This window comes from Cricetulus griseus, chromosome 2, assembly GCF_003668045.3.
Source record: "Cricetulus griseus strain 17A/GY chromosome 2, alternate assembly CriGri-PICRH-1.0, whole genome shotgun sequence".
NCBI lineage: Eukaryota > Metazoa > Chordata > Mammalia > Rodentia > Cricetidae > Cricetulus > Cricetulus griseus.
Window position 1 is genome coordinate 41,942,439 of NC_048595.1, and position 143,109 is coordinate 42,085,547.

Below are 143,109 nucleotides of genomic sequence, written 5' to 3' on the forward strand. Positions count from 1 at the left end.
ATTTGATTGTGGCCTGAGATCACTTCTGATTCCCAGTCACTTTGATTCACTTTGAGGCCACAGATCTTTGTTCATTCCTAACTGGCTCTAAATTTAATCTGCATCTACCCCTTTCTCCTGGTGTTAGATTTTCTTTCTGTTCGGAACCCTTTTTCTCTAACTGGAAGGTGGTGGGCCCGAAATCTGCTCTCATAGCCACAGCCCCTCTCTCTAAGGAACACAGGCAAAGCTCCTTTCCAACTGTTTCCCACTTTAGGGAGCAGCAAGAGGCAGCTTGGGCAAAGATTCTATCTTTACATTTGGAAACAGCCAGATTCTTCTAGTACATTGGAAGCAGCAGGATGGCAGACATTAGTTTGTACTCGTTGCCAAGAAGGGCTGGCAGGCCTGAGTCAGGCTGGCTCCATCTGGAGGCTGCAGGGCACTGAAAACTGGGGCCCTGGGCTGGTTCCAAGTGGGTATTGGGTCACTAGAGAACAGCGTAACCTGTTTGTATTTCTCCTCTTCCTCTCTGTTTGTTTTGATTTTGAAGACAGGGTTTCTCTGTGTAGCCTTGGCTGTCCCTGAACTCACTTTGTAATTCCAGGCTGGCCTCGAACTCAGAGATCTGCCTGTGGCTGCCTCCTGAGTCCTGGGATTAAAGGTTTACGTCCCACCATCCTGCACCTGTTTGCATTTCTGATCAGATCATTATTGTTTCCAGTTGCTTCCGTGTGCTGAGCATGCTGTCAGCATGGGCTCCATCCCCGCAGCAACCCCCAGCTCCTCCTGTGGTGAAGGTACATCCCATTCCTATGGGAATGCTTCAGCTAGACCACCTCAGGCTTTAACCTGGGAGAGGTACATCTGGTGGGCATGCAGTGAAGTCAGGAAACTTGTGTTTTCAAGTTTTCCCAGTGGGGAAGACTGGTTGAGGAGACACTGCAGCTATTGGCTTATGTGACCCACTCCCCCCTTTATTTCCAAATGTGTGAACTCCAGTGTAACACCCTTTTTAAGCATTTAATTTAGAGAAGCCCTTGGGGGTACAATGCCAAGCAAATGTGCAGATGCACAAAAGGTGCCAGGAAACAATAATAATAATAATAAAAGATCCAATGCTGGGAGGCCTGCAACTTTCTGGAGGGCTGGCTTGAAAGCTACAATTCCCCACTCCTATCCCCTGATCCCCAGGGACCCACCCATGAGCGGGCTCACCCACTGGCACCTGGCTTACTGAGGCATTCAGACAGTGCTGTATAATGACTGCCACGGCCAGCCAAGCACAGCCCCTAGGTGTTTCTCCTCACACAGAGAAGTAGTGGAAAGACTGTTGTACACAAAGCATGTAGCCCAACATACCACAACCTTCACATTGTCACAAAAAGCCACGTTTACTCACAGATCTAGCTTAGAGAATATGCTTTGTGGATAAAGACGGTACTTAAAAAGCTGCTAGGGGCTAATTTAAGGGCAGACTGAGCACTTTTAATGTCCAAACAACAGTTAGTAGGGGGAGCAGTGAGATGGCTCTGTGGGTAAAGGTGCTTGTCACCAACCTGTTTTCGATTCCCAGGAGCCCACGTGGTGGAAAGAAAAGAAACTATTACAAATCATCCTTTGTCCTCCACACATGCATCATGGCACGTGTTCACCCCATACACAAATTTTAAACAATGGACTAGTAAGATGATGGTTCAGTGGGTAATGGCACTTGTCAAGCTTGATGGTCTGAATTGGATAGCTGAAACCCACACGGTGAAAGAACCGACTCCTGCAAAGTGTCCTCTGCCCTCCGTAGTCTGTTCCCACCTTGTCATCTCCCCAGACTCCTCAAACTACCTTTTATTTACAGCTTGTACAGGGTGTGGGCCTGCTCGTTTGGATTGATCTCATCAAATGACATACTCCAGAGCTGAAGCTGTCCTCATTTTTCACAGGAAGAAAATAAGGTCCCAAGATGGGAGGCACTTGCCCAGTAACCCATTCCTCCCACACACCTCGATATCAAACACCATAGCTCACAAGTGCAGAGTGAAACAGGGCTCCCACCTTGCCTCAGTGAACATTTGTCCCTACACATAGAGTTAATAATTAACATGTTCATTTGCAACACCATCTGTCAATTTTGTTTTTTAATCAGGGGGTCTGTTTAACCTGTTTATTGATCTGTTTGGCCACCACAGAGCTAATACCATACTAGCTTAACTGCCATTGTTCTGTATACTGTGGCATCTGGTACATAAGTCTGTGACTCAGGGATTTCACAATTGACTCAAGTTCTATTAAACAGAAATTGCAATTTCAATTACATTTATAAATGTAAATTTTTTGAAAATGGGTATCTGAACATTAAGTCTTCCTATCTGTCTTCATAATATAGGTCTTTAATGTCATCATAATATGGGTCTTTAATGCCTTCCAGTGGCACCTAATGGTATTCTACGCTGTTATAAATGCCATTAAGATTAATCCTAGTTACTTTGGGGAAGGGGTGTATTTTCTTGTTATTACATTTCTTTGTGGTCTTGGAGAGTGTCCCAAGGGATTCACACATGCTGTGAAAGTACTCTGTCCTGGAGAGACACTTAGGCATCCTTTCTTGAATTATGTTTTGCTTGTTAATGTATTAAAGTGCCTTTGATTTCTGCATAGGTCTTAAACCTGGCAACTCTTTTGGACTTTTTTCTAAGTTCTTTGTTCTTTTATCACACTGGTGGGACCCAGCACAATGGACAGGAGCAGTGACAGAGGAAGTCCTCATTCTGCCCTGACCTTGAGTGTAGCACTTGAACATTTCATCACTGAGTAAACACAACACTCTTTTGGTTTTCTTCTAATTCTTAGGCGATTAAGAGTTTCTTTGTTGCTGCTTTTGTTAAATAGGTATTGAATGTTACCTGTTCTGCACAATCTGTTTTGTTTTTCCTTTACTTCTTAATGATTACTTGGGTTCCCTCACCTAGAACCAAGAGATCCCTTTAGTATTTAATGTAATCAACTTAACACACACTGGCTGGATAAAGAGTAGACATAAGAAAAGCTACTTCCTAGTCCAGGGCTACCTGCTTGCTTCCAGGGTAGACTGTGGCTTGGGCCTAGTGGGTGAGAGGCTGCCTTGAGGGAGGAGGGAAGCCCTGCTCTGTCAGGTGCAGAAGTGCTCAGAAGCAGGGAGCACAGGTAGCTTAGTGAACACAACGTGGCTGCCAGGCCTGAGAGGAAGCTCAGTAGAGGCACCTCCCTACCAGTCTCAGATATGGCCAGTTTTGCCAGAGGATGGCATGCCCTTTTCTACTCTCGGCAGTGGAAGAGCATAGACTAGAGAGATGGCTCGGCAGTTAAGAGCACCCACTGTTCTTGCAGAAGACCTGAGTTTGGTTCCAAGACCCACACTGGTTGGGTCACAGTGGCCTGTAACTACAGCTCCAGGGGACAGGACATCCTCTTCTGGTCTCCGAAGTCACCTGCACTCACACCCACACACCTACACATAAATACACACAAGTGTACATAAATTAAAAAAATAAAATCTTTGTTTTTGCTCCTGGAGAATATTGGAGGAATACAGTCTGTGCAACAGGTCTTCCAAATGGTGGGTTCCCAGGTATGAAGGCACAAGCATCCTCATGGCCTAGTACTGCACTAAACAACTCTGTTGTGTGGGGATCTTTGGTACATGAGACTTAGCAGGCCATGGTTGCTGTCTTCGTTCCAAAGAGTTGTCTGGAAGCAGAACATACAGGTATGGCCACAGGGATAAGCCAGGACCAGCGAGAGGTTCAGGGGTCACAGAGGCTGATTCCACATAGGAAGAACTTCCATGTTGATTCTGACAGGGAGTATTCTACCACAGCAAATGAAAAGAGACTGGCTGCCAGCCAGGAATGTGGAGTGGAAGGATGTGTGCCAGGAGTGGGCTGCTGGTCTTGAGTGAGGTCTGAGGTGAAGTTGGAAGCTAACAGATGCCTGGGCTTACTGGAGAACCATGGTGATCAGCGAGTGTTTTAGTTTGGAGCTGCTCGGCTCACAGCATCATTCCACAGGCTTCTCTGCCCTTAGTGCCACTGGCCCTTCATGCCTTTGATCCTGTAGGTTGACCTGCCTATTTCCCAAGAGATGGAGAGCCTTAATAAGCTGTGGGCTCCTGTGTAGTTTGCAAATTGGATCAGGTGCAGAGTAGGAATCAGAAAGCAAAGACCTCCAGAGTCCATTGTTATTTGTGGAGGGAGTATTGCACATACTAACTTTGCACTCCAACAGGGGCTTTATTGTTGGGACTTAGAACCGTGACAAACCCCAGCATGCAGACTGTGAGGGCTTGGTACAGGTGCTAGGAGATCAGAGATGAGAAGCTTCCATGGGGTTTGCTGCTCAGGGCACCATTTCTCCGCTCGGTTCTTATGGGCAAGTTTTCAGGAAGACAGTTCAGCACTTTACAAATTGATGGGTCACCTCAAAGATACCCACAGACTCCTGAGCCTTCTCGTCATACTCTGTCCAGTCCTATGAAATAAGACAGCAGCATTAGCCTCTCAAGGCAGAACGGGACAGTGTGGACAGGGGAGAGTCAGAAGTGCAGGCTCTGACTCAGCTGGCAATGCAGGTAGGAGGCCCTTGACAGAACAGACAACTCAGGCCCAAACTCAGTCTTGTAACTAGGCAAGTCATGTCACTTCCCCAAGCTTAAGTTCTGCCATTTATTTATTTATTTATTTATTTATTTATTTTTTTTTTTTCTTTTTTGATACAGGGTTTCTCTGTGTAACTCTGGAACTCACTCTGTAGACCAGGCTGGCCTTGAACTCAGAGATCCACTTGCCTTTGACTACTGAGTGCTGTGATAAAAAGGTGTGTGTCACCACCATCTGGCTGTTGAGTTGTTCTTTATTTAAAAAGGGAGTAACATGCTGGTTGGAAGGATGAAATGAAACACTTAGCACAGCACAGAAACTGGCTCAAGGCGGGGCACAGACTGCCTCCTACTGCAGGTTATAGGGAGCCGTGCAAATAAGAGCTGGTGTCCTTCCTTCACAGATGGGACAAAAGACTCGTCTATCTGCAGGGTTGAAACAAGTCAACACTACAGGTGATCACTACAAACACTTCACCTACTGCTCCCAGGGGAGATGGGGTTAGCTTCTCATGAGCATCTGTCACAAGATTTTCATCAACTGGTAAAGTAAACACTCTGTTTTAAGTGTAAACACGTAGCATATTTCCTATGTGGTTCAGAGCCACCAGCACTGTAACTTGAGTCTGAATGAAGTTTATCTACTGTGCACTTTCCATGTCAGGCACATTCAGCCTTCCTGTATGTATACACATGGGCCCACAGTTCAGCACTATACTTACAGCCATTTAAATAGCAGAGTCACTAACAAAAAGCACAAAAGTTCAGAGCTAGCTCTCCATTGAAAAGCCCTGTTCAACAAAAAGATGATTCCCACCCTGTACCATGTAACACCTTGCAGGATTCCCCAGGCCTCACCTTTTCTTGCAGATTAATATCACTGAAGACTGTCCCTGACTCCACACCTTCCGCAGCAAACCCAGCCTGCAGGACACAGGAAGACAGAGTGGGATTGGGGAAAGGTTGTCTGTGAAGATTAGTCCAGGGCTGGTCTTTCTAGCAAAGCCTTCAGGATGAAAGGCAACTTCATCATAAGCACTGTGGTGGTGTGTCTAAATTATAGCCCCGGCCTAGAAGAGTGCCTTGGTTTTCTTTCTCTTGCTGTGATAAGCACCATGACCCAAAGGCAGCCTGGGAGCGGAAGCGTTTAGTTTGCTTATATCCCATCACCAGGGAAGCCAGACAGGGCCCTAGAGATGGGAACCAGCAGAGACCATCTAGGAAGAATGCTTACTGTCCAGCTTGTCTGCTTTCCTTTCTCGTCTCTTTTTTCCCTTTTTCTACTTCCTTTTGTTCTTTCTTGTTTTGGACAGGTCTCACTATGTAGCTCTAGCTGACTTGGAACTTACTCTCTACATAGCTCTGGCTATCTTGGAACTCCCTATGTACACCAGGCTGTTGTCAGACTCACAGAAATCCACCTGCTAAGGTTAGTCTCCTCAGTGCTGGGATTAAGGGTGGGTACCAACATAACTGGCTCTGAACCTAGGCTTTTGTTTGTTTTTGAGACAGGGTCTTGTGGATCTGAGGCTAGCTTTAAACTGACTGTGTGGCTGAGGATTTTTTGTTTATGAAATGGGGATGCCAATACCACCTTTTTCTAACTTATCCAACAGATTTACTATGAGGTAAAAATGCATAAATAGCTGGGTGATGGTGGCACACACCTTTAATCCTAGCACTTGGGAGGCAGGTGGATCTCTATGAGTTTGAGGCCAATTTGGTCTACAGAGTGAGTTCAGCCAGAGCTGTTACACAGAGAAACACTGTCTCAAGGGGGGGGGGGGCACAAATAAAAGGATGAGGACTGACTGCAAGAGTCAGACAGATGGAGGTTCAATTTACAATCAGACAGATCTGGTAAGCTGTACTGTTCAAAGTTTGAATGTATTTGGCCCCCATAATCTCATAGGGAATGGCACTAGTAGGATGTGTAGCTTTGTTGGAGGGAGTATGGCCTTGTTAGAGGAAGTGTGTCACTGTGGGGGCAGGCTTTGGGGTTCTTTTTTGTTTTTATTCCCACCCCCACCCCCCATACACACACAGGGTTTCTCTGTGGCTTTAGAGCCTGTCCTGGAACTAGCTCTTGTAGACCAGGCTGGCCTCTGCCTCCCCAGTGCTGGGATTAAAGGCGTGTGCCACCAATGCCCAGTGGCTTTGAGGTTTCTAATTCTCGGGATACCACCCACTGTGTCAGTTCAATTTCCTGTGCCTGCAAGATGTAGGATGCTCAGCTCCTCTAGCACATCTGCCAGCATGTTGTCATGCTCCCTGAATGATGACAATGGACTCTAAATTTAACTAAGCCCCAATTAAATGTTTTCCTTTATAAGAGCTGCCTTGGTCATGGTGTCTCTGCACAGCAATAAAACACTAAGACATGCACAATCTCTGAAATTCCCTCGTATGAATTTAGGATGAATCATTCCACAGGGTTACAGTAAGAATGAAATGAAGTAACAAGTAAAGGTGACGGGCATGGAGCACAGCAGACATTTAATAAGTGACAATTACTATTCATAGGTTTGTGTTGTAGCTCAGTGATAGAACACTGAAGGGAAAAGCAAAATGGAGAATTCCTATTTCACAGTCTCTGTAAGAAGCAAAACTCTGTTACTATATTCCCTTTCCCAAGAGTCCTCTTAAAAACACACACCTGGGGCTGGAAGTCAACTGGTTCAAGGCCCCGACACTCAAACTCTACGATTGTCTTGAACTTCTCATTGTCTTCAGCCTAGAAAGGAAGTGTATTGAGGAGGCAGGCCCAATGGGCCCCCAGGAGACCCCATGCCCTCTGTCCTTTCTGTATGTGGGCCCTTATTGCACCCATGAGCCTAGAATGGGATCCAGAACAACTTAGTTCCTTTTAAAAGAAGCCTATCTTATGATGTGGTAGACTTTGGGGAGGCCCTTTTGAAGGCCTTACCCTGCCTGGGGAGTAGAGAGGGGATGGCTAGGGGCAGGTGGGATGTAGGGGGAGAGGGGAGGGAGAGGGAGAAGGGATTGACATCTGAAGCAAGCTTGTTCCTAATTTGAACTAATAAAATAAAATAATAATAATAAAAAAAGAAGCCTATCTTGGGTACTGCTCCTAGTAGGACCTTCTGTAGACAGTTTCTTTGGATCAGCTTTCCTGCCTGCCAATACATCTGAGGAAAACCTATATGTTTATCATGGGTATCAGAATGACAAGAAAGAGACAATCATAGGCCCTAACATTATGTTCAATGAAAGGTTAAGATCAGCACCAAGAAAAAACACCATCTACTATGCCATGAAGACAGAGGGGTGGGGGGGGTGGGGGGGTGGGGGGGTGGATATAGGAGAGGGTATCTCTTGGAAGTGGGTGGCCAGGAAATCCATGCCTACCTCACCCAGTGACTACCCAGGACCATGTCCAAATTTTCATCCCACTGTACTTTCAAGAAAACACTGCAGATCACCCAGTGCATGCTGGACAAATGATGGACTGAGCAAATGAACACCTAAGTACATTAAAGAGTAAATAAGCAAGAGGGCATGGTGTCAAATGCCTGTAACCTCAGCATTCAGAAGGCTGAAATAGGAGTATGGTGAGTTTGAGCCAAGCCTGAGCTACCTAGTGAGACCTAGTCTCAAACACACAAAGAGTTAAGCACATAGGACAACGTCTAAGTGGCTGGCCACTTTGATGTAGCTACTCTTGAACCCACTCCCCCTAGCCACCAGTTCAGATTTAATCCAACCACCCCTGTCACTACAGCAGGAAACTTACATTGTAAGACTTGATGGTGCTGCTCAAAATTTCTGAAATACAAAGAAGAAAAGTTGACTTGAATCTATACCCACGCTCCACTCAGGGAAAAAGAGTGAGCTGGCCAGATTTTAGCACTTCAGGTCTAAGTCCACCCTGGACAACACAAGTCTGCTTCCAGTCAGCCTGGAAGAACCTGCTAGTCATTGCCTGACCTACCAATGGAGTTTTCCCGTGCACACAGTTTGCACTTCTGGACCATGGAGGCACTGCCACGACCTCCTTTCAGTGCCACGCTGTCCTGACAAGAAACAAACATAATCTCTAGTTACATAACAGCTTGCTGCAAGGGTCCCAGAGCTCTCATCCCTACACACAGGCACACCACACACACACACACACACACACACACACACACACACACACACACCCAAAGGAAAGAGAGACAAAGGCCAGTTTCCCCAAATCTATACCCAAGAGTATGTGTGGTAGGGACTATTACCATCAGCCGGATATATTGCCACTTCTCTGAAATCTCACCACAGTTGCCACATTTCATCTTGGGGTAGAAAAAGAGTATTAGTTGAGCTGCTGGCTTAGTTGGAAAGATACCATGGAAGGGTAAGTATGACGTAAAACAGGCTCATAGCCTACCACATCCTTCTATTTATTTTATATAGGTTCTCACTAGGTAGTCCAAACTGTTTTTGAACCTCAGATCTTCCTGCCTCTGCTTCTGGAGTACTGGGATTCCGATTGATTGCCACTATGCCTAATTCAGCCTATCTTCTAGGTGATTCTTACCTCATCCTACAACCATCCTCAATGAGGACACAGACTTATCTCCAGTCAGGAACAGTTATTTCTGATGCTGTCATCCCTACCCTCCTTTAAAATGTGTATCATTTGGCTGGGAAATCCAAGTCACAGGCTCCCAAACAACGATGCTTGGCTAGCTTTGTGTGTAGGGCACTAAGGGTGCTAGGGTTAAGCATTTGTCATTTTGTTACTCTTTTCTGTCTCCTCCATTATTCTGTGTTCCTTAAAGTCAAAGAAGCTCATTTTTCTTTTCTTTCTTTTCTTTTTTAAGAAGCTCATTTTTCAAATGAGTCCTAGAACTCGTGCTCCAAAACATTTGGAAATAGGAGCTGTGGATGCAATGGTAGAGCACTTGTCTAGTACTGAGGGGATTAAATGTAAATAAAATTGATCCGTTATGATTTCCTAAAAGACAAGGCTCTGGATAGGTATGTGAGTCGCTGACATAGACTAGGAGAATAAAGCAGAATCTGGGATTTGAAGAGCCTCACACTTCTTGGACGTCTACAGACCACACAGACAGGATACCAGGTTTACTGCGTTTATTCTTACTGTATGAGGACACAAGGGCGGTCAACTTTCACAATAAATTAAGCCAGCAAACAACAAGGTGAATTTTATTCACCTTATTAAATGATCACAAGGTCCCCTCAACTAACATTTTGTTCAGTGTCTGTTTACAAACCAAGAGCTGGGGAGATTACACTGGAGGAGTGCGCTAGCATGCGGCCCTAGATTCGGATATATCCCCAGGACTGCAGAGGGTAAAAAAGACAAATATCCACCGTGGGATATAATCTATGTCTATATCCCATCTATAATCCCAGCACAAGGAAGGGAAAGGCCTAGATTACATGAAACTAAGAATCAATAAAAATAAAATCTAAAATTCCTGCCTGAAAACCCCACTTATGTACCTGGTTAACTACCTGACACCTAGTAGAATAGAAATGCTCACAGTTCAATACTGAGATCCTGGCTTGGCCCTGAGCCCTGAGACGCCCACTGCCTCCCGATGCTCCTCCCTTTCCCAGGAGGGGTCCGCCTTCCGCCCGCCGCACCTTCAGGTACCACCGGAAGTCCTCTCCCACTGGCCGAAGGTTGGTGACGTTCTCCAGCGTGGCTTTGAGCTGTAGCGCGATTTTCTGAGAAGAGGGCGGGCCAGGCTGAATGCACGGCTGCGCTTGCGCACCAGCCTGCCCCGCCCCACCCTAGCTCAAGCCCGGCCTCCCGGGCCTCAAGGCGAGCCCACTCCTTCCACTCCCTCCTGGCATGAGTGCCCGACTCTCAGGTCCTCGCCGCCTCCACCCCACCTCCGGTTCGGCTACCGGACGCTCCGGTGGCGAATCGCCGCCCCTTACCCCCATAGCTGCCGGATCCACGTTATGCCGCTGCGACCGCTGCTTTCCGGCCCGTCGTAAAAGGCTGGCACCGCCCACGCAGCCTCAGTGCTGGTGGGCGGGGATGGGGCGTTGGTGGCTGCTTACAGCTTGTTTCACCTTAACCTGCCGGGTGCCAATGAACCCGTGGAATCGCTAATGCCAGAGTTCCTGATTCTAAATCTGTGCCATCACTAAGCAGGCGAGGCATTCTGGCTTGAAACCTCTGCTAGACTGCTCTAGGCCCTCGGTTTTCTTTCTGCCTCCTTACCACCCTGGGGTCCCGAGTCTTCTCAGGATACGTGGCAGCCTCGCTCCGCCGAACTGCTCGCTCGATCTACATGGCGGACTTGGTGCTGTGTAGCCCACAGGGATACGCTGTGTCCACGTCCTCGTGGTCCTTATGTCTGAAAACAGCGGGCTCTTCCCTTCTGTCTTTATCTTTACCGACACTGCCGAGGCCGTGGGCATCAATATTCGAGAACATGTCATCCTCGTGACACCTTGATAACCCCATCTTTGTTTTAATTTTATGATTTTGAGTGTTTTGCCTGCTTGCCTATGCACCACACGCATGCAGCTCCCGCCGAGGCCATAAGAGGGCACCGGATCCCCTATTAACAGATGGCTGTGAGCCACCGTGTGGACGCTAGGAACTGGATCGGGGTACTCTGCCAGAGCAACAAGTGCGCTTAACGGCTGAGCTGCCTCCCCACTCGTGTCATTAAAATAAGTAAAACCCACCTTTTTCTGAAATGACTAGACTGGCCTCTAAGTATCTCAATAGTCTGGCGTCCTGACTGTCAGCTATAAATGATACCCCTAACTTGAAGCAGGCAGAGTGAAGTATGAAGAGTCTGAGAAAGCTTAGGTTGGACTGTCTCTAAGAATGTGTATTTAGGCTAATCATGTCTCTTCAGAAACATGAAACCTATCAAGCCCCATTTCTTCTAGTGCAGTCTAACCAGCTATTTGCATAAAGCCATGAAATGTATGTAACAGCAAAAGAAAGCTCCTACCAATCTACCTGCTGAACAGTTTTCCTCCACATTGAAATACACGATCTATAAAAAATTAAAGCCCAACCACAATGCAATTTCATGCCTAAGAAGCAAACACTACCCAGCTGTGAAATGTAGCTTGGTGGTGGAGTGCTTGCTTAGTATGTGCAAAACCCAGTCTTTTTTTTTTAAGATTTTATTTATTTATTATACATACAACATTCTGCTTCTATGTATATCTGCACACCAGAAGAGGGCACCAGATCTCATAATGGATGGTTTTGAGCCACCATGTGGTTGCTGGGAATTGAACTCAGGACCTCTAGAAGGGCAGTCGGTGCTCTTAACTTCTGAGCCATCTCTCCGGCCCCGCAAAACCCAGTCTTACGCACACACTATATGTAAACCCTACAGCCAATGTTCAAATTTCTTTAATGTCAACTTTAGTTTTTTTTTTTTTTTTGTTTTGTTTTGTTTTGTTTTTTTATCATGACCCAATTAGGGTCAAACATTGCATTACTTTGTCTGTCTTGGTGGTAATCAAATCCAAGACCTCATGAATGCTAGGCTATAACTACTGAACTATAACTCCAGCAATTGATTTGTCTTGCAAATATTCAGGTTCCGTTTCCCTTGTAATTTAAGAAACCAAATTGAACTGGCACCTGCCTGTAATCCCAGCACTTGGGAGACTGATCCCAAGTTCTAAGCCATCCTGGGCAGTAAAGGGAAGGGAGGCTCTTCATTAAAACAAAACCCAGGAAACTTGTTCTGGAATTTCCTTTGAATGTTGCTAGTGAGATTCACAATTCTCAATGTATTAAAAATTACTTAGTATATGGCTGGGCTGTGGTGGCACACTCCTTTAATCCCGGCAGTCAGGAGGCAGAGACAGGTGGATCTCTGTGAGTATGAAGCCAGCCTGGTCTATAGAGTGGATGCCAGGACTGGCTCCAAAGCTACAGAGAGAAACCCTGTCTCGAAAAACCAAGAAAAGAGAAAAATTACTTAGTATTTGTGTGTGCACTAGCACATGCTCATGCCACAACACAGGTATAGACATTGTCATTTCTTGCCCTCCACCTTTGGAGACGGGGTCCCTGTTTCTGCTGCTGGGTGGCTTAGTCCAGGCTGGCTGGCCCATGTGGATCTTAGGGATGTGGATGGTGGTGATCATGTCAGGCCATTTCCCTGGCACTCACAAAAGTTTGTATTTTACCTGAGACTTAATTCACACATTCAGGTGTTTAGAAAAATAACCAAAAAAGTAGATGTTATCAATTTATTAAAGACCATCATTTGTTTATAAAAATTGCCCCAATATACAGAAAAAGATTCCTAATTACGGTAACTAAAAACCCCCACCCCCCTCAAGTCCACAATATCCAATCTAGATTGGTTTAATCTTGAAGTGTAATCCAATAAGACTAAAGACTAAACATTTCAAGTCCTGGACAAGATAATAAAATACTCGTAAGCCTTCTGGATCCCTAAAATACAAAAGAAAATAAAAATGTTTAAGAGGCAGAGAAAAAATGGCAAATAACAAATAACCCTGATTACAAAAATGTTCCTTATGAAGGTATTCACATTACTAAAACCTTGAGAAAGAACATGTCCATCAAGAAGGAAAGGATTACTTATTAATATAGGGTATTATGAAGCCATTTAAACATGTTGTTTTTACTGTGAAAAACATAAAACCAAGGGGGAAAATCATGACTTCTAAAACAGAATTCTGTTTTGTGCTTTTTTAAAAAACTGGAAATTCAGGTCAGTGGTGAAACACTTGCTTAACATGCAAGGCTCCAACCACGTTTAATTCCCAGGACCGAAAACAACACCCCTCCCCCCATTCTTTATAGCAAATAGATTCACATCCCATTCACACCACTGTCAACATGAATTTTAAAATTTAGATTCAAGATTTCAAATTTCACCAAGACTAAGATGGACTAAGTCTGAACAGTCAACACTGAGAAAGCTGTTCACTCAGTGACCAACATTTGTTTGGCCTTACTTGAGTTTCTCTTCTGGAATGTTAGACACATTCCTCAGTGTCACTGAGAAGCAGTAACTGAACGAACCAGCACAAGTAAAAGAAGCAGCCTTTGAAAACACAATTTGATTGAATCCATAAGTTCTGCAGTTGTGGGTTCAGCCATGAACAGAGGAGAAAGCTAGGTTTATGAGGTCCCCACTACCACCTGCATGTTCACATGTTTTTTTCTTGCTGTTATTTTCTAAATAGTCTAACAGTTGTTTATACAGAATTTGGTTTTATAAAGATGATTTAAAGTATATGGGAAGTACACAGGTTCTGTGAAAATACGACACTATTTTATATAAGGGAACTGAGCATTCAAAGACTGTAGTACCAAAATTCCTGGAGCCAACCCTTCACGATAATGAAAGACAGCTGTAACCTGGAGCCCCCTATGAAAGAGGAGGACCATGCTGACTTCTGTCTTGTGTCTGCACCACATCTTTCTATGCTGGCCCCATTTGGTTAACTTTTTTTTTAATCTCCAACAACAGATGCAACTGGATATAAATGTCATATATACTTACTTAGACTGGTTGACATCAATAAGGGAACCGATTTTTGATGTTGTAAAAGAAATGTGTTCATCACCAATGACGATTTCAAGCTCCTAGAAGTAAAAAAATACAAAAATATATATATATATAATTTTGATCATTACTCAAGCACACAGGACAAGCGCTCATCTAAACTCTGATCTGCATACATGCATGACAAGTATTTTATCCACCAAGCTATCTCTCCAGCCCCTTTTCTTTTAAAGTAATATTCTCTTATTGGTGTGTGTGTATAATGTATACATGTAGGCATGAATCTCAGGGCACATTCGTGGAGGTCAGAGGACAGCTTACGGGAGTTCTCTCCTTACATCTTTATGTAGACTATGGAGACTGAACTCAAGCCGACAGGTGTGGCAGCAAGAGCCTTTACCCACTGGTCCATCTTGCCGTTTCCCATTCCCATCTTTTTAAAAGAAACACAAGTTATACCTGTCTGCCACTCTAGTCTCTGGTATCCCCTAAAACTGGCATGTATTCCTTCCACTTGCTTTTTTAGATTTAGTAGCATACTTTAAAAATAAATGGCCATACGTGATGTGTATGTATATGTATGTGTGTGTGTGTGTATATATATATATATATATATTTCATTCAATATTGTTTCTAATATTTATCCATGTTGAACTACTCAACAATTTAAATATGTTGAACATAACATTTCCTTACTGAAGCAGACTTAAGTTCCCAATTTTTGCTATATCATTTACAATGTGGCAAGAATGTTCTAGGTCTTGGGGCTGAGCTCACAGTAAACATTTTGTTCTAGTCCTGAAGTTAGGTCCCCAGCCTCACCAAAAGTATTTTTTTACTCTGTCAGCTCCTTATCCTAATGGCTTCCTAATGTGGCCATACTGGTACTTTATTACTGCCATCAGTGTATGAGCTCTTTCTATTCTTTTGAAGACCTGGGTGAGGCTTCAACAATGTGATGTCCCAATTTTTACAGGTTACAAATGTACCTGTAAATCTTTTCCATGTTTCCTGGCTACTTATTTGAGTCTATAAACTGTCTATTTATATCCTTTGCAACATTTTACCCCCCTGGGTTATCTTTTTATTGGTTTATAGTTCTTCACATATTCTTAGAGAAACTCCTTGTCAGATATTTTCCAGATCGTTTCAACTTTGTTTAGATGCCTTTGGTAAAACAAGTTTTAAGTTTAATTAAAGAAGTCAAATTTACAAATCTTGTCCTTTAAGGAAAAAAAAAGATATTTTTGTGTTTTGAGATGGGTCTCATTATATACCTTTGGCTGGCCTAGATTCCAGAGAGACCCACCAGCCTCTGTTTCCCACTTGCTGAGATTAGAGGCATGTGCCAACATGTTCAGCACAATTTACATTTTAAAAGAACCTCCCTGGCTTTAGGATAGAAATGTGGGGCTATACAATGCAGGAGAAACACAGAAACCAGAAGTATGTAGTATAGTAGTGGCAGTCGAGGTAAATTATCTTTTACTTTTTGGTTAACAAAATGGTAACATGGGGCTGGAAAGCTCGCTCAGTGGTTAAGAGCAGTAGCTGCTCTTGCAGAGGACCTGGGTTCCATTTCTAGCACTAACATAGAATTAATGATTCTCTCTCCCTGCCAAAATGTCCCATAGAGCAGTAGTCCACATCTCCTTTGTAAGAAGTACAAGTACAATCAATAAAGCACTCACCTGCCGGCCTACTCGGTCAGGAGGGGGCCACAGAGCATCATCTTCTTTGGTGATTTCACTGTCATCAATAATTCTCTTTAATTCTTCCATCACACTTTTATGTACATATGCCTAAAATCAAGTTTAAAATACATGAGCCTCTAGGGGCCATTCTCATTCAAACCACCATACCTCAACAACATTCTGACCCAGAAAGTAATGGGAGATAAAACTCCTAAAGACCTGTTTCTCAAACCTCCATGAGGAGGGTTCAGGATCAAAAGTACCTAAAGACAGTAGTCCAGCTCCCCAGCTACTTGTTGGTATATCCTGTCTGTCCACATCAATGTTTTCTCTGTATTCTAGCTCATGCAAAAAAAAAAAAAAAAAAAAAAAAAAAAAAGAAAAAGAAAAAGATAGGATGCTGACTCGGCATAAAATTAACAGCCAAATGGTATGATGGTATACTTGACCGTTACATTTTTTTCCCCTTTTTTCTAGACAGGGTATCTCTAGCTTTAGAGTTTGTCCTGGAACTCAATAGAGATCCCCCTGCCTCTGCGTCCTGAGTGCTGGGATTAAAGGCATGAACCACCACTGCCCAGCCTGACTGTTATATTTTCAAGTGTGACTGAGTGGTTAAAAGGAAACAGCAACAGGGCAGTGGTGGCACACACCTTTAATACCAGCACTCGGGAGGCAGAGGCAGGGGGATCTCTGTGAGTTTGAGGCCAGCCTGGTTTACAAAGCTACACAGAGAAATCCTGTCTGGGAGTGTAGGGCAGGGGGCAGGGCAGGGGGGGGGGTGCGGCAGAGTTTTGATGTAGCTGTAATGTATGCTAGAAATCATAACAGAATGGAATACATGAACTTTATTGAAATATAAGTATGCCTAAATTTTGGCCATTATTTCTTACAAAGTAAAGCAAGAGTAACTTTGAACAAGCCTCAGATTTAATATCTGGGCCTTAATTTCCTATATATATATTTATAGAATATTCTGTCACATAAGTGTTTAAAATCAGGGTTAAAGAACATACATATATGCCAGGTGTATGCCTTATTTCCAGGGAGGCTGAGGCAGGTAAATATCTGAGTTCCAGGTCAGCTTGGTCTATACAGGGAGTTCCACAACAGCCAGACTAACCCCTGTTCCCTTTCAGAAGCAAACCCAATGCTAGGAACTATATCAAACACTGTAAATATATTTAATTCTGTGATAGTACTTAGGAGTAAAAGGTAGGTTTTATTATCCCTCATTTTGCAGATGGAAGTATAGTGACCAAGTTTAGCCAGGGAACTTATCTGAGGTCACATGGTCAGTATGGAGCATATTGAGGGTTCAAACCAACACAGAGATTTCAAAAAGTTGCTAGTTATTAATTCAGCAATCCAAATAAATAAATAAATAAATAAATAAATAAATAAATAAAAAACATGCAAACCAAAGATGTGAGAAATAATCTAGCCGTGTAGAAATAGTGCTTAGCTGGGTGTGATGGAGCACACCTTCAAACCCAGCTTGGGAGTTTCAGGATGGCCAAGGCTATACAGAGAAACCCTGTTTTGAGAAACAAAAACAAAAAACCAAATAGAAAACAAAGAAAAAGAAGTATTTGTTTCTCCACTCTTTACTTTTCATTACTATTACCAGAGAGCGCAGAAACAATGTAAAGGGCTCACTGGTAGTGAAGGACAGGGTCCTACCTCTTTTCTGATCATGACATCATTTTTGTAATTGCTGTTGTTGGCATATCGAAGTTTTCCTGTGGGGCAAATAAATAAATAAATAAATAAATAAATAAATAAATAAATGCAATTTACAACAAAACATCAACTCAGTAGCCTACTAACAATACCAACTTTGCCTAAATTATATCCAATTCTCTCTCTTGGCTGTCCTGGAACTCGATCTGTAGACCAGAATGGTCTCAAACTTACAGAGATCCACCTGCCTCTGCCTCCTGAGTATTGGGACTAAAAGTGTGGGCAACCACCGCTGTAGCCGGCATTATATTCAATGTTCAACCCAATTCACAGCTATTATATTAGTCTTTACAGTGCTCCACTTTAAATTATGAAACAGCTGAAGACTAACCTGACACTGAAATAGAGTTCAGGCAAAAGTTACTTTGATTTGGCAAAAGAACACAGGCAGGCTCTTTTACGACTCTGGCAAATAGCTTTTCAGCAGGTCAATGATCTCAGCTGTAAACAGAAATGATAATTGCTAAGTTCCCTGCACAGAGAACATGCTGAAAGTATTTTGAAAACGGTAGGAAGCGACATACACATGCCCATGTGGTCTTGTGGTATGATCTATTTCTGCATACTTTTAAATTGAGCACATTTGGTTCATAAGTCCTTCTGTGCATGAGTACAACCACCAGGCTAGTTTGGGTATATAGTGTCATGTGGCAGAAAAAAACAGGGAACTTTGGGGAGAAGCATCTAATTTAGTCTGACTGTCTGAGCAGGTTTCATGCATAAAGTGACTTAGGTGGGTGGAATATAGGAAGAATGTGAAGTGTAGGTGTGGGCTAAGGGACCAAGAATAGAGAAGATGGTGTTTTGGACCAAATTCACATCAAAGACACTGGAAACTAAAAAGTGCTTGGGATGTTGCAGGCAGAAACAAAGTAGTGTGGGCAGAGTATTGTAGGGTTGAAAAGGCAGACAGGAACTCAGCTTGGCTGTATGCCATGGTAAGGGGTTTGAATTTTGTCAGGAAGGCAGAGGGAAGTTATTGACAGTATCAGAGAACTACAGTCATCTAATTACACAGGCCTCTTGCTACATGTTCTTGTCCATCTTATAGAGAACTAACTGAAAAAGGGAAAGATTTGAGTAGAATTGTCCTTGCCTCCTCACCACACCACAACCGTCCCAAAATATTATCAATCAGATACATTCAGATCGTCTCCAACAGTATCCTAAGTCTTCTCCACGTCTATAGTCCTAGCTGTCCTAGTCCCGACCGCCATCTCATGTCTATTCTGTGTCCAAGCGCTAGGATGCTTTCTGAAGATCATCACACCTTTTCTCTTATAAGCTTCAAGCTGTTTCCTGCTGCTCCTATTTATGGTCTACAAACACCTAACATCATCTCCTACTGGTTTCCCTAGAATTCTGTCCTTCAGTCACCTCAACGGCCATCTGAAACATGCCTGGTTCTTTGCTGTCCTATGACCTCTACATTTGCCACTCCGATAGAAGACTTTTCTTCCTGAGCTTCACAAACTGACTGGTCCCTTCTCGATTCCGGCTCAATTCAAATACCCACTGTTCAGAGTGCTCTCGAAAAAGAGACCCTATTTTCGGATCACTCCTCACTACAGGAGATCACTGTTTATGGTTTCTCCCAGTACCTAAACACATGTTCCACGAGAGGGGAAATTTATCTTCGTGGCTCTGTCCCCAGAGTGGAACACGGCCCGGTGTAAGATGGACATTCAATCAATCTTTGTTGAAACGTTAACAACCTGGCTTTTTAAAGCCACTAAGAAGCCGGGCGTTGGTGGTGCATGCCTTTAATCCCAGCACTCGGGAGGCAGAGGCAGGCGGATCTCTGTGAGTTCGAGGCCAGCCTGGTCTCCAGAGCGAGTAGGCTGCCAGGACAGGCTCCAAAGCTACACAGAGAAACCCTGTCTCGAAAAACCAAAAGAACCCAAAAGTTACTAAGGAGAAGCTCCAGCGTATGGACAGAAAGGACCAGTGAGGCCGAAAGAAAAGACTACGCCTTTCACAACCCAAGAGCTCCGGTCTCAGTCCCTTCCTTCACAAAAGCCGCGGCCCGGCCTCTCCGCCCTCCCCCAGGTCCCGTTTCCCTTCCTTGTAGGCGGGAGGCCGCTCTTACCGTCAGGTCGGAATTCAAACTCCAGGAACTCATGACCGAACTTGCCTTTGTGACCCACGTAGTAACGTAGGTAAAAGTCACTCTCCATGGCTCACACGGGACAATCAAGACCGAACTTTACGAACAGATCACACTACCACGATCTGCGCCCTCTACTGACGTAACGGCGGCGCGCGGAAGTGACGCCACAACCGCGCCGTTAATAACAGTTTTTTCACCCTTGGGAGGCGGGAACGAGACTACCCCGCCCCCGCGTCCTGCGGCGAGATCCGGATCACCGCTCCTCCTTTCCGGAAATCGAGTGCTTTGCGAGGTCCTGCGCTTCCGTTACGTCCTGGGCTTCCACGGGGCAGCTTTACCTATAGGCTTAGGGCCAACCCTGCGATCTGTAGTCCAGTCAGGCTCAACCGCAATGTAAAGACACACGAAAGAGGCCATTCACACTCTGAACCCAGGTGGTCTCCACAGTAAAATGGGCAAAAAATGGCTCCCCCATCTTTGAGCACGCTGCCCCCTTCCCCACCCCCAGGGTCTGAATCAGGAGTTGCGTTTGAGGGGCAGTGTAGTAGCGAATAGCTGTGGCCTAGCACTCAAAAGCTTAACGCCGCCCAGGAGTCACGAGTTGAGGCTAGAGGCTGCATACTGTAAGACCCTGTCTCGAAAAAGTTCGCTTTACTTTTTTTTTTTTTTTTTTTTGAGACAGGGTTTCTCTGTGGCTTTGGAGGCTGTCCTGGAACTAGCTCTTGTAGACCAGGCTGGTCTCGAACTCACAGAGATCCGCCTGCCTCTGCCTCCTGAGTGCTGGGATTAAAGGCGTGCGCCACCACCAACGCCCGGCTCGCTTTACTTTTGTGTGTTTGTTTTGGGTTTTCCAGACAGAGTTACTCTGTTTAACAGCTCTGGCTGTCTCTTTTAAGAAAACTTTTCCCCGAGCAGTGTTAGTGCACACCTTTAATCCTTAAGGCAGGTGGATGTCTGTGAGTTAGAAGCCAGCATGGTCTACAGAGCGAGTTCCAGGACAGACCCCAAAGCTACAGAGAAGCCTTGTCTCGAAAAACAAACAACACCCCCCGCCCCCCCCCCCCGTTTTCAATGACTCCTTCCCCAATCCACAACGTTGCCTGGAACTTGTCTGCACTGCCAACATCCCCTTCTGCCGTTTGCTTATTTTACAATTTATAGGCAAGGTGCAGACTGACGGGGCACTTGTGACCCTCCTACCTCAACTTCCAAGAGTGTCACCTCTTAGGCACAAGTTGCCTCTCATCTCTCCTGTCTCCCAGGCTCACTGCTGTCTAGGATAGGTGCTGTGGGAGGATGTTAAAGTGGACATTGGATTCCCACTCCCAGATACCTTACCCACAGTGATTCTAAGCCACACACACACACACACACACACACACACACACACACACACACACTGTGGGAGGATGTTAAAGTGGACATTGGATTCCCACTCCCAGACACCTTACCCACAGTGATTCTAAGACACACACACACACACACACACACACACACACACACACACACACACTGTGGGAGGATGTTAAAGTGGACATTGGATTCCCACTCCCAGACACCTTACCCACAGTGATTCTAAGACACACACACACACACACACACACACACACACACACACACACTGTGGGAGGATGTTAAAGTGGACATTGGATTCCCACTCCCAGACACCTTACCCACAGTGATTCTAAGACACACACACACACACACACACACACACACACACACACACACACACTGTGGGAGGATGTTAAAGTGGACATTGGATTCCCACTCCCAGACACCTTACCCACAGTGATTCTAAGACACACACACACACACACACACACACACACACACACACACACACTGTGGGAGGATGTTAAAGTGGACATTGGATTCCCACTCCCAGACACCTTACCCACAGTGATTCTAAGACACACACACACACACACACACACACACACACACACACACACACACTGTGGGAGGATGTTAAAGTGGACATTGGATTCCCACTCCCAGACACCTTACCCACAGTGATTCTAAGACACACACACACACACACACACACACACACACACACAGGCCCAGGCCAGGACTTTGGCACCGGGCACATGCGTTTAATCCCAGCACTTCAGAGGCAGATCAGGGGAGATTTCTGAGTTTAAACGCAGCCTGGTCTACCTATCGAGTTCCAGGCCAGCCAGGACTACAAAGTGAGACCCTCTCACAAAAACAAACAAACAAAAAACCTGAAACCAAAAAAACTAGGTGAGTCAAACATGGGGTTGTTTTATTTAAGAGTCAAAGTTGACCTCTGTGAAAGTTTGCTGGCTGTGGGAATTTTAAGGTCGACTAGGTAAAAAGCAGTAAAATGTGATTATAGGAGACTGACAGACATCTTCATCAAATAAGCCATCTCACCACCACCTCCTCCACCACTGTTTTCTTATTTGGTTTTTGAGTCTCGGTGTGTAGCCCCGGCTGGCTTGGAACTCACTATGTAGACCAGACTGGACTTCAGCACAAATATCTGGCCCCCCTACCCCCACCCCTCCCCGGCCTCTGGAGTGCTGGTGTTAAAGGCATTTGCCATTACCCCACCCTACTGCATTTCAGAAAGTCTGCTTCGGCTGTCACTTAAGCTAGACTGGAAAAGAAAAAGGCCAGAAGTATAACACATTTAGATGGGTGGTTGTTAAAGTAATCCACAAGGGTAGTACTATAATGACCCATGTGTAGGGAGTGACAATGCAGATTGAAAAATAAGTGGATTTGAGATGAAATCACATGTCAAGAAAGGGTAGGCAAAAGAGACTAAGCTGTGCTCAAAGCTGTAAAGAGAAAACCAGAAATACGGTGTTGTAGACACCAAAATAAGGGTATTCCAAGAAGAGTGGCCTAGTGTTAAATACTGCTCCTAGGACAAGGAAGGACTGGAGGTGTCTACAAGATTTCGAATAAGGGAAACCCTAGATGACCTTGGTAAGAGTCACCTCAATGGCATGAGAATAAGTGGCAGTTCAGAAACATTGGACTGCCAGTAGGCAAAAATCATGATGGAAATGTGGAGTTATCTATCTAACCCAGACAGACAGAATGTCGCTTCCTGGAGGAGACACTACTTAATATACTTAATAACAAGTAGGGATTCTAGGTAGAGATCGCTACCCATGCTATTGTTCTTTAGGGCTGCTAAAAAAAGCTGTGTGGCTTTGGGCAGTTACTTTACCCATTTCTTTATAAAATGGGAGTGGATAATACTGAAAATACCATTGTACAGGATTATTGCCAACATTGAGATGGTTTGTGCAAAACATTTAGTATCCATTAGGGAGCTAACTACTGAATCTTCACACCTTCCCCCATTAAAACACCACAATGAAACAAAACAGATTTTTTAAAAATGAATTTAATCTCTCTAGAAACAGTGTACTGATTTTACAAATGTCCACATTTGGTTTTCAGTTCACCAAGATGATGTCAGTACATCTAGTGAAATGGAGCCTACCTCCTTCAGTCCATCTGCCTCTGGAAGAAGCTAGACTGCCGAGGCACTGAGTACAGAAGCTAACAGAACTCAGAATGATATGACGAGCAGAAATGGTTAGTGTGACCCAACATTTTACATGCTCTACTATTACACCAAATATGGTAATTTGGAAGGTGAATTAGCAAACAAGAAAACCCATTTGGATAGTGTGAGTTTGCAAACCAGTACCTTACCCCTCACATTAACAACCTGTATAGAACAAAATGCTATTTTAAAGGTCTGTGGTTTGTAAGTCTTCTCTTGTAGCTTTTGTAAAAAAAAAAAAGTATCAAAACTTGTCTTTAAATATATATATATATATATATATATTTATACAGGTAGCTTTTTTAAAAATTAGTTTGAGAGCACAAAATGTTTGCAAATGCGGTTCCTGCTGATTCTTAAAACTGTGCACATGGTGAACAGTCTGTGTGAAGCTTCCTTTAGTTAACTGAAAATTTGGAGCTTTAATTTCCTTCACCTTTTAAATTCTTCACGTCCTGAAAATTCCTAAATACCCTAAAAATATAGTGTAAGGAGACTCTGACACTCTATCTTCATGCATTTATGGGGAAGGAAATTATATATTTAGAAATTACTAACTTACTGATGTTTTGTGAAGTGGTGAGTGTGTCAGGGTGGGAGTGGTCTTTGTATTGCTGTAGGATTAGAGTTGTTTTCTCCTTCACCCAATAGCACCCAATTGTACTGTGACTGGGATACCCTTTTATCTTTTCTTTCTCCCAGTTGAGAAAGATCTAAAAGGTAAGCTCAACAACATGGCATGCTTCTGTTCAAAGTCCCACTGCCCTTACATTAGTTTTCACTAACCGTATCAAAAATCTCTGACTCCAATAAATAAAAAGCAGCCAGCATTCCCCATGGCCACTGGAAAGCTGGAGGTGGAATAAGGCTATGCCTTCGAAGTGCTGGCAGTAAGGTTTCCATGATGCCTTGTACACAGTAAATAACCAAAGGAAGGTCTGCTTCATTAAATCAGAAATTACTTTATAAAGTGCTTACACTGAACTTGTCTTTCCATTCAGTTTCACTTCTTGCCAGCTCTCCTTGAGTTCTTTATTCCAGGTATAATGAAATATTTGTTGTTCCTTAAAACCCTGCTGCTGATTTATGCCTCAGTCTTAGCTCAGTGTCTCCTCTGCCAGAAGCAGCCTCAACACCATTCTTTAATTTTTAACACTTGGCTTTGGATCTCTTCTATGAAGACCCAATTTTTCATCTTTTCAGGTAAAATGACCCATCTTTTTTGTTGTGCCCTGGCAGTTTCTAAGTAAAATCTCTCTCTCTCTCTCTCTCTCTCTCTCTCTCTCTCTCTCTCTCTCTCTCTCTCTCTCTCTCATCCATGTGTCTTCTACTGCAGTGAGCTTCGAAAGGATGAAATTTAATTGACCTTTGATGTTTGCAATGCCTAGCACATAGCACCTAGTGAATAGTTTTTGAGAAATAAGTATGTTGTGAATACGTAAGATTAACTGAAGGCCTCAACAGTATTAAGAGCCATCAACTTATTTCTCATCTCATTACTTTTACTCCTTGAAGTCAGAAGCCATCTCTCTCTCTCTCTCTCTCTCTCTCTCTCTCTCTCTCTCTCTCTCTCTCTCTCTCTCTCCCCCCGTTTGTGTGTGTACACATAAGTATGTTCTGAAGAGTAAACAAAGTTTTAGTTTCTTGTTCAGGAAGGCCATTTTTGGTAGTGCCTTCATCAATCCATTGGATAGATAGTCATGGAAGAGGAAGCAGGTTTAATACCTTGTTCAGGTAGCCCAGAGTTGTGTTCTGGAGAAGGGAGAACAAAAGGACTGGACTGGCTTCTTTTTAATAAATAGTTTGTTGAGTTTTCTGCCCTCTTGATTTCTCATTTAATTATCCTTCTGGCTGTTATTGGCTGTGGACACATATGCACAGTGGCAAAAGGCATCAGAAAATTTGAAATACACCCCAGAATGAGTCTCAAAAAGTCTTCAAGGGTAGGAGGACTTGTGGATCTACTCCTCAGACTGCTTCTGATCTACTGCTATGCATGTATTTGTGAGTCTGTTGTAGAGTGCTTCGGAATCCCCTGCTTTCAGACTGTGGGTTTAGCATAGTCAGGGAATATGGTATTTCTAAGTTGTGAATTTAATCATCTTTTGGAAATCCTAGACTGTATGTTTCAACCTTATTTTAAAGTTCAGAAACTATGCTAAAGTTCAGAATAACTACTGCTAGTTATTCCAGTTTCTTTGGAGGCAGATCTTTTTTCTAAAGCTGCTTATTTTGTATAAATTTTGATGCTTTCACTTTCACCATTTTTCTTCAGTTAAAGTTGATCTTCCTTTCCATTCTTGAATGCATATAGTGAGTAAGCTCCATAGGAGTTAGCCACCTGTTCTTGAGACGATTTGGAATTAATCAGAGGCCAACTGCATTTATTCAATGAATGTCTCAGGACTATCAACACATGTATACCAGAAAGAAGTTGTCAGACATAATGGCCACACTTAGAACACAGCCATTTTTTTTTTCTAGAGGTTAGGAAAACATGAGTGACATAGAGCAAGCTTCTGGGAACAGGATGGTAGAACTACAGATGGCCTGCCTGGAAATTTAGAGGGTGTCAAGCTGGTGAGACATTCAAGCTTCACTGATTTGGGGGAAGCTGGAGGGTGGGAACAGGACACATTTTAAGTGTTAATTTCCAGATAGGTCAAAGGTAGATACATGTCCTCTGCTCCCACTTAAGACAAATACTTCCTTGTTCTACTTGTCTGGGTCATTTGGCGGGCATGAATCAGCAGAACAGAAGAATCATGGAAAGACCATACTTTGGAAGAGAAAGCTCATGGGGGACTGAATGCCTTCTAGGACTATGGGATTATGTTTCCAATAGTGGATCTCACAGACAGAAAATGGCATTCTCCCCACCACCACCCCCAAGGCTCAGAAGAAGTAAAGGTGGTGTTCATAATGAAGAAAGATCTATATAATAAATACCCACAGTTTTCCTTTTATTTATAAAGCAGTAAAACAAATCCTCGTGTGGACACACGCCCAATATGCTATAATATCTCCTATGGTATTTCCCCCCAAATAGAACTTTGGATGTGGTCATCTTTTTGGACTTAGTTTTATCCATGTGAACATATGATGGTAAGAAACATGTTTATTATTTTAAAATGTTTCCCCTACTTAAGAAAATGATAGACGGTAAGGGGATGAAGAAACGGATGTAATCAAACCTATTCCAAAATCCTTGTCCTCGTTCATATCGACTCAGAGGTTCAGTGCCGGAGCCAGTTCTTACAGTAATTTGGGAACCCTAGAAATGCCTTCACTTAGCTCTAGAACAGTGGCTCTCAACCTTCCTAATGCTGGGACTCTTTAGTACAGTTCCTCATGTGGTGGTGACCCCAACCATAAAATTATTTTTGTTGCATTTCATAACTGTAATTTTGCTGTTGTTATGAATCGTGATGTAAGTATCTGTGTTTTCCAATGGCTGTAGGTGACCCCTGTGAAAGGGTCATTTGAGAACTGCTGCTCTAGAGGCTCAGCCTTTAGGTGCTTCAGAGGAGAGTCAACCCAAGTCCTCGCTGAGCTCTGCTATCTTGAGCTCCTGGAGGCTTCTGGACACTGACCTAAGCCACAGATCAGAAAGCCTAGGTGGTGTCATGACAGCCATGGATGAGCTGAAAAGCTTCTTGTTAGCTCACCAAGTCCTCAGGGGTAGCCAGAGGAGAACATATCTACCCTTTCTGCCACATGTGTGTGCAAACTGTGGCATCTATTTTCTGAATGATGTTTCTGAAGGTGTCTCTGGAAACCAGACACCCCTCTTGTGGACCATTTTAAAATAATTTTGTTTTTATGTATTTGAACAATAGTCATAAGCGTGCCTCTTCTCTACAGATTTTTTTCTTTCATACAGACATACACACATAAACACAGAGTCTGTGCAGTGGGCCAGTCATACCAAAAATAAATACTCTCACTTCTCTAAATTATTTATAGAGCTAACCTTACTTTTGAAATATGTTAATAAATAATCTAAATGAGGAAGGGAGTTGAAGTGTCCTTTCTTTTTATACTTATGTTGATGGATAGCCACAAAGCATAATTTTATTTACAAAAAAACCAAGCCCCTCAAACTTAAAAAAGCCCTCAAATCAAACATCCTCTGTAAATATAGTATTCAAATGATGAGTAAAGTTTGTACCATTGGCCCCCGTTTGGTTATATACATCATGTTAGTCACTCAGCAGTAGCTGTCCCATGAATTCTTCATGGGTAGTGCAACCAGTTAAAAAGTGTATAAAACATTATACATATAAAAACTTTCACATCCTTTGGATGTTTGCAGTTCATCATAACTTTGTGGTTACCTTTCCGCAACATAAATTTAAAAAAAGTTACACACACACACACACACACACACACACACACACACACACACACACACACACTCACACAGACCCATATATAGAAATGGCATTCATCATCCAGTCACACCCCATCCAGAGAGAGTAGTGCATAGGACTGAACTCCATGAGGTACGACGTGGGTGGTCCCATCCTCAGGGCAGTCCATCATCTTCAAGACTTAATGCCACTCGCTGGGGAAATAGATCAAGAAATCATGATTAGATCTATAAGAGGCAATCTCTACTGAGAATATCTGCAAAAGTACCAGACATAGTATTACTTTATAGAGATTAAATGACATAATTTTCAAACTGCCAATGATAAGATTTCTCATACTTATTTTAGAGATGAGAAAACCGAGGCTCAACTATACCACTCTGGATCACACAGAAAACGACTGAACTAAAGTTCAATCCCATGTCTGTGTAGATCTAGAAGTGTAGCTTTCCCCATCATTTTGTTCTTTCCTTCCAAAAAGAAGGGTAGCAAAGATCCAAACTTAGGTTCCTTGTAGGATCTCAAGTTGGGTGAAGTTAAAGAAGGTTAAATGTCAAATGTTCAGTCTTGAGCAATTAGCCACCTGTCTCCAGAATACCAATCACAATTAGGTGGGTACTGTGCCATACCCTTCTTAAGTGATAAAAGAGCATTGGCAAGCAATACAAGTAATACATCCAGTCCCTGTCTCCCTTGCCCCTTGTTTCTAGTTGCTGTATGTTCAATTCTCTTCTGCCTCAAATGGCTGACCAATGGCTCCGTTCCCTTAAGGGTTAAAATTCTTTCCTTTACCTGATGTAAAAGCTCTTCATTTATATCTCTTCATGATCACAGCTCTATATTAGTCTCAGAGCTCTGGACAGGAAGGCTCCAAAACTTTTTTTTGAGTAAGTGAATCCCTTTCTTCTCTTTATGCTTTCTTTTCTAAGATACATATCTAACTTTCCGTAGTTTGTCCTGACAGAACCTTGACTGCTACTTTCCCCATTTCCTGGGCACCTTCCTTGGATAGACCCTAGTTTCATTATGTTTCTCCAAGCTATATGATTTGGGGATGCCTTACCTCACTTTCATAAGCCTTAGTTTCATCAATTGTTAATGAGGTTAGGATCTACCTCATGTGACTGGTGAGAAACCAAATGAAATAACATATACATGCTACCCAGCAAGTATGACATCTGGAGTAGTGTAGTCAAAACTAGCCAGCATAAAATAAGCATGTTTCTGGACGTGCTACATATGACAAAAAAAAAAAAAACAAACATTGTCTTTCAAGTTAATTTTTGGTTATTTTAATTTCTCCATGCATACTTGATCATGCTTTAACTAACAGTGATATTGTCAAGCCACCCTCTTATTCTTGCCAAACCTATCTCTAGGCCAAAGACAGGCCCCAGTAGTGATGGCAGAGCTACAGGAGAAAAGGACAGAAGAAGACAGGTGGTTGAGAATTCTGATTTTCAGGGCTTCAAGGACATGCACCCCATGACAGAGTGGAAAGAACAGGGGCCTCTGTGCATACTGCCTGGAGTTTAATATTGGTTCTGCCACTTTCTGGCTATGATCTCAGGAAAGTTATTAAAATTCTGTTTCTCCGTTTTCTCAACTGCAAATGGAGCTAATATCACCTCCAATGGTAACTGTGAAGACTAACTGAGAAAAAGACATGTGAGGCACTGAGAGCAGTGTGTGACACATAGTAGACGTTTGCTAAATACACTGTGCTTCCTCCATTTCTCTATTTCTCTGACTAGAAGGAGCTTATCACACAGGCCTTCTATTAATCAGGGTAACTTCACTGCATCATTTCCTGCTCTGGAGATGATGTTACGTTAGTGTAACTTACAAAATGCTTTTAAATTTTATAACTTCAGGAAGCAGAGAGATTGGGATTATCTGATTTCACTAATAAATGTAAATAGACAAGACCACAGGGCTATGGAACAGTGGAACTGAGAGTCATCCCCTCCAAGCTCAAGGCTTCTTGTCCTGTGCCTTCTCTGATCCCTTAAAAATCTGTTTGCTTGCACTGGCCAAAATTAAGGAGACTTAAGGCCACCTCCTAACCCTGCAACCCTCTTCAACTTTGTTTTATACGTCTCTCCTTTATAAACAGTCTGCTTCAACAGCAGCTCGTCTCCCACACATTCAGTGACATCATCCCACATGCCATTTCCTCTGTCTGTGGCAAGCCCATTCGTCCTCTGCCCCATATCAAGCTTACAGTTGCAGCCTTCCAAAAGCAGAAAGCCTTCTAGGATTTGCTGTATCTGCCTAGGTTCAAGGCCCTCACTCACCAGCCCCTCAGGCTCAGAGTGGCACTGCCCTACCTTGCACTTGACGACAGGCAGCTCGGAAAGAGGGTTCTTCGGGAGTTGGTGCAGCTGTGACCTTGGTTCCCCCGGCAAGACAAAAAGCTCCTTGAGGGCAGGGGCTGGGTCTTCCAGGTCTCTGGTCTCCCCAAGACAGGGCTCTGCCCACAGTGGGCGATCAAAGCTGCTGATTGCCTGACAGGGGGATGGACTGGATGACCTTTGAGGTCATACTCAGCCCCCTGACTCTGCTGTACAACAATGACACCTGGTCTAACCACTTCATAATCCTTGTTCCCCAGTAGGCCATGTCCTTTCGTGCCTCTAAGCGTTTGCACTTGACTCTGTCTGGAATGTCATTTCCATTCTTCCTTACCTAAAAGTTACTATTTTTACAGACACTACATCTGTTACTGTGAGTCATTGTATACCCGGGTTCCTCAGACAGAATTAGCAGCTCCCTTTCTGTGCTTCCATGCCATTCATTCATTCATTCAGTGCTTGTTAGAAGCCAGCTGTCCTATGCTAAGCCCAGGAAAACAGACTGACCACATCAGATCCTGCCCTCAGAGTCTAGGAGGTTAACCACTAAGCAAAAAGTAAGTGGTTTGTAGATGTAGAGGCCCAGCCAGGAGAGTGTGGAAGAAGAAAGAAGCCCAGGAAGGCTTCCTAGAAGGGTAGATTCTTCAACTTCCACCCATGATACTTAGCATCTCTAACTCCCTCATCAGCAACTTGGGAAGTGATGCCTTCCTTATTAATTCTGAACACTTGATGTTTAATGTGGTGTTTGGTATTTAACTGGCATTCAGAGTTTGTGGGAATTCATATATGTATGGATTAAATAGCCAGTTACCCTTCTGCAGAAAGGCATTTGGCTTCTTAACTGCCAGGAAGAGCCTCTAGGTAAAAGGTGGTCCTGATATCTGCTATCTCCCCCTCACCTGCTTCAGTAAGTCTGTGTTCTCCCAGAGCCAGAACAATGGCTGATATGTGGCGGGTTCTTGATAAGATGGATGGAAGGAAGGAAGGAAGGGGGAGGAGGGAGGGAAGGAGAGAAGGAGGGATGGAGGGAGGGATAGGTGAGAGGACAGAGGGAGGGAAGGAGTGCTCATACTGAGGAACACTTACTGCGGGATAGACATGGCCAATTTGAGCAGTCCTCCCTATATGAAGCTCGTCTTCATCTTCTTCTTCCGTGGTTTTCCTGTACACCGGGTTGTCAAAATTCATGCTCTTGGTGTTCTTCCGCTTCCAGTTTCTCCAGATCAGGTACCCACTCATACACAGCAGGGCTATTACCACTGGAAGAAAGGACACATCACACTGAACAATCAGGAGCTCTGGCCCAGCATCAACACAGATCTTGTCACCTCTCCAACTTAGCTACTACGCTTTGCTTCCCAGTACTGTCTCTATATGCTCATTTTCTCCTGCTTGAAAGTTCTCTAATCACTGCTTTCTTTTATTCATTCTTCAGCTCAAATATAAAGTCTTTCCCAACTACTCTGGAAAGACTCTGCTATTGCCTTAGGCATGTTCCTTTGTTTTGTTTTTTGTTTGGTTTGGTTTGGTTTTTGAGATAGGGTTTTTTTAAGACAGGGTTTCTCTGTGTAACAGCCCTGGCTGTCCTGGAACTCACTCTGTAGAACAGCCTGGCCCGAACTCAGAAATATGCCAGCCTCTGCCTCGCAAATACTGGGATTAAAGGCATGTGCCACTAACGCCCAGACCTTCTGGAACTCTTAAAAAAGCCTCAAAATCCATGTCTTCCCAAAGCTAAGACTCTATCAGATGAAGAGTGTCTCTAGAAGGATATAAAAAGACAATATAGGTTTGAGTTGAAGGCTTCAGAGCTAGGTAAAAACACTAAGCAGCTTAGTCCTTGTTGGACAGATGGGAAGTCATGGCCCAGCACACTCTCTGTCTCTTGGCCAGAGAGAACAAAGGAAAGGGTGTCCTATAGGTCCAGGGCCAAGGTCTAGGAAGGAAGCCAGGCTTGATTCCAAGGACAGGTCTTCTACAACTGGTGGAAGTGCAATCAAAGAGTTAGATCAAGATGATGGGAATGGGCAAGAACTCAATGGCCATGTGGGAACTGCAGAGGTAACCCAGGGTGGCCTACCGGAAGGGAGTTTCCAAGATGGTGCCCATCAAAGTAAGTAGTGGTTCTGATTTCTGTTTGAATAAGAATATCATAATAAAGATAGCAATGAGGAAATCTTAGAATGTAAGAGAAACAGGTAAAAAGACTATCATCAATCAGTATTAAAAGATCAATAGCTTTCTTTTTAGTAAGCAGTAACACATTAGAATCCCACATGTAGTAGCTCCCACCTGTAATTCCAGCACTCAGGAGTCTGATAGGAAAATTATCATGAATCTGAGGACAGTCTAGATTACATAGTGAGCTCAGGCAAGTCTGGCTTACAGAGTCTCTGCAACCCTGTCCCCAAAAAACCTACCCAAACAAACAAACATAATCCCCCAAATAAATAACCAATTAGAAAATGTCATGGAATAATGAGCACATTCATAATAGCCCTGTAGAAGTTACAAAATACCTGGAATAACCTAACAAGAAGTAAGCAAATGCCATATGATCTACCAAGTTCTGCTAAAGGACATAAGAGAAGGCCGAAATAGAGATGTCAGGTCTTAGATGGGAAAGTCTGATACTGTAAAAATGTAAATTCCCTATATATATGTTCAATGAAAGCATGTTCAATGAAAATCCTATCATAAATTTTACAAAATAGCACAATTTATTCTAAAGTTCATCTAGAAGAGAAGCCAGATAAAAAACATTTAAGAAAATGTTTACAACAATCACATTTCATAAAGTATTGCTAGTCAGATAATAGGTGAAGGGGACAGGCTAGTGTGTATAAGTATGTAGTTTACAATAAAGATGATCACTCAAGTTAGAAGGAGATGATGGATCCCTAAAGATAATGGGTTTGGAGAATCTATATACAGCTACTAGAAACAGCCATAGATTAGAACTGGTATATCAATTAGAAAAGAAAAAAGAGTTAAATCTCTACCTCATGCTGCACTCTAAAATAATAAATATCCAAGCACTGAAAAGAATTTAAATTAGAAGAAAATATTAGGAGACGTTTTAATAATTCAGAATGAAGTGGGCCTTTCTAAGAAAGACAGAAAATCCAGAACTCACAAAAGATTAACAGATGATACTTAAAAAATATAAATTTATGAATATGAAAGATGCCATGAGCAAATTTAAAATCAAATGTCAGACTGGGAGAAAACATGTTTATATATTATTATGGTTTTAATATTTATTATGTATTTCTAAAAATAAGATAACTGAAAGAAAAAAATGAGATTATGAGTAGACAAATCATACAGAATAAAATGCAAATAAATGGCTAGGGAGCTTATGAAAACCTAACTCTACTTCTTATAGAAATAGTATTCATCCTTTCCCTTCAGATTAGTAGACATTTAAATATTGATTCTTTCAGAGGGAGTTACAGCAACCAGAAAGCACGCATAGATGGCAGGAACAGGGTCACTCAAAACAAACTAGAATGGTAGTCTCTCCACCATCTTTTTGTTGACCCCTTTCAAGACCAATTTGAATGCTATCTTCTTTAGAACCATCACTTTCACTCTGGGACTACCTTTCTATTTCCTCCACATGAATATCAGGATGCTGTTACACCACACTTATGTATCTGTCATGCCTCTGTTATAGCGCATTTTATATACTGTGCATTAGCATCTAGTGTAATTGAGTTATAAAAGGACCGAGTCTGTAAGGGAGATGTCCTGGGCTAATTTTATGCCAACTTGACACAAGCTAGCATCATTTGAAAGGAGGGGCCTCAATTAAGAAAATGCCTCCAGCCAGGCAGTGGTGGCATACACCTTTCATCCTAGCATTTAGGTGGAAAAGGCAGGTGGATCTCTGAATTTTAAGTTAGCCTGGTCTACAGAGCGAGTTCCAAAATAGACAGGGCTACACAGAGAGCCCCACCACCCCCCTCCAAAAAATGCATCCATAAGATTGGGCTGTAGGTTAAGTCTATAAAGCATTTTTCTTAATTAATGATTGTTGGAGGAGGGCCCAGCTCATTGTGGGTGGGACCATCCCTGGGCTGGGGGTCCTGGATTCTATTAAGAAAGCAGGTTGAGTAAGCCATGAAGAGCAAGCCAGTAAGCAGCTCTCCCCTATGGCCTCTGCATCAACTCCTGCCTCCAGGTTCCTGCTCTGCTTGAGTCTGTCCTGACTTCCTTCCATGATGAACTGTGATGTGGAAGTGTGAGCCACATAAACCCTTTCCTTCCCAAGTTGCTTTGGTCATGGCATTTCATCACAATAATAGCCCTCAGACAGGAGATAAACCTAAGAATGGGCAATCCAACTCAAAAGTACTGCTAAGATATGAGGCAGGTATGAGAGGATGGATATATAGGACACATATGAATATCAAAGTGAGAGAGAATGAGTCAGCCCCAGGTTCTGAGTCTTAATCAGGATTTCTCTGCATACTGAACTCCGAATTCAAACTCCCAGACTCTTTCCATGCCTTGTCCACTCCTGGCTTTGCTCATGCTTTCCACTGCTTGGGCTACTCGTGATTCTTCATTTGGCCAACCCAACTCATCAAGTGGGAAACCTTGCCTGTCCTTTTCCCTTCAAGACCAAGTGATTCCTTGGCATTTTCACTAAACTCAGTAATATACTTACTCCTATGATTTGCCATGTCCTAATGAACTTACCTGTGTTATATGTGTCCCTTGGATAAGACTGCTGCTTTTTGAAATTACTCTTATTTATTTATTAGGGCGGGGAGGTGGGCAATGCATGCTACAAGGTAGGGTGTGTGGAGATCAGAGGACAAGCTGCAGGAACCACCTCTCCTTCCACCATGTGACTTCCAGGGATAGGACTCAGGAGTTAGCCTTGGTGACTCGTGTTTTAAGTTACCTTGCTAGACCATAGACTCACAGGACAGGCCCATGTCTTACACGTTCTTTCACTACTTTCCTGTTCCTTATTAGAGTTTGGCACAAAATAGTTGCTTGATAAATGTTTATTGAAGACCAAAGAGAAAGAAAACAAGACAGGATTATTATTTCAAGAAATGGCAAGCAGTTTGCTCAGCAGTTAACAAACATATAATTCCCTATCATGTGCCAGCCATTGCTAGGAACTTGGGAGAGTGGTGAGCAAGAGACTCATGCTGGATCCCCAAGGAGCATTTATTTAGTCTTTATATGGTATGAGTTCTGGGGTGTGAAGTGTGTGTTGGGGGGCAGGGAGATGCACCTGGATGTTCACATAGGGCCAGAAGCTGAAGAACACTGTGTGCCATGCAAGAACCCAAATTGAACCAGGCAGCATGCAAAGTTCTTTATCCCTCTAGTGTCTTTCCCAAAGCTTAGGCAAAGAGTCCTTTTACCCTCCAGTGATTGGGGCCACACTCACCTATGGGCACGATGATCCCAATGACAGCAGCAGTGACTGTTGAGCCCATCTGGCTGTCTTCATTCCCATCTGTAAAACATTTAAAGAATTATGCTCTATCACTGTGAATCTAGCCTCACTAGCCTCAAGCTGTAAGAACCATCCAATATCTTCTTGTCCTCACTCTAAAATAATGGTCCCAGCTATTATATAATAATTCAGCCTTACTAAATTTCATCAAAATTCCTGGGGCAAATAGGACAGAAGTTATTTCTGTTTCACACATGGCAAACTAAATTTTGATAAATGCAGGGTTAGACTTGAACTTAGGACTCATGACCCAAGCCCCATACTCTTCCCATAGCATCAGTATGGTAGGAAGCTAGGGGCTGGGCATAGCAGGTGAGTGCTTAGGTCTCCTTGTTGCTCATACAAAATCCAACACATTGTCTTCACTGTTTTTGGTGAGCGGTCTGTTATATGCATTACTAGCTTGTTTTCCTAACAGATTAAAATGAGATACACTAGAATGTAGTAGAGTGTAATCAGAAGCATAGGGCTTCGTGGGTTCAAATTCTATGTCTGTTACTCATTACTTGTGTGGCACCATGAAAGTTAATATAATATTAGACATTTAATGTACATTATATTTATCTTAAAATATTTTCTACCTTCTCAGAATACATTTAAGGATTAAATGAGGTGATTCATATAAGATACTTAGCAAAATGTCTAGCTGGCTTTGCCTACTTTAAGAGGGTAGTGAGGGGGGTAGGAGCTGTTATAAGGGCTAAATTTAAAAAGACATTGTAGGGCATGCTTATAACCCACCACTCAAGATGGTAAGGAAAGAAGACCTCAAGTTCAGACTAGCCTGGGCTACATAGTAAGACCCTATCTCTAAATAAAGGGTTCTTGTTGTTGTTAAAGACACATAAAAGCATATTCTTAAACTGAAGAGTGCTTGGAAAATATGCTGTATTTTAAATAAATTTCCTTTGCTAACTCACAACCATCTTCCCTGTGACATCTGTACAGCATTATCCCCTGGGGTCCCATGAGAGCCCTCTGGGGTGTGAAGAACATCTAGCCATATTTGCTCCACATAAGGTGATGAGTGCTCCCTGGCAATGTCCCCAAACCCATCCCCTCAATCTATTTCTCCAAGTTACCTCAGGAAAATCTGACTAACCAGAGAGCTGTGCTGCTTAAAAAAGCTAACTGGAGGGGGCTGCAGAGATGGCTCACTTGTTCTGTGGCGACTGCCTGTAAGAATGAGGATCTGAATTCTGCTCCCCAGTACATGTAAAGCCTGACATGGCATCATGTGTCTATAGTACCAGCACTGAGAAGGCAGAGACAGGAGGAGACCTGAAGCTTGCTGGCCAGCCAGTTTAACTCAATCAGTGATCTCCAGGCTCTGTGAGAGACTCTGCCTCAAGAATTAAGATGGAGGCCTCATTGAAAAGGCTCTCAAAGTTGATCTCTGGCCTCTACATGCACACACACACACGCACACCCATACACATGAACATGTATACCAAAAGAGAGAAATTAAAACAAAAACAAAACAAACAACAACAATAACAAAACCCCCCAAAAGAAGCTAATTGGAAGCACTAATGTCTTCTTGCTGTGATGTGCTAGAACTTCCTGAGGCCTGTGAGAATTGCTCAGAGCTTTTCCCCAGATGAGAGGAAATGGAATTCCACCTCCTCTGCAAATGCCAGGGTGGAGTACTCTATTTTAGAATCCAGCTGCTGCTGGCAAAACAGCCCTGATCTGAAGGGTGTCACCAGGTTGCTTGGTTTCTGGGCCAGCCATGTATGGGGAAAAAATGTGAGGGATGGTTTAGCATTTAAAATGAACTCCCCATAGTAATTACAAAGGTATTTTCTGGTTAATGAGATAGAGCAGTTCCAACAGTTCCAACAGAGACAATTATCACTTCCAATGATTTAAGAAGTGGTAAGCTTGATTATTTTATCCTAGGGTTTAGAAACAGGCACAAGCAGATCACATTATGGACGTTACTGTCTAGGCAGCTCACCAAGGCTGCTGGGAGCTCAGACTGGTGCTTTCCAAACTTGATGACACCCACCTCAGGAATTCATGGAACACTGACATACACCTAGGCAGCAGGCATTTCCATTTACAGTGCCTCTTTTGCCCCACCCCTCTTGAGGCAGGGTCTTACCATGTTGCCTTGGCTGGCCTGAAACTCACAGAGATGCACCTGCCTCTGTCTCCTGTGTGCTGAAATTAAAGACACATACCACCACACCATGCTCCTTTGCCTCTCCTGATCATCTTTAGAAGCAAGTAGTGGGTAGCTTATTATTTGCTCCTTTTAGGAGAAGAAACTGAGGCTCAGGGATGTGATGAATATTTGCCTCCAAGTCCTTTGAAAGTTATGGACACCCAAGTTTCCTCAATCCAGAATCACCCCTTCCCTCCCTTACTTCCTCTTAAGAGGTGGGCATTACTTAGTTCTGGTAAGATCTCCCTTCCCAGCCACCCCCAACCTTCATCTTGGCTTCCTTAGGACTCCCCCAAGTCATGAAAAAAATGCAAAGGCTTACAGTGCTGGGAGTGGTTGCTGGTTGCAGGGCTTAGGGTAGATGGGCTGATGCTGGGAGCCCTGGGGACACTAACTGAGTTTGGGACAGCAGCTGTCCAGCTTGGTGTCTCTGTACTGTGGTTCTGGTAGGTAGGGTCATGGATAGTTGTTCCAGTGGCTCTTGTGGTGGCAGGTACTGTCCTTGTCATAGCAGAGGCTAACGTTGTAGTTGAGGTAGACTGAGGTGCTGGAGGGGAAACACCAGGAAACACTTAGACAAAGCAGTTTGTTATTTAGTGCCTAAATTTTGCTGCTATGAGTTACATGGAGGGACTCATCCTTTAGGTTTAGCTCAGATACCACTTTTGTGAAACTTTCCCTCATCCCCCTGAATGGGTCATGATCTTCTCTTCAGCTGAATCCTGAAATGCTAGCACTTCACTTTGTTTTGATGAGTCAGTGAAACAGTGCTGTAGAAATAAGTGTGGAAGAGGCCTCTGTAAAAGACTAAAGCGAGCAGAAATCATACAAATCTATAAGCATTTTATCCTAATATATAGTTACATCATTGAGTTTAGATTCTTTGCATTAAACAATTGAACCTGGCCATTATAAGTGATGCAATGACTTAATGTTCAAGCCAAAGGTGTTGGCTGTACATAGAGACGGGAAATCAACCCTGTTTATGAAGATGAAGTGCTATCCCACCATTAGTTGCAACTGTACTGCAAGGGCTTCTGTGCAATGTGCTAGGTCTTGCTAAGAAACAGGCAAGGACAGCCACTTGTGTAGTCAGTGGAGATGTGGAGATTAAGGGTTCTTAACTAGAGATTTTCTTTAATTTTTTAAAGATTTATTGTTTTGTTTTTTATCTATGGGTGTTTTGCCTGGTACCCTCAGAAGTCATAAGAAGGCATCAGGATTGGATCACCTGGAACTGGAGTTAAGGTTGGCCATGAGCCACCATATGGGTATTAGGAACCAAACCAGGGTCCTCTGCAAGAGCAACAAATGCTCTCAACCACTGAGCCATCTCCAGCCCCATTAACTTGAGGTTTTTCAAGGGACTCCAGAAACTTCCTGAAAGTTGGCTTTAAAATACTTTATGCATATGTGCACTTTTCTGGGAGTTAGGAGAGCCTTCGAAGGCTCCCAAGAACTCAAGTATTCAAGGAAGGTTAGAAAAGAGGAATATGCAAGTGTGTCAAGCAACCAGGGAAGACAGAGGAAAACCAGGGGCATATTGTGTCCTAGAAGCCAAGGGTAATATCTGTCACGAACCTCGGTAGCATCTCTTCATGTCTGGGCCCAGCCACATTGAGTCAGGACAGGCACATGTGTACTTGGGAGAGTGATTGGAGATCTGAGGAGCAGGAAGGCACAGGTATTCACAGCCACCATTGGGCTGGGCACTCAGTTCACAGGCATCTGCAGCTAATGGCAGGGGGAGGGGGAGAGAGACACAACATTGGGATGCTGACAGGCCATGCCAGGTCCTCTTGTCTACCAATAATGAGATTCCACCAATTGAACTTGCTCAAAAACCTTTCTCTACTTTTATGTGGCCACCTATCAGCACAGTACTCGGTACTTTATTCTTATGCTTATTCAGTTCTTACAGTTCTGAGAGGTAAGTGTTGTGTTCCTGACTGACAGATAAGCCTATGCTCAGAGAACAAATGTACAAATCACAACTCTAGGAATTTTGGAGACAGACTTTAAATTGAGGTATACTGATTCCCAAACTAAAACTACCACCCAACCCTTTACTGTTTTTGTCTTGATTTTTCCTCCATGTTTCATGTCATCTCTTCTTTAAATTCCTAGAATTAGAATCAGGCACCAAACTTATCTCCTTGCCTCTCTTTGCTGTCCCCCTTACCCTGGCAGCCAATACCTGTTACAGTTAGTAGTGATAGAGGAGGAACAACCTAGTGGTAAGATGACTAGATCTGTTCCCAGTGAGCCAGCTGGCTTGCTGTAAAGCCTTAAGACACATTACTTTATACTGCTGCAAAATGGGTGTAAAGAAGTGAACAAGATGTGTCACAACAGAAAGAACTTTGCAGTCAGGTAGACCTGAGTTTGTATTTTTGTTCTTTCACCTGCTAACATTGTTTTATCTCTGTGAGCTTCAGTTTCCTTGAGTATTGAATGAGAAAAATAGTAAGTACCTGTCAAAGTTTTGGCAGAACTAGGAAAATTATGTGTTCATTTCTTCCTAGGCTTGCTTTACACAGAAGCTAAAGCAAAATGAGACAATATGGCAACATGCTCTACTACAGGGATTATTGTATTCCTGGGGATGCTGGGTTGAGGCATGAATGGAAAGAAACATAGCCTGCCAAGTGGCAGGAGAGGACACAGGCAGGCAGCCCGGGACTGGAAAAGCCTTACTTACCTGCTGGCTGCTTCAGTTCATGGAAGATTACTATGTCATGTGGATTATTGAGGTTCTCGGCCAAGATGGAAATTTCTAGGCCATTGAGCCGATTTGCACTGAAAATGGCCTCATTCTCCAGATCAGTCCAGAATACCTTGTCCTGTAGAACACAGATGTAAAGGATAGGGAGCCCAGAATCCCAACTCATGATCCCAGTCTTAGGGCCTAGACCCAAATCAATGATGGGAAGAACTGACCTGACAGTTCCTCAGAGCTACCTACCCTGCCCACAGGTTTTCAGGGGACGTTTTGCCTCTGACAATGATACAAACTCTCCTAGTTTCCTTCTATCGTAGATGATTATTTGGTGATTCTGTACTTTGACCAGAAGGCCAACCCTACTCTACGTCTGAGCTAGGCTTACTCCCTGGAGCCAAAAGAAAACCAAGGTTGGATTTCTATAGCTAGTGCCATTCCTGTGGCTTGGGACTAAGGTCAGAAGGAATGTGTGAGTTCCTGAGGGTTAGCTGCTATTGGGCCTCTGGGGAGGATACATACAAGTTTATATGGTGAGTCCACAGAAACTTAGATATGCATCTGTAGACAAATCCACAATTACAGGTGCAACCATGCATCTTGTCCACAGATCCATCTGTACTCACAAAGCCATGAAGAAAGTTCCTCTATCAGTGTGCATACACATAAAACTACACACACGGGAACATACACTTTTACTCTGGTGCATGTATGTAGATACCTGCACATACACATACTTTACAGCACATCCATGTCTAGTACACTTGAAGCAGGGGCTGGAATTGGAGGAGATACTTTGTTCACAAGTTCAAGGAGCACTGAAAGAAGCTGCTCTAAGAGAGCACAGGCCACCACAGGCCACCATCGCCTCACTCTGCCTTCCCATGATGGCAGGGTTAGTTTGGGGCAGAGCTGCAAGAGTGTAAGAAACTCTGGTAGGTCTTGGATTCCTTACTTTTCAAGAAGAAAGGATGTCAGGGTCAGGGCAGATGGGTTTCTTGACTCTACCTTCTTGAGAGCTTCTTGAGGGCTTGAATAGTATGTATCTGATTTACTTCTATGATCCTGGGATTCCATAAAGGTCAACGGAAATGAGCTGAACTGCATAGCTTCTATACTATACATGTCCTATACAAAATGATTCTAAGGGAACACATATTCCTGTCCCCCTTCCTCCTTTTGTTAGGTGCCTTCTGTATATGAGATGTAGTGGGTTAGGTGCTAAGGATGTGGAGAGGAAGCATTTGTGCTGAATAATTTACCTTTGACATTCTCTGAATTAGGCTCTTGGGGAGAGCAAGCACAGGAAAGGCTGCCAGGCAGGCTGGGCTGCAGTACCTCTGTGTGGGCAGTTCTCAGAGTATATACAAACAAGTCAGTTGGCTTCCCTGATCTTTTGTTTCCCTTTGGACAAGTCTCAGAGCAGCATCCTATTTGAACAAGCCTTTTCTAGGTTTCAGATTCTCAGAAGGGTCATGCCAAACCCCTTAGGGCTCACCTCAAATACAGCTATCCCAAAAGGGTGACTCAGGAAGTCAGTGGAAAAAATCAGCATCTTTCTGTTGCCTCCATTGAAGTCAATGCTGGATAGCTGGTGCAGCTTGGAGTCCACCCAGTACAAACGCTGGCTCAGCAAGTCTTGGGGAGGAGGGATTAGGTCAGACACCAGTTACTGTGGTTGCATCTCTGCCCCACTGTACACTTCTCTCCCCACATTCCCAGGCCTCACACTGAGGGAACAAAGACACTTGGCCACCATCAGGGGGCATTGAAATAAGACCCATGAGACTCCTAACAATTGTCGAGATCAGTTCTAGTGCAGGCTCCCAACTCAAGTAAATAGGCAGGGCTCACCCAGGGTGATTCCATTGGGCCATTCAATATTGTCTGAAACCAGTGTTTGCCGGTCTGCACCATTGAGCCCAGATTTCTCGATCTTTGCCTGGAACCCCCAGTCAGACCAGTACATGAACCTGAAAGATAGAAGAGCCCAAATTTAGCTTCTTGTTTGAGACAATTGGGATGGTCTGAGTCACAAAGGCTTGGTAATCCACTGGATAGTTGGGGATTATATTTAATGGGGAAACTTCTGAAAGCTTTTGGAACTATCAAATCTTATAATTAGCAGGCACTTTTTTTAACTTTCTCATGAGAGCCTTGGGGAAGCTCAGCTTACCCCCAATCTACCCAGTCTCAGCTGAATAGCCTGTGAGTCCAGCCCTAGAACATCTGTGTGAGAAGGGTCCTTGCAAACCTCTCCTGACTTAAAGAGAAGAAGACAACCATCCTAACTCAGCTCCCTGCTCCTAGACCTTCATTTCTACTAGAGATCGTAGCAGCCCACTGTTTCTGATTCATGATTTCATGAGGTTGCTTTCAATAGCTGACCTCAATTTAAGAGGGTTTTCTTATCTCTTCTTAACAATTAAGGATAAGGAGGAAGGAACAGTTCTACTGGGGGAGGAAGAAGGTATTGTTTTGTTCAGGATTCCTAAGCCCCGATCCAGGTGTCGCCAGAATAAAGCAGCCTAGGTAATAAGGGACCCACACATTGAGCAACAAGGGTGGGGAGAGGTGAGTAGCTAGGAGCAGATCAGCGCCAGCCATCTTAGTTGTCAAATGTTACTGGCTGTACTGAATGCATGGTTTATGTAACTCCCACTGGGGAGAGCTTGAGGGGAACAGACGAGATCATGAGGAAAAACTCCACTGTGTAATGCGTAGGAAGGTATCCCACAATGAAATAGTCTCCATGAAAAGTCATGAGTGCTCTGTCCCTGAAAAAGGTTGAGCAGCAGCCAGATACCCACTTACAGAAGCCTGAAGGGCCTCTACCCTGGAAGTTACTTCCAGGACTCTCTGGTCCCGTAGTGCTCCAAGATGTGCCATTTCAGTGATACAGTGAGTGAGCCAAGAGTCCAGGGGAGATCTCTGGTGACTAATGCCCCATACCTTGGCTGGAGACAAATAGGATGAGGACTGTTTGGGCTTCCTTCCCTGTGTCTGACTGGCCTACAGGCTTCTCGAACCCTTGACAGCTCTTCTACCAGACACATGGGAACATCTATGCAGGTGAAATGGAAAGTTTGAATGGAGATACTTACCCTCGCAGGGGGTCAACAGCTATGGCTCGGGGTTCACTGAGTTCACGGCTGAAGAGAGTACATCGGCGGCGGCCATCAACTGTGGCTACTGAGATGGTCTTATTGCCTGAGTCTGTCCAGTAGATGTGCTTATGGACCCAGTCCACCGCCAGGCCCTCTGGAGAATGCAGCTGCTCATCAATGAGGACCACCTGCTCGTCCGGGATACTGGCCTTGTCCATGTGGGCGCTTAGGAGAAAGCAGGGCTGGCCATGGGCAGATGCTCCACCCACGGGCCCATGGGGAGCTGCCTCTGCAACCCTCCCCTTTTGTCTTCTGTCTGTGCCATGGCAGTGGGTTTTAGAGGAACTTGACTAATCTCCACTCAACACATTCCTTGAGCCACCAGGTTAGGGACACAGGCTGAATCAGCTAGTTTCTGGCCTGGTGGAGCTCAATTAATGGGGGAAGAAGCTTGCAGGCAGATAAAATGCAGTGTGGAAGCTACGGCAGCAGGGAAATGGAGACTGCATCGTCCTGCAGAGTGGGAGAAGCCTTGCGGTTGAGTCCTGAAGGACTAGATCACCAGGGGCACAAAAGATGAAGCCATACATATAAAGAGACCAGTATATACAAGTGAGGAAGCAAGCATGTTCTGGAATGATGCAGTGCTTGCTGCAGTAGGCTGCTTATGGGGTGTAAAACTGGAAGTAAGTGCAGGCAAGAACCATATCCTGTTAGCTCTGAGTGCACTGCTAAAGAACTGGATTTTACTTGGGGCAAGAGTGAGACAGGTAACTGAATGAGTCCAAGAACATAGCTGGGAATGTTAGATCTCTGTGACACCTGTGGGATGGATGGGTTTGAAAGGAAGGCAATGAAGGAAGGAAAAGGGATGAGGGGGAGGTTATGTCTGCAGGAGGCTGTGCAGTGCAGAGAGAACTGACTACACAAACACAACAGGGGGCACCAGTAGCAGAACTTTGCTTCCCAAATGCTGTTGCCTCCTTCACCCCTCACCATGCTTTCTCCATGTTATTACTTTCATACTGTCCACTGCCATCCAGAATTTCGGCTCTGCAGTCCTGGCATTCTCTTAAGGTCCTGACTGAAAAGCACTCTTAGACAGCCCATGAGCACCTTTACTTAATGTGTTGCAAACTGCTCATCCCCATTCCTGTCCCTCAACCATAGACTGCCCAACCCCCAACCTCTGATCTCCTATGTGTCCCAAATAAAAGAGCAGCATAAAAACCCTTAGCCTGGGTCCTGAGACTCTCCAAATTAACCTGTGAGTTAGTCTAGGCAATGCCTCATTCAACCCCATGCCCAGTCTCATCAAATCCTGCTTCTCAGTTACATTTGTTGGACAGGCTCTAGTTGCTTCTGTGTATGTAAGTCATGAACTCAGTATGCTTGTGTGCGTTGTGGGAGGCAGGAATCTACATCACAATTGGCAGTCTGCTTCTGTCTTCTTGCATACCCACCCACCCACCTATCCAGTCTTTCTTTCCACAGTAACTCAGGGTCCATCCAATGCTTGATTATCAGCAGTCCTGCCAAGTGGATCTCAAAGGCAAAAAAGGATACTGACTGTCTAAGGAAGCCACATATGGCACCTGAAACAGACCTAAGAGAGAACTTTTTCAAGTGTTCAAGGAGTTTCCCAAGTGCTAAAGTTCACTGCTTAACTCACAGTCAATGATCAGAGTATCCTAGTGTCGACTGGGGTACTACCATCCAGGAGGTTTCCTAACCACCAGATTGGGTCAGAGAAGCTCCTTTCTGCCTTCATCTCATGACTGAAAAAAGGTGTCCCACTAGTTATATGTGGGGTCCTCCAGGCAGAGATCAGATCTTAGTCATCTTGAGTCCTCAGGGTCCAGAGAACAGATATGTAGCCTGATTTGTAGTTCTCCATGGAGATAACCCTTTTCTTTTCCCTTTGTCCTGTACTTCACTGTTAGGCCAGCAGGGGTCAGACACAGTCTAGGATGTGGACTCCAGGCGGTTTTCCCACTACAGCTCTCAGCTGGTCCAGGTTGACAAAGTCCTGGTACGTCTATTGCCACTGTGATTCTGCATCCCTTCTCAAGCCCAACTTTGTCCAAAGAGGCAGAGGCCATGCTTCCTCTGCTCTGTAAACAGCCCCTCCCTCAAGCCTCTCATGGCTGGCTGCAGGGTACATGCCACTTACCTATAGATTTTGCGGTAGGAAAGGTCACACCAGTATATCCGATTGGTAGCTACTTCTACATCCAGTGACACAACATTTTTGAGCATGGGGATGAGACGCGAGTAGTCCCTCTTCACCAGGTCTATTCTTCGTACCTCGTGTCGGTTGGTGAAGATTAGGGATGGGCTCTTGCCAGCTGCCATGCAAGGAAGCAGTGTCAGTGGAGGGAGCGGGGAGTCCATAGAGAACAAGTTGCTGCCACTAGTTTGCTGGGTGAGGCCTCATTTTCCTATGAAGTATGGATGGTGGTCCTACTTCACAGGCTAGAAGGGCAGATGAAATAATGGGTACCAACACACAGTAGAAGCTCCATTCTCTGTTAGATACAAATTCTCAAGTCCATGACTTCCTGTATTCTCATGCCTGTACTGAGGCCTTTTGCAGAATAACCCTGATGCCTCTCTAGCTCATCAGCCTTTCTCCCATCCTGGATTCCAGCTAAACTACCTGCCATTCTGCTTTTCCCCAGCCAAGCTTCACTGCCCCAGGCCCTTTTCAAGTCTTTCCCCTGTCCCACAGCATGTTTCTTTGCAGCAATCACTACTATTTCTGCTTGGGGCACCACCTGCCATCTGCACGAATAGCCCATCTGAGTAAATAAAGGTCCTGGAAAGACAGCCCAGTGGGCTGGGTTCAGTTTGTTGAACCATCTACAGAGAGGCATATATATGTGGCATCTAACAAGATCACATACATACACTGGACAGAACATACAACTGGCCATGTAGCTATCAAACCTATTTTTAGACTCTGGAGTTTGATTTAGAAGATCATGTGGGACCTAGATATTTTTGACTTCCATCTGGAAGGTCACTGTCCCAGAGGTCTTTAAGGACCTTGAACTGCCCCCACCCCCAGGTTGTTTTGAGATGTATCAGGCAATTCTAAGCACAGTTCCCATGTTTTCCGGTACATATTTTTGTGAGCCCTCTGGTCCCTGTTTCTGTGCATTTATGTCAGGCTAATAGGGACAGGATGGGCCCAGTAGGAACTGAGGATGTACAGTGTACACACAAATATACTTTGTGTAGTGATGGAAACTATTTCAAGGCAGAGGCGTAAGAGGGAAGTAGTGATACAAACAGCAGGGAAAATGGGGCTCAAAGTGGTACAGGAAATATGAGGTTCTAGGTTCTAGGCCTGCTCTGTCACCAACAAACCAGAACTTAACCCACCTCAATAACAGCCATGACTTTACCGCTCTGAAATGACAAGCTGGGTTAGAGGGCATCTTGTGAATTTTAATGAGAACTGTATTAGCAATAGGGACCTGTGTGTTTATGATTAGTCATGTCCCCATATAGAAGACAAGATGGGTCATATGTGCATGTATGAATGTATGTTACATAATGTATGGTGTGGGTATTATATTTTAGGATTTATAGGTTTCATGTCAAGTACTGTAGCTACTGTGTTATAGATTATGGAATCTATAGTTCTATCAAGTATTCGTGTGAAACTCCAGACTTTTACTGAACTGTTTAATACCTTCATGTGGAGAGCTGCAGTTTCTTTATACTCAACATGCCCAACACAGTCTACAATTCCTCCCAAACCTGCCTCTTCACCATCTTTCTCATGTACTAAAATAGCAACTCTTTTTTTTTTTTTAAGTTGTTTGTCCCTGGAATCTGTGGCTTATTCTTCTCTAGCATCCCACATTCAATTTATAAGCAAATCCAGTTGGTTGGCCTTCAAAATATACACACATCTGTTCACTTCTCAATATTCCCACAGCAACCATCGTGCTCCAAGCCTTTCTCCTGGAGTACTGCAGTAATATGTGGCTTTTCTCTGGCCCTCTGCAGTCTGCTCTCAGCAATGAAGCCAGGAGGAGCTTAAATGTTACATTTCCCTTCCACACAGAACCCTTTGAGGCTTCTCTCAGAGCAGGAGAAATCAAGTTAGTCTTTACAACAGTCTGGAATGCGTTGGGGGTTGCCCTGGGTCACCTCTGACATCACCTTTCACTAGTCTTGTTCCGGCTACACCAGCTTCCTGGATGTTCCCTCAACATCCAATCATACCCCTTTCTCCTTGGGCTTTTGCACTTTCTCTCCCTTCAGCCTGGAATGCCATTCCTGCATCCTTTCGCCTCCTTTAAGTCCTCACTCAAATGTCCTTTTTCTTTATTTAGTGAGGGCTTCGCTAACTATTGTTTAAAACCATACATAACCCACCACTCTCCCAGACTTTTCCACCATTTCCTCCTTTATTTCTCCATAACCTTTACTATATTTTATTTATGTCTTAATTATTAGCAAAGATATCTGTGTCTTTTGCTGACTGAACCTCTAGTGCCTATAGCAATGTTATTGCATTTAATATAAAGAATTAAATAATTACTTCAGTTGACTGAATGGATCAATATATAGAACTACACTGGTCGTGTTCTTTATGTGAGCTGCCTACACTGGCTGTGTGGTCCACAATTGTGCCCATACCTTGTGCTGTGCAAATGGTTAGAGTGTGGCTCTAACTATGCCTGTGGGTGTTATTGTACAGTGCATCATGCATGTGATATTCACTGGTATTTTGAGCACTGTGTGCAGCAGACCTGCTGTGTGTGTGTGTGTGTGTGTGTGTGTGTGTAACTGCTCCTCACATACATGCAAATCTGGTGCTTCACAGACCCTGCAGAGTTGTCCCCTCTTCCTTAGGAAGTCCGTACCTACAGCTTTGCAGTTCTTGGTCTGTGAATCCATCTCATAGCCAGGGTGGCACTCACACTTAAAGTAGCCCTTGTAATTCACACAGATTTGGCTGCAGGCATCTGGGTCCTGGCATTCATCAATGTCTGTGGGAAAGACCAGACTTCAGAACTGGCAGTAGGATCTCTATCTGCTTGGGCAGATGGGGGAAGGGCTCACCGCCACAGGTCTTCTGGTCCAAGAGCTGGAAGCCTGCTGGACATGTGCACTCAAAGCCAATCTTGAGGTCAGTGCAGATATGGGAACAGCCGCCATTATTGTGCAGACACTCGTTCAGCCCTGCGGAGGGACACAGGCTGCTGAACTCCTCTGACTGGCAGGAAAGTGGCCCAGAGCAAAGCAAAGCCTTGGGGCAGCATACTCCCACAGAACCAGGAAAACAGGAAGCTGCACTGAACCTTTATCTCATTAGCCAGGTGACTGGGAAGGAGGAGGGTCAGAGGGCAAGTCTCTTAGGCAAGACATGGTCAGTGGAACAAGGAGAACACGGCCATGAGCTCCATTCACTACCAGACTAGAGGCAACAAGGCCTTTCCTGGAGCTCTGAGTTCTTTCACAAACACATAAAAAAAAAAAAAGTTCCTTTTTCCTTCTGACCTCTAAGCTTAAGCTTGCATGTCCAATGGCCACCTTGAGATACCCCCAAGAATGTTTTCTGAATGCCTCTGCACATTAATTCTCAGCTTCCAGGAGCCCACTGCGCTCCAAGGCAGGTGATGCCACTTTGGAATGGGGCTGCCTTAGAAATCTCTTCCTCACAGGATCTGCCTCCTGTAACTTTCTTCCCCTCCCAGGTCTGTTCTGTGGGATTGGCCATCCTGCAGGGGCTCCCTCAGAGCTCTGTCAAGTGCTGACTTCTGGTCTCCTACCATTTGCATACTTTCTCAAGGCAAGGCCCAGAGTTAGTTTGCAAATCGGAAGGAGTCAAATAATGCAGAATGCCCTTACTTGTACAGCTGAGTCTTAGGCTAGACTTTCTTTTACATGTGCTTGTGGCTGAGTCCGGATTCTCTCCTACCAGGATTTATACAATGGAGCTTTTTCAACTCCTCTTTGACCTGTCCCATTCATCTACCTTGCCACAAGCCTAGACCAGTGTTACTAAATGTTGCAAAGAGTGAATGGATGTCAAGAGGTCATCTGGATCTGGTTCCCTCATTCTCCACTCCCTCACCACCTTCTGGAGGGTTCTAGGGGAGGCCAGAACCAAGGCTTACCAAGTTCTCACAGCATCTCCTGAGCTCAGAATCACAGAAAGTTAATTCCACAAGCCAGGGGAAAGTACCACACCACCCTTCTGCCCACCAGGCTCATGCACCGTAACTCCAGCCAAGCAAAGCAGAGCTGAGTGGAGCCAGCTGTGGCCATGCATACAGCTGGCTTGAGCTGCCCATCCAGGCCATGCACAGCTGTGCGTGTCCCCACCTCCAGCCGGAGCCATGCTAGGGAATGTCCCCATTACCCCTGGGCCTCCTCCTGTTTCTCTGGAATGTTGGTGCAACTGAAAGAACAAGACCACAGCAAGCCCATGACTTTGGGGGACTGGCAGTGGCTCTGTCAGGCTCATCCCTGGGAAGCCCCAGACTTCTGGAGGTGGTTTGAGCCATGGTAGCTTCGGAGTAGTTGCTGAGACTACTACTGGGAGTCATTCTGCCGTTCCCACCCGTTGTCACCTGTCTTGGATTTTATTATTCCATGAGCACCATCCATTCATTTGTTCTCTCGTTCACTCACTGCCGCATTCATGCATCACCCACTTCCTTCCTCTCGCTGTGTAGGTAGTAGGAACTCCACAGTTCTGTTTACTGGACATTTAGCCAAGTGGTATGTATAGGGTGATGCTGCTCAAAAAGAGCTCAAAATAACGGTGACTTTTGATTTAAAAAAAAAAAAAAGGTATAGAATACCCAAGGCCAGCATAGGTTGAGAAAGGAGAAAACTAAGAGGTCCCAATTAGTTTATCCCTGACCACCTTCTTTAGAAGGCCTGAAGAGTCTCAGTTCTGCTCTAATTCTGTGTAGCCTGTAGGTAGAGCTGGGAGAGGAAGGAAGAGGGTAGAGTGGTCTAGGGGCCTGAATAGCATTTGATGTCCCTTTCCCCAGCACATTACACACTTGCATGCACACACCTTCATGCATACACACACATACCCATACTAGCTTATTGCAGAGGCATAGACAGGTCTGCAGGCTCCACAGACATGGAAATGCAAGCAGAGATGCATGAATGCAGTAATTCAGAGATGTGGTACAGACTCTGGTCTCTTTACCAGCACAGACAAAAAGAACACACAGACACAAACGAGTACATTTTAGCATGTCATGCAGAAGAGAGTTTGGTAGGTTAGTAGTCCCTGGATAACTGCAGATCTGAGTGTGGGGAAGCTAGGTTCAGCTGCTCCTGCTTCTCTATCCTGCTTTTCATGAGTCCCTTCTGGATCTTTTCCAGGCAAGGCCTGAGGGCTGTAGAGTGTTGGTCTCCTACAAGCCCAGGTGGAGGCTCAGAGAGCTTTGCTTAGCTACTCTTCCTGGTTTCATTTTACATCTTCAGAAGGAGAGCAAAGATGCTGATTCTAGGGAGCTCTGGGGGCATGATGCTCCTCTGAGTATCCAATAGGGAAGATGTTGGGCAGTCTTCCAGGGGAGAGGACGAGGAGGGGCCAACCTAGACTGTTTTCTGGGGGCTCCTTTGTCCATTTCTTTGAAATTCTGTCCTGAGACAAGCAGAGATGACTCACAAACTCTTCTGCTCACACCCTGGGCTCCTCCTCCACCTCCATATCAGAGCCTTCGCTCTTGCTAGTCACTGAATAGCTGGCTCACCCTACTTCTCTCTAGTTTAGACTGTAAGTCTGAGCTCTCCCACAAGTTCCAGCTTCTCAGGGTTTAGAATGGTGATACTGCCTGCTGCTGGGAGTACCCTACCCCATCCATCACAAGGAGTGATACTGCATGGGATATACTTCTAACTAGCTCTCCAGCTTCTTCCAACCTTTGACTCTGCAAGGTGTCCTGCTAGGGACTGAAAGAACTCAAGGGCCAAGGCCATGGCTAGAACAGCAGGGCAGAGGCACAGAGGTAGAGAGAAACTTGCAGAGGGCACACAGTCAGTTTGTATAGTTTGTATATGGCAGAAATGAGGCATCTAGACTTCAAAAGAAAGGCTCCCGGAGCTTTGCGGCAATATAGAACATGAGATCCCAGTGGCAAGTGGCCCAATGTTGAGGCTACAGGATAGCATTTGGTCTAGAGGGTCAGAACAGGTATTGAGGGCCTCTAGCCTGGATGCCAGGAGGGAGCATGGTGAGAACAGTAGTTCAGCTGTTAGGTGTAGACAGGTAGCATACCACACTCTTTCTGAGGCTCATCCGACCAGTCCCGGCAGTCCCTCTGATCATCACACACTTTCCCGCCGTCCACGCACTCGCCACTCTTACACTGAAATCTGCGGGGACCCTCACAGGTTGACTCTGTCGGGCCAGACAAGAGAGTGGACAGTCCCTGTGAGACAGTGGGTGGGAAGGGCAAGGCTGGGCAAGGCCAACCAAGGCCCACAGAAAATGAACAGAGTTCAAGGGCCAGCCCTCACAGATCTCTTAGGTGACCTTAGGACAGACAGTGGAACCAGGGCCTATAGGAGCTCTCCTTACAGGACAGAGAGATCCTCATTCAGTCATGCAGGGAGGGGGTCTTTGTCTGTTCTGGGAGTATTGGAGTCCTGGGAAAGACTTTACAGCAGTTCTATAGAGTCTGAGTCTGGGCTGACCATCTCTCAAGGGGACTGTTTGCCCTACACTGCCTCGTTGACCTCTCTAATTAATTCTCCCTATGACTAGTAAGTAGGGCCTCTATTCCAGTAGGGCAGGTGGTGACCAGTAGAGCCACCTGAGAATGAGAGGGACTCTTAGAGGACAGGATTCAGTTTCTGCTCAGTCTGAAAACGAGTAAGGAAACTCTTGGGTGTGGACAAAGAGTGGGGAAGCTAGATTCCCCATGGTGTGCTTTCATGCCCCCTTAGCCCTTTTTCAGCCTTTACAAAGTCCTTAATTAAAAGTCCATTCTTGGGCTGGAGAGATGGCTCAGAGGTTAAGGGCACTGGTTGCTCTGAGTTCAATTCCCAGCAACCACATGGTGGCTCACAACCATCTATAGTCAGATCTGATGCCCTCTTCTGGCATAAAGGTGTACATGCAGATGGAGCACTCATACATTATAAATAAATAAATCTTTTTTTTAAAAAAAGTCCAGTTCTTGTGCCTCAGAAGCCCATGGGAAGGAATTCCAGTGGTCATGGGCAAGTAAGTAATGCTGAAGGGGTAAATACTTATCAGAGGTCAAGGGAAGAACTTCCACAACTCTGCTCCCTCCAGGCCAGGGAGGTAACAGGGCCTATCCTCAGGCTGAGGCTCCATCCTCAAGAGGATGCCAACCCTTGCCTTGAGCACACGCACCCTGCAGGCAGCCAGCTTCATCACTCCCATCTGGGCAGTCGTGTTCCTGGTTGCAGCGTTTGATTGCAAGGACACAAGTCCCATCCCCACACTGGAAGTCATTCTCACTGCAGGGTCCTGGTGCTGCTGAAACAGGGCAAGAGGAGGTCAGGACCAGTGTGGTGCTAGGAAGGCTTTCCCCACAACCTCACGCCACATCCACCCCTAGAAAGAATGGAACAGTGACCGCGCTTAGGAGGCCTTAGAGGACACCCAGCTAAAGCATCTCCAGTGTACACACGGGGAGACTGAAGCTCAGAAAGGGGGAAGGTCTTGCCAAAGGTCACACGGCATTCCAGTTTCCTTGTCCACCACCTCAGCACAGACGTGTGGTTTTCCATTGAGTCCTGGTCTTTATGACTTAGTGATTTGGTTCACTCAGTTGACCTTTCCTGAACCTGGCACTGTGCTGGGTATTGGTGGGGAGCCTGGAGCCTAAGAGCCCTTTTCCAGAAGCTCAGGTGCAGAGAGATGAGAAATGTACAGATGAAAATATCACAGTGTGAATTGTGCCTGTAAGAGAGGGCAGCAGGGATCTGCCAAAGTCCTGGAAGGGACCCAACACAGCTGGGACAGTCAGCAGAATCTGACAGGCTCAGCATGTGGTACTCCTAGGACAGAGGTCTCTGGGCAGGGAGGAACAGTGTCAGACTCCCTGTAACAGGGAAGGGCAGCAACAGGTGTGATGGAATGGCCACACAGCAGAAACACAGGTGCCTGGCTTCTGGGGTCAGATCTGAGCTCCACGCCTTAGCAGCCATGTGACCTCCCGCAAGTCACTTCATTCTCCCAGTGTTAAGTTTCTGTTAAAGCAGGGTATTTACTCCCGGTAGGAGGGCCATATCAGCAGGCTCTGGGTGGGACTGGGTGCATCGAGGGGGCTTACAGCAGTCGGCCTCATCAGACTTGTCCTTGCAGTCACGGTCGCCATCGCAGCGCCAGCCTAGGTGTATGCACTCGCCGCTGCGGCAGGTGAACTGGGTGGTGGGTACACAGGCTGCTGGCGTGGCCATGGTCTCCTGGCCCACTCGCCCGCAAAGCTCGGCTGTCTCATCCGAGCGGTCCTCGCAGTCAAACTGGCCATCGCAGACCCAGCGCTCAGGGATGCAGGTGCCACCTCCTCCACAGCGGAACTCGCGGGGCGGGCAGGCCGGGTCTGAGCAGCCGCGTTCGTCACTGCCATCGCCGCAGTCATCGTCGCCATCACACACGAACACAGAGGCCAGGCAGGAGTGGTTGCTGCACTGGAACTCATGCGGGGCGCACACTGCGCAGGACAGAGAGCCGGTCGGCCGGCCAGATCTCATCCCCCATGACCCAGCCCAGCTCCTGCTACAGGGCTACAGGGTATTCTGACCTTCACCTATAGGCTGGAATAGGTTCTGCTGGAGACTTGAACGGGAGCATGGTATGAGAGACTGCCACTTCCAAGCAGGGGCCTCAGTCATGCTAACTGACCTTGAACCACAGTTGCCCTTCCTGAACTTCACCAAGTACACAGAATTTCTGCCCTGTAGCCAGCAGCCAGGTGGGGCCCTCTTGTCTTGAAGGAGAGGAAATCATCTGTAACATGGCTGACACAGATGAGAGGGCAAGGGTTTGTTCACTGTGGCATGGCTGTATATACAGCTTGCAGAGACTGTTAAGTCTCCTATCTGGCATCTACTACCCGGATCCCCACCCTCACTCCTGACCATACCCCAGCTATGGCCACCCTGATGATTTGCTAGGCCCAGGGCACACAGTTCCCCCTGCAAGATTTTGTTCAAGTTGCTCTATCTTCTGGGAGCCCACTGCTGCCCACCATCGCTTATAGTTCTCAGTCAGAGTTCTTCCCCTGCACAGGTCCCAATTCCACCTTCATCCAACCCATGCTTCTTGTCTCCCTGCTTAGGAAACCTCCTTCTGGCCCAGCCTACCTATGTGCCTCTCACAGCCACCCCACACGTCTGGGTTCCGTGTCCTTCTTCAGAGCCCCCTGCAGGGTGTGGGTGTGGATGAAGTCATTAAAGACCAGGTCCTGGCCCTGTCTAGTAGGCGAGTCTGGAGCTGGCAGGAAAGGCTTTAGAGACCAGCCTGCCCAGGTGCTAGTTTAAAGATAAGAAAACTGAGGCCCAGAGAGGGGAGCACCTTGCTCAGCATCACATGATAACAAAAGAACCAGAACTCAGGTTTGGGGTATTTCCTTCCTACTCTGACCAACCCTCTCAGTTTTCCTATTGTTTGTTCGTTTTCTCTCTGTTTGGAGCGTCTGCTGTTTTCAAGGCACCCACTCCCTCGCCTCCTCCCCTCTCTCAAGTCTTCAGACATTGGCCTCAGGGGTCAGGAATGCTGTGGCTATGACCACCAACAACATCACAGTGGCAGCCCCATATCTCTCCATATGGTGGCGCCCACAGTTCATTTTTCTATTTTCTGGTGACAAGATGCCAATTTTCGTTTTTACTGAACATAAAATAAAGTGATGTCTTCAGTGTTACAGTGTAGACAGACTTTGTCATGTTCTTCTGACAGCTCTACCAAGTTCACGACAGCTGCATTTTCCCCCTTCTGGGTTTTTGGGATGTGGGGGTATCAGAGGGAAAAGCTTGTGCTCTCTGGTGCCACATCCCCCAAGATGCTCCTGCTGACACCTTCCTGCCTGTCTAGACACAGCTTTGCAAACCCAGGGAGAGAAGATTCTGTCTGCTGAGAGTCCTGACACGAAGTGCTCATAACGCTGGATTTTCTACAAGATTCTGAAGCTGACAGTAACAAGATCCCACTACCAAGGCCCAGGGACCCTACTCCCTACAGTCACAAATGCAAGGGTCTCATAGTACTGGAGAAGGGAAGGTTCCTTCTCTGCCCAGGCCACAGGAGCCCAAGAAGCCTTTCTCACACCTTTGGTTCCTATAATTAACAGTAGATGTCCCTGTCCCAACATGCCCTAGTCGGGTACCCCCCTCCTCCAGCAATAATGGATGACAGCTTTATACTGGAAGAATCGTTTGCCTGAGGTTGGGGATGGTGAGAAGAAAGGGGGACTGGCATGGGTGGATGAGTTCTCACAAAACTATCACAGTTGAAGCCAGTGCCGTCACTGGGGCTTTGCTATGCAGACACTAGCCAGGACCCTTGCCCCTATCCATACATTTCCTGCTTCAGACCCATCTACCTTCCACATCTGGAATCTCAGAAGCCTTAGGAGGAGATGGCCTTGCTCCTGGACCAAGAAGGATGGCTAGGAGAGACTGGGTGGGGGTGGGGAGATGCTTTGAGAGGCAGTGGTGGGCAGTGCCTGGCATAGACCCTCCTGAATTTCAGCTCAGTGTCATAGTCTAGTAGCATGGTCAGTCTATAGTCCCCAGGAGAACATTATATGATCAGCTTATCATGCCCTTCGGAACCTTACTCCAGACCTGGCACATAGCAGGTACCCAGAGAAGTGAAATGAGCCAGACCATGACCCCTACTCACAACCCCTGGCCCAAACCTTGCTGGCCTGCTCTCTGAGAAGGAGATAATCCTGTGTTTGAAGTTCAGCCATGTGGAACTGTCCCAGTGACCACTTCCATCTGTCCCTGCTGAGGCTGATGGGAATGTCTTCTGTGTGTGTGATACGTGCCCCAGTCTGAGATTTCAGCAACAGCCATCCTCTAACCCTAGGAAACTGTCGGCACATACCCCACTCCCAGTGCTGCCAGTGCCCAGACACAAAATACCACTTTCACACAGCCCAGGCTTTGGTTCCCCAGTCTTGCTTGGAGATTGGTAGACTTGTAGAATGGATGAGCAGATGTCAGACATGGTAAAAAGCTGTGTGTTAGACCTGAATTTGAATCTCAGTTCATCTCTCAGCCTTGGGCACGTTTCCTCCCTTGTCTGAGCCTCAGTTTCCTCACCCATGAAATGGGGACAATAATGGCTATTAATGAGGTGGTCATGAGGATGAAAGAAGAAAATGTCTCCTAAGAGCCCAGCCGTTTCTAATGTTCTCATCATTATTCTTCCCTTCCCACCTACCAGGCCCCACAGAGAAATAGGCCCCTTTCAAGAAGAGGTCACCACTCCTGAGGGTGCCTGACTGCTTGGCAGACAATGGGATTCTGGTCCTGGACTCACAGGTAGGACAGCCGGCCTCGTCCGCTCCACCCTCACAGTCCTTCTCTCCATCGCAGCGCCATGAAGCAGGCACACACTTCTGGCTGGTGGGTCCACAGCTTAACTTCTCAGCAGGACACTCTTCTCTGTCTGCAGAGACAGATATCCAGATATTTGGGACTTAGCTGAGGGTAACGCAGTATATAGCACCAACCAATCCTGCTACTTGGCATAAGTCCCTAGCAGTCCACCAGGGCCCTCATGTTCCATGTCTCTTCACTGGGAGCCAATCTTCTCTAAAGGCTAAGTCCTAAATCTGACCCCCACCTCACACTGCCCTGCCTGCCACTCTCTCATGGTCTTATCAAAGACATCCAAGTCTTTTTTTTTTCCTTTTTTTTTTTTTTTTTTTTTTCTTTTCAAGACAGGGTTTCTCTGTGTAACGGCCCTGGCTGTCCTAGAACTCACTTTGTAGACCAGGCTGGCCTCAAACTCAGAGATCCACCTGCCTCTGCCTCCTGAGTGCTGGGGTTAAAGGCGTGCACCACTACCACCTAGCTTCAAATCATTTTTGATCCAAGGGCCCCTACACATTTTTCCTTTAAGATCTCACAATATGGAGCTGCCACACCCTTGCTGTGTGCCTTTGGGTGACATATGCCTAGCTGGACCTCAGTTTACCTTCCAGATCTGTAACTCTATGATTTGAACCTGTGGGTTTGGAGGGCTCACAAAAACCCCCGCAGCAACAATCTTAAGTCTCTGTAATATGGTGCTGAGCCCACCGCTGAGAACAGCCTCCACGCACAGGGCCCAGCGGGACTGCACAGCTATAATTACTGTAGCCGCAATCAGAGGCTGACTCAATCAGGGGCCTAGAGCCCCAGGGTTGATTCTCAGTTTGGAAGAATGAGAACCCTATTCAGGACCGGGGGCAGCTCTTACTCTGAGCTTCCCCTACTCCACATGACAGCTGAGGCAGATGCATCTTCGACCTTTTTGGTTGGCTCCCTGCTGCCTTTTACACTGTGCAGGAGTCCCAGCCTCAGGTCTCTAGATTGTGCCAGGCACAGTGCTAGACATTTCCATTCAATCTTTATAATAACCCAGCAGGGTAAGGATTATGTTTGGACTCCAGCATGGAAAGTGAGAATGTGGGCTCTGAAGGCTGGCTGCTTGGATTTGAATCATAGCTCAGTTATTCACTGGCCACATGGCCTTGGTCTAAAATACTAAAAAGTGTTGACACTGCTGCATAAGACTGTTGTAATGACCACATTAATGTCTATAAAACGTTTAGAAGAACACTCATCCTAGGCTCACTGCATGTTTCCCATTATCATTATCCACACATAATGGATGAGACTGAGGCTTGTTTAACCATTCACTGGATAGCATTGAGCACTGCTGGGTACCAGACATGATGGTAAGCCCCAAGTTCCAGTCACACACACACACACACACACACACACACACACACACACACACACACACACACACACGAGAATGACATGAAGAGGTGGGCAGCTGTGTCTGATACCAGAGACTGGGAACCATTTAGTAAGCGCAGAGGAATGGTAAGACATGTCTCACTCTGATCTCTGATCTGTTTCCTCTCATTTCTGTGGCTGGAATGAGGCGCCACCGAGATGAATAAAAGTGGGCTGAGACCAGAAAAATGGGCTGGGACAGGTGCGTAACTCAAGGTCCCCACAGGATAAAATTAAGTCATAAGAGCAGCGCCCTCACCTTATAAAAGAAGCCGGAGAATGGATACAAACAAAACGTGGTTTATATACACAATGGGATTTCTTTCAGCCATAGAGAACAAGGTCATGAGCTAGGCAGTGGTGGCACATGCCTTTAATTCCAGCACTTGGGAGGCAGAGGAAGGCGGATCTCTGTGAGTTCAAGACCAGCCTGGTCTAAAAGAGCTAGTTCCAGGACAGCCTCAAAAGCTACACAGAGAGACCCTGTCTGGAAAAACCAAAAAAGAAAAAGTGTGTAAATATGACATAGAAGCAAAATTATCTAGAGGAACAAAGGAGCTAGCGGGAGAGGGAAGGGAAGGAGAATATGCTTAACACAAAATGTACTTGTATGAAAATGTTCATAGGGAACACAGTATCATGTTCATGAACACACACACAATGATAATTATATATAATATAATATAAATGCTCGATAGACTCCATGCCCTCTCTATTCTGAAGGTCTGAGTAAGAAGGCAGCATCTGTGAGGAATGGACCTCACCAGATACCAGTCTGTTGGTGTCCTGAGTATGTAATAGAACTGTATGTACTCGATTTCTGTTATTTACAACATACCTAATCCTGTCTGTGGCAGTTATCCAGAACCAGTTAAGATGCTCATCGTCACCCTCACCCTAACCCTGACAGGCAAGGAGGCCATGAGTACAGATTCCAGGAGCACCATTCTCAAAGGGACTGTGGCAGTAGTGTATCCTAGACTGATCAGGGCAGCAGTCCTAAGGTTCAGAGACATCAAGTAACTCACCCAAACATGCACAGCACATTAAAGGCAGAGTCTGGGTTCCTCTGACAAAAGTCCCATCCTCCCATCAAACCATGCATGGCTGAGAACCAGCCCCAAACTCTCTTTCCCAAAGCCTATGTGACTGAAACAGCCTTTGGTCAGATACGCCACCTCTGGAGGCCTGGTCCTGCAGCCCCCCAGTGCAGCAGGCAGCCGATTGAACTTTTAATGAATATTTATACAGTTAACAGCATAACCTTCCAACAAGGACAATGATTAAATAATCTGTCTGCTTCCTTTCTTTATAATTAATAAGGCATTTGCTGTGTCCCTAAATAGACAGTTCTAATTACAGACTCTCAAGGACCCAGCAGTGCCTACTACCCGTCCCTTCACCCCTAAAGAGTCATGGCTCTTGGAATGCCAGGACAAAAGAGGCCAAGGAGAACCAGTTGACAAGCATCTCTTGGAGTGGTATTTCAGGGTTCAGAGAGAGGTAGGTGCATCCAATACCTGTCTCTCCTACAACCTCACTGCCTGTGCCTCTCCTGTGGTATAGCTCTTCCCCAAAGCTGAGACTCCAGGTTCCAGTCAGGCCTCTCCGCTTTGTAGCTGCAGGAAGTGCTGCTGTGCATCTCCCAGGCAGAGAGGAGAGCCTGGAGAGTGTCAGTTGTTGGCTTCGAGCCTTGTGGAGGGAGCTGAACTGGACCTCCATCCCAGGTCCACGCTGTGGAGCCACTGCACGTGCAGAGACTGCTACTTTCCCTCATGGCTGGAGAGGTCAGTGAGGTGCTCAGCTCGCCTTTGCTCAGGTAGGCTGAGCAACCTGGCCATCTGATGTCTACTTCCAGGATCCTTGAAGCCAGGACCTCCAGGCAGGTTGGTACAGGTCAAGGATCCTGGGATTTAGAGTCGATAGACCTAACACTAAAGTCCACAGGCAAGGCATTTAACTTCTGTGCTCCCTGGGTCTCCTCTGCTGAAAATGGGGTTGGTCAGTGGTTTGCATGAGGTGGTGTGGAAATCCCTATACTCAAAAACCTGGAATACACTGCGTCTCAGGACACAATTGCTCTTGTTCCATCTCGTGCAATGAAAATGTAAATGACTGCTGGGGAGGCTGTTATCACCCCTGGGGAATGCCCAGGAGCTCATATGCCTCATCATGATATGGTCTCTATCCTACTACAGCCTTTCCCTCTGGGACAGATGCTCCCCAGGGACACCTTTGGCCTGCTATTCAAGTGTTTCAGGCAGAAGCAAAACCCTCCCTGCACTGCCCCCTCACACCACTGGTGACAGGGCTTGAAACTCTACCCTGAAGTGACTGAAGGCATTTATTAATTTCCTGAGAATCCTGTCCCAGAAATCCAAATCCACAGGTACTTTTGCCAACTCATAAGTTAATACTCAAAAAACAAGGAAAATGTTTGTACCTAGTGGCTACTCACTGGTCTGTAGTTTTAGAGACTTGAGTTTTAGGGACAAATGAGGATTGCCTGCTTTGCTGCAAGGGGACTGGAGACTTGGGCCATAATAAGCACCAGTGTCACTTGGCTGGGCCCCTGCCTTAGGAATCACACCTTTGCACCCTGACATCCTGAAGGAGCAGGGTTACACTAGGCTCCATCACACAGCATCAGGCAAAATGGGTGAGCTCAGATCTCTAGGCCTGTACTTCTTGACCTTAAGGAGCAGGCGAGCAGAAGTGAGTGGTGAGGTCCCCTTCTAGCTGCTAAGATGCAAGGGGAAAAATCCACACGCAGTATGTAGCACCCAGATCGTTTCCCTGGAACCACTCTCTCCTCTCCTTGCCTTGCCTGCGCCCCTCCCAGCAGATGCCTGAAGGTGGGTCAGAGACGTCCCCAATCAAGTAAGCTATAATTAGAGCCCAAATGATACTTTCATTAGGCAAATGTTCTGGGCTTTCCCATTGTGACTCTGGCTGTATTTGATGAGTACCCATCCAGGTCCCTCTGCTTCTCACATATACAACCCTCCCTCTTTATAATATTTTAATAGTATGATCTAGTGTCCTGATAAACTAACATCGGGGGCAGAGATTTTGAGGTCTAAGAGCAATAATAACACTGGCACTTACTCCAATATTTGTATTTTCTCAGTAGAGTAGCATACCCATTATAAGGTAAATACCATCGTGCTGTTTTAGGAGAAACTAAGGCTCAGGAAGACTAGGTAATTTATATGAGGTTTCAAGGCAAAGGAATCAGATCCCAAACCTACTATATTCTTCTATCTATAATCTTTCTGTTTAGGGGTAAAGAGTAAGCTCTATCCTGGGAGCTGGCATAGTCCCAGAAACCTGGTAGGCTATGGAGGTTGCTATGGAAACACCAATTAAATGGACAGCGGGTTGGCTGTTGGGTTTTCATTCGGTTGGGAAGCTGTGAGTAAGCCTGCTACCAGTCCTGCTGCTCCAAATTCTGCCTGGCCTTCAAGGTCCTCTCTGGCTGACTCTTCCAGGCAGCCCTCCCTAGGCACAGACCCTGTGACCATTGCTTTTGACCAATGCAATGGTTCAGGGATCCCAGACTTTGCACCCCACTGGACAAGGGAAGAAAGTGGGTTTTGAATTACTAAGAATTTAGGAATTTTAAAATGGGGAAATCTATGGGATTCTAAATTGGGACCCATATTGGGCAGGGAATGGGGGTGGGGGCAGAAACGGCCCTCACAGCAATAGCTTGGGATAATCCACAGGGAGTTAGGCCTCTTCAATCCTGGGTGCTTCCTTGGCTGCTGCTCCCATGATTTTCAGAAAGCTTGAGAAGCCTGTCTTTTGTCACAGGAGAGGCACTTGCCACAAACACACTGTGTGTCTGTGAGGCAAGTCTATCAAATTCTTGAGGCCTCTAGCTGCTCACCTGTTCCATATAAGGGGACCTCGGAGTCTGGAGGAGTGGGGAGTGTGGGTCCAGCACAGACCATGAGGTAGAAAGGCAGTGAGCATTGGCATTTTGAGGAAGAAAGACAGGGAGATAATGGACAGGATGGCAGAGAGGGGTGGCAAGAGGGAGGCTGGAGGCAGGACGCACGAGCAGGAAGGGAGGGGGTCCAGGAGAGTGGGATAGGTGAGCAGGCCCCAACAGGGCAAAGAGGAAGCACAAAATAGAGATGTGGAGAGAAGGGGAGCAAGATAGCCCTGCTCCCCAATAATATCCACCAAGCTCCTATCCATGCCCAGGGTCCAGGCAGAGCTGACTGCCTATTAGGTAGGAAGCTGTAAACCATCCCTAGAAACTCCCTAAGAGGCACGTGACTCTGTTCCTTCTCAGCTGAGCAGCCATAGCCAACTGGCCAAACCTGGTCCAGTCTCAGTTTCTGTCTCTGTGGGGGACTCACCACCCTCTCTCTAGGCTGGCATGAGGATGGCAGTCACAGGCAAGTGTGGCGGGGCTTTGTTGTTTTGGAAGGGCAGGAGAAAGCACTGGGCTTCTCTCTGGCCGCACGCTTCCAGGACAGCATGGAGTGGCATTTGGTGTGGTAAGGAAAGGATGGGGCCTGCAGTACAACTGGGGAGGGCTTGGCAGCTGCCTAGGAAATGAGGGGCCCTTTGTCTGGGGTGGGGGGTCTCTCTTGCTCTCCTTTCTCTTTCTGTCTTGGAAACTGGTAGCTCTGTTGCTAGGAGACAAGGAAACCCAGTTATCATCAGCGGCAGCCTTAGATGGGACTCTGGCCTCCATTGTCCCTGCCTTTACCTCTGGGGCAAATGTTAGCCCCAGAGAGGGCCTTCTGGATCCCCGCTTTAGTCCCACCATTCTCCACGTGCTTCCCCCCCAGCCTTTTGTCTCAGGCTCACGCTGCTGAAGCTCTGCCTCTGGACCGCTGGGTCCTACCCCTCCCCCTTCTCATCTCCTTTTTAATTTAACAAATGTCATGGAATGACCTGCCAGGTCTAAGTTTGCTTTGAGGATTAGTGCCTAGAAAAGAAATCATGGCGAGAGAAAGCTCTGAGTGTGGAAGGCAGTCCTGGAGCACCAGCAATGGATCTCACCCCTGGTTCCTCCTGTCACCATCCAGCTAGCCATGAAGGCCAGACCTCCTGTACTCAGCTCACCCAAGACAGAGGAAGGAGCTGGGCCCTTGAAGTCCTGACTGGGTGGCCATGGACAAATCGCTCCAACTCTCTGAGTTTCTGTGTGCCCCTTTTGAAAATTCAGAAAGTGGTAATACCTGCCTCTAGAGGCTGCTCTGAAGATGAAAGGAATGACTGCATACAAAGAGCTTAGCGAGGTGTGGCACACTGTAAATGATTAACAAGCACCAGCTGCCATCAGTGCCACTGGAATTACAATTAAGATCCTCAAGAATGAGAGAAGGGGGCCTGGAAGATGAGCCATGGCTACTTCTGAGCAGTATCTGGAAGCTGATTCTAGCTCCTGGTGCTGCAGTAACAGAGTCAAGCCTACAAGGGAGCTGAGAAGAAAGCCTGGAAACAGGTGACAGACGAGCAACTAAACACTCGACTGCTTACCGGGGCCTCCCACTCCCCAGAGGTCCTGGCACAGAGCACCCTGACGGTCTCACATGAGCCTGACAACTTGCCAACACAAAAATGCTGATGAGGAAACTGAGGTTCAGGGCAAGACTCACAACAAGTGGCTTTAGATTCATCAGATCCATCAGGACACTCCTCCTCGCCATCACACTTCCAGCGCTCCGGGATGCAGTGGCCATTATCACAGGTGAAGTCGCTGTCTGCGCAGGTCCTCTTGGCTATGGGACAAAGATAAGAAAGAGCATAAGGGTCTGTTGAGCACAGAATGTGTCTCTAAGACACAGTCAGACAGAAAACAGGTAGCTAGCTTGTGCTCAGCCTCAAAAGTGTGCCGCCCAAACCTTCCCCAGGGTCTGTAAGTAGGAAGCTCAAGTTCAGCAAGGCTGGCACCACCACTTCCCACCACACCACCTCTCAACTTCTCCCTTCAGGCAGTTCTCAGTCTCTTCACCTGCCTATCCTGCCGTACAACCAGGCCCCTTGGAAAAGCACCAGGGAGCTCATAATCTTGCACCCTAAAAGTAGACGATGATTTTGTGGCAAGATGAACAAGGAATTTTGTTCTTGAAGTTGTACCCAAGTCAGAGTACTTACTGGTCGTGACACCCACATGGGCCCCGCCCTAGAACTCTGCAGGAAGACTCCTGTCCTTCATCGGGGTTTCAGAAACCTGCTGGGCCTCCTGCCATCTGTGTGACTTTGAGGACATTACTAACCTCTGAATTCCCTCTTCTTGACTATAAAACTGGGAGAATACAAAGGGCTGAAGAATAACAAGAAGTTAATGTATGAGGACATGCCATTGGGCCCTGGCACATGGCAGGTGCTTGCTGTCAGTACAGCTTTGGCTGTTTGTCTGGACAGTAATTAGAAGGGAACGAAATGGGGTGCTGTGTGCCCATGTAAGCTAAGATCTCATGGCACAGTAGGAGCCAAGTAGGACTTGTGAATACCAAGTCCAGCCGCAAACTGTCTTGCTGCCCTGTGTGCCTAGTTCTGAGAGAAACAGTTTAGGGGTCAGAGTGGAGAAGAAGGTCATGTCCCAAGGTTTAATAATTTCTCTGTGTTGTCCTGGTGCCCAGCACTGACCATATCTTCAAATAAGGGCAGAACAAGGCAGCTGTCCCAACAGGGAACCTGCCGATGAGCTTGGCTGCCTGCCACTGGCAAGCGTGGAGCAGAGGCGTGAGGACTCAGCCTTTGGCTCCTTGCACCCTCCAGGGCCTCAAAGAGTCAGGGGCTTCTCAACATCACCTGCATTCAGCTTCTGTTCGCTCTACCCAGGCTTGGATTGAGGGTCCAGGAGTGGTGTCAGGAAAGGTGCACTCTGCCTGAGTCTGTGTCTTGGTTGTTCTCCTTTGCCATGTACTCCCAAAGTAAGATACTTTCCCTTCTCTGCCTTTGGTTTCTTCATTGGGAAGGAAGACACAATCTTTTTCTTTTTTTTTAAATTTTACTTTATTTTATGTGCATTGGTGTTTTGCCTGCATGTATGTCTGTGTTAAGGGTGTTGAGTCCCCTGGAACTGGAGTTACAGACAGTTGTGAGCTGCCATGTAGTTGCTGGGAATTGAACTTGGGTCCTCTGGAAGAATAGCCAGTGCTCTTAGCTGCTGAGCCATCTCTCCAGCCCCCCAACACATAACCTTTTGGGCATAGTAGGTAATCACAGGTCCAGAGATCTTAGAACTGGCAGGGATAGTGTCCTTAGGGAGCCTGGGCCCTGGGAGTCCTCTCCCTGAATGACAGACAGTAGGACTAAATATGATGTTAGGGTCATCTGGATACTGCCCCTCTCTAGGGGCTGAAAAGTCTCCCCCTTTTTCTTCCCTCTCAAACTTCCCAATTGACCCTGCCCTGATTATTCTTGGTCCCTACATACTAATAATACCATAACACTGCTCAGGCTGTCATCTGAAAACCGTCTCTAAATACTGCTTTTCCACTAGACGCTTGGATGGTTCTTTCTCCACGAAGCCTTCCCATCACCTCCAGTCTTTGTCGGGGACCTCCTGTGAGTTGCCCTAATCTTCTAAATGGTTCTCGATAGCCTGGTAAACTTGGTGCAGATGGTAGATATTTAGGGCTTTAGGCTGCATAGGCTCTGTCCTGCACATATGGGCTGTGTTTCTGTATAAGTTTGTTTTCAAAGACCAGCAACAGGCTGGTTTTGGCCTGTGCCCTTAAATCTGATGCCCTCTGCTGTAAGTCATCACTGATTCTGTGGTCTGGTGTGGCTTGCTTTTCTCCTGTCCCTCCACAACAGGTACCATATCAGATTCCACAAAGGACCCAGGGCAGACCCCAGGAAGACACCAAGCCCATGTCTGGCCTCTCTGCTCTTACACATCCAGGGCTCTTTCCCCTTGGGAAGTACATTTCATGGCCTAAGGATTTGTTTTGGTTTTGATTTTGATTTTTCTGTCTTATAGCCCTCCAGCTGCCTGGTAGGGGACCCAACTGGCTTCTTTGACTCCACCCCATGTATGCGTTGCTCTTCCATGGCATCCTTACAGTTCATCTATATTCTGAGGAGTTTTCATGTCTTCCTAAGATAGCTGCCTCTTTTTAATTTTTCCAGTTCTCTCAGTCTCTGCTGAATGTTGTACTCAGGAAACCCTAGGATAAACAGCCTGATAATTCCTCACTTGACATAGGCAAGGTCCCAGGCAAAAGTGGTCACATCTTAGGTGGGAGCAGATCTGAACCTGTCAAGTCAAAAACCTGCTCTTCCAAGCAGCACAATCCCCAAACGGTAGCCCATGTGTCAGAAAAGCCCCCCAAATAGTTGAGGAGCCTGTGAGAGACCCCACTATTCAATAAGCCTCTTCCCTGAGAATACAGAGAACAGGAAAGCCAGTCCAAGGAGCTCAAACAAGGGAACAAACCTACCAAGGAGTGAGACGGCTTTTCATGAGGTGATGCAGGGACTCTGTCACTGGGTATAGGACAGCCAGATACCATCCCAGGACCCTTTCTTCATGGGTATTCTGGGAGTGTAGGGGAAAGCTTGGTCTCTCCTTGTATGTCACATTGTGGCAGACACAGGGCATGGACACCATAGCAGCCAAATGTTAAAAATGACAACTTCAGGGATGACCAGTCACGGCAGACTGAGGAGCAGACTGTTTCAGTATCTTGGCAGTTTGATCATTTTTACCAAGGTCTAGCCTTGTACCTTTCATCCCAAATCCTCGAACACCTCATAGCTGTCCTGGAGGCTGCTATTAATCCCTTTTACAGAAGAAACTGAGGTTCAAAGAGGAGAGTGGGTAGGAGGGAGGAGGAGAACTTCAGGGGTCTGTGTGGCAGCTGCCAAAGGTCAGTAAGTCCCTTTCCACTAAGGCTTGCAGCCAGCGGAGTATTGGCAGGTGAAGAGCAAAGACTCCTGAGACAGATGCCCAACCCCAAACCTTGGGGACCTTGTTGCAAGGCAACTGCCAAGCACAGAGGTCTTGCTTCAAAGGTATATATACCCTTGTCATGTGCCCAAAAGTGTATAGCAGAAACCTGGCCTATGGTGATCTGTGCTTGGGTAATGTGCTACCCTGGAGAAACTGAGGCAGCATGATCACTCTCAGGGTTGAGACAAGACTGAACCACCTTTGAAGGTAGAACTCTAAAGTCACATAGAAGGGTCTGGCACAGGAGCTTAAGGTGAGTCCTGGCATGGCCACCTCTTCACTAGGTGACTGAGAGCAAGTCCCTTCTGTCTCTAGGTCGGTAGGGAGGTGGCTGTATTGTTAGCACTGCCTCTGAACAAAAGGCAAAAGAGGTCAGTGAATAAGCACAGCATCCTTGCATCCCTCCAGCATAACCAGGCTAGCCCTGCCACAGAAGAGGCCAAGCAGTCGGTCAGGGCCATCACTGAAGGCCATGCCAGACCCTACTCTCCTGGCCTTGGCTTTGGTTCCCAGGGCAATTCCCCAGCTGGGCTCCAGGCTATGGTTCTCCGTTTCCAGGGATTTATGTCCCTCTGTGCCAGTCTGCCCCTTGCACAATGCCCACCTCTGTGAGTCTCTGTACTCCACACTGCAGGAGTGATACATAGTCATCCAGGGTCTGCGACATCATAATCTGGTGCCATGGCAACAGATGGACTGCTACAAAGGACTTGGGATTCCACAGGGTGGTGAGGAGGGGCCTACCCCAGGGAAGAGCAGAGGACAGTGGAAAATCCAGGACAAAGGAAGTGGGAGCCACTGCTATTTATAATAACACAAGCAAAGGGAAGCATCAGACAGTTCATGGCCAAAGGGACTCTTCTGCCACTTGTGGCTGTGTGACCTTATTCGAGATACACTACTTCTCTGAGCCTCACAAAGCACAGGGTTGCTATGCGGAACAAACGGGATAAGGGTGGTGCTAGGGACTTGTGAACTAAGAAACAAAAGGAGACATGTTGAGGAGTGTAAAGTCACAGCCCGGGCCCCAGCTAAAGGGTATGTGATGCAGGGTTGTCCGTCAACACATGTGGGTGGTGGTGCTCCTCAGGAGATGGGGGTGTGATGCTGATTGCTCCTTCAGCAGCTCTTAGCCCCTATATGGTCTAGCAAATTATTATCATCACTCACCACTCCCACTTACCACCCCCAGAGGTGTCCTTCCTAAAACAATACATCCTCAAGCTGTGGATCCCACCCACACACTCCTGTGCAGAGATGTGGCTTCCAGTAATCCAGCCACCAGCCAGCTGCGCCTCATGGCCAAGAAAGAGCCGAGTTCCCAGATGAGTGACAACTCAAGATCACAGCATGTACCTGTGGGAGGATGCACTTGAGCTCAGGTATTGCTATCTGGGCGACTGTGAGGTCAGGAAGCCTGAGAAGCCTTTCTAGACCACTGGAGGAAGACTGTGCCCAAAGAAGGAGATACCTATTGTGAGGATGGGGGAGGGGAGTGAAGGGCATTCTGGGAAAGGCTAACAGGCCTGGACTGGAGGTACCAGCACGGTCTGTAAGGGACTGGGATGGGGGTAGGGGGCGCAGCAAGTATCATGGAGCCTGTCAGCTCTACCAGGCTAGCAGCCAATTTGCTCTGCCTGGCATCCAACTGCCCTTTGGAGGCCCAGTTTGACCTTGCTTGCCTTGAGCTCACCCAAGGACCCACTCAGTGTCTGGCTAAGCACAGAATTGCTTATTCAGCAGCCAGTGAGAACCATGACTCTGTTTGGTTGTGATTTGGTAAGGCTGCGCAACATGGACCAGTGGCCCCTAGCAGAGGAAGAGAGTCAGAATACAGGCAGAGAGCCTGGGTGGCCATCTGCCCGTATCTTTGAGACATACTTTCCCTCATGGAGAATCATGGTGCCACTGGTTTACCAAAAGCCCCCATGAAAGTCTGCAGCAGATACCTGATTAGCTGTTTCTTCTAGTACATCCAATTTTGTTTAGTAAAGAGATTCCCCTTTCTGGATGCCATGTCTATTAATTCTCTAAGAAAAGAAAGTCCAGTGAGCCATATCCGGGAAACATGTGATACAAGCTCTCAATCTGTGAGAAGATTAAGTCCTTGGAAGGAAAGCTTGGCCACAGGCACTCAGTCATCTTACATGGGCCTCTACTACTGCCCATGAATAACAGGTATTCAAGGAGCAGCCCAGATGAACTCAAGGGGTTCTCACTAGGGAAACATAAGTCAGGGACAGAGGGAGGGATCAGTACAGGGCGAGGGGACTGAGGCCAGCCACCTGGGCCAGGGAGGTGGGAAATTTGGTCGTCTGAGCTCCACAGAGAGGCAGAGCAGAGACCAGTAAGGAAGGTGGAATTCAGCTCAACACTGCAATTGGGGGTGTGGGGGGGTGTCCCTGCCCATGGAGGGAAGGGGAAACCAAAGACTTAAAGCTTCCACCTCAGAACCTGTCCAGAGGGACTCAGCTGCTTCCACTTCCTCTCTCAGGCCTGGGCCAGCACCGGGTGGCCTGGCTTTGCCGACAGCCAGCCCTAAGGCAGCTGGGCCACTTGTACCCTGTTCGGGAGATGAAAGGGCTGCTCCCCACACAGTTACCCCTCTGCAGATCTTGCCAGGCCCTGGGGTTGCCAAGACGACTGCTGCTAGTAGAATGAAGATCCGGGGTGGGGGCAGGGGGCGTGCCAGCCCGCCCCTGCCCTACTAACCTGGCAGGCAGATTTAAATGACAGCCCAGGAAGCTACTATTAAACTGTCACCCCAGTCAACAGGACGACAGACTAAGAGTGTTCTTTGGCTGAAGCAACAACACAGCAGGAGCGAGAGGGGGAGGAGACAGTGGCCTAGAGCCGCCTGCACCCCTTTCCAGGAGGCCCTGGCCTGCAGGCTTGTCCACCCACTGCCAGAAACAACCTCTCAGGCTATGGTGGGTCCTGGCATGGAGCTGCCACACAGTGCAAGGCCTGGAAGATGTTATTCTTCACACTTAAGCAGACAAACCCTTTCCCCAAGTGAAACTCCAACACAGAAAATAGATTAAAAATGGAGCTGTGGTGTGGAAACAGGACAAGTGGGGAGTTCCATCAACTGTTTCAACAGTCCTGAAGGAACCTTCATAAAACTCTTGTGGTTCAGCAGCTCTGGGTTCAGATCCTTACCCATCCACAGGCATGTGAAGTTCCCATAAGCCCTGAGTTTAACGATGGGTCTGACACTTAGCTTCCCTTTGTCTCAGCACTAACTCTCTCAAGGATTCCTGGTTTTCATGCCTCAGACTGACTTGAACACTCTAAGCTGCTATGACTAACAGTTACTGCCAGTCAGAGACATCAGAAAAACAGTGGATGGCATCAGCCGCATCCCTGTTTCCCTGGGTCCAGGCAGTCACATTCTGACAACCTACAACTCCAGGCTCTTCCTAGAGTCCTGACACATAAGGCATTGGCTCTATGCTGCCTAGTTGGCTGCAGGACCATCAGCAGGTAACATTCAAGACATCTAAGTCCTTTTTCCTTCCTCCTGGGGAGAATGAGGAAGACTCCACAGTTGCTGCGGAGGCCAGAGGCAAGTACCGAGATCCCCTCATGGTGGGGATCACTTATGTGAAGTCCTCTTTGCTGTTAAATTAGTAAAAGTGTCCCTTGAGTTTTCCCAGTTATCTCCTTTCCTGCCCAGTTCACAGTAGGTTACACATTCTATCCAGGGCACAACAGGAGTCCCCAAACACTGAGGTAACAAAATGAGGTAGGGAGGGGCCAGGGGCCAGAGAGAGACTATGTGGAAGACACCTGCAGGGACACACTCATGGGGGAGTGTCAGGATCACCTTTGACACATGGCTGTGGCAGACATCAATTTTAGTCTGTGAGCATCTGGTACCACTGTCTCCCAGTGAAGAGATGGGTCTTCCTGCCATCCTCTGCTCAGGACCTTAGAGGAAGGAACCATCACAGGGGACAGACAGGAGAAGAGTCCCAGACAGAGACTTGAACAAATCACAGTCAGCAGGGTCTAAGCCAAGCCATAAGCCCACACCTCTCTCCATGATCCAGGCCCTTTCTTCAGTGTCCTCAGCCTAGGAACTCCCTCAGAGTGTCTCCCACATCCCTAATTAGCAAGGTGGCCTCTTCCAACTCTAGGTCTTAGTTTCCTCATCTGAATCTAAGGGCTTTATCCAGCTGATGTTCTGGACCAGTGACTTCAAGACACACATAGGCTATGATCTTTAGTGTGCTCCAAGGCCCTCTAAAAGGGTCACCGGGGGCTTCCCACAGACAGCCCCTCCTTTCAGATCCAGCACATCCCAGTTGCTCTCGGACACTCCATCTGGCTGTCACCAAGGGAGGTCCAAGCTTTCTCTGGGGTATGTGGGACTCCCAGTCGCCACAGGAAAGATGAGCAGCTCTGAGGCATAGACAACAAAGGCATCGTCCTGTCCCAATGATTTGTAGAAGCAGGCAGTACTGGGCCAGTGACAGCTGGGGGTGGGGGAAGGGTACACAGGAGAGAAGTGGATAAGATGGGATCAGCAAGGTTGTTGGGCTAGTGCCTTCCAAGGACCCAAATCCAAAGTCTGCATGCTGCTTGGAGACAGGTGTACACACCTCAGGAACACCATCTCCTAAGGAGCAGATCAGCCCCATCCTGGAATGTGGACTACCCACTTAGCACCAGCGAAACAGAAGAAAACTCAGGGCATCCTCAAAGTAGTAGGTTCCAGAGGAGGAGCCAAGACTGAGAAATCCTTTTAGACCAGGGATTCTAGCCCAGCGTCTTGCCTGGATCCAGCTTCACCATCCCCACTGGGGCAGAGGATACCTGACTTGTCTCAGCCTCCTCTGACCAGGAACCTTCCCACTTAAGCCCAGATAAACCGCCTGAAGCCTCTAAGAGGTCTGTGGTTCTGTCACCACACATCACACACACACACATGCTCGCACTGTTCAGGCCTGCCAAGGTCCCTTGCATTTGGGCACCTGTTCTTCCTGCCATAGGCCTCCTGTGGGAGGAGGGGCAGCTCTTCTGCAGTTCAGAGGCTCTAGCCTTACTCTGCCAATATGCTGAGGGACCCTGGAGCAGGCTTCTTTAGGCTCAAGGCCCTACAAGTTGTCAATGGAAAGCCCAGAGTTCCCAGAGCAGAACTCAGCACAGCAGCCAGTGCCAATGAGACCAGGCTACAAGGGTCCAAGAACCCTGGTGCAGAGGAGTAAGGGATGGGGTGACTAACCTCTTCCCACAGGAGGTCACCCCCAGGGCAGTGGCTGCTGGTGCTGGAAGAGGCCCTGGCTGCGTAGAAGATACATGCTTCACCCGTTAGCCCAGTAGGTGGAAACATGTCTGTGAGCCCAGAGGCATGCATATTCAACAGCTTCCTGATGCTGGGCCTGCTTCCTCTGTGGGTGTACCTCTATGCTGGGCTCTCACTAATTGCTAGCAAGTGTGGGGTATGCAGGACCCAGGAGCCTGTCACCCCCAGATTACAGTAGCCATCTATGTACCAGTTTAAGGTATAGTTCTGAGAAATTGGTGGGCCCTCTGGTGGGGATGCTACTGGCTTTGTGTGTGTGTGTGTGTGCGCGCATGCTTGCGCCACCAGGCATGTATGGAGGTTTAAAGACAACTTAGATGAGTCAGTTCTCTCCATGTACCATATGGGTCCTAGGGAGTGAACTCAGATCATTAGGCTTGATGGCAAGTACCCTTACATCTTGCTAGCCCCTACGGGTTTATATTCTACTGAGGAAGGGGTTAAATTAACCTTGGATATCTCTAGCCCCAGCCTATAGGATCCTGGCTGTGCTCTGGAGCCTTTGCTTTCTCTGTGCCTTGATCTCATCTGGACAAGATGAGCTTCAAGCTCCCTAACTTTTAGATGCAGTGTAACCTACCCCCAGGCCCAGGGCAAGGCAGGCAGGAGGAGAAAACTGTGGCCCAGGTCCTCACTGTCTACACTGCTTTGGCTCAAGATATTGGGAGGCAGGTATAAATCAAGGTCCCTACTAATCAGAAAGACTTTCTTTTCTGTTCTGCTGATGCTTACTTCCTCAGAAGATGGTCAAGGGACTGTTCAGAGGGCTCAGGAAGTCTACTACTACCCTGATTGCTGGTTACCTGCTTCCCTCAATCACTCAACAGTCACAGTCAACCAGAGCCTTCTCGCCAGAAACCCTGATGTAGGCAGCTCCACTGGGCCCTTTCTCCTCTCTTCCTGATGAGCCTTTTGCTATTTGTCACAGCCAGCAACCACCAATGTGATGGTGTCTGGCAATGCCCCCACCCGACAAGGCAAAAACCAGTGGATCCTGGCCTAGAGTACCACCCCACCCCCCACCCCAGCTCCATCAGTTTGGATAGTCTAGCTCCAAGGAATACAGTGGAAGCCCTGTCATGCAGCAGGATCAGGCTGGGCAAGTCATCCCAGAGGCTCAGCACAGGGTGATACATGGCTCACCCACCTTCCCCAGCTGGAAGCAAGGGGAGGAGGGGAGTGTACACCCTCATCAGTCCGCTGCAGTGGGAAAGCTCTTTGTAGGCTTCCCTGGAAATCCACAAAGCCAGGCCTGGGCTGAGACAATCCTGGGCACTACTCCAGGTTGCACCTGGCTTCTGGGGGTACACTGGGCAAACCCTTTACCCTCCTGCAGTTCAGTGTCCTCCTCCTAGGAGAAGAGAGTCAGTTTGTCCATGAGTCCAATTTAAGGGCCTGCTCCAGGTATCTATAGGTGAGAGTGAAAGGGACGGTGGGGTACTCTGCAGTTGTGAGACCAGCTTGTCAGCACCAACTTCCAGAAGGAAGGGCAGGTGTTTGTTAGGGTGGCAAGGTCAGCTGGGCCCAGGGTTCAGGTAGGTGCCCAAGGGATGGAGCAATGGGTCCTGAAGGCAGCAACAACTGACCTAGCTCAGAGTTGGGGACCATAGGGGAACTTTTTAGGGGGGCATGGAGACTGGGTAGAAAACTCAGCTGAGCTCAGAGGAAATACACTGAGGCAGACCTTCCCCAGTTTATACCAAGCTGAGATAATGAAGACCCCAGAAGAATGGCCACAGAATGAGACAAGGTCTTGATTGAAGCAAAGGTGGTAGGCTGGGCATGATGGCATACACCTTTAATCACAGCCCTCAGGAGATAGAGGTGGGTGGATTTTAAGGATAGCCAGGGCTACATAACAAAACCCTTGTCTTACAAAAAAAAAAAAAAAAAAAAAAAAAAAAAAAAGCAGAGGAAACTCACTTTGCCTCTCTGGACCAGCTTTAGGACACAGACACCAAGCCCGGCTGTCTCTAGAGCCCCCTTTCTGAGAACAAGCTGCAGTATGGGAGAGGAAGGAGCAGGGAGCAGGGGAAGGGAAGGCTACCTGAGGAGAAAGACCTCAGTTGGATCTCGGAGAAAGGGGTGTTCTGGGTTAGGACAGAACTCTCACTGAGGTCCTACACATTGGCAAATCGTAGGCTTCTTCTGTCCAGTAAGACTCTCCAGCCATAGCTGTGCAGGCCACAGTGACTCAGACAAGGTCCTAGGAGGAAGCTGTACAATTATAGATGAGTTCATCTCTCAGGGTCTCACTTTTCTTGCCTAGAGACAAGAATATTGAAATCATGTAGATAGCCCTACCAAAGCTTTTCACCATCACTGCTTTCTTGCTGAGACTTCAGGGACACACGGTTCAGGTCCCATGAGGTGCTACACTGAGACCAGGAATTTGGGGTTTGGAGACTACCTGGCCTGATCCTCAGCTTTATGAGGATGGAAATGATGCTGGAGAAGGAAGCTGGGGACAACCTGAGGTGACATTCCCAAGGCAAACTTAGCAAAACAAATTCTCCTTTACAAGACCCAACAGGACAGAACTAAGTGCAGCTGAAGAGAGCAGGAGAGACTGTGGGGAGATGGCTCAGTTGACAAAGGGCCTGCTCTGCAAGCACGAGGACCTGACTTTGTGCCCCTAGCACTCACACTTAAAAGAACTCTGGGAGAGGGTAGGGGGAGACGGGTAGAACCCCAGAGCTCACTGACCAGCTAGTCTAGCATGTGCACACTCCCTGTCTGCCTGTCTCTCTCTGTCGCCTTCCCCATCACAAAAGAGCCACAGAACCATAGATCTATTTCCCAAGACATATCTCAAGACACAAAATTACACTACTCTGGCCCACTGGGCCAGAATGTGAGCACTAGTCACAGAAACTTTCCAATGTGTCCATCAGTGGCAAACTCGAACCGAGGCAGCAACTGTCATGGGATCTAATGCAGGTGCCAGAAGCAGCAGGCATAGCCAACCATCCCCCACCACAGGCATAGGAATCCCATTCCCACCACTGACATATGGCCAGTCTGTGCAGGCAAGAGGCTGAATGCTGTCCCTCCTGAACAGGGAGGGAAATAAGTTCTCAACGGGAGACCCCCTCTTTGTACAAATGGATTCTTCACCCTCCTTGTTCTTTGGCTCTGGTCAGAAAGATTCTCAGGGAAGTGGCAAGGAGCCAAGAGCTGCCACGAAATGACTTTAACCAGCAGACAGGCTGGTAATAGGTTTCGGTGGGAAAAAGGCAGGAGCAGGCGATTCATTCCAACTTGCTATGTGATAAAGAAAATTAAGGCATAATACTGAGAAGGCAGTGGCTCTGTTAACCTGTGTGGAATACCAATTACTTCAAGCTTCTCAAAATTGCTAGAAATAAAAAGAAAAACCCAAGAGTGTGATTGTAGCCCAAGGCTCATCTGCACTAGGCTGTTTGTTTGCCCTGGCACCCTAATGATGGGAATGAGGGAAAATTCCCCGTTACCTGGGAGACAGCTATGCTAAAAATGGGGGGGGGGGAGGCAGGCCCACAGGCAGCCACTGGTCTGCTTGGCAAGTGCTCAGGGTAGAGGGGATCCCCAGGTTCACTCCAGGAGAGCTGGGTGCAGAGGCTGCCATGGCCTCCCCTTGTCCAGCCCTCTATGGTACTCACCTTCAGTCCCAGGTAAAGCATCTAGGAGGACCAGCTACATTCAACTCCTGTGTCAACAGGAGAGTCTGGATCTCTACTGCTGGAAGCCAAAGAATCAGAAGAGAAGGAGGCACATGCTTACTATGTGCCTTGCACCTGCCAGGTTCTGATGAGCCCCACATTCATCTGAAATCAGCCAGAGGGCAAGCTGCATAGGTAAAGTTAGTGACCAGAAGCTACAGAACAGGCATCAGCAAGAGCTCAGCAAGACAGACAGAGAGGAAGGGAGGAGAGACAAGGAGTAGGGCCAGATGCCCAGCACAGCCTCTCTGTTCACAGACCTCTGGTCCACACCTCAGTTATGCTGCCAAAGCTTTTAGTGCTTCTTATGCAAGGTAAAGATACCAACTGCCTTGGGCCAACATAGTCCCCAGTAAAATGGCCCATTGTGGCTTACATGGAAGTGAAGCAGCTTACCCTGCAAGCACTGCCTGTCAGTTCAGAACAAATTCATTCCCCTTGGTCTTCCCTTCAAGTGGCCATTTCCTCCTGGCACAGAAGTTTGAGAGTCTAGTCTACTCCTGCTGTGGTTTTCTTCCTGCCAGGAGCAGGTTAAGGGACCCAGGGATTAAACCCCCTCTCTGTCCCTTACTGGCTGTGTGACCTCATGCAGGTTACTTGGCCTGGTATATTTGACAATGGAGTCATGACCACCTCATTGCTCCCTAAGGTGTACAGAACCCATTACATATAGTTCCTCACTAATTTGGTACTGAGAATTGAACCTAAGGCCTTGTGGATGCTAGGTGAATGCTCTACCACTGAGCTACATTATTTGTTATTTATTTTGGAGACAGGGCAGCAGGCCACTTTATTGCTCAGGCTGGTCTTAACTCACTATGTAGCCTCCACTACCATGGCTTGTTTATGCAATGCTGGGGATTGAATCATGGGCCTTGTGCATGCTAGGAAAACACTCTTCTAACTGAACCACCTCTCCAGTCCTTAATTCTTATAACTATCCTGTGAGGTTTAGAGAGGAACAAGATGGGCCTAGATCACACAGTAAATGAGTGGACCAGTGGTCCAGTGTGTTCCAGCAGCTCAGGGTGTCTCCTTTATGGAATGAGGGCATAGGAGCTGCAGTAGGAGTTCTGAACTTGATCCTGGTCAGTCCTGAGAAGTAAGAGTGGCCTTTCAGGAACCTCTCTGAGCCACCATGAGAATATGATAGCATAAAAGATGCCCAAGACACAAATTGCTGGCTGGGGCAATAGCCTAGTGGAGCAGAAAAAGCACCACACAGGGAGCCCAGGGACTGGACTCCAGTCCTGTCTCTCCACCCTGGCTCTGTGAATGGACAGGCCTGGCTTTCCCCATCTGTCAAACAAAGCACAAGAATTCCTGCCCCTTTCCTAATGCCAGTGTATACCTGCCAACCCTATCTCCATCCTGCCTTCTGCCCAGACAGTCTGTGACCACCACCTCTGCCAGGAAGGCTCCAGAGACCTACTGGGCATATAGCCCAGCCTGTCTCACTCTGCCTGCAAGCCAGGCCTGAGCCTAGACCACACATAGGGAAGTATGTTAAAATGGACATGCAGACCCTCAGGCAAGGCACACAGCACACAAACACGTATGCATAGAGATACACCCAGTCACCTGTACACTCATATATGCCCCACATACCAAATATATTGGGATGCACATGCCACACTGTGCACTTGCTGCAGCACACAGGCCACATACCCACACATGCACAGGTGGCTTCCTATGACGCTTGAACACTGTAGAAAAATATGCCGAGATTTGCCTGCCTCTCCTGTGTCAGCCAGATGGTGGGATTCTCCCACTGGGCTGCCATTTAATGCTCTAATTAATTAAAAAAAAATCTAGGTACCCAAGGCCTGGATTTGTTCCAAATGTCTCAGGCATGGCCCAGCCAGAGGCCAAAGAAGATGACAGGGCTTAGGGGGAGGGAGGTACATTGTACCTAGTAGAGGCCCCATTCCTCACCTTGCTAACAAGGGGGCAGGGGCTATCTGCTCCTACAACTCAGGATAGGGAAAGACTCCATTGTGGCATTCCTGAAATGTCACCTGGCTATGGGGAGCTCTGTTTTTACAGGAGTTGGGGGAGGGGGCAGGTTCCTCAGACTGCACTGCAATGTGTTGGCCAGCACTGAGGTGACCTGGAGGCTCATAGGCAGATCCCAAGCTATCTTTGCTAAGTCCTATTGTGTGCAGGGTATGCCTTCTTCCATGGGAGGGCACCGAAGGGAATGTGTTCCTGTGCAGTGTGGCAGTTAGCTGGAAGCAGTCAGCTGACCTAGGTTTCCCAGGGAGCCAACCCCTCACCCTCTAACCCCGCCCCCACCATTGCCCAGGGCACAGGCAAGGGAGAACTGAGCATCATTCGCCCTCCAGGCCTTTCCCAGTGTGGTCTTTGCTTGTGAACGTTTGGGAAACACGTAGTAAATTTACCGCCTTACTTAAGAGTAATCTGCTGTCAGGAGCTCTGCGTAATCGCAGGGCTGAATTAACAAGGCTTAATTAACATTAATGTTGTGACACATCAACCTGAGTGGGAAACCCCCATATCCTTTACCCGAGCCCCTGCCTGCTCTCTCCTGTTCATGTGGGGGGGGGGCTCTCAGAGACACTGATGGACAACATGGGGACTATCTCTAATACAGTATTGGGAGGGCAGAGGGGGGGGAGAGAGAGGAGAGAGAGAGAGGGAGAGAGAGAGAAGAGAGAGAGGAGAGAGAGAGGGAGAACCAGTTCAGGATGCCAGCAGCCTCAAATACCCATTTCCAATAGTGCTCTCACACTGCCTTCTGAGAGCCAGACCCCAGGCTCTGAATCCTCTAACTTGTCATGTCATAAGCTGTGTGATCTTAGGTGAGTTTCCCCACCTTTTGTCGTCTCACAGAGTAAGGCCACTAAGTAGCCTCTGTACACTGTGCCCATCAGTTCTCAGTTCTCCAAGGTGGGGACCACCTACTGTTCCTACTGTGCAGACAGGACACCTTGGCACTGAGAGGGGAAGTAACCCACCCAACCCTCATGCTGTGTGACTATGACCACTCGAGTGGGTCACACTATGGGTGGAGTAAGGGACCACTGCTATCCATTACACTCATTGAAATGAGCCCCTGAAGAATCCAAAGAACCAAAGTTTGTGGGGAAAGGTTAGGCCCTGGGGCTGCCGTGGGTTCAGCCAAAGCCTGGCAACAGTGTTAGTGTTAGTGTTAGTTAGGAATGACTTTGTAAATGGCATTCGAAGGGAGAATGTGCTCTTGAATAGTGAATGGACATCCAGCTAGAGTGGCCCAGGAGACTGTTTTCCAGCCACTGAGGCATAACTAGGCTGTGTCACCACCCCCAAGTACCCAACCTGCGTCAGGCTCTGGGGAAGGGACAGCGGTGGTAGGAATCCCTTGCTCTCAAGACTGATACCATCTTCCATTCTTCCTGACTGTCTTCAGGACACCAGCAGAGACCTGGCATGAGGGAGACATACTGTAATTTATCATTAATGACTGCCATTATTAATATTAATGAGAAGATGTCCATGCCCAATAGAGGCCCAGGTCTTTAGCCCTGCATCCATCTTGGGTTAGTTATTTGAAGTTTGAGGGCTTCATCTCAAATCAAACTATTTTGGCTACAGAGACAGGAGCCCTAAGTCCTCAGTTCCCAATGAGGAACTACCTAGCTAGAACTTGGTGCCAAAGACCTGCCTGGGAACAGGCTGGGGCTTGAACAGAGTCTACCAACACAGAAGCTCTGGGAGCTCTTGTTAGGCCAGTGGCCCTCTACAAGCCCCAGCACACTCAACCCTGCTCAGAAGCCCCCCGCCCCTCCCCCAATGCATATCTTAGAAATCACTCATCACTTTCCACCTCACACATCTCCTCTGTGAAGAAGAGGTAAAGGCATGGTGTGCTCCACAAGGCACATGTGAGGACGGAACATAGGGTGAACTGCATTATGAAGGAGTGAGGCTCTATCTCAGAAGCTATCCATCCATCCATTCACCCACCCACCTACCTACCCATCCAACCAATAAGCATTCACTGGAGCCTGTGTGGCCAATGGGGGTTGTGAGAGAGGAGAAAGCCATTCTTGCCTGTTGAAGCCACCCTAAAGAAACCAGACATACCAAAGGGACCAGATCAACCCTAAGTCAGGACTGCCCACTCCTGCGAATGTGTGAGTGCCTACAAGAAATGCAAGGGACCTCCAGCCATAAAGGCAGCTCAAGGGAGTCCAGAACAGGGCACACAGATGGTAAGCTCTGGCCCAGAAGGGACCCTGCTTGAGCCCCCAGTGCTCTCTGTGATTCAAAGCCCTCCTGTCCCCAGGCCCTTCCTTGACCACAGCTCAGTCCCTGCCCACCACGGACGCCCAGTGAAAGGGAGCAGCATCTGTCCTTGGTGGGTAGGGGCAAGAGCACAGCCAGTGGAGGCAGGTGGCAGGCTCACCCCTTGCCCACTTTCCTGCCCCACAACATTTATGCGTAACCCACCCCCAAGTTCCTGGGGGACAGGCTCTGAGGAGACCAGGCAGCCAGACCACCAGCTGCTTCCCCTCCCTACACTAACCATGGACACAAAGCACCCTCCCCCAGCTCTGCCCGCCTGTGGTGACAGCCTCTTGGCACCAGCTCTCCCCTCCCTCCATCTGTCAGGAATCAGTTCAGACAAACTGTGAGAACCAAAGAGGAAGTAGCAATGCTGCATGGACCCCCTCTCCTCTCCCTGCCTTCCTAGCACTCCTTCTTTTCCACCCCTCCTGTATTTCCCCCTCCTCTTCCATCTGTCTCTATGGTCCTTACAGATGAGGACATGGACAGAGTGGGTATACAGAGAGGATGATGAGGACAGGCTACCCAGAAACACATCTTACTGTAGCATGGCCACCCACTTGTCTTCCCTTCTCCCCAGCCATCAAGGAATGATGGGATTGAGAGCCCAGTGTTCCCATCTGTGCAATGGGCATAGCAATTTCTTTACAGACTACCTCCAAGGGCTACCGTGAGCTTCAAGACTACACATGGAAAGTCTTGGTCCACTATGAAGCCTCACAGAAGACAGATGGCCAGTGTCTTTGACATTTATAGGGTTTCAGTGCCATCTTCCTCTGGGTCACAGCAGAACTTGGTGAATAAATGTCCTACAGAGTACCAATAGCAACAGGATCACAAGCACTGTGAGAGGTGAGCAGGGCGAGGACGGGAAACCAGAGAGCTATCATATTCTGTGCAGATCAGCGGCCAGGGTCCTGTCCTCTACAGAGCACCCAGGACGCTCAGTCCTGGCTCTGATTCCCTCTGCATTCTCCAAAACATGCAGTAGAGAGCAGCATTTTTGTTTTCAAGTGAGCCATGCCCAGCTGGTTCCCCAAGTACCTGGGGAAGCCCTGCTGCAGGGTGTGGGAGCAGCAGTCAGAGCTTATGGGGTGCAGGAAGGCTGGCCCAGCATCCAGGGGACCAAGGGATTACTGAGATGTAAGACTTTTAATCCTGGGACAGCTCTGAGCAGACTAGGAGCAAGTGAGTCACCCTCGTGTGGGGTAGCACTTGGCAATGACAGGCAATAAGCAAACATAACTGTCACTAGAAAAGCAAGCCCCCTGCTGGGCCCACCTGTGAAAGTCCCTGTGAAAGTGGAGGGGACGTTCTGGTGTGACCCCAGCCACAACACACAGGGGGCAGGGGTCATGGCTCCTCCACCCCTTCATAATGGTAGAAGCTGAGATTCATTACGAACATATTGAAATGGGCCAGTGATCCTGAGGTAAGGCCCAGGGCATATAACCAACCTAGGGAGACATTGGAGGGAGGAAACCAGGGCTCCAGTCTCCTTCATGCTTCCCTGGGACTCACGGAAATCCTATTCCCAACCCCAGGCACCAAGGGAGCTGGCATACTGCAAGAGGTAGAGAGCATGCAAGGCCCAGGGTCACCGTCCACTTTCCCGTCCACCACAGGCATCCCCTTACTCTTGCCCCAAATGCACATCTACATTCTAAACCACAGCCTCTCATCAGACTCTCACAGTAGAGTGGCGAGGACAGAAATAGAGGAAAACCTTGGAAGGGAGAAGTGTTCCAGAGGAGAGGAAGGGACTTGGAAATGGTGGCTCTACAGGTAAAGTAGGGTTGGGCTGCATGGGAGAGACTGGAGCCTTTCCCTTAGGGATGCTGGGGTACATATGGCCCTGTTTGGGATGGTGGCTGGAGACCTGAGGCTGCAGAGGAGACAGGAGCATGTCAAGTTGTGACTGGTTCTGAGTATCAGCCGAGGGGACAGAGTGCCACTGCAGAGTGCCACTGCAAGGCAGGGGTGAGACGGGAGGCTAAAGACAGACTCCAGGGGTGTACCACCAGGGCGTCTGTCTGGGAGGGTGAGGCAATGGGACGGGGCACGGACTGACAGGTGGCAGGCAGGGGGAAGGATCTTGGGGACTACCACATGTGAGGGCACAGAGAGCAGAGAGTTCCAGCCAGAGCCCACTCATGCTGTGCTGCAGCCATGGCAGACCTCAGGAAGCTAAAATGTCTGTAAGAGTCACCTTTGCCTCCAGGCACCACACATCTGTCACCCATCACCTCTCACTTCCCAAAGCCCTGGGAAGTCAGTCACAACACCAGCAGCACCTGAGAATGTGCAGCCTGTGGACCCCACACTGAAGTCAGAGAGACAAAGCCCCCCAAGGAGGATGAACCTCCCTGTACTGGGGCCATGACAGGGCACAGGAATGAATCCAGAGCAGCCTTGAGTGAGGTAGGAGCAGTCTGAGTAAGCAGAGGCTCCTAAAACAGCTGGAATCAGAAGGCAGGCTGGCTGGACTGACTGAAGAGGTATCATACAAAAACCCTGTCTTGACACAGAGTAGTGGGCAGTCAGTGAGTTTCCTATCCCAGGAGGTGCTGCTGAGAGATCCTATATTTGTTGACCAGAGGCTGTTTCACTACCCAAAGGCCAAAGCTGGCTCATGTGGTGCCTCGGGACTCTGATATGACATCTCTGTAAGGCCAGACATAGAGGCCCCAGTGGTATACAGAAGAGAACAACTCAAGCCTTTCCCTTCAGCCCTCCCCATCCCCAAAGGTAGGACAGGGGACAGAGGTTGGAGGTGAGGCAGCACTTCAGCCCTATCTATCACAGACTTGTGTCCTCTCTAACGGCTCAGTGTCTCTCCCTTCCTGGGCGCATCCAGGGGTAGGGCCAGACATGTAACCTCCTCTGCACACCACCCTATAAGTCCCTGAGGCTCTGCGCTCATTTCTTGACAAGGTTCCTGGAAGGACTCGCTCTAATTAAACTGGGCCAGTAGGTTCCAGCCTGGGGCCACAGGAATGAGGGGTACTAAAGAATCTTTCTGGGGACTCCCTGGCTCCTCCCACCCCATTCAGCAGAGTGGTACATGAGGCAGTCTGTCAGGGACAGGTTGGAGACAGGTTTAGAGGATATCAAGGATTGTCCCTGTTACTGCTTCTATAAAACCCCACTGTCACCTGGGGTTTTGATGATGGCTCCACTCAGGATGGCTCCGGCATGCAGAGAGGTCAGGGAACTTGCCCAGAGTTGTTCAACTACAAAGTGTTAGGTGAAGTGAAGCCCTGAGGAGGGTCTTCACATCTGGGCTCCCAACTGACCATGAGCTAAGCAGGGATTGACAGCCAGGCCTAAAAAGAAGCTGGGGCTGAAGTTCAAATGCTGCCCACAGTGGCTCAAATACTGCTCTATGAAACCCTCCCCAGGAAGGGCCATGACTTTATCCAGGTCCTGCAACAAGCCACAACAAAGTGCAGCTTCCTGGGTCAGAGAGAAAGAGAGACAGAGGCAGAGAGAGAATGTGCACTCAGCACAGAACTGTAGGGGCAGGAAAGACCCCAGCCAGGGAGAGGGAAGGAAAGACAGAAAGTGCTGAGCGCATACCACATGACTGCTGTCCACTATGTGACTTAGGAGACCACACTTTTCTGGTGCTTTCCATGAGATAGGAATTACTTAATCCTATTACTGGACAGTCTGGGGTTTGTGTTCAAGGTACTTACCCCAGGCCGAGGCTGGGACTAGGTGACACTGTCCAAACCATGATGGCACTAGTACCAGTTTGTTTAATCCCTACCAGGAAGAATGCAGGTGAGGCAGGCGGCAGGAGGAGACAGCAGCCTTTCACGGCAGCCAATATAAAGTCTGTTCTGGCTAGCTCACAAGCATTAAAAAGTGACCCCAGGGGCTGGAGAGATGGCTCAGAGGTTAAGAGCACTGACTGCTCTTCCAGAGGTCCTGAGTTCAATTCCCAGCAACCACATGGTAGCTCACAACCATCCGTTATGAGATCTGGTGCCCTCTTCTGGTGTGCAGATATACATGGAAGTAGAATGTTGTATACATAATAAATAAAATCTTTAAAAAAAAAAAAAAAGTGACCCCAGGCAACTCAGCGAAAGTAAATAAGCATAAAAAGCTCCAAGTATGGCTGGAGGAGATGGCTCAGTAGGTAAGACCATTTGATGTGCAAGCAGGAAGATCTGGTTGAAATCCAACAACCATGTAAAAGCTGGCCATGGCAGCACATTCCTGTAACCCCAGCATTAGGGGCAGAGACAGACAAATCCTGGAGCTTACTAGCCAGCCAGCCTAACTGAAATCAGGTTCAGTGAGAGACCTAGGCTCAAGGCAGGAAGAGCAATAGAGGAAGACAACCAATGTCCACCTCTGGCCTCTGCATGAACACACCCCCACACCCCACACTTTTGAACACGGTTTCCTCTTTTTGTGTTCAGTTCAGACCATGTTCCTTAGGTTAGGGCAGGGCCCCTAGGGTCTATCCTGTTGGCTCTCACAGCTCCTGCTTATCTCTCTGGGCCCAGGCCTCCTGAAGCTCCTTGGAGCCCCACACTCAGGACCTGACCATGATGAATTCTAGCTTCTATGAACACCCTGAATTTCAGGGGGGAAACAACAGAATCCTAGAGGATTCAGGATGACAAGGGCTTAGAGGTGCCCCACTTCCAAAGAGTATAGACACCCCCCCCCAAGAGGTTAGTGACCTGCCAAATGGACACTTGGCAAGATGTGTCTGTAGCCTGGACCCCAGCTGTTGATAACTACCTCAGTCTTCAGGGAGAGCCAGACAACACATCACAGGCTATGGCCAAGGCTGCAGAGATACAGGACAGGCTGGGAATAGAGACTGCTGGCTCCTCTCCAGTTACAAATAAATCCCAGCCACAACAGTCTGGAGGGGGGCTTTTGCTTGGTTTGGGCCACCCTGGCAGGGGTAGGAGGAAGAGTGTCACCTTGGTTTGTCAAGAATGGTCACTTGCCTCTTGGTTAGTCCAGCTCTCAGGCATACACTATATGCCATGGCCAAAAGAAGGACCTTTTTTTTTTTTTTTTTTTTTTTTTTTTTGGTTTTTTAGAGACAGGGTTTCTCTGTGTAGCTTTGGAGCCTATCCTGGCACTCGCTCTGGAGACCAGGCTGGCCTAGAACTCACAGAGATCCGCCTGCCCCTGCCTCCCGAGTGCTGGGATTAAAGGCGTGCGCCACCAACGCCCGGCGTAAGAAGGAACTTTTTTAATTAAATTTTTTTCATACACTATATTTTGGTCATATTCTTTCCCCTTGCCCATATCCTCCCAGTCTCCCTTCTTACCCAACTTCATGTTCTCTCTCTCTCTGAAACAAACAACAAAAACCCTGGGCTTGAAGGGCGATGGGCAGCAGATGGCAGATCAAGGCCTAGGAAGGGGATGGAGGAGGGCTGGCTTGAATGCCTTTGGATTCAGGCCATCAGGAAGGCCCATGCTGCCTCCAGCTATTCAACCAGGCGGCTTAACCTGGGCCTGGTGGGACCTTCCTGCCTCTCATCAGCTGCCATGTCCCTCATGTCACCCTGGACCCACTGTGAACCAAGGTCCCTGGTGAGCCAGCTCCTAGAAGCAGCTACCCTGGGCCCCACTGCATTCTGGGTGGGGATGACTGCAGAGGCACTATTGCAGTCCAGTCACCTCTTCCCTCCGGGCAGCTGACCTACATCTCGCCCGCTGCTCTCTCAGCAGCTGCCCTCTTGCTGTGCCCTTGGCGGAGGACAGTCCTGCCAGTGCTCTTCGAGTTCCATATGCAGGAATCATGTGCTCAGGAAGGGACTGGGAATGCTCACCTCCTAGTTAGCACACCTCCATGCTGTGGCTGTTCCAGGATGGCTTGAGGGGCTGCCAAGCCTTCCTTGTTTTCTTTCCTCTGTCACTGTACTTCATCCAACCCAACCAGAAGCTTAGCCAAAGGGAAAGCAGTCTGAGGAGACTAGACCTTTGGGCTGAGTTCTGGATCCTAAATACTTGACTGCATCTCTACAGGCCCAGACCAAAATCTAGTTCAGGGTAGTCTCCCATGCCCCAAGGTAGCTCCAGCCCTGAGCCCAGCCCCAGGCAGGATGTTCAGAGGGCCCAGCAGTGCAGATAAATCAAGAACCAGTGAGTGAAGAGAATTGAAGTTCGGACAAGGAAGCTACTTGTCCAAGTCACACAGCCAGTTTGGGACAGAAACAGAATAATCACCGTAATGCTAAGAGAGACACAGTTTCCACTACTGCATCAAGAAAAAAAGAAGCAATAGCTTGGTTCTATCGTGGGCTGTTTTTGTGGGTAAGTGTCCTTGGGACCAGTGCATAGTTGTCCTTTATCCCTATTTTGTGTAGCCTAGATATGCCGACTTTGTCTGTGTCACAAGGCTGGGACAAGGTGGCCCTGTGCTTAGGGAATAGAGAGGTCCTTTGGGCTGGCTGGACACTGGGCCACTAGCGCATGCAAGTGTGTTGCTGAGCTGGGAGATACATGAGAGTGATGAAAGTGCTCACACTAGCCAAGTCCTTCCTAAGACTTCATCTTTTTTGTTTCACTTTCACGTATTTTGTTTTGTTTTTTTGTTTTTAGTTAGAGTCTAGCTATAAAGACCAGGCTGACCTGAAATTCAAGATCCTCTTGCTTCAGCCTCCCCAGTCCTGGGGTTACAGACACCTCTATCCACAAGACAGCATGTCACCACACTATGGGCCATCCTCACAATGCGATATAATCCAGTCCTTTAAAACAATGTGCACCTATGTTACTGGCATGGAAAGCTATATATATTATAAGGAAAAAATGACCTGAATAATAGGACCTCATTTTATATAGTCAGAAAAAGTTATTTCCACGAGGAAAACAAATACATGAATTAACAGAACCAGCTGAAGTTTTAGCTCCAGTAACAGACCAAGTCCTGTGCGGCTCCTCAGCTTAAAATTCCTCTTCAGCATGTTGGGGCTTACTGCCATCGTCTGCTTCCCAGGGGCCTGTCTGTGGGGCAACATTGGGTGTGACAAGCCAGTGGCAAGAGACTGACAGAGTATTGGGGATGAATTTCCTTCTAGAGCTTCAAGGCTGGTGTCCAGGGTAGGGTGGGGCCACACCACTACCAGGGTTTTGGCAGATGTGCTTTCCCAGGAAGACTTTGTCCTGCTGTTGTTCTAGAAGGCAGTATTTGGGGCTAGAGGGGTGACTCGCCAGTTAAAAGCATGTGTTACTCTTGCAGAGGACCCAGATTTGATTCCCAGCATCCACATGATGGCTTATTACCATCCATAACTCCAATTCCAAGGGATGACACCCTCTCCTGACCCCCACAAACACCAGCCATACATACATGCATGCATGCAAAAATTCATACATATAAAATAAATCCCAGAAGGTTGTAGGTAAAGGCAGTCGGGTCATGGGAACTGGGTGAAAGGTGCTGGGTAACTTAGTCATCAGGACATTCAAGCGGTCTGACAGGACCCCAGAGTCTCCTCTCCCAAGGTACCTGGGCCCAGCTCCTCCAGTTGTGGGTGCTGGACTGGCCCCCAATGAACAGAGATGAGACCAGCATGCTGCTGAGAAGCATGGATGGTACTGAGCAGGTTTCCCCTGAGGCCCTCAGCATTTCCTGGGCCATTCCAGGCCCGGGGTGGGTGACATAGCAGTTTTTACCAGGAGGGAGAGCTTAGGAGCTCGTAGTTAAAATGGGTGCTTCCAGGGGCCCTGGCTGATGGCCAAGGGCAGCCCAGGGCTAGTATTGCTAAGGAAGGAGTCAGCACAGCCTATGATAGAGACTGGCAGAGATGTCTAGAATGCTCAGAAAGGGAGGCTGTGGCAAACCTATAAGCCAGACACACTCTTGTAACTGATACATGCAACAGACCCTGCAGCCAGGAGCAAGTCCTACCCCTGACCAATAGGTGGCTTAGGGCAATTAACTTTGGCTTTCGGCTCTTTCTTCTATTACATGCAATCATCACGCTACCAAGCCCTGGCTGGAAGTCTTCTGTAAGACACAGCAGAAAGAGCACTCAGAAAGCCATGCACACAGAACAGTCACTTTACCATGCTTGCCATACATCCAAAGAGGCCTGGCAGGGCCCAGCTAGGACAGTGTATTACTGAGGTCTCCAATACCAGGGCCCAAAGCTCTGAGGTGTGGCAGCCATGTGTCTGCTCCTTAGTCTTTTCCCCAGCTCAACAAGGACAGAGAGGTGGGGCAGGTGGGTGTGCAAGAATGGGAGCAGGGACATCTACTCTTTTTCCCCAGTCCCACTACTTCTAAGAATGGGCCCCTAATGATACCAGGAAACTGGAAGCCAGGCGTGTAGGTGAAACAGTGGCGATGGCTGACACTCCCTTTGGTCGCCATCAGCAGCACACTCAGGTCCTCTTTTGTGAATGGCACAGCTAACAGAAGCCCATGAGGCTGGGAGAAGGGCCTGTGTTGGGATTCCATGGGGTCTCCAGAGAAGGTCCCTCCCAGTTGCACTCCCCAGGACAGAAGCTGTACACTAGGGACACACAACTTTGACCCTATCAAAGTGGACAGAGCTGAGGGAGAGGCTGGTTTGTACTTGTAGCCATTGTGCCCAGGAGGTTGAGGCAGGAGGATTACTGTGAGTTCCAAGTCAGCCTGGTCTACCGAGTGAGACCATATCCCAAGGGGGAAATTTTTGAAAAGGAGGACTAGAAGAGGGAAGGAAGGAGAGGGGAGAAGAGGAGCTAAGGTGGTAGTTTTCAGATGGCAGAGCTCCAATCTGGAAGCCACATGCAGCACACAAGCCATGCCATTTCTCTCTGAGCCTCTGTTTCCTCTTTAAAATGGGAATAAGAAGAAAACGGATCAAAAGGGCTGAAGAAAATAAGCTGCTCAACAGTCTTGGGTCTGGGGCTAGTAGCCAGTTTCTGTTGTTGGAGATCTCCAGAGGGAAGTATCTATTCTGGAATCCCCAGGGCCCAACAAGAGGCTGGCAGAACAAGAAGAACCTGAGACTAAAGAGGGGGACAGGGTAAGGAAAGATCCCCTGGGAGAGGCTAGGGCCCAGCCTGACTTTCTGGAACACTGAGGGCTGTGGGGACAGGACCATTTACCCTGGACTAGGAGAGTGCACCTGACTTCACCCTGAATGGTGCTTGTTCCACTCTGGGTCTCTCTTTCTCTGTCCCTAGGGTCCCGTGGGCTTCACCTGCTACCTCATTCCCCAAAGAGGAAAGATGTCAAGTCAGCAGCCTATAGGCAGTGAGGGAGGAAGATGCCACCAGCCATGAGCCAGCTGCAGCCTCAGAAACTCAGGGGACTAACCAGGAGGACCCATCGAAGGCCCAAGGGAGAGCCTTCAGCAGCATTCCCAAGGCCTGTTGGGATAGTTCAGTGGCACAGACCTGGGTCCACGGCAAGGCAGGCTTGAAGCCTGTGGGCAGTGCCAACAGTGGTAGCAGATACAGCTAGGAGGAAAGAAACAGGAGGCTGGTCACCCAGGACCTGCCCTTCCCAGCCCCAGATTACTTCAGAGACAAGCCAGGTATGTTAGATTCATTTCTTCCCTAGCCCTTCTTTAGATTCTCTCTGCCATCTCCAGGTCATCTTGGAGCCTTCTCCACTATGGCTGGACCATCTACTGCCTGAAGCCACACTCACTGCTGGAAGCCACATACCCTGCTGTAGTCTTCAGGAACTTGTGTCCTGGAGCAGATCTTGGGTGGCCTGCTATAGCAGCAGCCTTTGAGGTGCTCAGCCAAGTTCTCCCACCATGCTACACTGTCACTTCTCAATGGCCTCCTGCTCACCTAACTCACGATGTCACTAAACCCCACATCTCTGGGAAGGAGGGACTATTGTCACCAGGGCCATTCAACCTGGAGTGTGTGTGTGTGTGGTGGGGGGGGAGGGTTAGGGTTATATGATCTAGGGCTGCACAGCATTGGGATTTCAGCACTGTTCCCGAAGTCCCTTATCTCAGCCTAAGTGACAGGCAAAGAAGGCCTCCTTGAGGAGGTGACCCTTCCCCCGACTGTCTAAGATAACAAAAAGCATGGAGCATGTGAGGGAAGTGTCCTGGAAGACAGACAGCACACACAAAGGCCTGGAGGTGAGAAACAGAAGGAAGGTGACTGAGCTGTGATGGTAGCCAGGCTCAGAGGAACAGGCAGAAAGAGGCTGGAGGGCAGTGGGCACAGGGCCTGACAAGGAAGGCCAACAAAGAGGCCACTGTGCTAGCTTCATCCTCACGGTGCTGAGTGGGAGAACAGCTTGGTCAGACAAGGAAACCAAGGTTCAGAGAACAGCTCTCTATCAATGACATCATCCATCCAAAGGGGGGAATGAAGTGAAGCCTGGTGTCTCAGCTACACCCTGCAGGCCCCCGTGGGCTACATTACAAGCCAGGACCTTTAGCCAAGCTGTCATCATCTATAAGACCACCAGCAAGCAAGCTCTTGGATTCCTGTAGCCTGGGCCGGACCAATTAGTGGGCTGAAGCCTGGGAGGCTGAGCAGTACTTGTTCTTCACTGACTGGGATGGATAGACGATGGCAGCTAGCTAGGACAAGGGGAAGGCAGGGGAGTACAGAGTACCCAATCTCCCACAAAGCAGCCCAGCGTTCCACTGGGGCAGTCAGGAGAAAGGAGCCTCACACATCATCTCAGGATGAGAAATGGAGGCCTGGGGGGCCACTGCAGGCTCCATGGCTGCATGCCTAACTGCACAGCAAAGCAATTTCATTTAAATACACAGTTCTTACTCCTCTGAGCCTCTCCAAGGTAAGAATGACTCAAAGCTCACAGGGTCAACCATCTTATAGAGTGGAGAATCACCAGAAGATGTCCATGGCCTCAGTGGCTAATGCATGGCAAGTATGAATAGGTGCTGTGTTTGATGGTCTGGGAGCAAAGGCCTGGCCAGAGACCAGAATCCCCACCTTTGCTCCCAGACACCAGGAAGCAACAGGAAACCCAGGCCTATGTGAGTCCACAGCCAGGAGTCCCACCCTACTTCCCCTGGCTGGAGCCCTGGGGCGCCAGACCCTTCCTCCGCTTTGAAGGCACTTTGGGAACTGAAGCCCCAGTAAGCTTCCCTTCCCTAGCCCACCAGCTGTGGGCCAAGAGCCTTCCCTGCAGATAAGGACCAAGACTTAGAAGACCTCAGTGTGACTTCCAGAGTCAAGGACAAGCTGCATGACTTGAGAGTCAGGTCACCTCTCTTAGCATAGGTGACCTCTGTAGCATGGGGTCTGTGCCACCTATTATATGTGTTTGTCTGTTTGTTGAGACTGGGTCTCACTATGTAAACCAGGCTGGCCTTGAACGCATAGAAATCCACTTGCCTCTGCCTCCCAAGTGCTGGGACTAAAGGCACGAACCACTATGACCGGCCCCGTGCCATTTATTTTAAGATGAAAAGTCTTGAGGGACTCTTCGAGGGCCGAGCTCAGTAGTAGCCTTCTAGAGGAAGCTTGCCTCATCTCCCTCCCTCCCTTCAGCCCCCAGCACTATGGGCTACACCAGAAGTTTGGATTCATTGTGCCTATATTGACCTTGTTTACAAATTACAACCACTGCTCTCACCCTATTCCACAGCCTAGAAAGGTACAGAGGCTGAGCAACCAGGGGGGTTCTTGAGGGTAGGACTGAGAGGGAGGTATCCAGAGTGGAGTGAGTCTGGGCAGGTGGCCTGGAATGGGGTATCTTTAGAGTGCCTCTCTCTCTCTCTCTCTGTGTGTGTGTGTGTGTGTGTGTGTGTGTGTGTGTGTGTGTGTGTGTGTGTGTTCTGGAGCTGGAGTTACAGGCAGTTGAGAGACACTGGACATAGATGCTAGGAGCGAACTCTGGTCTTCTGCAAGGGCACTAAGTATGTTAACTGCTGAATGATTTTTCCAGCTCTGTGGGGAAGAATTTCTAAATACCTTCCCCTCCCCTTCTTGGCAGCCCTATGAGAAGACTCCCATGTTCTAATGTAGGACAGAGAGACAGGTTTCGTGGTGGCTGCATGGGGAGCTAGCTCAGTAAGATCAGGCTGTGTGCAACCAATATCTGCTGCTACTAGAAGCCACTACACTCTCCACTCCACACCACTGGCGTCATGGGCTTCTGCCCACGGACTGGCTAGGACTCCACCTCACCCATCTCAAACAAAAGCAGCTTCCAGACTACGTCAGAGCTCTCTTAGTCCTGTCTCAGATTACCAGCCACCCTGCTCATCATGCCCATATCCTTACGAAAAGTAACAGGCCCTACTGTCCACATCACACTCCTTACCACAGCAATTCATGCCCTGAGCTAATAGGCAGGGAAGACAGAGATCTTGATCAAGTTCTGCCACCCCATGCTGTGTGACCTTGGGCAAATCACTCCATCTGTCTGAGCCAGTATTTCTCTCTATAAAGCCAAATGACAAGGATAGCGTCACAACCACACACACAAGTCTAATGATTTCAAGAGCCAAGAGGACAAGATACAAGGTTTCCATTTCTGTACCCTGTCCTCTGTGTGTCCCTCTAAGAAAACCAGAACAAACCCCAGGCATGAGATTCCCTCTCGAATTTTTAGGCTAAGAACTCTGGTAGAAGATGCATAAGTTCTGTCTTCTACTTGGCCAACTCAGTAGCCCTGGAGCAAGTAACTCAACCCCAGGAGCCCGCTTTCATCTGTAACATAAACCATTGTGAAGAGTTTTAGCACCCCACCAGTTAACTGCAGCTCTTGAGGGTCTCAGTGATTTCAGTGACATCAATAGCACTAGTCCTCAAATCAGTCCTAAGATGTTGCCAAGGCAGCAGCAGTTACAGCACAAATGAGAAACCAGCAGTCAGGCTCAATATGCCCAAGTCATAGAGCCTAGGCTACTCCAGAGTGAACTGTCAGGCTGAGTGGCAAACAGTCAAAAGAACTCAAAGACGCTAGTGATAAGACTGGGCAGGTGAAGGCATTCACTGTCAAGACCCAGGATACTGGATTTGAGACAGAGAACTCACAAAGTAGGAGAGAATCAACTTCCACAAGTTGTACTCTTATCTTTACCTGCATGCTTTTTGCATGTACCACCCCCCCAAATGTTAAATAATAAAGAAAAGAAAAAAACCCAAGGCCTTAACAGACTGCTTCCAAGTAGGAGTGTCATTCAGCCTACCTTTCCTGAGTCCTGGGCATATACCACCTGGTGCCCTCCCGCTCTGACACCATGCTCCTAAACTGGGGGTGGGAGGGCTGGACTTATCCTGTATGCCCAATACCAGCAGACACACAGCAGGCCTCGGTAATGACAACTGAAAGGCCTCTTAGGTATATGTGGCTAGAAGAGCCTGGGTTCTCAGTACCAGGGATTCCATTCCTTTACAGCGGAAAATGCCTGCTAATTCGGTTGCGGCCTCACAGCCACCTGAATACATGCCCCAGAAAGAAGGAACTTCAATCAGTTGCTTAGGGTGTGCAAAGGCCACGTTCAGCCAGCAACGGCAGCCAGCCGGCTCGCACAGGGACTGCCTTGCCTGCAGGGCCTGCCTCCCCTGCTGTTGCTCCCGTCGCTTCCAGGAAACACACTCTTCCTCCTGAGCCCCTCCTAGCTGGTGGCCCCATGACTCACAGCCAGGCTGGGCTGGCAGCAGAACGCTGTCTGAAGGGTGACTCGACAGAAAGGCAGCGGTTTGTAACCAGGACCTGAGCCTACCACGCGGAGGATGCGCGCTGGGGGTGCGGCCAGGGCAGGGCCTAGAGGCGAGCCCGGTACAGCACACCGCCGGCCCCATGATTGGCCGCTCCGGCCACGGGCCTATGGGGTGGTCCTTGCTCAGCCAATCAGGGGCCCCGGGGAGCCCATTCATTCATAAAACCGAGCAGGGAAGGAGCCCCTCGCGGCCCGAACTGCGTGGAACTTTAAAATGAGCGCGCCCAGTTGGGCCCTGGTTGGGGTTCAGATCCACGGAGGTTAGCGGTGCGCAGGGGCTGCCGCGTCCCCGCCTACAGTTCCGAGCTGTAGTCCCAGCACGCGGCGCTGGGCTCCACCCTAAGCAGGACACGCCTGCCACCCGGCTCCCGCCGACAGCTAAGAGCCACCGGGTCGGGAACAAGGCCGTGAGCCTGGGGCAGGTGCCCCGGTGACGGATGCAGCCACGTGCGCAGCGGAGCGTGGCGCCCCCCACGGCTCCCCTTCCCCTGATAGCCGCGACTCACGGCAGTCGTCCTCGTCGCTGTTGTCTGAACAGTCGTTGTCCTCATCGCATCTCCACACCGAGGGGATGCAGCGGTCGTTCCGACACCGAAACTGGTCCTCTTCGCACTCCTTGGCCGGCCCTGTGGGGGGAGGGGGTTGTGAGCCGGATCACCTGCTCCCCACGGTGCAGCCCTGGCTGCCGATAAGTCCAGCAGGTATAGGAAGGGGGCTGACACCGGTGAGCTCCGAGGCTTCGAGCACCTTAATCCGGAGGTAGGACAGGGTGCCACGGGTTCCTTCCCTGCAGGACCGACTGATGGCACGATCCAAGCTTACGACCCGTGGATATACTCTGCATTCAGACATACTCACACTCACACACACAGGGCAAGTCAGATCCACGCAGATCCAACCTGCGGGGAGCCCCGCACACTGGCGACACACGGGCGCACGGGCTCAGTCCCCTAGCAACCTGTCACTCTCCTCGGCCCGCAAGGGTCCCCGGAAACGCTTTGTAAGGAAAGACTGTGGAGGCTCTTCTCATCATCGCAGCTGACCGCCCGTATCAAATAAGCCACGCCGTTTACCCGAGATCCTGAACGACTACCCCCCGCAAAGTTCACCGGTGACGGGGGCCCAGAGCCCACCCCACCCCCCGAGAAGATGCCCGGACCGGGGTGGGGGGGGCAAAGCTTCAGTACCCAGAGCCGCGAGCGGGTGTGCAGGGCAAATCCAGGGAGCTGGAGCCCCCGGGGCCTCTGTCGCCGCACAGCGTCCCCCCTCCCCCCGGCCGCGCTTTGTTGGCGGCTCAGATCTGGCCGGGAAGAGCGCACGCACCTTGGCCGCCGCCGGGCAGCGGATCCGCTGCGGAGAGATGCTGGAGCTGCAGCAGCAGCAGCAGCAGCAGCAACAGCGCCAGCGGCCGGAGCGCGCCCCACTCTGGGCGGCCCATGGCCGGCCCGGGCTCCGGCCGCCGCGCCCCGCGACCCCTGCGCCGCCGCCGCACCTCAGCCAGCCAAGTCCTTGCCGCGGCGCCGGAGCTGCCGCTGCCGTCGCCCCCCACCACCGCTGCCGCCCGCCCCGGCTCCCCGGCTGCATTTCAAGCAGGTTCGGTGACGCTTGGCGGCGGGGCGGGCTCAGGCTGAGCGCGCGGTCCCGGCCCTGGGCGGCCGCCGCCGGCGCGCGCGCACCCTCCCTCCGTCTTCTCCGCCCCACGCTCCTCCCGCCGCAGCCTCTTCTCCTCCCCCGCCTGTCCTTGGCCCCCTCCTCTCTTGGCGAGAGCCCCACGACCCTGCTCTAGGTGCGCTCCTGTTGTGGGCGCTGCAGACACAGGGACGAGCCAGGCTAGGCCCTGGCTCCCTTGTTTTCCCTCGGAGGTAGCAAGCAGGTGAGAGAAGGAAGGATGTGGCGGAGAGCTGGGCTCGAGGGATGGTGACGTTCCAGACGCCCAGACCAGTGCAGTGAACGCGAGGAGCGCGGGAAGACTGAAAGCATTGGCGGGGAGAAGCTAGGGGTGTGGGGCAGGACCTCTCCACCTGTCATGGCTTCAGATCGGACAAGTAGTTGCTTTCTTCGGCCATGTGCATCTGTGACATTTAGACACTGTGTGATCCTGGGCAGAGATGTGAGGCAGATGTCTTGGCTCTGACGCCCAGACTGTTATTCACATTCAGCCTTCTCCACTGGCCCAGGCAGAGAAGCAGGTCAGGGGCCTTGTGGGCATGGTAAGGTAATCCTTGCTGCGGAGAAAGGCAGGGGCTGTGGAGGCCCAGAGGAAGGATGTGTCATCCCTGCCACCAGAGGCCGCACAACATCTAGGCCCTCTACTTGGGCCCCGCTAGCCTATGCACAAAGAAGGCTGTGCAGCCCCACCTCCCCTACAGAGCAGAGCTTAGACTAGATTTCAGCCACCTGCTGGTGAGCCTGGCCCAACCTTCAGAGGGTGAGATTCTTGGGCTTTAGTGGTAAACCAGGCTCACTGACGGTGCCAAGGCCCAGTGTTAAATAGACCCCCTCTCTTTTAATAATAAATTAAAAAGGTAGAAGCTGTGATGCCTAGGCCAGGAAAGCCGGGAGTCAGCAGCTTTCTCGGGCTTATATCCTCCCCACAAAGGGTAACCGATGACAATGGCTATGGGGGTCACCCCACCAGAGACCTAGGGAGACCATAAGGTACTCCGGCCATCATCCCTTGATCATGTTCAGGCCCCATGCTGGGTCTGGAAGTTCCGGCCACAGTGAGGTCCCTTCTGTCGCCTTCATCAACAGAAGATAAGAAAATGTAACAAAAACTCATGTAGCATGTGCTGTGTGTGTAAGGCTCTGTTCAAGGCTCAAGGCTGCAGAATGGTAAATAAGGTCCCTCCTCGATCCCCTGATGCTTACATATTAATGAGAAGAGAGAAATACAGAAGCAAAAAACAGTTAGTTTGGATCATCATAATTGCTATGAAAAAATAAACAACATGAGAACGTGGGGATCATTTAGAGAAGCTGATCCCATCAGAGGAGGTGACATTTCACTGACAGCAAGGAGCCTGACCACCTGAAGGTCAAGCAGAAGGCCATTCTTGGCAGAGAGAGGAGCAATGAGAAGCAGCATGGTAAGCTGGAACCTAGTGATAGGGAGAAATGAGCGCAGCAGGGGAGGCTTTGGGGGAGTCAGCAAGGCCCAATCACAGGATGGCTTTTGTAGAGTTTGGATTTTGTACCAAGCACAATGATACCTACTGTGACACCCTTGGAAGTTAGGATTGAGCCCCTCCTGAAGCCTCAATTCACCCATCCAGCCTCACCTCCCTTCTACTCTGCACTTGGGGAAGCCAGTCCCATTATCAGGCCTCTATCTCTCATGGGTGAGATGACAGGAAACTGGGAGTCTTAGAGGTTCCTTCTAGTGCCGGGATTTTTGCATGAGGTAAAGTTCAGAGGCAGAAGGTAATTGGCCTTGGGTCTGACTGCTGGGTCTGAGCCTGCCTCGTCCCTCCCTGACCATATGAACTTAGGAGACTCCACTGCTGTGGTCCATGCTCTGCAGGTAAAAGACAGGGCGGAGTGGGAGCGCAGTACCCACCACACGGGCTGCTGTGAGGTCTCGCTTAGAAGAAGTTGTGTGAGAGCCATGCACAGAGCATGGTAGATGCTGAATGAACATTAGTTAGTATTACTATTATTCAAACAGCCTCCTCAAAAACCTCTGATTGTGGGGAGGAGGGGAGGGAACTGGGATTGACATGTAAAAGAAGCTTATTTCGAATTTAATACAAAACAAAAAAACCTCTGATTGCTTCCCAAACCTCAAAGAATATAAATTGCCCAGCCCAGAGATATAGCTCAGTGTGTAGACTTGTAATTTGAGCTACTTGGGAGGCTGGGGTAGGAGAAACACAAGTTCAAGGCCTGTGTGGGCTAAGAGATAGTTCAGGGCCAGTTCTGGAGGCCCCCACAGCAGGCCTCCTGAGTAACCAGAGGCCCAGTTCCTCTCCACATATTCTGCTGTTCCTCACTCTGCCCCTAAGAACTCAGCTTCATGCCTTTTCCTCCTTGGACCCTCTGCCTGGAACATTCACCTCGACTGGTATCTATCCGTCCTCGGGCCTCTGCTCTCATAGCCTCCTCTGGGGGTCCTCTGCTCCCCCAAGCTCCCATGGCCCTGTGTGTCAGTCTCTCTGAATGCCACTGGATACACTCCTGTGCAGAGGCTCAGATCAGAAGGGCTTCCCAATCCCTGCTTTGCCTCCACTGGTGGCTTATTAAAGGTGGTGTGGCCTCAGACATTTGCCCCAGGACCGGGAAGCCTGCTCTCCTGGCTGACTCTGGGCTGTGGGTAGAAAAGGCGTAGATAATAAGACCCCATTCCTGCCCTTGAGGCTTTGAAGAGACAGTGATGTCACAAGAGGATAAGCACCCCTTAGAGTAGGCTGCTCATGGACATTAAGTTCCCACCTCTCTTCTCAGGCCTGTGTCACTCACTCACACAACCCAGGTTGGAGACCAAGGGCCCAGAAAGCTGCAGAGCTTGGACTCTCTCACTGTCTCCTCCCTTCGCTTTACAGACGGGCAGCACATTCTCCCTTGCTATACTGTGGGCCTGTTGCCTATCGCTCCTTGTCAGTGTCTTGTAAAAGAGATGTTCTAATTCATGAGTTAGATCACTTGGTATCTATGTGACTTCAGGGAAGTTACTTGAACTCTCTTTGAGTTGGCTTTCTCATCTATAAAGTGGGAACATGGCCCTGTGAGGCAGCTCAGTGGGTAAAGGTGCTTGACACAGAGCCTGGTCACCTGACTGTCATCCCTGGGGCTCACATAGTAGGAGACAAATGGCTTCCTTAAGTCATCCCTTGACTTCCACATGTGTGCCATGGGACACACACATGGGTACGCACACACACACACACACACACACACACACACACACACACACACACACACTGTAATAAACATTTTGATAAATAAAGTAGGAATGGAAGCAGCCATGGTGGCTTATGCCTGTAATCTCAGTACTTGGGAGGATGAAACAAGAGGGTCACCCAAGTGTGGCTATAGAAAGATCCTGTCTCAAAATAAAAATGAAAAGGGGACTACCTCTATCCGGGCAGTGGTGGCTCAGGCTTTTAATCCCAGCACTCGGGAGGCAGCGGCTGGTGGATCTCAAGCCAGACAGTTTTACATAAGGAGTTCCAGGACAGCCAGGGCTGTATAGAGAGACCCTGTTTCAAAAAACAAACCCAACAACAAAAAGACAGTATGGGTTTGAGGTAGGAATTGGGGAGCAGCTCAGATGGGAGCTATGTGGCCCTCCAAGGCTTACCTGGGCTGGAGGCAGGAGGATGGCTTCCTTGTGTGGGTTCATGCTACAGGGCATGCAAGAGGACTCAGGTTTTCACACGTCTCCCTGAGACTGCTTGAGTGTCCTCATGGCATGTCAACCGGCTTCCCAGGGCAGCTGATCCCCTTGAGATCAAGGGACACGGTATTCTTTAAATTTCATTCAATTTACTCTTTAATTAGTACACAAAGTAATAGGCTTCCTTGTGGTGTTTTCACACATGCTTAGTTTGGTTGATCCTGCACATATATTCAAATCAGAAGCTAGGATCCCCGTATGAGGGAACAGGAGGTGTTTGTCTCTCTGGGTTACCTCACTTGAGACCTCTCAGTCTCATTCTTTTTCCTGCAAATACCATCATTTCGTTTCTCGTGTGTGTGTGTGTGTGTGTGTGTGTGTGTGTGTGTGTGTGTGTGTGTGTGTGTAGGTACATGTTTCCATGCACATGTGTGCAGATGCGTGTGAAGGCCAGAGGACTCCTCCCACAGACATTCTTTAGATGCCGCCATATTGACATGGTTCTTTTCCTGGGTAGGAACTTGCTAATTAGTCTGGCTGTCCAGAGAGCCCTAGGGATCCCCCATTTCAGCTGATTCAAGCATATGGGATTACAAGCACACAACACCATACCTAACTGTTTATATATGGGTACTGGGGATCAAACTCAGGCCTTGTGTTTGCAAGGCAAGCACTTTATCAACTGAACTATTTGCCCAGACCCATAATTTCACTTTTCTATGCAGCTGAATAAAATTCCATGTGTATATCTGTCATATTTTCAAACTGTCAATCAATAAATGGGCCACAGAGCTGAACAGATAGTTTTCAAGGGGACAAGTATAAATATTCAATTAATATTTTAAGACACATTCAACACTTTTAGCCACAAGGGAAATGTAAACTGAAACTACTTTGCAACTCTCACCCTAGTCAGACTGGCTATCATCAAGAAAACAAATGACAACAAAGCTGATGAGGGTATGTGAAAAGAGGAAGCCTTACTCACTAATGGTGAGAGTGGAAATCAGTGTACAAGGCTCTCAAAGAATGAAAAATGGCTCTCTCGTGGCCTAGCTCTATAACGCAATACAGTGTCATTTCTGACCTAAGTGTGGATGTCACACCATCATTGCTGTGATGTTCGGGTGATTGCACGGATCAGCCTGTTCATATGGGAGGGAACACAGGCATTCGACCACCAGGAGGCAAAGATCCTGGGGAATGTCTTGCAGGCTGGTTGCCACATCATCTCCTAGGGCGTGTGAGCTCAGGTTAACATAGCTGAAGCTCTTCAGAGGGCTTCAGCACACACAGTGTATGAGTGGCTGCTCTCATTACTGCTGTGGTCACTGCTCCTATCACAGGACCCTGAGCAACCACCATTTACACAATTACCGTCGACTGTGGGGCCTTTTGTAGAAACAAAGACACTCAGCAGCTGAGAGATGAGCTTGGTCCAAGAGTCACAGAAGAGGAGGATAAGCCCAGCCTCTATCTCGTGCTCCTCAGCCAGGTGCTGTCAGGAGACAGCTGGGGACACCACTCCTCCTCCATCGCCTCTGTCAATACTGGGTAGATCCCTCTCTGTCTCCGGTCTGTAGCCCTGTCCCTAACCCCTGGGGGTTGGATTAGGTCAACATTTCCTGTGTCCTCTGTCATACCCTTCCCAGTTAAATGAAGTTTCCCATTTCCAGGAGTCTTCTCAACTATCCTCCTCCTACGTCATCTCTCAGGGCCTGGGGAGGGTTTGTTTAGGAACACTCTTCCCATGGAAACCAAAGCCAATAGGTAGCCAGGTGAAATGGCACACTCCCAGCACTTTGGAAGCTGAGCAAGAGAATAGCGAGTTCTAGGCCAGCCCAGAGTATACACAGAGACCCTATCTCAAAAAAAAAAAAAAAAAAAAAAAAGACAGCTATATAAAATGACTCCATAAATGACTCCATGTCTGCATATAACCCGAGTATATCTTCCTGACCCCTCGGCTAAATCGCCTGCAGCACGTTTAGAATACCTATCACAATGAGACTGCTCTGCAGATGTTGTGTTGTTTGGAAGCAACAGCAAGGGGAATATCGATGTGTGTTCAGCAGATACACTGTTTTTATACAGTATTTTGCTGTCCATGGTCGATTGAATCTGAGGATTGAAACTCATGCATAGGAAGCACCCACTGTATTTCCCTTACATCCTCTCATTTAATAAACTTGGCTTCATCATGAGCAATAATCTCCATGAAATCATAGGTTTGATATGTGGATTGCATTTCCAAAACACATTGCAATGCATGTGTGGCTATGACAGTAAATGACAGAGCCTCTGTCCAGGGCATGCTTCTCTAAGGGTTGCTTTAAGGCACCTGATTTGTTTTAGGAAAAGGGGTGCAGCACCAGAGCCCTGACCACTCTGCCCACAATAGAAGGTGCAACTCAAGGTGTCTTGGAAGTGGCCCCATAACCTATGTCGGCACCCATAACCTATGTCACAGGGCCTTCTAGGGGGACACTCAGAAATTTTTTTGTTTACTTTTGATTCAGATTACTGTTTACTTAATAACTTTTAAAAAGATTTTATTATTATGTATACAACATTCTGCCTCCATGTATATCTGCACACCAGAAGAGGGCACCAGATCTCATTACAAATGGTTGTGAGCCACCATGTGGTTGCTGGGAATTGAACTCAGGACCTCTGGAAGAGCAGTCGGTGCTCTTAACCTCTGAGCCATCTCTCCAGCCCCTATCCTTTTAAACAATTTTTTAAATTTAGTTTATTTTAATGTGTACAAGTGTTTCTCCTGTATTTCTGTCTGTGTGCTACATGTGAGCCTGGAGCCTGTGGAGGCCAGAAGAGGGCATTGGATCCCCTGGAACTGGAGTTACAGATGCTTGTGAACCACTTAACATAGATGCTGGGAACTGAACTTGGGTTCTCTGAAAGAGCAGCCAGAGCTCAAAACCTCTGAGCCACCTCTCCAGCCCCTAATCCAAGTTATGTTTGCACGCAGTTTATGAAAAACTTAAGCCACTGGGTTCCCACTTGCTTTTGACATAGGCAGCTGCTATTAACTTTGGCCTGAAGCATTTGGTAGGTATTTACATCATTAAATAACACAACTCTTTCTGTTGCTTTTATTTTCAATTACTTTATTTACTTAGTGTGCGTGTACATTTACCTGTGTGCCCAGGTGTGCATGTGGAAGTCATAGGACAGCTGGTGGGAGCTGGAATCAAGCTCAGGCTGTCAGGCTTGGCAGCAGGCATCCTTACCAAGGCTATTCCACTGGCAAGGAAACAGGCAGGTTGGGTGCATTCATTTCTGCTCTTGACTGTGGACTGAGGCTTTGAGTTCCTGCCTTGACTTCCCACAATGGTGACGGCAATGTGGAATTTTAAGCTCTCTTCTCTCCTCTGAGTCGCTCTGGGGAGTTAGAGTAGTAGTTCCCAACCTTTCTAATGCTGCGACCCTCATATTGTGGTGACACCCCAACCATACAATTATTTCATTGCTATTTCATAATTCTAATTTTGCTACGGTTATGAATCGTAATGTAAACATCTGTGTTTTCCAATGGTCTTAGGCAACCCCGGTGAAAGGGTTAGTTGACCCTCAAAGGGGTCGCAACCTCTAGGTTGAGAACTGCTGGGTTAGAGTGTTTTATCATAGCGACAGAAATGAAACTAGAACAATAGCACGAAGTGTGTTCACAGGGTTGTGAAAGCATCGCCATCATCCACATATCAAACAGTAGCTCCCACCCCCAACCCAACTCTTGGCAATCATCACCCCATTTCCTGTTTCAGTCAATTCCACTATTCAACAAACTAGACACATGCATTATTCTTCCTTTGGGGCCTGGGTGTTTCACTTATCTCATGTCTTCAAGGTTCTTCCGAGTCACGGCTTGTTCCGGGATTCCTTCCATTATAAGGACACATAGTGTTCCATTTGTAGTCCACATTCATCCAGCCATGTGACCTTGCACTGGTTCTATTGTGTCCACCATGAGTGATGCTGCAGTGAACACGAGTGCACACACACACCTGCTTTCAGTTAGTTGGACTGTGTCCCGACATGGACTTGCTGAACCTTGTCGTGACTGAAGTGTTAATTTTTGAGGAGACACTGTGCTGTTCCCAGCTGGGAGTGCTGCTGGGTGTTCCACAGCATTCCCACCCACAATGTGCAAGGTGTTCTCGTTTTCCTCATCTCAGCCAAAAGTTGCCAGTTTATGGGCTTTTGTTATTTATTTTATTGAGTTTTGAAAATATAATAGCTATCTTAATGAGTGTGAGGTTATTCTTTTAATTGTGGTTTGAATTTGCATTGCTAATGATCAGTGATAATGAGCATATTTTCATGTGTTTATTGCCCATTTGTTTATCTTGTTTGGATAAATGTCTATTTAAGTCCTTTGCCTAATTTTAAATCAAGATGGGGTGATTTTAGTGGTTGCTACTATTGAGTTGTAGGAATTCCTGGATTTCTTCTTTTTTTCCTTAAAGATTTATGTGTGTGTGTGTGTGTGTGTGTGTGTGTGTGTGATGTCTGTGTGTAGGGATATGTGTATGTGAGTACAGGTGCCCTTGGGATCCATAAGAGGGCATTGCATCCACTGGAACTAGTTACAGGCAGTTCTCAGATGCCCAACCCAAGTGCCAGAAATTAAACTCAGGTTCTCAGCTTGTGTAGTAAGAACAGGTTCTTACCCACTGAGCCATCCTTCCAGCCCCAATTCCTATATTTCTTATAATTAGCCCCTCGTCAGTTGTACAGTTGCAAATGTTTTCCCCATTCTGTAGATAGCCTTTGCCCCTGTGTTGGTGGTCCTTTGATAAACATTATTTTTAAATTTTGTTGTAATCCAATTTATCTACTTTTTTTGTTGCTTATGCTTTTGTTGTTTTGTTTGCAAAGCTTTTTATATGGCCATAATAAATAAATAAATAACATTCACGGTGCACCATGGTTAGTATTTTTCACACAGCTTTATGTCTAACTTGGAATTAATAATTGATATTTTTGCCTTAGTATTTTATTTCTTGCTCAGTTTTCTTTGTGTTCATCTCTTACCCCTCTCTAGTATCCCTCATTTGTGTAAATCTCCACACACAGTAAGTATCCTAGAGCTTACTTCCCTTTCATGAAGTCCCTGCTGGGTGCTAGCTGTTCCTTCCTGGGTTGGTCTTGGGGTATGAGCTCTCATGTGCCCTGGGACTCTCCCCTTGAGGTCATCAGGGGCTTTTCTGACTTCCCTCCTGGGTATGATTCCCTCACTTCCTGCTTCCTGTGTCTCTTCTATATAGTTCTACCTTACTTGGGGGACCACCACCCCACAATTTTCCAAAGGGAAATGGCCTGTGTCCTCCTCTAAAAGTCATGCTGGACCCGTTTCCCATGGTGAGGCAATGGCAGGGACTCTGGCTGTGCTGTTTAGAAGTTGGGTCTTGGGGCACACAGATCAGTCAGGGGACCAGGATAGGTCTCCATGCTTGAATGCTGGTAGCTTCATGAGAAGGAGAGAGACCAGAGGGACACTCTCACCATATGCTGCCCTATGCTGCTTAAGCACTCTGCCAGCAAGAAAGCCATCAGTCACCCAGTGTAGCCCCTCCACCTTGGATGAGAATTGTGAGCCAAAATAAACTTCTTTGCAGTAAAACTTACCAAGTGCTGTGTTAGCAACAGAAAACAGGCTGGTATAGCAGTCATTATGGAGAAATGGTAAGGACCTTACATTTCTAAAAGTGCCTCATATCTGACTGATATTTTGCCAGGTATAGAATTTTAAATTGAACATAATTTTCCTTCTGGATTTTGAAGACTTGCCACATTGTCTTCAGTTTCTGTCAAAGAGTCCAATGACGTTCTGTTTCCCAGTCTCAAAAGAGTCCTGTTCTTTCTCACTCAGTGTGTCTAGGAACAGGTTTGCTTCTAATCATGGTGGTGGACACATAGTGGGTCCTCTTGTTCTAGGCATTTCTCAGCTGTAATTTGGAGATAATTTTCCAGGACTAATTCTATAGCGACTTTATTCTTTCCAGAGATATTTACTAACCCAAGCATTGCTGCCCTCCCAGAGATGCTTGTTTTTGTTCACCTAATTATTTAAAGTTATTCATCCCTTTTTGGATTCCCTTCTGGAAATTTTCAGCTCTCTACAGAATTAATTTTTCACTTTTTTTTTCCTTTTTCAAAACGGGGTTACTCTGTGTAGCTGTCCTGGAACTTCCTTTGTAGAACAGGCTGGCCTCGAACTCACTGAGATCCACACACTCTCCCTGCTGAGTGCAGGGTTTAAAGGTGTGCGCCACTACCGCCTGGCTTAATTTTTCACTTTTATCACACTTCCAAGAGCACTTTGCTATGTGACTTCTCCTTTTTTGTATTAGCTTGGTTTTTTTTTTTTTCCCCCATGAGTACAATACTCTCTCCTGTTTCATTAAAGTAATTCATCAGTAATGCTTTGCTGTTGTTTCTGCGGTGTTCCTCACCATGTCTAGACTCTGCTTCCTCCAACCTAGCTTTTAGCCTGTTACTGACAACACTAGCCACATACTGGGAGAATATATCACAGCATGAATAATGAACAAAGCGTTACCACCCAGAACATGTAAAGACCTCTCACAAATCACTGAGAAGTCAAACAACTCAATTTGAAAAGAACAAAATAGATGAGCAATCATTTCACAACAAATGAAATAAAAATGGAAAATAAACCTAAAGAAAAGTAGTTTAAGGTTAATAAAAATCAGGAAAATGCAACTTAGAGCCAAAAAGAGCTGGTCATGGTGACATATGCCTTTAATCCCACAGATGGCAGGATCTCTGTGAGTTTGAGGCTAGCCTGGTGTATATATCAAGTTCCAGGGAAGCTAGGGATACTTAAACACTTTCTTAAAGATAAATAATAAATAAATAAATAAATAAATAAATAAATAAATAAGAGCCATAGATTTTCTATGAAGAAGGGCCTGATGTTAATAAGCATGGTTGATAGGTTGGTTAATCAGCACGTGTTCTTTTTTCTTTTTAAGGCAGGGTTTGACTACCTAGTTTACACCTGCCTCAGAATTGTCCTCCTAACCCAGGTGGGCATCACAGGTGTACACCATTACATATAATCAACACCTCCATCTCCCCCCTCCTTCCTGTAAATGTGTCCAAGTGTGTAGCCCTCAGAGGCTAGAAAGTGTCAGATTCCCTGGGAGCTGGAGTTTTAGGTATGTGAGCCACCCGACATGGGTGCTGGACACTAAACGTAGGTCCTCTCAAAGAGCAGCAATCTTCCTCCTCTTCTTCTTTGTTATGTACAGTGTTCTGCCTGCACACCCGAAGAAGCACCAGACCTCATTACCTCATTGTGAGCCACCATGTGGGTGCTGGGAATTGAACTCAGGACCTCTGGAAGAGCAGCCAGTGCTCTTAACCACTGAGCCCCCACCCCGCAACATTTCTACAGACTCCTAATTCAGTGTTGGTTGCTGCAACCACTTTGGAATATTGTAATTTCATTACTAACTGCAAGGCTTAGAGGGGAAAAAAAGAAGCAGTTTATTAGTCGGTGGTTAAAATTATGCTAAGGTAACAAACTCTAAAACCCCAGGGCGGTGATGATAAAGGTTTGCTTCTTGCTTGCACAAATACAGTGCAGGTCAATGTGCCTCCTGAGCCATCAGCTCTGATTCCATTTCCTTCCTTTCCTGGAGGGCAGGGACAGGTCGGGGTCTTCTATGGCCCAAGCCGGCCCTGAGTTAGCAGTATAGCTACCTCGGCTTCCCAAGATGCTCAGCGCAAGTCCCCTCCATTTTGTACGACCACTATCTTCAACAAGCAGTCAAGATGGGAGGCAAGGAAAAGAGCAAGAAATGTCACTCTAAGTCTGGTGGTGGCGCACACCTTTAATCCCAGTACTCGGGAGGCAGAGGCAGGTGCATCTCTGTGAGTTCAAGGCCAGCCTGGTCTACAGAGCCAGTTGTTCCAGGACAGGTTTCAAACGCTACACAGAGAAACCCCATCTCGAAAAACAAAACAAAAAAGAAATGTCACTGTAGAGGTAGTGGAGAAGGCTGGCCCTGGGAATATCAAACCTCACTTCCGCCCACGCACCTCCATAAGAGCCCAGTCATGTGGTGTGCTAGTCCGTTTTATGACTCTGTAGCAGAAGATCTGAGACTGGGTAGTTTATAAAGAAAGTGGGTTTACTTATCACACAGTTCTGGAGGCTGAGAAGTTCAGGATTTGGTAGTCGATACTGGTAAAGTTGAAACTGTGATGGTGGGCGGCATAACAGTGGGTGAAGCCTTGTGAGACAGGTAAGTGGGTACATGGGAAAGAAAGAAGGCACAAAAGAGTTGACCCAGTTTGTAACAACCAGCTTTTGTGAGAACTGATCTATCCTTGGAGGAACTAATCCGGCCCTGCAAGGATTAATCCCCTTTAAAGGTTTCGCCTCCCAACACAACTACCTCGGCAACCAAACCTCAATATGAGTTTTGGTGGGAACCAACCATAGCACTTCACTCCCTTGGAAGTTTAGGCTAGGAAATGTAGTCTTCCCATGGGCCCATGGGGGAAGAAACAAGGCTTGTGAGCCTATGGTCACACTGAGTGCTCTGTTGTGGGGCGGAGGGACATCTCCTTTGAGTCTAGCATCAGGTGATGCCAAAATCTGGGACGAGGGATATAGTCAAGGCACCCAGACACCCAGAAGGAAAGGCCTTGTCCCAGAAAGGCTTCTGAGGGACCTGAAGCTCCAGACCCCTGACCTAAAAAAGTGGAAATCTCAAGCTATCCTGGACCCTGAGAGGGATGCTGGGATATCAAGAGTTAAGAGATTATGAAGAGAAAAGCTTGCTGGGTGGTGGTGGTATACAACTTTAATTCCAGACTCTATGATAGCCAGACACAGCCTGCTCAGACCGGGAGGTGCTAGTAAGAGCCATCACTGGTTTCTAGGGCACTTTCAGACCTGGAGCAAGTGGAGGAGGTGGTGTTCCAGTCCCCAAAGGTCTGCTGTCCTCAGCAACAGCTCACTTGCTACACCACCCACCCAGGTTGGCTTGGTCCTGTCATTTCCTCTTGTAGTGGGAGAGAATAGGGAGGGTTAACCAGCTTGGGGGCCCAGGGAGAAGAACCACCTGGGAAGACTGGGTCACCAGGTGGTTTCCTTCATCGCTCTGAACCTCCATTTCCCCATCCTTAAAATGGGTGGAATGATCCCTGCTTGTCAGAGGGACCCCAAGAGGGTCCCATGAGATAATGAGACTAAAGAGGGATGACTGTGGGCTCTGGGTCAGGCTCTGTGAGCAGAGGCCCTTGGGCTTCTGGTAGTGAAAGCAGGGTTCCTTATCTAAGGGCAAAGATGATGGAAGAAGCACAGCCAGGGTCAGGGACTCACTGGGTGAGAGGGGGTCTCGAGCACAAGGGGGAAGAAGAAACACCCTCCCTCTCTGTAAGATCCTAACAGGCATGAGTGTCCTGTGTTTTTCCATCAGAGGGAGGGGGCAGCCTGGCTTCCTAGGTCCTGCGAATCCTTCTTAAAGGTCTTCCACCACCTGGGCCACCAAACTTCAATGTGAGTTTTGGTGGGAACAAACAGGTAAAAGGGAAATTTTGTCAGCGATGAGGGGAAAGGCCTGGCACACCAGGAACTACTGCAGAAAAGGTCCTGAAGCTGGATAAGACACATTGAAGACACGTCATAAAAGTCTCCTAATGAGGCCGGGCAGGGTGGGAGGTGAGAGCAGAGGACAGAGTGTGGGTATGGCTCCTGCAAGGCCCCAAAAAGTAAGGAGGAGGCTCTAGCAGGGATGGAGACCAGGAGGCAGACAGGGCTCCCGGCATGCCCTGCCAGCATCCTGTTTCTGGGGAGACAGCTCCTGTGTTTTCCTGCGGCTGACTCTTTCTCAGAGGTCACAGCCTGAGCACCCAGCTGGATCCAAGCAGACACTGGGTTGGAGCTGGAGGGATTTTGTGGGAAGCCACCTGGGACAGGGGTTCCCTGTGTCCCTGTGTGATACTGCTGGGGCACTGAGCTGTGGGACTTAGGGTCCATCATGTCTGTGTTGGGCCGCTGGGGCAGTGGGTTAAGCAAGGACTTGGGATGTAGAAAGTTCCGATTAAACTCTATCACACACTTGCTTGAGACCTCAGGCAAGCTTCTCCGTACCTCATTTTCCCAATTCATAACAGGGTCCAAAAATAGTAGCACCGGCGTCTGCCGATAGTGTTGATTAAGTGAGCTAATATGTTCAAAATGCTTAGACCAGCACTTGGTACAGTAACTGTGAAAGCATCTGCTACTGGTTTGTTATTTATTATCTAATTATATTCTCACAACCACCGTATGTGGCTCACTTAATGCTTTCGTTTAAGAGCACAGGGTTGGGGCTCACCCATACATGTGTGGATCTACAGCCTGAGTCTGTGCGCCCCTACACACACACACACACACACACACACACACACACACACACACACACACACCTGCTGTGCAGCCTGGGGAGAATTCCTGTCCCTTGCTGAGTTTGATCTCAGGTCTGAGAAATGAAGTTGTTGCCAGGAATGGGTGGAATGGGAAAGGCTCTCGGCCCTACCCCCTGTGCCCAGTGGACACTACTGATGAGTCATGACAGCAGTGGAGGCTCGGCCAGGGTCTCAGAGCTGACTAATGGGTCTGACTTGAAAGCCAGGTGCCTCCTTCCCTCCACCTGCCTCTCCCCACCCTGGCTGCCCCATCTGTAAAGCACTGAACTGAGAGGGTTGCTGGGTAGGCCCTTACGACAGAGGACATAAGCACACAGCCTGCAGAATGACAGAGGCATGCAAACTGGAATTCCGTTCCTCATGACCAAGTCTGGTCAGGGACTACTCTCCTTGGAGCCAGTCACTTATTGGAGTCCTCACTGAAGCCTCCCCAGTGTGGCATGTGCTTGTTCTCTGCTCAGTGTCTGTGACCCTGGGCTACCCTCGAAATCTCTCCTAGCTTTGGTGGTGCCATCTGGCCACCAGGTGAGCTCGGCAAGGGTGTGAATGGCTAGCACCTACTGAGCAACTGCTGTGTGTGAGGCTGTTCAGCACTTTCCCTTTGTTAAGCTAGTCACCTTCTCAGCCAGGTAAAGATGGAGAAGGTCCCTAGGCTCATAGGAAGGGACAAATGAGACAATGGAAAGATCAGGGCCAGCCACCTGTTAAAGAATTCATAAGCCTTGTGGTTCCTTAAAGGTCACAAAGCACCAAGACCCCTCATGATCCTTGGGAAAATGGGGGACACTGAGCAGGCACTATTATTATTTTTACCACAACCAACCATCCACTTGTCAGGCCAGGGTCCGTCCAAAGACCAAAGATCCCTGGTAGTGGGAGGCTGGGGCTATTAGCGTGACTGTGGGGAGAGGACCCATTGGGTGTCAGGGGCTGCCCAGCCTGCATGGTGAGTGTTCCCCACACAGTGGATTGTCACCCAGCAGGAATGAAAACAATGAAATTAGATCTAGTTTGGGGGAACAAAAAAGTTGGCGATCTGGATTTTTGTATGAAATCTGACAATTTCTCCCTTGACAGTCTGCAGCCAATGTGATTAAAACAACCTGACTCCTGTGTTGGCTGAATCCCGACTCAGGTTGAGCCAAGATTCAGAGCTACAGCTCCCAGGAGCCGCACGGGGACCAGGATGTGCAGAGCTGTATGGGACTGGGCTTGCTTCTTTAGGCTCACAGACTCAAAGGCTTTACAGGTGGAAGCTCAGGCATTGGGGCTGGGATTCAGGAAGCTGGTCCCCACCCTGCTCCAGCAGCCTCCTAAATGAGGTGCCCCACCCATACTTCCTGCTCGCACACCTGTGCCGACTGTGCAGAGTCCCCTAGAGCAGACTGAGGACAGCCTTGGGGAACTGGGGGAATTCCTGCTTCCCTGAGCAGCCCAGCCCGGGCCTGATGATCTCAGCCACCAAAGCCCAGCTGGACCTGGCCTAATAGTGACCAAAGCCCAAGGACACACGTGACAAATTTGGACCCATCCTTTCAATTGCACAGGTGGTACCAACGTTAGTTGGTTTCTTGGGGCCTCAGCTTTTCCATCTGTGTTTCAGGGCTAATGGTCACCTCACCTCTTACCCCCACCCTTCAAGAGTAAAGTGGCAGCCTGTGGTTCGGCAGTGGCAGGCCTAGACACAGGCCTAGGTTCTGCTCCTAGAAAGGGTCTGGCCAAGTCTGCCCCTCAGATAGAGCCTTCCTCCAGAATGAGACAGGGAATCCTCAGGTTTCTCGAGGATAGCAGGATGACCTGCCTCCCCCTTTGTGGGTTCCCATGGCTCTGCTGCCTGGGGCTTTATGCTTGGCCTGGAAATTGGGGATAAAAATGTTCACCTTGTTGATTGCCTGTAAAGCAAATCTATTGCTGGGGCTGAGAGGATGGTTTGGGGAGTGAAGTCCTTATGAAAGCCTGAGGTCCTGAGTTCAATTCCCAGTACCTGCATAAAAGCCAGGTGTGGCCAGCATGTGCCTGTTAGCTCAGCACTTGGAAAGTAGGGTCAGAAGGATCCCCAGACCTTCTGGACAGTAATTCTGGCCAAATTGGTGAGCTCCAGGTTTAGTGAGAGACCCTGTTTAAAAAGCAAGATCAAGAGTGTCCAAATAGGACACCTGACATTGATCTCTTGCCGCCACACATACACACATATGAACACACACAAATGCTCACTGTCTATGTAGCATACAGTAGGTGCCAACTAGTGGCAGTTGCCCTCTTTCACAAGGCTAAACCTCCCAGGCCCAGCTTTGATGTTGGGAACTTCATCAGATGAATGCACGTTGACATTTGTGTAGGAGGCAGCGATGGGCACAATTTCCTGCCATTGATAGAAAGCACCTGTACCCCAGTGTCTTTGTAAGATGGTCCAGGCTTGGGTCTCCAGCTCTGAAGTGCCCAGAGCAGCCATTTGAGGTGAAGCTTTCCCAGTAGGTGGTCAGTGGGGTCCTCTCAGGAAGAAGCTGTTGTCAGAGGCTACCCAGCCTCGTGCTCTCTCTGAGGCCACCCAGACCCTGTCCCAGGGTCAATGCCTGCACCAGCTGAACGTCTCCCTCCTTTCCTCACTGTTTCCTGGCTCATCTGTTGCTCTCTGATTCCACTCTGACCCCTGAAGTCTTTCCTCCCACTCAGGCAGGTGTCCTAAGCCTGGACACCACCTTCTTGCTCCCCTTTAACACATGCCATGGCTTCCATCATCCTCCAAGCCTTGGCCTGGCATTCTAGTCCTTTCTCAGTTTGGGCCTTGCTGTGTTTCCCCCAATCTCACCTAATGGACCACACTGGGACCCCAGCCTCCGGCTACACCATGTTCCTTTCCATGATCTACCGCTCCCCAAAGCCTTTGCACCCGCTGTGTGCTCTTCCTTTTATTCTTTCTGTGTTTAATATCTGAGGTCACAGTGTGAGAGACACTGCCTCACACACAAATATAAGAAAGCAGTCATAACACACGCATTCCCCTCGTGGTGCAATGCTTCCAGAGGGGAAACCGGAAAACAAACAAATCAGTGAATTGAAGTGGGTCAGATGGCATTAAGGACATCACACACAGCAGGGGACGGAGCCTGGAAGTTCTGTGGCCTTTGTGAGTCTGCGGATATAGACCAGTGGCTCTGAATGTACTAGGGTCCGCCCCTGGTGAGATTCTCCCCCCCCAGTGCTATAGTTCCCATTATGTAGCTCAAGGTTAACTTTGAACTTAGAGGGATCCTCCTGCCTCAGCCACCTTGCCCAGCTCTAGGATTTTGGAGCAGCTGGGAAGCTTATGTGCTTGGGAGTGAAAGCCTGAATCCAGGGCTGATTTTGATGGGTAGTTACTGTTTACTACCCAGCAATAAGATTCCTGATGAAAACCGGAAACCCATTCATTCCTAACTTATCAGATACCAGGCAGTGGCACTGGGTAGCAACTGGCCTTCCCTACCCGCTCCCCTTGGCCTTGAACCCAGATTCCTAGCCTAGGTACTTTACCACCAAGAACTCTTTTCTGGGGAGAGGTGAGCTGCTGGTAGCCTAGGCTAGCCTCAAACTTGCTATGTTGCTGAGAAGGACCTTGAGCTCCTGATTTTTCTGCTTCAATCTCCCACCTGCTAAGATCAGACCAGACCAGACCTAGCACCAGCAGGAACTGTTTACTCTCTGAGTCAGTAGGCAGCAGGCCACTGAGTCTAGAGCCAGTTTGAGAGATCTCCTCAGGTGACCAAGCAAAGGCTGATAGGTAGAACTTAGGGGATAATAGGAAAACATGAGGATTCTATCCTGAGTCTTCCAAGGGGCCATGGGAGCTGTTGATCATTCATGTAGATCCTACTAGCCACTCTGAGCCAATGCTAGTCAAGGAATGTGTTCTGGAGTTAGGTTTCTGAGGTACACTCTGACTTCATTTCTGTATTTAATCTGTCCCATCCATCACACTGACAGCTTGGAGTCAGGCCATTGTGAGCCCCTGGCCTGGGCCACCATGTTTCTGCCTGTGCTCAGGTAAATGTGTGAGTGTCTCTGCTGCCAGTCATCTGAGGCCCCTGGGAATGGGATGGTTCAGCAGGTTCTTGCAGATCACCAAGATGGGAGTCTGATCCATGCTGAGGAATATTATTTTAACCATGTAAAGGTGTGTTACTTTTGTTTATGCTGCATTTGTTTAATTATATAAAGATGTGTTGCTGTTTCATCTTGCCTGCCTAAGGTATCTGACTGGTCTAACAGAAAGCTGAATGGCCAGTAGATAGGCAGTAGAGGGATAGGTGGGGCTAGCAGACAGAGAGAATAAATAGGAATAATCTAGAGAACTAGGGAGATGCCTGTGTAGTTGTTTTTGTTGTTGTTTTAACTCTTTGCTCTTTGGGAGCCCACCACCCAGCTCCCAAATAAATACATGGGAGACTTATTCTTTCTTATGAATGCCTGGCCTTAGCTTGGCTTATTTCTAGATAGCTTTTCTTAAGTTATCACATCTACTTTTTGCCTCTGGGATTTTACCTTTCTCTATTCTATATACATTTCTTTACTTCTTACTCTGTAGCTGGCTGGGGGACTGTCCCCTGGCATCCTGCTCTCTCCTCTTTTTCTCCTCCTATTTATTCTCTCGGCATGTGAGCCCCACCTATCCTCTCTCTCCTGCCTAACTATTGGCTGTTCAACTCTTTATTAGACGAATCATGTGTTTTAGACAGGCAAAGTTATATACCTTCACAGAGCTAAACAAATGCTGCATAAAAGAATGCAACACGCCAGGCGTTGGTGACGCACGCCTTTAATCCCAGCACTTGGGAGGCAGAGGCAGGAGGATCTCTGTGAGTTCAAGGCCAGCCTGGTCTCCAGAGGGAGTGCCAGGATAGGCTCCAAAGCTACACAGAGAAACCCTCTCTTGAAAAACCAAAAAAAAAAAAAAAAAAAAAAAGAATGCAACACATCTTTGCAATATTGAACAAATATTCCACAACATAAACAAATATAGCACATCTTAAACTAATATTCTTTAACATGCCTCAGGCTAGCTGCCAGACATACAAACATACAGTAGGACATACAGAATGAAAGAAAGGTAAAAAGGCCTAAGGCAAAATGCAGATGAAGAGAAACAGGTTAATTTAAGTTATAAGAACTAGTGGGAGTATTGTAAGCTAAGGCTGAGCATTTATAACTAATCATAAGTCTCCATGTCCTAATTTGGGAGCTGGATGATGGCCCAAAGAAAGCTTGCTACCCCTGTCTCTGGGGTCCATGAATGCCTGCTGTCCCCATTTTGTAAGTATAGAAGGTAAGGCCCATAGTCTGGAGGGCTCATCTGGAGCCCTCTGCATTACCCCTTCCAAGGACTACCAGCAGGTCTCACATTCCCTGGACCCCATATGGAGACACTGGGCCCAGAATATGATGTCAAAGTGGCCCATTGCTTAGGAATTTGCATATGGGAAGAGAGGGTCTTTGTCTTCCTCGTGTCTCTGACAGGCACCCATGAGGGACACAAACCTCTCAGTTTCCTCAGGGAGTTACATTAGTATTTGAAATAAATGTGTATCTACTTTAGGAGGGACATTTAAGAAATCACATCTGTATATTAAAAGAAAAAATTCTAGATGTGGTCACCTCTCAGGAGTGCAGAGAGACTGAGTTCCCTATGGCAGGAGCCAATAAGCAAAGGCTGAAAGGACCCTAGTGTTAGTGGCAGGCCCAAGGTCTGAGCATGGAGTCAGATACCTACTTGTTTCATCATTCATGTAGCTCACCTGGTTTCAGGTTCTGGGCCCTGTGCGGATGATAGCAAGAAACACTGATGTAGCCTATAGGGCTTGGGATAAAAATGAAGCAGAGTCGGTGGGGGGCCACCCTCTGAGAGGGGACATCAGTACAGAGGCCTGAGGGGCATGAAGAACAGAAGAAGTGGGGGTGAGGTAGGGCTTTGAACTCCTAGAAAAGATGTCTGGGCTCAGGGACTAGCCAGTGCAAAGGCCTGTGTCTGCAACAGCCCCCACAGCCTCTAGCCCCAGCTGGAGGCTGACCACTAGAATCTCCCCACTTCAATGTCCCAGTCCTGCACCTGAGATAGGTTTGGGGTGGCTTGAAGCCATGTTGAAAACAACCACAGCTCTGCCAGGAGATACCCATCCCTCACTTTACAGCTGTGGTTCTCAACTTGTGGGTCACAACGCCTTTGGGGTTTCGAATATCAGATATTGACATTATGACTCAGTAGCAAAACTTCATTTACAGAGTAGCAACGAAATAATTTTATGGTTGGGAGTCACCACAACACACAGAACTGTATTAAGGGGTCACGGCATGAGGGAGGTTGTGGACCACTGCTTTAGAGCCTGACTTCCACACTCTGCGGTGCTGGTACCAGCAGGCGTGCACGGGAGATGGAGGTTTGCGCAGACAAGCATCTTATCTTCATGGTGATATATTCATTTTAAAATGAATTTATTAGCACACCAAACCTGGTATTACTGCCAAGGACTCTTGGGGAAAAGGCTTTGTTTACTTCAGTTGGAAATTGAACATGCTCACACTCATAGGTGATGTCAGTAATTGGAGAAGGCTGTCAGTTTCTCTATATAATCAAGACACTTAGAGCAAAACATGGTTGGGGGAAAATAAAATTGTACAGTGTGGGGGAAGGAAGCCAGGGCCTCATGCAGGTTGGGCAAGCACCATGCTTCTGGGCCACGCTACAGTCTTTACTCTCTTTAAAAATGGCCCCTCTTTTGTTCTCTTCTTGGTAGCAAAACACAGTGGTTGGAAATGCAGACTTCGGAGACCTCTGCTGGGTATAGCTCTTGCCTGTGGGTTTGAACCTCTTCCTCAACCTGCCTTAATTTCTGCCTCTGAACAGGAGAGGACAGTACTCACTACCTCACCTGCCAGAGGCTGTGGTGGGCTAATCCCAGGGAGTCGTTGGAATGGTGAGCAATGCTAGCAGATGCTGAGATGAGTGCACTGTAGCTGTACTAAGGTTTGGTGTATTCCTTAGAGATCTCCTGCCAGTGTCACAGGGCAGTGACAAGTGGGCCTGCATTGTGAAGGGGACCATCTTCTGGCTCATTTTTAAATAGTTTGATTACTATGTATGGTGTATGTGTACCTATGCCAGTATGTGTTCATATGTGCTTGCATGTGTTCACAAGAGCATAGCCATGTGCACATAAAGGCCACAGGTGGGTAGGTTCCTCTATCAACCTCCACCTTACTTTTTGAGACAGTGTTTCTTACTGCATCAGGTGCTCACCGATTTGGCAAGACCAGTTGGGTAGCAAGTCTCAGGCATCTTCCTGTCTCTATGTCCCCATCACAGATGTGTGCAGTATGTTGTTGTTTGAGACAGGTTCTAACTAAGTACCTTGGCTGAACTTGAACTCATAGAGATCTATCTGCCTCTGCCTCCCCAGTGCTGGGTTTGAAGGTGTGAGCTATCATGGTTGGCTCTGTGCTGATTATCTGAACTTAGGTTCTCAGGCTTGCACAGCTAGTGTTTTACCCACTGAGCTACCCGCTCAGCCCCTCCACACCTCTTTGCCCATGCACAAATACGTACGTGAACGCCACACACATACACACATACATGCACACACACACCCCAGCCTGCTCTGTGCTGACTGCATCCTGGTAAATCAGATTTATCACTCCTGGTATTGAGCTGTTAATTTTTTATTTCAATGTAAAACATTTAATAACATCACTTTGTTTTCTGTGTTCGTTTTTTAAGATTGAAGTCTATTTGAGGTGAATCATGCTGGTTTCCCATGTGCAGAAATAATGAACCATCCTTTTAGAATAAAATTCAAGAAGCCAGTCGAAATGAGAAGGGGGGGCAGGGTGAGAATGATCAAAATACATTGTATGAAATTCTCAAAGACAATAGAATATTATATTAACAAGAAGCAAGTCCATCTCTGAATTGTCATCATATTTCTGTAAGCCTCAAACAACTTTAAAGTAGGAAGTTTGTTTTAAAAATGCAGGCTCAGGGTTTTGTGTTTTGTTTTGTTTTGTTTTTAAGGAGCTTTTACAAAATAGCAAGTTGATTAAAGGAAAGTATTACCCCAAACTCAGCTCTTGAGATGAGCACAGCAGGCAGATGGGTGGAACTCCGCTTTGTAGAGTCTTCTTCCTCCCAACACTAACTGGGATTCTGCAGGAGGGAAGGAGGGATTCTGGGTGTCAGGCCCAGAGTGCTTTGCAGTCTCCTCTAACCTCCCCAGCCTTTCCAGCCTCCCCCACAGCCTCCACGGCCTTTCCTAGTCTCCCTAATACCTAACCTTCTGCAACCTTCACAGCTTTCCCTAACCAGAACCCCCCCCCACACACACACACACACAGAGAGAGAGAGAGAGAGAGAGAGAGAGAGAGAGAGAGAGAGAGAGAGAGAAAGAGAGAGAGAGAGAGCTGTTCCCACTGGCTGCAACCCTCCTGAGGGCAGGTGTGTATGCAGGGGAAAGGGAAGGGTGCCCAGGCCTGGCAGCTGGTAGCTGTAGAAGCTCAGCAGATTGGTGGAAAGAACCTGGCAGCCAGAGGCTCCTGCACATATGTCACACAACCATATACCTTCCCCCACTCTTCCCCACCCACCGCACCCCTGCAGTGCCTGCTTCCCTTTCTGAGTCTCAGTTTCCTCATCTGTCCTCTGACTCCATCAATACGGAGAATCAAAAGAGATCAAGTCCTGGAGCAACCTGACTTTCTGGACAAACCCTTTCTAAGAGAGGACAAAGCCACTCCCACCTTCCGCTGCCTAGGCTGGGTGCCTCACTCTGCAGTCCCTAACTCAGCCACTGTGAGGGCAGTGATGTCCCCAGTACACTTTTAGTTCCGTCACAACTTCTTTGCTGAAAGTAGGTATCCTGTCTGGTGTGCTGAGTCACTCAGACCAGCCATTCTGTCCCACCTCTGCCAGAAGAATAGACAGGAGCCTGAGGCCTGGGGAGGGAAAGCAACTAGTCCGAGGCCACACCAGTTAGTGGCAGGTCAGTGGCAATGACAGACGTCTAATTGTCCAGGACGTGGAGCAGGAGGCCTTTCTCTGGAAACAGCCTGCTTTTCCAGGCCCGAGGATCCTCCTGGGAGACAGCAGAATCATGGTCAAGGCCTCTGCTTGTCTAATTTTCTAGCCTAATTAAACACCTGCAAATCTATTTGCTACCTAAGCTACAGGAGGAGCCCTAAGGGAGCATCGGAGGGGAAAAAAATAACCCAATCATTCAAATCCAAGAAATAAACAGCCCTGCAGGAGTGCTGGCCAATACTTCCAATGTCCTATCATTTCAGCTCCCACACTCGACTTCCCCACCCATTCTCACTTTTTGACAGATGGTTGATGCCTCTTGTTCTCGAAGAAAGAGACTTGCAAAAGCACCTTCAGACCCTTCTTCCTCCCCAGGCTTCTCTCAGCTCAAGAGGAAATGCCTGATGCCAGCTCTAGTCTATGCTGGCCAGCTGTGTGGCCTTGGGTGCCTGCCTAACCTCTCTGGGCCAGGTCTTTCTCCCGTAGGTAAAGGAACATGGACCTCCTCTCCTCATCTTACCAGTGGGGAAATGACAGAGCACGCGTGTACCCGGACATACACACACACACACACACACACACACACACACACACACACCGGGCAGGCTCCAGCCACATGGAACTTCCTGTCACTCTGTGAATGTAGTAGCTTCTGCTGTGTGATAAAGGCCATTGGTTTAAGACAATACGCATTTACAAGCCAGCAGCCATTCTGATCTCACTGGGTCTATTGCAGCTGAGTCAAGACTTCCCTTGTGTGACAGATGGATTACAAAACTGGCTCAGGCTCCCACCCCCAGCCTGCCCCTGGAAATGTGGCTTTCCAGCCCCCACCTCATCAGGAGGGGGCCCATTTCTATCTGGGCTGAGCATGCAGAATGAAGGCCCACTTCAGAGGCCTTGCACGCAGCTGCTTGCAGTCTGGGGCACTGTGTGACTGCTGGGGATGACCTGGGCCAGGCTGCTGGAGTCTGGAAACCCTGTGGAGAGGGGCCCAGCTGTCCCTGCTGGCTAAACAGTCAGCTCTGCACCTGCCCAAGATGGAAGGCTTTCCTGGGATGCTGGCGGCTCAGGACAATAACCGAGACAGTCCCAGGTAAACCATGATGGCTGACCTCACTACAGCTACTTCACCAGCTGACTCAGGTGCAGGAGCAATCCCCCCCCCCCGATGTCAGAACTACCTCCCCCCCATGTCAGAACTACCTTGCTAGCCTGTAGTTTGCTGTGTTAAACCGTCTTCTGTGTTTGGGAATGTTACATATCAGGAAATTCACTGGTACATCTTCCCATCTATCTGTGAGTATTATGAGTGACTGTCTTCCGAGACAAGCAACCACCGTCTTGGAGCATTCATCTGTGCCCCCCCCCAACCTTGCAAAAGACCATCCCTACTAGGCTGGTTGATGGTTTACAATCCCTGCCCTGGCCCCAGTATTCAATGGCTCCCTGATAACTGGCAACTTGGGAAGAGCCAGAGTATATAAGAGTCAGAGAAGACTAAAGAGGGGGCTTGTCTATGTGGCCACAGGGAGGCCCTCATCCCTTCCCGGTGCAGCTGGTTGGGGAGCGGTCCCCACACCACTGTAAGTAACCTCACCTCTCTAAGGAATCCTAAGAAACCCATTGCTTCCCCAGAGTGAACTTTGGTGGAATTGTGCCTTGGCTTGTCGTTGGGACCTCAGGCTTACATCTCCCCTGGGAAGGGTTCTAGCAACAGTTGCTATACAAAGCTGCACAGATTCTGCAGCACACAACTGTAGGAGCTACAACCACAGAGCTCGCGTTATAAACGACACTGCTTGGAATAGTGTAGGACAGAAGCCCTCCCAAACTTTCTGAGGCAGGCACTTGTTCAAATGTCACCGCTCTCTGCAGCCCCTCCTCCGTGACTCCCCTGGATCTAATTTATTGGCAGGAAGGAGTGTTTTATACTAAGGAACACAGGAGCTATAGTCTGGCCTGGTTCAAAGGCCCCACCATGTGTACTTTGGGCAAGTCATTTTGTCTTCTCTTGGAAATTTACAGTCATGTGATCTGCCTTTCTCTGGGACTGTGAGGAGAGAGCAGCTAGTCAGGGCCAGGCAACAGTGAGCACTGTCACCACAGGTCTCAAGAAAGAAAGCTGCACCTGTATCTTCCATGTTTGCTGTCCTCTCTCCTGCATCCCCACCCCAGGTCGAGGCCTCCCTCACACACGCCCCATTGTGCTCTGGGACCCCACTCCTGCACCCCCTCTGACATCTCCCTTTCCCTGAGGCAGCCACCTCCCTACGGCTCTCCTCCCCCAAGGCTGCTCTGAAACCCATGAACATGCTATGCAAATATGGCAGCCCTCTTGTATCCCAGCACATGGAGGTAGTAACTGGAGATCCTTAAAGCAAGCTGATTGGCTAGATTAACCAAATCAAAGAGCTCTGGGTTCGAGGAAGAGGCCCTGCCAAATATATAAGATGGAGAATGGTGTCAACCTGGCCTCCACTGCATGTATGCACCTGTGCATTCTTACATCCATGTACCCACACACACGCAAGCATGCATACATGCACGCACTACACACACATACGCAAGCAAATAACTAGAAAATTAAATTGGTGTCACTACCATGATAATCAGGACACAAAATGGCTCCATCATCCCAAAGAGCTTTCTTCCAAGATACATTTTTCAAAATTTTGGAATAGCTAGTATATATACTTTGCCAAAAAAAAAGTATATTTAACTGCACCAAAGTTGCTCTCATCCCTGATGACTCCTCAGACATAGTTGGTAGGATTTTTCTCATTGTTGTTTGGTTTTGGAGACAAGGCATCCTTTGGTAGCCCAGGCTGGTTTCAAACTCATGACCCTCCCACCTCAGCTTCCCCAGTACTGGAATCACAGATGTCCAGAACTAGATAATCTGTAGTGACTTGAGCACCCTTCTAGGGACAGTGTACGAATAGCTCTGTTCTATTTCATTACTTTTTGCTGACCCCATAAGTGCTCAGCCTGTTTACTGGGCACAGTGTGACATTCTAACATGCCCTGGCTTTTTGCAACTGGAATCACATATTGGATTTGGTGCTTACTGTCTTTTGTAATCATTTGAAATAAGTGGCAATTCTAGTCTTCTCAGCACATACTCTGCTCTAAGCTAAATGCTTGAAGTGCATTCACTCATTTAATTCTCAGTCTTGGTGCTAGAGAGATGGCTCGGGAGTTAAGAGCACTGGCTGCTCTCCCAGAGGACCCAGGTCCAATTTCCAGTACCCACATGGCACATATACATTCAGGCAAAACATCATACACATAAAAATAAATAAATTAAAAAACAGTCTTCTAGACTGGGTGTGGGGTGGTGCACACCTTTAATCCCAGCACTCAGGAGGCAAAGGCAGGTGGATCTCTGTGAGTTCGAGGTCAGCCTGGTCTACACAGCCAGGGCTCTGTCAAAAAAAAAAAAAAAAAGTTAATCCTCAATCAGTCTTGAGGTTGGTGTCATTGTTATAATTATTGCTTTTACTATTATTACCATTACAATACCATTAGCGAGATATGACAATGGAAGAAAGTAAGCCAAGGGACTGCCACAAAGGCCACAGTCAGCTCAGGACTGGTTTCAGGGATCTGGCTCCAGAGAGCGAGTTCTCAGGGATCCCACTGAACCACTTTGGTGCACTTCCAGCAATCTCAACGAATCCCATTATTGTGAGACAGGACCATCCATTTAACCAGCTTCCTCTTGATGGCCATTATCTGCCACCTCAAACAAGGCAATGCTGGGTACCTCTGTCGTTTGTCTTTCTGGACATGTGGAAGTGTATCTGTTGAATTAATTCATAGAAGCTGAATGCCTGGGTCACAAGGTGAGAGCAATTTTATATTTGATAGATATAGCTGGATTGTCTTCCAAGAGCCCATCAATTTATATTCCCATCAACAAGGCGGGAGAGAGCATTCTGCCTTGTCTGGCACCGGAGATGGCCAAGCGCTGAGATCCAAGCCATCTAATCAAGGGGACAGTAACGTGTTCTTGTTGGCCTTTCTCTTCCTATAATTGAGCGTGGACATCTTTCTGTGTGTTTACAAGCCATTTGCATGTATTTTCTGCAAGCCATCTGTCTACATCCTGGGCCTACTCTTGGGTTACTAATCTTGAAAAAAAAAAGGGATGTCTTTTTACATACTAATTTGTTCCTTTCCCTTTATTTATTCAACCCCAACCCCCTCACACATATGACATCTGGTTGATTTTAGTTTGTGTATAGTCTTCTTTTGTGGTTCCTGGTTTGAATCATATTTTAAAATGATGCGTAAGTACGGTGAGGGAGAGCATGCGCATGCCATAGCATCTGTGTGGAGGCCAGGGGATAACTTTATGAAGTCGCTTCTCTTTTTCCACCTTTACTTGGATCCTGGGATCCTGGAGCTCAGGTTGGCAGCCATCTTGCCAACTGGGTTTCAATTATTTTGAGAAAGGCTTTTCTGTCCCAACTTAGAGCCACAACAGAATTAATAACCCATATTTGTCTCAGCACCTGAGGGATTTTATTTAAGTACTTTAAATCCTTGATTTACACAAAATTAATGTTGGTGCATGCAGGTTCTTTTTTAATGTGTGTGCAAATGTACACACACTTATGATAGGGTGTGTCAGTATGTGTGAAGAAGAAAGGACAACTATGTGGAACTGGTTCCCTCCTTCCACTTTTATATGGTATTTGAGGATGGAACTCAGGTCATCGGATCAGCACTGTCTAGAGCCAAGCACCTTTACCCACGGAACCAACTCGCTGGTCCTGGATTTGCCTTTTTCAGTCATCTGAATATCATTATTAAATAACCTAGGAAGGTACTCATTTACAATAAAAACCATTGTCATCTGTGTTTGTCTAATTCTGAATTTATCATTTTTAAACATCATTCCAGCTATTCTTTTTTATTTATTGTGGAATAATATGCACATACTAAATGTGTATATTTCTAAGAGTTCAGTGCAGTAAGTCTGGCAATTGTGTATGTTCCTGAAGCTGCTAAATGCGGCACACAGAGCATTAATTCTCATCACACCTCCCCGGCCATCTCCACTCTACCACACCACAGGCAGCGCCCTTGAGGTTTTTTCCCTCACACACTTGTTTGCTGCTTCTAATAAAGCTCTGCCCAGGTCATTATAAGTATCAAGAGTTTATTCTTGTCGATTGCTGCAGACTTCCACTCTAGGTATACTCCACAATTTGCCTAGCCCATGTCCTGTCTACAGACACTCTATTTCCATTTAGGACAACAACAAATAAAAGAGTTTTCAGCATTCATATACAAATCCCTTTATAGATGTTTCTTCTGTTCTCATGGGTGAAATTGCTAGTCTAGGGGTAAGAGGATGTCACTTTTATAAGAGATTATCAGGGCTGAGGATATAGAACAGTGGCAGGATACTTCCTAAGGCCTTGAGTTCAATCCCATGCACTAGAAATGCACAAAACTAAGAGCTATCAGATTACAAAAAAACAAAAACAATAGCCAGGCATGGTGGCACACACCTCTAACCCCAGCACTAGGGAGACAGAAGCAGTTGAATCCCTGTGAGTTTGACGCCAGCCTGGTCTACAGAGCGGGTTCCAGGACAAGAGCTGTTAGACAGAGGAACCCTTTCTCAAAAACAAAACAAAAACAAAAATAAAAACAAAAACAGTTGTATGGTTTTATAATTCTCTAAAAATTGTGTAAGAAATTCAATTGTACTTATACCTTGCTAATATTTGGTATTTTCTTTTTCTTTCTTTCTTTCTTTCTTTCTTTCTTTCTTTCTTTTTTTTTTTTTTTTTTTTTGGTTTTTCAAGACAGGGTATCTCTGTGTAGCTTTGGAGCCTATCCTGGCACTTGCTCTGGAGACCAGGCTGGCCTCGAACTCACAGAGATCCACCTGCCTCTGCCTCCCGAGTGCTGGGATTAGTGCTGGGATTAAAGGTGTGCGCCACCAGCCGATATTTGGTATTTCTAATCCTGTCAGTTCTAATTGTTCGGATATATGTGGCTTCGTTATGATTAGATGACTAACAAGCATGGGGCAGCTACTCCATTGCTCTTTGGGCATTTGTATACTTCCTTAGGCAAGTGTCTATTCAAATCTGTGGCCTGTTTAAAGTTAGATGATCTTTTTAGGAGATTATAAGATTGTAGGCGTCCTTATATACTTGACACCATATACATGGTTTGCAAGTATTTCATACCAATCTGGAGTCTGCTATTAATTTTCTCAATGAGGTATCTAGAGAAAACCTAACTCTCATTTGTATAATACCAATAAAAATAATAATAGTGCTATCAAGTGCTTATATCACATGAACAATCACTGCTGCTGTCTTTCACTCCTTGACTCAGGCAGTTTCTCTTGGAAGAGGTGTGAATGCTGGCCAGGCGCAGTGCACACTCCTGTATTCCCAGCACTGGGGACCTACAGGAGGAAGGATCAGTAAAGTAGTCCATTATCATCCTGAGCTACATAGCCTCTTCCAGGCCAACCTGGGCCACATGAGACTATGAACTTTAAAAAGGAAGTGGGCGAAACATTTTAAAAAAGTGTGTCTTATTTATTCTTTGACAATTTCACATATGCATACAGTGCATATGTGATCTCACTTCCTGGGAATGACACTTTAGTGATTGGTTGCACTTTCCAGTCTATAGGCAAGAAATCTTAAGATATTGAAAGGGTTTTACTAAAAAAAAAAATAATAAAAGTCAGGGCTGGAGAGATGGCTCAGTGTGTAGCCATGCCAACCATGAGGACTGAGCTTATGTAAAAGCCACAGTGATCCCAACTGCCCTCCGAGGAATTGAGAGGGAGAGAGAGGAGCATTCTGGACACTGGCTGGTCAGCCTGGCCTGCATGGCACAAAACAAAGAGACCATGTCTCAAGGTGGAAGAGAAGGACTGACACCTGAGGTTATCCTCTGAGCCACACACCATAGCACAAGTGCGAGCGTACACACCCACCCCCCACCCCCCCACACACAAATTAGTATATATGTGTTAGGAATATCTATGATGGTTCATTGTACAATCATTTGGAAAACCACATTCGTTTTATTCCTTCATTATTCTGCACCTGCCACAGTCCCACTGAACCCCCAAAATAAAACTTGGTTCTTCTGATTCTAGAGTCTATGTTTCTCAGGTAATTCGAACAAGTGTTCCCCCAATGCAATACAGGTGGAATAAAAGGATGACCCATCTCTTCTGTCTGATCAGCAATCTGGACTTCATCACACGACTTTCTGTATCTTCGGGGGACAGGAACTCACAAGATGCCAGGAAGAATTTAGGAGTTGAAGCGGAAGCAAGATGAAAAACTATCAAAACGATTACACTGGCCATTTCTGCACTGAGCAGGAGGCTGAACTCAATAAACTCTAAAGTGCCTTCAATTTCTCAGACCAAATCTTACGTCTGTCTTGGGAAGGTTGTTTGGTGTATGAATAGCTGTTCAAATTGGTGTGTCTCTGGGGAGCCAATCCATCACCAGAGGCTCTGAGCCCACATCCTTCTTTTTCACGGTCATTTCATGTGCAAAAGAGCCTTGCTTACCTTAAATCCCCAAAACATTGTGTTGTAGGAGACTATCCTAAACTGAACAACCAGCGTCTTGGGGGTTCAGCTGCAACCCCTTGCAAAAAGGTAACCTCCCCCACAGCAGGGTAGAGTGGGTCACAAGGTTTTCACCTGAATTTCCAGACAGTCTCTACCACCTGGGGAGTGCAACTCTGCCTTAATTGCACACATCTTGGGGAAGTGGCTAGAATAAATAAGCCAGGGAAGACTAACTGGAGGTTTGATCTATACAGGTATGGAACAGCCCTCACGACCTCTGCAAAGACTTTTGATGTGGCCGTTTTGGGGGGAGGAACACTCACCTATGCTCTGGAAGTAAGCCAAATAGACTGTTTCACCAGAGAGAAATCTAGTAGAACTGTGCCTTGCCTTATCACTGGGACCTTAGGCCCATCTCCAGGAAAAGTTTTAGTAACATATTTTTTTTTTCTAAAAACTTGTGATTAAGAGATTTTCATTTAGGTTCATGATCTGTACCAATTCAACACTTGTGTTTGGAGTGAGGTAAGGGCTAGATTTAATATTTTCTTCTTTGATAGCTAGTTGTTTTAATGTGTTTGTCTAAAATGATGACTCCCAATGAGGGTCTTGGTTGAAACTCATTTGGCCATGTGTGGGTTTCTGGTTTGAAGCTGTTCTTTCTCTTTGTTACGCTTTCATAGATACCACATTGTCTAGTTAGTCAGTGCTGCTTCCTCAAGCTTGTTCTTCAAGAAGGCTGTTTTAGCTACCATAAACTCTCAGTTCTCATAAATGGTAGGTTTTATTTTCATTTTTATTTTTGTCTTTGAGACAGTCCCCTCATGTAACCCAGTTGGCCTTGAACTTGATCCTCCTACCCCTTGTCTAGCTCTTTAGAAAAGCCTGCTGGGATTAATTTTTTGTTAATTTTACATGTATTTAGTTTAGTGTCTATGTATGTAGGGACACACACCAAGGCATGGATGTGAACATCAGAGATCAACTTGAAAGTATGAGTTCCTTCCTTCTACCATGGGGGTTGGGGGCCCAGGGATAAAGTGCAGGTGTCAAGCTTGGCTGACAGCACCTTATCCACTGAGCCATCTCACTAGCCCTCTGATGGGGGTCCTGTCGGAGCTGGTCTAGGCCATTTGAGAAGCACAGAAGTCCTGATGGTACCATCTTTCAACACGCTGTGCATGGTTATGTTATATAGATCAATAATTTCTGCTGGCCATGTTCGGTAGTGTTTAGATGCACATGCACCTTCTTAGGTATATTTTAGGTATTCTGTGTTTTCTGATAACTGTATAATATTTAAAATTTTTATTTTCAAATTTGTTTTTATAGCACAGCAAAGCACAATGGGCTTTTTTGAACTCACTTCATGTCCTGTAACTAAATTTACTCATTGATTCCAGTAAATACTGTAGATTCTGCAGATCTCTCTACACAAACAGAATGTCATAGGTAAATTTCAGCATTTTTACTTATTTTCCCTATATTTATATTACTTTTTTCTTGCCTCCTAATTGCGCTAGAACTTTCATTTCAGCATAAAATAAAAATGTTGAGAGCGGGTATCCTCGCCTGGTTATTGAACTGAGGGGAATGACATTGGCTGTAGGTCATTTGCAGATGTCTGTTACTGCCACGGACCACTCCCAGCCAGGTATGGGAGAACCTGGGATGAGGGTTCTTGAAGAATTGGTGGGTAAGGATTCGGCGGTGACAAACAGAAACAAACACAGAGGCAGTTTGAATCTGAGTATATTTTGCAGTTCTCAAACAAGGTTTTTTATAGAGATACTTTCTCAGGGGATGTTTTTGTTAAACAAACCCAAACATATGACATTATTGTTACGTGGCACAGTGACGCAGAAATCCAAAACATAGAATCATCCAGGGTTAATCAAAACATAAAATTTGTCCTTGATTAGTCAGAACATAAGACCATCCTTGATTAACACAGTATCATCCAAGGCTAACCACATGTTTCTTAAATCAAATTAATATATTTTAGTCAGTTATTGTTTAACGTCTATTCCCTAGTTCTTGTGAGTTTTTGAAGTATTGAGCTACTTTAACTATTTTAACTCTTTCTTATTAAAAGCTTTAGTTACCAGACACTTAAGCCCACTTTTGATGACACATGTACAGCCATATGAAATTTTATTGTTGGGAAAGTTTTTACTATTTGTACTTAATGTGAATTATGTGAATGATTTGCAAAGCACTGGTTTTTCCTGAGATGAGATCATAGCTAGTGACCCCATCTCAGGGGATGGTTTCTTATCTATTTCTTTTGTTTAAAATATCAGCATAGGCTTTTAGGTACATGTAGTTAATGTGAAAAAAAAGGAATAGAAGAACAAACAGAAATTGCCACGAGAATCACAGCCCAATATTTTTCTCCGGCTGAGAGTTCCACAACCGTTTCCAGGAGACCTCCTTCTTTTGAAGTTATCGCCTCAGTCTGTGGAACTTGTCGCACAGAATCTACTGGATTTGGTGTGGCATGTTACTACACTGAGAAAGGGGCCATCTACAGCCAGTTTTCCTGACAGTTTTAAATCATGAATATATTTTTAATTTCTCAGATGACTTTTCTGCATTTATGGAAGCAAACACAGGTTTTCTCCTTTGTTTATAAATAGGGAATTACATTAATTACTGAGTGTGAAGCTAACCGTGTACTTCTAAAACTATCTCAGTTGACTATGATGTGCTGTGTTATTACAAACTGCCCTAAGGATCCCCTGTCCCCACCTCCCAAACACTGGGATCACAGATGGACCACTGTGACCACCTGGCATTTACACAGGTGGCAGGATCCAACCGTAGGTTCTTGCTTTACCCACTAAGGTATCTCCCCAGACCTCCCTGACTATTGAACGTTTTACATGGGAATTGAAGAACCTGTTGATTTTCACATGACAGAGTGTTTCAGCTCATTACCTTTGTTTCGTAGCATGCAGTTTGGCCGAATGCTCTTGGCTGCCTTAGTCATATGAGAGAATTCTAGCCAAAGGAATGTGGATGGAAGTGACGTTTTGCTACTGGGTGCGTAGATGCTCAGAATTCAACTTAGCCTCTAATTATTATGGTTATGGGTTTAAAAACTTTTATGTTACATTTATTTATTTGTGTGGGTGCACATATGTGTGTGTAGAGGTCAGAGGACAACTTTCAGGAGCCACTTTCGTCCTTCTACCATGTGAATCCCAGGGATCACACTCAGGTTGTCAGGCTTGGCTTGGCAGTATGTGCCTTTAACTGGTGAGTCATCTCACAAACCCCACTGTAGTTTACAAAAAGGGAAGTTTGAAGTATATAGCTTTTTCTTCCTCCTCTTCTTCCTCCTCTTCTTAGAATATGGTTTATTTGCTTATGTGTGGCCATGCTGCAGATGTGGAAGCCAGAGAAGTCATTTGATGTCTTCCTCTATAGTCCTGTGCCTTGTTCCCTTGACACAGGGTTTCTCACTGAACACGGAGGCTTTTTCAGCTAGGCTAGTCTCAGCAAGTCTCCTGTCTCTTTCTACCCTCTGCCCTCTGCAGTGTGGGGGTTACAGGCATGTGCATGCATGTATAGCCATGCCACATGTTCACAGTCATGCTGGGCATTTCAGGTGAGTGTTGGGATCTTAATTCAAACCATTCTGCTTACACATCAACTGCTCTTCCCCACGGGAACAGTGTATTCTCTCTCTCTCTCTCTCTCTCTCTCTCTCTCTCTCTCTCTCTCTCTCTTGATTCTCCTGCCTCTACTTCCTGAGTGCTATATCTATAGACATGCACCATCATACCCAGTTCTAATTAGTTTTTGTTTGTTTGTTTGTTTGTTTGTTTGTTTTCGAGACAGGGTTTCTCTGTGTAGCTTTGGAGCCTATCCTGGCACTCGTTCTGGAGACCAGGCTGGCCTCGAACTCACAGAGATCCACCTGCCTCTGCCTCCCGAGTGCTGGGATTAAAGGCGTGGGCCACCAAGGCCCGGCTCTAATTAGTTTTTTACATTGGTTGATTGTGTGTGTGCACATGCATGCACATACTATAGTGCGTGTGTGCAGGAGAACTTTTGGGAGTAGATTCGCATGTGGTTCCCAGGGATTGAACTCCCAGGTTGCTTGCACAGGCTTGGTGCCATCTCACTACTAGCCTTCTAATAATTTTTAAACAGGAATCCTGAGATTTTGTTTTGCCCTGAGTCCTGCAAATCATGCAAGACTTGTCCATGGTGAGGTTGTCACACACAAGGCTTAGGGAGCCAGGTTTATCTGGGCACAGTGTAGTACTAGGTGGGTCCCTTCTCCCTCAAAGGCTCAGTTTCACTTCCATCAGTGAAGGGGGACATTGGATGGTAAGACCTAAGACTCAAGGAGACTCAGGGCAGGGTTGGCAGCTTCAGCATGGGGGTCTATTTGTTCATTTCCTCTGTGGTCAGGCTGTCTCTGTTGTTCTGAGTCTGCATCCTGCTGAGAGTTGCTCAGTGCCTTGCCCTGCGCAGATTTCCCACAGAAAACAAGCTCTTCAAAGTCTCTAAGCCAGTGGTTCTCAACCTCCCTAATGCTGCGACCCTTTAATACATTTCCTCATATGGTGGTAACCCCTACCCCAGTCATAAAATTATTTAATTGCTACTTCATAACTGTAATTTTGCTACTATTATGAATCAAAATGTAAATAATCTGATATGTGACCTGAGGGGTTGTGACCCAGAGGTTGAGAACCACTTGTCTAAGCTCTAGCCTAGTCCCAACACTACTCCAAGAGGGCTTTAGGGCTGTTAGCAAGTGGTCCCCTTCTTGAAGTAGACCCTCAAGAATTCTTTCCACGAACAGATCCGCTCTTCTGCTTGTGATCACCTCACTACGGGAAACTCCACCCATCAGACACTGGAGCCAGAAGTCTGGGCACTAACTACATGCTCCTTTCTCTGCAGGTCTCTCTCCAAACCCCAATACCCCAGACCCTATCACCCAGGAGGCTGTCAGGCATGAGCTGTCTCTGGCTTCCAGCTACAATTGGTCTATGGAAAGGGAAACACTGGGGGTGGGTGTTGGCTGCCTAGGCCCTCCCCACGGGGATGTGGGGTGACTGGTCCCTCTGAGTGGGTCCAGGGCTCTCAACTTACCTCTATCTCTAGGACTGGGGATGGTGACTGTTATGGCTAGCCTGAGAGCCTCACAACCAGATCGTCCCCTCTTGGCTTCCCTTTGCTTGTTGGTGCTCATGAGCAGTTCCTTTGTCATTCTCCTCCATGTGAACATTACAATGCTATGTGCTTCTCTCCAGGAAAAGCCACCAGCCCTTTCAATGTAGTTCCCTGCCCTGACTCCCTGTTTGTTAGAGGACCCTGAAGTCACTTACCTGGTCTGCTGGTTCCCCAGCTTATACCTTCCCAGCAGCTACAGGCTTCCCTCAAATGCAAATCTTCAGGGCATCATGAATATTTAAAACAGTTCGTCACAAAAGCAATACTTGCTTATTGTGCAAAATGTCAAAAGCTGTAAAGGGAAAAGTGGAAATCACTGTCTTCCTCTGCTTCCACCTGAGAGCTACGGTGGGTAATGGCGACTGCGGGTCCTGGCACACGCCTTCTGTGCATGCGTGTGAATTTGAGTGTATGTCTCAGTCCTATCAAAGGCCCACCAGTGCTTCATACACTTCTTTCGGAAGCTCATCTGTCCACACTCACATATTTTTACAGCTTGTGTCTCATTCTTTGTTTTTGTTTTCTGTTTATCGAGATGGGGTTTCTCTGTGTAGCCTTGGCTGTCCTGGAACTCTCTCTGTAGACCAGGCTGGCCTTGAACTCAGAGAGATCCACCTGCCTCTGCCTCCCAAGTGCTGGGATTAAAGGCGTGCACCACCACCCAGTTTGTCTCTTATTCTTATTATCGTATGTCACTGTACAGAATAATGGAGTTTGTGATGGCCTTTTCAATCATATTCACCCTCCCATTTGCCCTCATTCTGCTTTCCCTCTTACCCATCAAGTTTCCTCCCTGCCAAATAATTTACCTTATGTTTCACACCTTTTAAAAAACAAGCTCTAGATTTTGCATATAAAAAAATATGTGAGCTGGGGGGTGGTGGCACACACCGTTAATCCCAGCACTCTGAAGGCAGAGGCAGGCGGATCTCTGAGGTCATTCTGTTCTGTTCTACAGAGCAAGTTCCAGGGGAGCCAGGGCTACATAGAGAAACCCAATCTTGAAAAACGCGCGCGCGCGCGTGTGTGTGTGTGTGTGTGTGTGTGTGTGTGTGTGTGTGTGTCCACATATGTATATATTGTGGGCTGCAACACATTTCTTTATCTGCTCATCCATTGGTGGGCCCCTAGGCTGGTTCTATAACTTTGACACTGGACAGTGTTGCAGTGACCACAGATGAGCAGGAATCTCTGAGTTATGCCCACGTGGCTTCCCTCAGATTCAGTCCCAGGAGTGGGGTGACTGCTTAGGTTTTGTGATGTGAATGTGCTACCGTTTTCTACCCTGACATCCTCCCACTGAGCAATGTTTGCTTGATTCACACTTGTGGTGACTTCTCACAGGGTCACCAAAGGCTTCCTTGCCTGGATGTCACTGTGCCTGTGAGTGGGCATTTCTAGAGGAGTGGCTTGCTGGGTCAGAGGGCATGTGCATTTGACATGTGATAAATGGGTCAAATTGTTCCTCTCAACATGGTTCTGCACCCCCACCAGCAGAGTACAGGGCGTCTGCCCATGCTTATTGGTACTAGATTTTAGGAAAAAAAGACCCACAATGCACATTTCAGTTCAAAGAGGTGGCACGTTGTGTCCTGTCCTAAAGTGCTCACCACACAAGCAATTTCCAAGAAGAGAGAGTGCAGGATGGGGAGGGACCCCCACCGTGACCTCACAGAAGCTCAATAAATGCCATCCCAACCACTGGATCAAGATAAGTCACAGTGACAGGACAACCCTGTCACAAAAAGGTAGGAGCCACTGAAAGCTGGAAGCGCTGTCATAAGTGACTCTTGCCTGGTATGGTGGCGCACACTTTTAATCCCAGGACTTGGGAGGCAGAGGCCAGAGGATTTCTGTGAGTTTGAGTCCAGTCTGGTTTACAGAGTGAGATTTAGGCCAGCTGGGACTACCCAGTGAGGCCTATCTTTAAAAAAAAATAGTAGTACAAATAAATTTTTTAAAATACCTCTTTTCCTCTAGGGTCTCCTTCCTGACAGTGCTCATGAGAAAGCAGGTGACTTTTGCCAGTGAATGAACATTCAACAGACACCAGTGGAGGTTCTTACCTGTCAAGATCACCCAAAATGATCCAGAGGTAGTCAAGACCAGAGGGCAGCCTAAGGTAAGGCTATGGCTCTGTGGAGCATCCCTGACTGAATACTGGAGAAAGGACATTAGGTTACAAACTAACACAATCTGAATAAAGCATTGACTTTAGTCAATAATGTGTCAACACTGGTTCATTAGTTGTAACAAATGTCCCCAAGCCAAGGTCATGGTAGAAGGGAAGCTGGAGAGTGAGGGCGGGACAGGGACCTGAACTGTTCAGTCAGCTTACCATTGTTCCACTTTACAGTGGGGTGACATAGATCAGTTGATGGAAGTCCTCCATCACACCGTGTTTCCTTTGGAGACAGGAGTGCAACCCTCTGCGAATGCTGGGTCACCAATGAAAACCATGCCCCACATTTAGCCCAGAGATGGTGCTGTGTGGTAGGCAGCAGGGCCAGCACTTTTTGGATAATGTGTCTTGGCATCCACTCACATCTACAAGATAACCACAGGGTTCCCTGTATCTGTACAGTGTGGCATTTATTCACCTGCATATGGTATTCCCTAAGTTACCTGAGCCACTCAGTGCCTACCATAACACGGGCCATGTGTTAGTAGATTTGGCCTAGGAACTGGCTAATGGGGCCAGTCTGGGCCTGTAGAAGGTGGGCAGGGCTGTGCCAGGATGTTCTGGGCAGTAAATACATTTTTAACTTAACAAAGTTCTCAGTATAATGATGGCTTTATCAAGGCACAGCCCTATTTTAAATAGAAAACCATCTACACTTCCTTCTTGAATTTTCTGGAAATTTAAAACAGTTCTGTGATATAGGGCAAACAAAAAACAACGAATATAGCAGAAGCAGTAAAATAAAGGAGAGACAGACCATCTTTCCAAGTAAGGCAGCATTTCTAGGTTCATAAGACTTGGACACCTGGCTCCCAAACCCTCCATGCTCTCACAAGCTGCTGCTTTCCAGTGGGTGGAGCCTCATCTTCCTTGGGGTGGGGACTAGAGTACCACAGCAGGATCTGTTCATGTGAACCATTTCGGATGGCTCTGTGGATGGAATGTCAGTGGGTCCTGTCCCAGGTGGGCTTGCCTGGAGAAGACTTTGAGATGGGAAGTACATATTAAAGATTATGCCTTGGAGAAAGGTGGGGAGGAAGCAGAATTAACAGAGGGAAACTGGAATACAGTAGATCTTGTGTGTGTACATCTGTTATCCCATGTTGGATAGAACTGCTTGGACTCCAAGCCATGATCAGCCTCTTGGGAGCTGGGATAAGAACACTTCTGCTGGGGCGGCTCAGAGGTTAAGAGCACTGACTGTTCTTCCAGAGGTCCTGAGTTCAATTCCCAGCAACACATGGTGGCTCATAACCATCTGTAATTGGATCTGGTGCCCTCTTCTGGCCTGCACTGTATACATGATAAATAAATCTTAAAAACAAAACAAAACAAAACAAAAAAAACACACACTTCTGCTTCTAGGTCAGTGGGTTACATGTAAAGCCTTGGACCAACCACACAGTCCTGTGAACCAGCATGGGTTATCTTCATTTTACAGGACAGGTGGGAAGACTGGCATTTAAATTAGCACACAGCTTCCCATGTCCACCCACTACAGATGGCAGAGTCAGGGCTTAAGCTCAGGTGTGCTGATGCCAGTGTGAGTCCTTGATAAGATGGTCTTGGTTCACACCCAGCTCTGATCATTGCACTGGGTCCTCCCTGTTCACCTGTCTCCCAACCCCACCCCCCATCTGTTCCCTTAGGACCCTAATAGGGTCACTTGGCTTCCCTCACTTCACACCATGCTACAGACCATGGTTCCAGGCTCTAAGGACCCTCACAACTCTCCAAGCACTGCCCTAACCACCCTTGCCCCGTGTCCAGTTGTTCCCATGCCTGGAATACCTTGCCATGTTATTTATTAATAATGAATTATTAGACATGTACCTAAAATTGCTGTGTTGACTAGTTCTATGTCAGCTTGACACAAGCTAGAGTCATTTGGAAAGAGGTAACCTCAGTTGAGAAAATGCTCCCACCAACTGTATAGGCAAGCCTGTGGTACGTTTTCTTGATTGATGATTGGTGGGGGAGGGCCCAGCTCACTGTAGGTGGTACCACCTCTGGGCTGGTGGTCCCTGGGAGTATAAGAAAACAGTCTGGCCAGGTGTTGGTGGCGCATGCCTTTAACCCCAGCCTTGGGAGGCAGAAGCAGGCAGATTTCTGTGAGTTTGAGGCCAGCCTGGTTTGCAGAGCAAGTTCCCAGGACAGGCTCCAAAGCAATACAGAGAAACCCTGTCTGAAAAAACAAAAAGAAATAAAGAAATAAAGAAATAAAGAAAGGAAGAAAGGAAGGAAGGAAGGAAGGAAGGAAGGAAGGAAGGAAGGAAGGAAGGAAGGAAGGAAGGAAGGAAGGAAAAAGTAAACAGTATGGCCAGGCAGTGGTGGCACATGCCTTTAATTCTACTTGGGGGGCAGAGGCAGGTAGATCTCTGTGAGTCAGAGGACAGCCTGGTCTATAGAGCGAGTTCCAGGACAGCCAGAGCTGGGTTACACATAGAAGCCCTATCTCAAAAAAAAAAAATGTAAAGAAAGGAAGAATACAGTTTGAGTGAGCCAAAGGAGCAAGCCAGTAAGCGGGCCTCCTCCATGGCCTCTGCATCAGCTCCTGCCTCCAGGTTCCTGCCCTGACTTCCCTCAGTGATGGACCGCTCTGTAGAACTGTAAGCAAAAATAAACCCTTTCCTCCCCAAGATGCTTTTGATCACTGTTTTATCACAGCAACAGAAACCCTAACGAAGACAATGGTGTAGTGCTTCATTTCACCTATACACAGCCACCTGCATACTTTAAACCATCTCTAGATTATTACTCAGGCAACATAGTGGAATGTAAATAATTGTCATATGGAGTTGTTGAGGGAATAATGGCAAGGGGAAAATCTATACATGTTCAGTAGATGCATTTTCTTTCTTCTCTTGAATGTCTTGTAGTCATAGACTGCCGGTTAACACTACTTTCTTCCCAGGCACTTTTTGTTCTCAGTTTCTCTTCTATAAATGAGCTATCATAATCATTCCACAAAGCAGATGGCACGAGGATTAAATGAGACTGCCATCTCTGAGGCCCGACTCAGTACAGCTTTTGTGGGTTCATTGCTCTCTTCTTTGGGTCTTTCAGTTGGAAGCCAGGAGGTTACCACCAAGTGTTCCCCCACAGCTGCAGACACCCATCGTTCATCCTCCTTGTTGCTCACAGGCTCCTGGGGAAATGGAGAGCAGATAGGTGATGCAGACATGCCTTTGACTAGGGACAGAGGCTGTCACTGTCACTTAGTCTGTTCAGACTCCCAACCTGTTCCCACTGGCCTCTCCTCTTCCCACGAGCAGCCTTGTCCTGGGGTTCAGGTTCTCTCAGTCTGCTTTGTGATGTAGAGCAAAGTCCCCAGTCCAGGAATCCTGGGTACCTCCAGTCTCTGCGACCATAGCTAGAACTCCCAGTGATGGATCTAGAAGGTTCCAGGTCAGCTCTGATTTCCTGAGGCCTTGGAACCCAGTCCCCACTCTGACATGAGATGCTGCAGAGCTCTGAATGCAAAGTCTTATCCCAGCCAGTCACACTGGGTTGAACCTGTGTCCTCATATCTTCACTGGGACAAGGCTGCCACAAGGACTAAATGAGACCCTGGCACTCCATTAAGTATTAGTTGTAACTACTTCACCTGTGTCCTGTCGGGATGGGGCCAGGCAGAGCAGGACCTATGCTTATCATGGACAGTGGGACAACTAAGACCTAGGAAAAGTTGTTTCCTAAGGCAGAATGTGCCTCAGCTTCACATCTGGCTCCTTCATGTCCCGGCTTGCTTGGCTGCCAATGCTAGGACTCTCTCCCTTAGGGACCTGTGGGACCCACATTCATTTCCTGTCTGAAGCCCAGGTGGCATCTCTAAGGCTGTGGTGAGGCGGACACAGCCTCCCTGTCGAAGATGCTTTATGTTGGATCTTCACATTAGATGGTGGCAGCCCAGAGAGGGCCGGCGCCATCCGGGGCCACGTGACTGTTATACAGAAACCAGCCCTCACCTGTTTGGCTTAAGTCATTTGTTCCATATCGTCTCCCAAATATCCACATTTGAAGGGTGCATAGAGCCCACCAATTTAGGTACCCCGGTCGTCTTTGGCATTTCTAGAAAGAAATATATGGCTCAGGTGCCCATTCCTGGCTCATGTCCACCCCCCCATCATCATTTCTATCCAAGGTCACTGGCCCCTTCCAGTTGATGGCTGTTCTGCTACTTAACACGAGTACACAAAAGGAGCCTTGGTGCCAGAGAATGTTGCAGCTGCTGGTGATTATGGAACAGGAATGCAATCTTACAAACAGGGCTGTGTTCTCCTGTGAGGAGGTGTGGTGTGCACCAAGCACACGCTGTTACTGAACACTTCTCAGGAAATCTTGCTTGTGAGGGGACCTTTGAGGAGAGCTCGAGAGAAAGGTCAAAGGTTTCACCCTCAGTAGTGTTTACTAGGCGGGGACTGTCAGGTTGCTGACCCTCAGACAGGAGTGCCAAGGAGCCTGCCTTTCCAGACACCCGAGGACCCCTGTGGCCTCAGAGCCATGGGTCATCCTGTGGCCAGGAATTGCCGAAACCAGGGCCTGTAAAGCTGGTGTGAACTGACTGGCCCACGGGGACACCTCACCACCAATGCTGCCACACAGATGTCCCCTGGCCCTCAGAACACCCAGCTTTCTTCTTCATCTGGCCCTAGTGTTTCTTCAGGAAGCAGCTATACCCCTCCCAGGGTCCTCCATTCTCCACAGGGGTGGCCCCAACCCTCCCTCCACCCCACCCCAATAGGGGTCCCTCCCCTAGTGTTTAGGAAAGTGGTTATTGCTTAAGTTTAGCAGGCTTCTGGAGTCGAGGTCCCTGCTGTTCACTATGGCCTGGCCTGGCCTCCCTCGGTGAGTTCTTCAAGCCCTGGCAGCTGACTCGGGCCATATCACCTGGTGTAATCCATACAGATCTGCCCGTATACCCTGCTGAGGCCTGTGGGGAGGAGATTGGGAGGAAACACCTCTGCAAGGGCAGAAGCCCCTGCTCCCCCCCCCCCCTCACCATGGCTATTAGCCTGGGGTTTCATCTTGGCCTCCCGGAAAGTCTCTTCAATAATTTATACGGATGTTATCACAAACCCAATTCTGGCATGATGGGAAGTGTGAGGGAGAAGGATCACGGCCAGAATGTTAAGTAGGATGGGCAGCCTCACCTGGCTGGGGAGGGGGTGGGGCTGGGCCTCCAGGCCCTTGCCGGTCGGTCTCTTCTGCTGTGGCTCTCCTATAAAACTGGAAAAGGCTACCTGGCCTGGCACACAGGCCCAGGCACCATAGCAGCAGGGTTCTGCACTATCAGATGCAGCTCAAGTTCTACTCAGGGCTGGCAAAGAGAGCCTGCCGGGTCTATTTCACACCCCTCCTTTCTTCCTCCCTCCCTTCCTTCTGTCTTCCCTTCCTTTCACAATTCTGGGGCATGAGTGCCACACTCCAGGTCTAGCAGGAGGCAAGCAGGCCCTGTCCTCACAAGGTTTGGAGTTTTGAATGGATCACAATAATGACTTAGGAAGTAAGAGGATCTATTGAGAAGCTCAAACAGGGGGGTTGAGATAGAATGAGTTGATATGGGGAGGCTACCTCAGCTGCAGGCCAGGAAAGAAGGGACAATTAGGGGTGGAAGGAGGTAGGGACAAAGGGACAGAGGCGGGTGGTGGCAGAGTATTTAGTGTGATTTCTGTGTACTGTGATGGTAGGTCATTTGGAAGCTCTAAGTGGAAGAGGGGTGCCTGCCCCTCTTCACTTGTTGAGGGCTGATGGGGTGATGGGTGGACTGTGGAGGAAGGGAATGGGCGACAGTCTGCATGAACGGGCCCAGTCATGAAGATGAGTGCTGCTGTTGTCACACTGTGATGAGCACTGTTGGGCTAAATCTTTGTGTAGCCTCCTCCATTATTTTCACAGCATCTGCTCCCTCCAGAAGTGGTCATGATTAAGAGTCTTAGGACTTGCTGCAGCTCAGAGTGTCACCGAGACAGCAGGAGAGGGTGCGGGCAGTACATTCTTCAGTCAGAAAGCCACGGTGCCCAGGGTGAGAGGAGGTGTCTGTGAGATCTTTTTTTCAAAAGTTTCAGTGTGTGTTTGTGTGTATACACATGCAGGTGGACATATCAAACTGCACACCTCTGTGTAGAGGTGAGAAAACAGCTTTCAAGAACTGAAATTGTGTTTGCACGGTGGGTTTCAGGGACTGAACTGAGGTCATCGTTCTTGTACTGCAAACACGCTTACCTGCAGAGTCATCTTGACAGCCCAAGGGTCTTCGTTCTTCACTGGGCCTGCCAATGGGCTGCCCTCGAGGGTCTCACTTTGGGATGACAACCCTCCATTGATGTCACTGTGGGATAGCTCTGTTGTGGGCTCCTCTGTCACCATCCTTGGCCCTACACCATCCCTCAGCCATCCCCACTCTTCACTCCCACTTCTCCCCCAGGCTCTTGTCAGCCAGGACCTGGAACTTTAGACAGGTGAGGGACTGGATGCCAGCTTGGGGGAGGGGGAGGTCATCTTCTGCTAGAAACAGGGTCTTTTCCCCCCTCAGGCAAAGGACAAGGCAAATACACTAGCCCAGGGAGGTTTTCCTTCCTCTCTCTTCCCTGTGGCTGAATCCAGGCAGGGAGCAGGTTCTGAGACCTAGGACAACAGGAGGCTGCACAGGTAGTCAGAGTCCCAGCAACCTCAGAGCAGGGCCAGGGCATGCTATCCACATCCATTTATTCTGGAATAACAGCCAAGGGCAGAAGTCTGGCTCTTACTCCTTAGTTAAGTCTGTGAGCCTGTTTGCCCAGCTGTAAAATGGGGATATTGATCAGACTTCCCTCATAGAACTGAGGTGATAATAGCAAACGAATAACAGTGTACAGTTATTACAAAAGCTAACAGTTTAAAACACATGTGCTAGGCACTAGGAGTAATCTCTACGAAATACACAGCATAGAGCTGATATTCAGAAGGGGCCTAATAAAGCCAAGTGGATGAATGAACTCAAATGAAGACAAGTGGTCCAGGCCTTAGGCTCCGATGACAAGATGTGCCAAGGCCTGTCAGATGTGGAATATCCAGAGTACAGCCTGGAGCTGCTATAATATGTGTCATTGTTGTTCTAAACTGTTCCCCCCAGCGATTTGCTTTCCACAGACAACTGACCACAACTTCTAATGGTAGTCGGGTCTCAAGCTTGCTGCCTGGGTGCAGCCAAGAGGGAGCACAGCTCACTGACAGCCTTGCACACACCCTGATCAAATATTTAGGCTCTCAGGGTCTGCCTGCAATGTTAATGAAGTGGCCCTGGTTGCAGCCAGTTGAGGGCTGGGGCTTCAATAATGAACAAGGCCATACCTGCCCGGAGAAACACCCGTTATTCTAGCCCATGAGCTAGACAAACACACCACAGGAAAAACTAAGAAGCTCCCAGCATCCCCTCTCCTTCATTCCAACACATGTTCACATCATAGTCACAGCATGGAGTTGGTGACAGGCATTAGGAGACTTTCATTTTTCTTGATTAGTTTATTTTGAGACAGGGACCATGTAACCTAGGCTAACCTGGAACTCACTACATAGCCAGGAATGGCCTTGAATTCATGATCCTTTCTGTATCCATTTCCTGAGTATTTGAATTACAGGCTTTCTTTACAGGTGCATGGTGCTATACCCATCTGTGTTACTAGATAAGTCTTTGGGGTTTTTGTGGTACTGGTCAGTGATCCCAGAGCCTGAGCATGCTGGGCAAGCTCCTATCAAAGATCTACATTCCAAGCCTGAGGAAACATTTTTTAAAATCCATGTAACTGCATCCCTGGGCTATTCCTTTCTAGAGACATGAATGGAGGAAATAATCAGAACATGGGGAAAGCTTTGTGTTTTAAGAGTATTAATTATTCATAGTAATAAGCTGGAAATATCCCAAATTCTAAACAGCAAGGGATTGGTTAGGGAAATAATAGCAGATCATCTTGGCAAATGTTACATAGTCATTAAAAATGCTGTTTACAGATGGGTATATGGTACTATCATAACACGAGTAAATGAAAAGAACCCAACAAAAAGGTCATGTCCAGTACCAACCCATTATTAAAATCACTGTTTATATTTCATTTCTCAGGCTTTGGTCTCCTTGTCTGAAAAATAAACACCTTCTGTATGTTATGGGAAGGGATGAGATGAGCGCTGGGGAGCTGGCTCGGATGTTAAGAGCACTTGCTGCTCTTGCAGAGGACCCAAGTTTGATTCCCAGCACCCATGTTGGATACATCACAACTGCCTGTAACTCCAGTTCCAGGGTGTGTGTCTTCTTGGGCGCTTGCACTTACACACACATAACTAAAAATGAAAATAAATCCTAAAAGAAAAATGATGATATTTGGAGATGTCCTGCAATGGTGTACTTGTATAAATTGTGACAAAATACTGGAAGCCACTATTCCAAAATACTCTTGGTATACTAAGTGCTACAACTACTTTTCTTCCATTTTTGCTGTTTCCCTACTTTTTACAACATGGTAGATCATTTCTACAGCAAAGACATTTCTTTTTTTTTTTTTTCTTTTTTTCTTTTTTTTTTGGTTTTTCGAGACAGGGTTTTTCTGTGGCTTTGGAGGCTGTCCTGGAACTAGCTCTTGTAGACCAGGCTGGTCTCAAACTCACGGAGATCCACCTGCCTCTGCCTCCCAAGTGCTGGGATTAAAGGTGTGCGACACCACCGCACGGCACCAGCAAAGACATTTCTAATGGCCTGTTTTATTTGTCTGATAAACTTACTGAATGGCTGCAATGTGGCCAGCACTGAGCCACAGAGACAGATAAGACACAAATGTCCCTGCTTCTACCGCGCCCCACAGGGCACAGCACCAGAAGGCATGGCAGTTAACAAATGATGTGGCCCAACACCTTTCCTGCTGGGGGCAGGGGGCAGTGTTAAAGCTGGGGGCACAGTGTAGGTATCTAAGTGGGGCTTTTAGGAATAGCTTGAGGTAAGAATATGCTCCAGGAACACCCAGGAGGCAGGCAGAGTTAG

General features: G+C 47.5%; 3 protein-coding genes across 16 annotated transcripts; all 3 read right to left on the reverse strand.

Moving 5' to 3' along the window:
* Positions 1-3,486: 3,486 nt before the first annotated feature.
* Czib (CXXC motif containing zinc binding protein) lies at positions 3,487-10,639 on the reverse strand. Of its 2 annotated transcripts, XM_027402403.2 has the most exons (8): positions 10,523-10,639; positions 10,223-10,306; positions 8,845-8,901; positions 8,562-8,643; positions 8,364-8,395; positions 7,266-7,343; positions 5,468-5,533; positions 3,487-4,482 (listed from the first exon to the last, which is right to left on the reverse strand). In XM_027402403.2, the coding sequence occupies exons 1-8, from the start codon at positions 10,526-10,528 to the stop codon at positions 4,405-4,407; spliced, it is 483 nt and encodes a 160-aa protein (XP_027258204.1). In that variant the 5' UTR covers positions 10,529-10,639; the 3' UTR covers positions 3,487-4,404. The 2 variants fall into 2 exon arrangements, with proteins under 2 accessions (XP_027258204.1, XP_027258205.1); XM_027402404.2 differs by lacking the exon at positions 10,523-10,639 and having other exon boundaries at positions 10,120-10,226.
* A 2,169-nt stretch (positions 10,640-12,808) lies between these two features.
* Magoh (mago homolog, exon junction complex subunit) lies at positions 12,809-19,824 on the reverse strand. Its single transcript, XM_027402401.2, has 5 exons — positions 19,642-19,824; positions 17,493-17,551; positions 15,807-15,917; positions 14,113-14,195; positions 12,809-13,031 (listed from the first exon to the last, which is right to left on the reverse strand). The coding sequence occupies exons 1-5, from the start codon at positions 19,727-19,729 to the stop codon at positions 12,932-12,934; spliced, it is 441 nt and encodes a 146-aa protein (XP_027258202.1). The 5' UTR covers positions 19,730-19,824; the 3' UTR covers positions 12,809-12,931.
* Positions 19,825-24,464: 4,640 nt separating this feature from the next.
* On the reverse strand, positions 24,465-95,925 carry Lrp8 (LDL receptor related protein 8). Of its 13 annotated transcripts, none has more exons than XM_027402389.2 (21): positions 95,621-95,925; positions 94,804-94,923; positions 64,036-64,158; positions 56,946-57,074; positions 53,728-54,108; positions 52,803-52,925; positions 51,699-51,821; positions 49,815-49,853; positions 48,512-48,631; positions 48,313-48,438; positions 45,603-45,777; positions 43,427-43,654; positions 42,177-42,295; positions 41,821-41,960; positions 40,305-40,446; positions 39,185-39,337; positions 37,926-38,150; positions 35,365-35,433; positions 31,035-31,207; positions 29,922-30,098; positions 24,465-27,785 (listed from the first exon to the last, which is right to left on the reverse strand). In XM_027402389.2, the coding sequence occupies exons 1-21, from the start codon at positions 95,733-95,735 to the stop codon at positions 27,747-27,749; spliced, it is 3,039 nt and encodes a 1,012-aa protein (XP_027258190.1). In that variant the 5' UTR covers positions 95,736-95,925; the 3' UTR covers positions 24,465-27,746. The 13 variants fall into 13 exon arrangements, with proteins under 13 accessions (XP_027258190.1, XP_027258189.1, XP_027258191.1 ...); XM_027402388.2 differs by having other exon boundaries at positions 52,803-52,928; XM_027402390.2 differs by lacking the exon at positions 49,815-49,853 and having other exon boundaries at positions 52,803-52,928.
* Between the last annotated feature and the right edge of the window lie 47,184 nt (positions 95,926-143,109).

Bases quoted from the DNA above. Each gene is read 5' to 3' on its own strand.
- Czib (XM_027402403.2), bottom strand. The intron at 7,344-8,363 runs GTAAGTTTCCTG...CTTCCTTTCTAG, and splicing joins GCACCATCAAGTCTTACAAT to GCTGAAGACAATGAGAAGTT. The intron at 4,483-5,467 runs GTGAGGCCTGGG...CTTATTTCATAG, and splicing joins ATATTAATCTGCAAGAAAAG to GACTGGACAGAGTATGACGA.
- Magoh (XM_027402401.2), bottom strand. From the start codon at position 19,729: ATGGAGAGTGACTTTTACCTACGTTACTACGTGGGTCACAAAGGCAAG. The intron at 14,196-15,806 runs GTGAGTGCTTTA...TTTTACTTCTAG, and splicing joins CTGACCGAGTAGGCCGGCAG to GAGCTTGAAATCGTCATTGG. The intron at 13,032-14,112 runs GTAAGTATATAT...TTTGTATTTTAG, and splicing joins ATTGATGTCAACCAGTCTAA to GGATCCAGAAGGCTTACGAG.
- Lrp8 (XM_027402388.2), bottom strand. From the start codon at position 95,735: ATGGGCCGCCCAGAGTGGGGCGCGCTCCGGCCGCTGGCGCTGTTGCTG. The intron at 41,961-42,176 runs GTGAGCCCTGCC...CTCCTCCCCAAG, and splicing joins GCCCAATGGAATCACCCTGG to ACTTGCTGAGCCAGCGTTTG. The intron at 38,151-39,184 runs GTTCGTGACAGA...TTTCCCCTCCAG, and splicing joins CATGAAGAGATGCTACCGAG to CACCTCAGTCTACCTCAACT.